Raw genomic sequence first — 144,179 nt, 5'->3', positions numbered from 1 at the left:
ATCGCTTGCAGTGTTGCCAGTCTCATTACTTTTCTGATTACTGCTTTGCACACTTTTGGCATTCTCTCGATGAGCTTCAACAGGTAGTCACCTGCTTCAAGATTGGAAAACCATAGGAGGTGACTACCTGTTGAAGCTCATCGAGAGAATGCCAAGAGTGTGCAAAGCAGTAATCAGAGCAAAGGGTGGCTATTTTGAAGAAACTAGAATATAAAACATGTTTTCAGTTATTTCACCTTTTTTTGTTAAGTACATAACTCCACATGTGTTCATTCATAGTTTTGATGCCTTCAGTGAGAATCATAGGAGGTGACTACCTGTTGAAGCTCATCGAGAGAATGCCAAGAGTGTGCAAAGCAGTAATCAGAGCAAAGGGTGGCTATTTTGAAGAAACTAGAATATAAAACATGTTTTCAGTTATTTCACCTTTTTTTGTTAAGTACATAACTCCACATGTGTTCATTCATAGTTTTGATGCCTTCAGTGAGAATCTACAAATGGTCATGAAAATAAAGAAAACACACTGAATGAGGAAGTGTGTCCAAACTTTTGGCCTGTACTGTATATACATATATATACATAAATATACATATATACATATACACACACATACACACATACATATATATATACACACATATATATACATACTCTATACTAATAAAAGGCAAAGCCCTCACTCACTCACTCACTCACTGACTGACTCACTCACTGACTCATCACTAATTCTCCAACTTCCCGTGTAGGTAGAAGGCTGAAATTTGGCAGGCTTATTCCTCACAGCTTACTTACAAAAGTTAAGCAGGTTTCATTTCGAAATTCTCCATGTAATGGTCATAATGGTTGATAACGGTCGACAACATCCACCATGTTGAACTTTCTTATTTATGGCCCCATCTTCACGAAATTTGGTAGGTGGCTTCCCTGCGCTAACCAAAACCGATGTACGTACTTATTTCGATGGTATGACGCCACTGTCGGCCGCCATATTGAACTTTCCAACATCACTAATTCTCCAACTTCCCGTGTAGGTAGAAGGCTGAAATTTGGCAGGCTCATTCCTTACAGGTTACTTACAAAATATGGGCAGGTTTCATTTCGAAATTCTACGCGTAACGGTCATAACGGTCGACAACGTCCGCCATGTTGAACTTTCTTATTTATGGCCCCATGTTCACGAAATTTGGCAGGCAGCTTCCCTGCACTAACCGAAACCAATGTACGTACTTATTTCGGTGGTATGATGCCACTGTCGGCCGCCATATTGAACTTTTCAACGGTCTTTGTTACTTATGGGCCCATCTTCAAGAAATTTGGTACGCGGGTTCCCAATGCTAACTGAATCCTCCCTGCTGATAACTACAGCCTTTTTATTTAATCCACGGCTTCTCCGCTGTTTTATTGTTCATTTATTACGATTATAGTTATTGTGTAGGTATTTTAGACTTAGTTTACATTGTTCAGGTACCCATTTCCTTTATCATTCCAACCGTACCCCCATTAACATGCCTATAGAGGTGATCACCATCGATCAAAGAACTGTCACTTACCGAGTGGTTTCCATGCCCGGAGATGGCACCTACCTTTTCCATTCTCTTTGTTACATATTGCACGGCCATATCAGGCTCACTCTTGATATCCGGAGGAACATTGTGTCTTATGTATTGAATGACTTCGACAGGTTCAAGGTGTGGACTAATGACGGTACAGGAGATAATTACACTACACAGGAGCACTAGAAAAGTGAAATGCTTAAGCCCTTCTCCTATGGATCTGCATGTGAGCTGATGGCTGCTGCTGAATTGTTCGGTTGTCGCTTTCAAGTGTACTGAAATGGCCAAATATTTTACACCTTTTGACAACCGCCTATGCCTCTTAAACATCTTAGATTCACAGGTGACGATTTCAGTAGTGGACACTTTAATGTTTATGAATGTTTAAACTCTCAAAAGCTGAATGTGAAGTTATCAATGAAACCGGTTGTATAATTACAATGCTTGACAGATGCCGAATGTCTCTTCATCACAAGTCCTACAAATACTGTTGTAATTGAAACAAACCATGAGACTCAAACCGATTATGACAGCAGCAATACAAGCTGTGAGATTTGAAACAAGATTACTGTTCACATGGCCAACTGTACGTTGCATGCTCAAGAGTAAGCTCAGTGCACAGCTTGGTCATATTACAAATGGAGGGCCGAACTCACAATGTGGTATACAAAGAGATCCTTAACAAATAATTATTGGTATATTTTCCCTCAGTTTAAAAAGGTTTAATTTTCTTCTTAATAAAAATTTTAAGGCAGTACCTCGCCACTGCGAAGCGCGGGTATTTTGCTAGTCTTCTTATATAATACGCTGCCATGGCTGTACATTTGTCTGTCCAGGATTTTAAATCACCTGTAGCTCACAAACTGATGACCTACTGACCTGAAATGTGGTACACATATACAACGTGACCTCTACTGTCCACTTTCAGGGTGATGATTTTTATTACTCTTTTTATTTCATTTTATATTATTGTAGAATCAACTCTCTGCAGCAAGGCTCAAAACTAAAACAGAAAGTGCTTAAAAAATTTTGACACTTATATTAACACATTATAAGCACTCTAACTTTCTAACAATAACAAAATAAAAAATATTAAAGTGCAACTGTAAGTAAAATAATTTTAGTACAGTATAATAGAGCCTACTCACTTTTTTATTTCTTTAAGTAGCATTTGGATAAGAAGAGCTTGCAAAGGTTCAATCATCAGCTTCCTCCACATGTCAAGTGCCAACTGAAATATAAGACTGTCACATGAAGTCTCCCATTCCCAAAAACAAATATGAAATACAAATAAAAATAATAATGAGTGCAAAATGATTTTTTCATTTCAGTAAAGTCATATTCACATAATGATACTTATTATAACAAAACATTAAACTTAATCAGAGTTCGATAAGAACCTGAAAAAGATATGACTGCAAAGCACATGATAATACTGGAACCAGTACAGAATCAAACAAATATTTAATAAAAAAGCAAAGTACACAGAAACTTTAAGAAACTGCACAGCATTACACCGAACACCTCAAATATACAATGTTTTGTGATGTATTTCATCCTTTTAAATGTCTGGAATCTTTTAAATTATATGTTAAATATTAGGTAGAATATATTCAAGCTGAAGGAACTTGGTGAGACAGTAGTTGGTATTTATGACTGACTGGTCCAAAGCTATGAATTTGAAGTTTTCAAGCTCATTTCTAGTCTGCATGGCTTTTCTTCAGATGCTCCATTATCTTCCTTTATTCTAAAATGTGCATGTTAGGTAAGTGACTTTAAATTTCAGTGAGGCATCCTTTCCAGGTTTGGTTCCAACTTAATACCATATGCTACTAGGATAGCCATTGATACTTGATAAATTAAAGCATGGAATGGGGAGGATTGACAGACTATTTTAAACAAGCACATTCAATTCCCTATTTTTAATTTTATTGATTTTATTTGAAGAAAACAACATTCCATACAATTTTGCCAAACTTAACAAACCATAATTTAAACCCTTCTCGAAAGCACATTTAATTACACAAATTAAATATAAATGAAAGATCAAACAGAAGCACGTTCAATTCTGTTTGATATTTCAATATTAAGTAAAATCAAAGACAGGCTGAAATGTAAGTAACCAACCTAGAATTCAGCATTAACGTATACAGTGCACCATGTAATGTACATGCTTCTGTTATATGCCATTTAGTGTGCGGTTCGTAAAAGCAGCAATAATGTTTATGATGCAGCATCTGTTGTAATGACAAATGCAATGCATTTTACTACTAAAAATGTTTTGTGATGCACAATCTTATGATAATGACAGAGACACAGCAACTGGACAGACACACAGGCACCGACTCTTTTATTAACGTCAATAATACTCAATACTGGGTGAGGTTACCTTTTCCAGCAAATCTTTATTGACAACCTCTAAAAACTAGTTAGAATAGGAGGGCACATTTCACCCATTCTTCGCTGAAAATTTAAACTTGGTGAAGTTGGGAATTTTCTAATGGACTTATTTTCATAGCTCTTGTTGATTTAATTTAGGACAGAATTCCTCAAAAAAATCTTTAAGGCAGTTCTTTGCAGCTTTAGCACTAGGCTGTTACTTTCCATGCTGAAATAGAAAATATTATTTTAGACATATACCTTTAACAGAGTGAAGAAAACTTCCCTTAACTTTACATGTACTTTTGTATGTCTGTTTTAACCGACAATATTTAAATTTTAGAACTTGCTTCCAAAGTAATTGTTGCCACCATCCTAAATGAGTGTAGAAACCGCATTGACTAAATGAAAAAGATGTAAACTTTAGCATTTAGATGAAGAAATTCCAACTTTGCATAGTTTAACAAGTAAACATATTTATAATAAAGTATGTAATTTAAATAAGTTAATGAAAAATTAGATTTTTCCTGAAATTCTGCCAAATACGTCAGCTTTCCATTATAAAAGGGCAATATTAACTCTTGAACAGTTCCTCAAATGATAGTCCTTTGACTTTTATCAACAGCCTCATGGTAGCACAGTGTGCCTTGGAAAAAAAAATTTCAACAACTTTTAGATTTGTAGATTTTGTTTTTTTTTCCTAAAATTCTCTCTTATTGCTCCGATGACAGGGATCTGTGAAAATATTTTTTTTAAACATGCATATATCAATTAGGTATGCTGACAGTTATTGGTTAGTGTAATTAATAATGTAAAGCAATGTATGCAAATTAGGCAGGGTGGATGAAGAAGCATTTACATAATAGACAGCTGCATAACTATGTATTAATAAAAATCTTATTTTTTTACCTCGCCTATTTCCATGAGGGGTTCATTCATGTCTACCCCACCATAGCCATACTGCAAGTCAGCTTCTGTCAGTTTGTTCTTTTTGATGAACTGTGTGTTAAGATACCTGCACAAAAGAAAAATAATTACCACATGATAATCTTAATTAAGCTGAACAAATCTTGAAAATTTTAAATACAAGTACACAAAATTATAGAAAGTCAAAGAACACATAATGAGATGGAACAAAGCAATAGTAAAATTCCTAATACTAGCCTTTATGTATTGATGGGTGAACACTTCCTGAAAGACACAGTTGTCCAAATGGGGTGGGTTTGAGGAAACGACTGTAAGTGAATGAAAAGATGGAACTTTGGAGAGAGCAACATACAATTGTCCGCGACTGAAAACTGGAGGACCGCCGTCGTGCCCCCACCTCACAGAGCGAGGGTCGGGGCTGGACGGCGGCCTTCTATTGTAAAGATAACAGGTTTCATTCATCCAAGTGTTCACTACCCAAATCGGTACTCATGAATCTAAGATGTTTAACTGGCATTCCCGGTATTAAGTTGTGGATTTGCCTGGGAATATTTAGCGGCAGCGTGTCTATGATCTTAATTTAAACTTAAGCTTTACACCTTGCTTTCCTATTGATGTGTCTACAAAGGCTTGTTCAGATTCAGAGGGTTGTTCCTTTCTTACTGCATCAAATAAACAGCTCGTCTTCCTCTTTATCTGAGACATCACACACTGCATGCACGGGTTTACCTTTCCCAGTCCTGCAAACTTTAGCGAAGTGGTTCAATTTACCACATTTTCTACACTGTCTTCCTTTAGCTGAACATTGACTTTTTCCACCGTGTGCTTTGTTTACACAGTACCTGCACTTATGAATATGCTTGTATGCGTCACATGCTTCATATTCTTTTGCTGCCTTCTCAAATGTGTAATGCGTTTTTTGTTCAGAGCTCTTTGGAGCTCTTGCTTTTTGTGTGCGTACCGCGTTCACAGTCAGTTCACGTGAGCCACTCGGAGTACATGCATCCAAGGTTCTCAGCTGTGGTTGTGCTATCTAGTGCGATCTTGCGATGTCCACGGATTTATTTGATGTTAGCTCAGACCCGGCACTTAGAAGCTTCTCTCACACTTTCGCTCAGTTTGTGCCAAACACTATTCTATCCCTGACCATCTCATCTTCGTTTGCACTGTCTTCCTTTAGCTGGACATTGACTTTTTGTTCAGCCCACTTTGGAGCTTTTGCTTGTTGTCTGCCTACTGCGTTCACAGTCAGTTCACGTGAGCCGCTCAGAGTACATGCATCGAAGGTTTGCTATCTCGTGCGATCTTTTGATGTCCACGGCTTTATTTAATGTTAGCTCAGACCCGGCACTTAGAAGCTTCTCTCGCACTTTTGCTGAGTTTGTGCCAAACACTATTCTATCCCTGACCATCTCATCTTCATTTGCATAAGCACAGTCCTTCACCAGCAATTTTAACTCTGTTACAAAGTGATCAAAAGTCTTGTTTATACCTTGCGTCTTCTCACTAAACTTGTATCTCGCTAAAATCGTATTTGTCTTAGGCATGACAAATGCCTCGTTGTGGCAGCGTGTCTATCGGATTGCTGCTGACAGACGGCCTTATATGGGCAGGCACTCAATTACGTGGGAGGCGTTGGAATGGAGGACGCAGTATAGGCAGGCAGCTAACTACGTGGGAGGCGTGGTGATGGGTGACGCAACTCCGCCTCACACGGCGACCAAGCTGAAGGCTATGGCCGTATATATGTACGTAAGTAGGATTCAGTTATAACCGTTACTAGTTAAATTTCGAAATGAAACCTGCTTAACTTCTGCCAAATTTCAGCCTTCTACCTACACGGGAAGTTAGAGAATTAGTGATGAGTCAGTGAGTCAGTCACGGCTTTGCCTTTTATTAGTATATATGTACATACAAAAAATTGAAAAATTAGTTGCTCTTTTTTTTTAATAGATGAAGAGAAGACATATTAAAATGAAAGAAAAGAAGACATACATGCCATGTGGTCAGCTACATAAATGGAGACAGTTTTCGTGGCAGTATTTTTTTAAAGGCCCCCACATTATGAAATGAGAGGCACAGAAAATATATTTATAACACACTAAAAATAACATGTTCTTTTTATATATCACATTCACATGCTTCAGCAATTAGGCTATTTATTTGAGTTTACATGACAAAAGATGTCACAATTGCATAAAACATGTAGTGAACCATGGAACTAATTAATTCTTTCTTGAAACTGGGTTGACCCCATATGAGAACATATTTCCGTCTTTGTAATTGCATCTATTATTACAAATATTTGAAACTGTACATTTTCAGACTTACAATCAAATCTAGTAAGGTAAATAGTAAATTAGTGACCAAGTAACACATTTTTTAAACTTATTTCACTTATCTAATAAACACATTTATCCAACAGTAACTGGCACTATGTGAAACAGTACACATTACTTAAAATCACACCAATCAAAAGAAAATTTAGAGGCAGTTAACCCTCATCCATCTCCGAAACCCCCAATCGCAGATTTTTCAATTTCTTTCCCTTTCAAGGTAATACAACGGCAATGAACTTTTCTGGCTTTTCATTTTGTGTTGTCTTGAAAAATGTGCCGAAATCCGTTTCTCAATAGCTTAGTTCAAATAAGTGCTACAGTAGCACAAAGTAGTTGGGGGTCTCCAAGACACCCCCCCGCCCATTCATGGAAATGTTTCCATTTTTGTACGAGAATTTTTGCTTCATTTTATATTTGAATTTTATATTTAAATGTATATTTTCTTTAGATTTAATCCTGCCTGAGACATTGGTAGTGCATAGTTTGTTGAGGAGCAAGTCCAGTTGATGTGTTTATGAACAATGAGTCAACGACCAACAAAGAAATTCAATGCAAGTGAAGCCCTGGCTGAAATATTGAAGGAGTTGTCTGATTTCGATAAATCAGACAACTCAAATGAAGAGGACAATGATGATGGAAGTGACACTGTGTCAAGTGATGAGGAAGCAAAAATGGAAGATGAAACAGCCCTGTGGAGATGCAGCACATGTACCTAAGAAGCGACGCCCTTCACATGTGCCCAGGGGCAAAGGAGAGAAAGATAAAGGCTGCTTGCTCCCAGTGCAAACTTCCAGTTTGCCAGAAACATTCAGAGCATTCCCTTGTGTGTCTGGCCTGCAAACAAGTTGAATATTGCTTTTTAGGCTGATTTAACCAGTTTAAAATGGTCTGCAAGATGGGGGTCTGCAAGACCCCCCCATTCATTGAAACATTATAAAAATGGCATTCATGGATGAGGATTAAATGAAAAAAGTGGGGAATGATTACAATTAGCCTTGCTCAATACAGAGTACAAAGTTCTTTCGACTTTCGCGGCTTCACTCCATTGCAGATTTTAAATGTACACATATCTAAATATATATCACGGATTTTTCGCTGGTTTGCAGATTTCTGCGGACAATGGGTCTTTTAATTTATGGTACATGCTTCCTCAGTTTGTTTGCCCAGTTGATTTCATACAAAGGACGCTATTGGCGGATGGCTGAGAAGCTAACCAATCAGAGCACGTATTACATATTAAATAAAACTCCTCAATGATATACGATATGCTTCCCGTGCAGTGCTTCGCACACTTAAAAGCTCTAGCAGCACGTACTGATTTTTGATTGTATGATTTTCTCAGTCTCTCGCACTCTCTCTGACATTCTCTGCTCCTGACGGAGGGGGTGTGAGCAGAGGGGCTGTTTGCACAGAGGCTGTTTGTCTAGAGGATACGGACACTCCTCTCAAAAATGCTGAAAGGCTATCTTCACATTGCTCCCTTTTTCTTGCAGCCGCTTTATCATGGTGCTTCACATACTTAAAAGCCCAACAGCTCGTATTGATTTTTGATTGTTTGCTTTTCTCTCTCTGTCTCTCTCTGACATTCTCTGCTCCTGACGCGCACTCCTTTGAAGAGGAAGATATGTTTGCATTCTTTTAATTGTGAGAAAGAACTGTCATCTCTGTCTTGTCATTGAGCACAGCTTAAACTTTTGACTAACGGGTGTTCTTTCATGTCTAGAGGGCTCTAATAACGTTAAAAAACATATTTAGAAGGTAAACAGGTTTTCTATGCTCAAACTGCAAAAATATTAGATTTATAAATAAAGAATCCTACTTCGTGGAAATTCATTTATCGCGGTAGAGTCTGGAACGGATTAACTGCGATAAACGAGGGAGAGAATATTTATAAACAGTGTGGGAGAGTTTATAAGGGCTTAAAATATATAAAAATAACCATACAAACATATGGTTTCTACTTCGCGGATTTTCACCTATCGCGGGGGATTCTGGAACGCAACCCCCGCGATCAAGGAGGGATTACTGTGTGGGTGTGTGTGTGTATATATATATATATATATATATATATATATATATAAAATTGTCAGAGATGGCTGGGGTGGGCGGGCAGGAGGACGGCTTGCGCCTTCCCCAGACCACGGGGCGACCACCCTGGTTCCTTTTGGGGCCACGGGTACAGAGCTTTGAAGCTCTACCCTGTAGGGGCCCGTGGTCACCGCCAGGGGGCGCCCCTGTGCCTAAAGAGCCCTGGACCAGGTGTGGCGGAAGTGCTGGGGGAAGAGGTGCAGGGACACCCAGAGTACTTCCGGGGATACAGCCGGCACTTCTCATACAGTGAAAACAAGACAGGCTTCAATTTAAAAATACAAATGAATACAAGCTCTAAGAAATGAATCTTTTTCTGTATCATGTGCCTTAATGCAAATAATTACTTATTATAATAATTTCTGGTATTGAATATGAATGCTGCACCAAATGACTTGCATGTAAAATTTTGTGTTACTTTAAGTAACACGGTGTAGTTAAAAATTCATCCCACTAGTTTCTGCCTTCCTTATTCTATTCAAAGTTGTAGGAAGGCAGTATTTATTCCAAGTGCACTCTGTACACAGTGAAAAATCAAAATGGAGGGGGCATTAGTATATCAAAGGACTCACTCACTCACACACACACACACACACACATGAATGCCCATACTCACAAATAAATATGGCAATTTAGAGACAACAATCAACCTAGTACACAAGTCTTGGGAAAGAGACACAAAAAGTGGAGTACCTATATAAATATTTTAAATGGTTTACTTATTTATGTAGTTCATAAGCACAACATTCTATAAACAATGTGTATACTGGTGCATTTTTGTTTTAAAATTACCTGTATAAACAGTCCATGTAATCAGCCCCTTTGCTGTATTCTTCCCAATATCTGTAATACATTACTAAAACTTTTTCTTCTGATTCAAGGACTTTCTGTAAAGATGTAAACCATAAGTTACTTTCAACAACAAACAGGAATTATTAATATTATTAAAAGCAATATAAATTAAATGAAAAAACTGTTATAAAAATGTATTATTCAACATTTAGGTAAGGTTTACCCTTATTCTACAGTAAATCTTACTAATTTGGTTTACACCTATTTTGATTTTTCCACCTACAATTATAAACAAAGTTATATTTCTTTTTGATGACATTAGACAGTAGAATGTTTAATAATGTCCTACAGTGACATATAGGACTTGCGATACCTAAACCAAAAAAGTAACTTGATATAATTAGAGATGGCTTGCCTATGGAAAGAAGTGAAGCAAACAACTTAAATGCGATTTTTTAGTTTTTGGATAATTAATCACAGCCAAATTTTAATATATACTTTTTCTATTTGCTGCTTTAATAGAAAAATTAATTTAACTATTTCAAGAATTCCCTGAACATATTTCCACACACATTACGTTCTATTTAACACATATAATTCTTATCACAACAAACGTTTAACGTAATTTCCTATGGGGCAATAAATATATATACCTATTTTTTTGCTTTACAGCCTTAAATGAAAACATACACAAAAATGCAATGCAACCTATAACACCCAAGTGAAAGATATCACAGCTACAGTTCAGAAAAATTATAAAAAAATCAAAAACAAGACATACTGAGATTAATAAAAGGATCACCCCCCCATGTCAATATTTTGTTGAACCATCTTTTGCCTTAATGACAGCCTTGAGTCTGTTGGGATACTTCTCCATCAGCTTTGCACATCTAGATTGAGCAATATTTGTCCACTCTTCTTCACAGAACTGTTCAAGTTCGGTCAAATTGGATGGTGAGTGTTGGTGGACTGCTATCTTCAAATCTTTCCACAGATTTTCAATGGGATTTCGGTCTGGGCTATGACTGGGCCACACAAGGACATTCACTTTTTTCTCCTTCAGCCACCATGTGGTCAATTTTGCTGCGTGCTTCGTGTTGTCATTATCATGTTGAAAGGTAAACATTCTGCCCATCTTCAACTTTCTGGCAGAGGGTAGAATGCTTTCCTCAAGAATTTGAGGGTATTTTGCCCATCCATTTTTCCATCTACCCTAACAAGAGCCCCAGGCCCTGCAGCAGAGAAACACCCCCACAACAGGATGCTGCCAACTCCATGCTTTACTGTAGGTATAGTGTGTTGTGGATGGTGAGCTGCATTAGATTTCCACAAGATGTTCCGTTTGGTATTGAGGCCAAATAGTTCGATTTTGATCTCATTTGACCTTTTTCCACTTGGCATCAGAATCTTCAAGGTGCATTCTGGCAAAGCTCAAACGGGCCTTAATGTGGCATTTCTTAAGAAGTGGCTTTAATCCTTGCGACCCTCCCAAACAATCCACAATTGTGAAGCGCTTGTGAAATTGTTGTCACATGCACACAATGACCACTCTTTGCCATAAAATCCTGTAACTGTGGCCATTGCCCTCTTGGTAGCCTCTCTTGCCAGTTTCCTCTTTGCTCTTCCATCCAGATTGGAGCGACAGCCGAATCCAGGGAGGGTCCTAGTAGTACCAAACACTTGCCCCTTTTTTATTATGGACTTTACTGTGCTCCTTCAGATTGATAAAGCCTTTGAGATTTTTTTGTGTCCATCTCTTGCCTTATGTCTGTCCACAACTCTATCCCTGAGATCTTTGGAAAGTAGCTTGCCACCCATAGCCAGTTGTTTACTGTCAGTTGCACTACCAATCAAGGGAATGTGTCATTAATAGCTGTTTTTATGCTTCACTAATCTCAATGATTACAACTGATCACAGGTGGAAGCCAGTAACCATGGTCTGCAATGGAAATGGTGGTTACTTACACCTGATTGAGTTTACAATTACTGTTTAGGAGTGGGTGATCCTTAATTAATCTCAGTATTTCTTGTATTTTATTAAATGTTTCTCAACTGTAGCTGTGATATCTTTCACTTTGATGTTACAGATTGCATTGAGTAAGTAAAGCTGTAAAAAATATTGGTTTGTGTGTTTTCATTTAAGGCTGTAAAGCAAAAAAAGGGAATATTTCAAGGGGTGATTCTTTTCTATATACAATACAATACAATACAATACAGTTTATTTTTGTATAGCCCAAAATCACACAGGAAGTGCCGCAATGGGCTTTAACAGGCCCTGCCTTTTGACAGCCCCCCAGCCTTGACTCTCTGAGAAGACAAGGAAAAACTCCCAATAAAAACCTTGTAGGGAAAAATGGAAGAAACCTCGGGAAAGGCAGTTCAAAGAGAGACCCCTTTGCAGGTAGGTTGGGCGTGCAGTGGGTGTCAAAAGTAGGGGTCAATACAATACAATATACACAACAGAACAATTCCTTAAGACAGCATAATAATAAAAATTTTAGAATTACGGTTTAACAGTAGATGATATGACATAATTAGGTTTGGATATTTTTAGAGTCCTGGAGACCTCATCCATCTAGCTGCATCTCCATTTGGCCATGCCACGGCTGAAACGTTGCTCCGATGAAATCTCCACTGTGTGTGTGTGTGTATATATATATATATATATATATATATATATATATATATATATATATATATATATATATAGTGGGTATGGAAAGTATTCAGACCCCTTCAATTTTCACTCTTTGTTATATTGCAGCCATTTGCTAAAATCATTTAAATTAATTTTTTCCTCATTAATGTACACACAGCACCCCATATTGACAGACAAAAAAAGAATTTTTGAAATTGTTGCAGATTTATTAAAAAGAAAAACTGAAATATCACATGGTCCTAAGTATTCAGACCCTTTGCTGTGACACTCATATATTTAACTCAGGTGCTTTCCATTTCTTCTGATCATCCTTGAGATCACCTTCATTTGAGTCCAGCTGTGTTTGATTATACTGATTGGACTTGATTAGGAAAGCCACACACCTGTCTATATAAGACCTTACAGCTCACAATGCATGTCAGAGCAAATGAGAATCATGAGGTCAAAGGAACTGCCTGAAGAGCTCAGAGACAGAATTGTGGCAAGGCACAGATCTGGCCAAGGTTACAAAAATTTCTGCTGCACTTAAGGTTCCCAAGAGCACAGTGGCCTCCATAATCCTTAAATGGAAGGCGTTTGGGACGACCAGAACCCTTCCTAGAGCTGGCCGTCCGCCAAGCTGAGCTACCGGGGAGAAGAGCCTTGGTGAGAGAGGTAAAGAAGAACCCAAAGATCACTTTGGCTGAGCTCCAGAGATGCAGTCAGGAGATGGGAGAAAGTTGTAGAAAGTCAACCATCACTGCAGCCCTCCACCAGTCAGGGCTTTATGGCAGAGTGGCCTGTCGGAAGCCTCTCCTCAGTGCAAGACACATGACAGCCCGCATGGAGTTTGCTAAAAGACACCTGAAGGACTCTGAGATGGTGAGAAATAAGATTCTCTGGTCTGATGAGACCAAGATAGAACTTTTTTGGCCTTAATTCTAAGCGGTATGTGTGGAGACAACCAGGCACTGCTCATCACTTGTCCAATACAGTCCCCACAGTGAAGCATGGCGGGGGCAGCATCATGCTGTGGGGTGTTTTTCAGCTGCAGGGACAGGACGACTGGTTGCAATCGAGGGAAAGATGAATGCGCCAAGTACAGGGATATCCTGGACAAAAACCTTCTCCAGAGTGCTAAGGACCTCAGACTGGGCGAAGGTTTACCTTCCAACAAGACAATGACCCTAAGCACACAGCTAAAATAACGAAGGAGTGGCTTCACAACAACTCTGTGACTGTTCTTGAATGGCCCAGCCAGAGCCCTGACTTAAACCCAATTGAGCATCTCTGGAGAGACCTAAAATGGCTGTCCACCAACGTTTACCATCCAACCTGACAGAACTGGAGAGGATCTGCAAGGAGGAATGGCAGAGGATCCCCAAATCCAGGTGTGAAAAACTTGTTGCATCTTTCCCAAGAAGACTCATGGCTGTATTAGCTCAAAAGGGTGCTTCTACTAAATACTGAGCAAAGGGTCTGAATACTTAGGACCATGTGATATTTCAGTTTTCTTTTTAATAAATCTGCAACAATTTCAAAAATTCTTTTTTGTCTGTCAATATGGGGTGCTGTGTGTACATTAATGAGGAAAAAATTAATTTAAATGATTTTAGCAAATGGCTGCAATATAACAAAGAGTGAAAAATTGAAGGGGGTCTGAATACTTTCTGTACCCACTGTGTGTATGTATATATATATATATATATATACACACATACATACGTACACACAGTCATGGCCGAAATTATCGGTACCCCTGGAATTTTCCCAGAAAATGCACCATTTCTCCCAGAAAATTGTTGCAATTACAAATGTTTTGGTATACACATGTTTATTTCCTTTATGTGCATTGCAACAACACAAAAAAACAGAGAAAAAAGCCAAATCTGACATCATGTCACACAGAACTCAAAAAAATGGGCCAGACAAAATTATTGGCACCTTTTCAAAATTGTGGGTAAATCGTTTAATTTCAAGCATATGATGCTCGTTTGAACTCACCTGTGTCAAGAAACAGGTGCTGGCAATATAGCAATCACAGCTGAAGCCAGTTAAAATGGAGAAAAGTTGACTCAACCTTTCTGTTGTGTGTCTGAGTGTGTCACACTAAGCATGGCGAACAGAAGGAAGAGCAAAGAATTGTCTGAGGACTTGAGAACAAAAATTGTGGAAAAATATCAACAATCTCAAGGCTACAAGTTCATCTCCAGAGATCTTCATGTTCCTTTGTCCACTGTGCGCAACATAATCAAGAGGTTCACAACACATGGTACTGTAGCTAATCTCCTTGGACGTGGACGGAAGAAAAAAATTGATAAAAGACTGCAACGAAGGATAGTCTGAATGGTGGATAAACAGCCCCAATCAACTTCAAAACATATTCAAGCTGTTCTGCAGACTCAGGGTGCAACAGTGTCAGTTCTCAAAGTGAAATGCTGTGGCAGGAGAGCCAGGAGGACCCCACTGCTGACACAGAAACATAAAAAAGCCAGACTGGAGTTTGCCAAAATGTACTTGAGGAAGCCAAAATCCTTCTGGGCGAACGTCTTGTGGACAGATGAGACCAAGGTTTTTGGTAAAGCTCATCATTCTACTGTTTACAGAAAATGGAATGAGGCCTACGAAGAAAAGAACACAGTACCTACAGTCAAACATGGTGGAGGTTCTAATATGTTTTGGGGATGCTTTGCTGCCTCTGGCACTGGATGCCTTAATTGTGTGCAAGGCATCATGAAATCTGAAGAGATATCAAAATTGCTGTTTGGAGAAGGCGCCTTTCAAATCTGAGAGACCTTGAGCAATTTGCAAAAGAAGAGTGGTCGGAAATTCCAGTTGAGAGGTGTAACAAACTTGTTGATGGTTATAGGAAGCGCTTGATTTCACTTATTTTTTCCAAAGGGCGTGCAACCAAATATTAAGTTGAGGGTGCCAATAATTTTGTCCAGACCGGTTTTTGAGTTTTGTGTGAAAATATGTCAGATCTGGCTTTTTTTCTCTGTTTTTGTGTTGTTCCAATGCACATAAAGGAAATAAACATGTGTATACCAAAACATTTGTAATTGCAACAATTTTCTGGGAGAAATGGTGCATTTTCTGGGAAAATTCCAGGGGTGCCGATAATTTCTGCCATGTCTGTATGTATGTGTGTGTATATATATATCATTATGCGATATTTTCCCAAGGTGACAACAAAATAAATTTCTATTAATTCAGCCACTATCACAAATTACAACAGTGAAGTGCTTTTATTTAAATCAGTACTTCTTTGTGGTAAATCAAGATTAGGGTATTGGTCCAACTGATGGGAAGATAGTTCAGCAAAACTCACTAAAATAAATCTGATATTTGCTGCCATCTGGAGTTGCTTTACTGAATTGGTTTTAAAACAAGGATAACAAACTCGAGCAATATTCAAACTGACATAAAAAAATGAATATGAATTACTTATTTATAACAAAACAGCATTATATTTTATTAAATGTTTGGGAATTGTATCCCATTAATAATCTGTCAACATTTTTTTAATCACCCTTTTCTATACCTCCCTTTTCATAGACCAAAGATTGGCTGGTGAGAATATTGCTTAATTTCCTCTGTAAAGTACTTAACTGAAACAAAGCTTCATTTAAAAAAAAAAAAATACATTTTAAAAGTTGTTTTCACTATTTGTCTGTATTTTCACACATTGATTCAATTGATTGAGATTGGCAATTAAACACTACCAATGGTATAGTTTTTAATAATGTTTAATCAATAATTGCACTATAGTTTTGTTTTTTATTGCATCATTTACTATTGTGGAGGGATCCCCAGGGATGCCTGGAAGGACTGGAAGAGGGACAGTACCTCCCCTGGGCCACGAGAGGGCAGCCACCCTGGTCTGCAAGGTGGCCACATGATCAGAGCTTAGAAGCTCAACCCTGTTGGGGCCCATAGCCACCACCAGAGGGCACCCGGAGGTTCATGGAGCACTGGACTGCAGCACTTCTGCCACAACCGGAAATGCTGCCGGAAGATCATCATGGAGCACCTGGAGCACATCATTATAAAAGGGGCCACCTCACTCCATGCGGCGAGCCGGAGTCATGAGGCAGAGGACAGAGCTTACGAGTGGAGGAGTGAGGGCAGCAGTAAAGAGAAGAGTAATGGAAGGAGGAAGAAAAGGACTGAGCTATCATTATGGTGATTAGTGTACTGTGTGTGCTGTGTTTAAGAAAAGAACTGTAAATAAACGTGTGTTTGTGGACATTTGGTGTCGTGTCTGTCTGTGTCTGGGCATCTTTCGCATTGTATTTATAATTTTTTTGTTTGTTTTTCCAGTGTACCAGCTTGACATTCCTAATTCTTGATGTGTAATTCTAAATATGGATTACCATTTTACTGTACTGTACTTGTCTCTTACTAAAACATATACTGTATGACAAACACACAAATAATAAACAATAATAGTAATAATAGTACAAATCTTTAAAAAAGGTGCACAAGTATCAAAAGTCTGTGAGAGGTTTATCAAGAAAATACAAGGCTAACATGCTTAAAAAGTTTAGAAGTAAAACAGACTAATTTTGTTGTTAAGCTAACAAAACTATTGATTACTAGGCAGCAATTTCAAATTCTTCTTTTTCTAATTGAAAATTTAAGCTGTACTTAACACAATCTCACTCCTCATCCAAACCCAGACAAGCAGTGCACATTTTAATGAAAGGGCAAAATAAAAAAAGCCTGAATTCATTAAAGTAGCTTTTCTTGTTGTTTGTCAAACTGCACAGGACAGCTTCACTGAATTCTTTTTCTCAGTTTATTACTACACTTTATTTAATGTTAAGGCTAATATAATCTCACTCTGGTAAAGCTAGCCTTACTGCTCTCTGTTTACAGGATGATCTCAGTAAAAAAAGATGTGCCTAGCCGAATTAATGTAATATCTAATGCTAAGCAGCACTACAACTAGGTTACTGTAAGGTTTTGAAAGTCAGATGCTGAACAAATTGTTTGTGATCAGCCATTTCACTCATCATCCAACTTAGTTTGGCAGCCAAACAAACAGGTGTCACTAATATATCTTGACAATGGACTTATGAATGACTACACCACCAAATGCCACAAATGTAGGCAACAAAACCTTGTTCTTGAAGCTGCTGCCTGAGCAACTGACTATATTCAGACCTTCTTAGTGATTTATTCCAAATGCCATGGTAATGCTGTTACTAAAGGAATCAAACTGTCATGAGCATAAACTGCTCTCTTTTTCATTCACTTGCAGACAGGAGTGCAACATCAAAGCTAAAAACACCTAGCTTTCCTGGCTGCTGTCAGCTATGACCAAGAACAATAGGTGCTAAACATTGCATTTAAAACTTCAAAACTGCACAATATTATTCTGTACTACATGTCACAAAATATGCACAAGAGTGCAATTTCTCTTTTTATTATTATGATACTGAGAAAACAAGTACAAAAAGGAATTCCAAGGAGTCTTACTACAAAAAAAACAAAAAACAAGTAAAGCTTGCCTCTTAAATTATGCCTCTCTCAGGTTGAAGTGGCCATTTCCAGATTTGCAAAACTATGCTATATAGATAAAAGCAACAGTGCACAACAAAGGAAAGCACTGAAAAGTTAATATCCACAATAAACTTTTTAAACTTAACAATAAGCACAAGTATATTTTTTTTCTAAAAATATTGTGAATACTAGATGTGTGCTCTTATTGTAAGGCATAAGGAAGAGCCTCCAAAGTCAATCTTATTTGTCACGTACAAATTATACATATAACACAATATTCATCTATGTATTGTATATTTAAGAGTGTTTATGTGAACTTGTATTCCATTTTTCATTATGTTTAGTTAATTTTAATAACATATAAATATTTCCTAAAAATGTATATAGGTAATAAAGAATATTTAATTTCTTTTCATACTTCTCTGTGGCAGCATTTACTGAATCATTTAAATCTGCCTCTTGTAATTGCCTAATATAGCCAATTCTGTACAGATTCAAACTAATACAATGGAATTCTTATTCTTGTTTGTTTTTTAAGTAACACATGAAAAAAGAAAGCAAACAAAAAATAATTAAAAGGGATTTGCTGTAACTTTACATAAACACTAATAAGCATTATTATCATACTGTACCTGTATATTGAAGAAAACAGTATGAGGTTATCTTTGCCTTCAACGACAGTCACTGAATTTAAATTGTAGCTAAACAATCTTAAATCAGCAGTGAACTGAGCTTTCAACATAAGATCAGATCTTTTCTTTTAGTTGTGACAGTGTCATAGGAGGTGCTGATTACAGGTAAAGCATGCACACTAGGCACTTTGAATTCATCAATTAAATAAATAAACATGCTTACCTTATGTAACACTCGTACATGATTTTCCAAAAATGTTTTTGTTTCTGTGTACAATTTTTCACCCAAAGGCTCTGGATATGCCACACACAAAGCGTAAATGTCACTATTATTTTAATTAAGGAATATTCAAGAGTAAGACAAAAGAGCACAAAAAAACACTATGGTGAAATACTGAACAGTACACTCCTTAGAATAAACTAGAACTAAAATTATTTTTAAATACTTTTAAAATAATTATTAGCAAAAATCAAATGCATTAAAAAAAAGAGTATTCAAGTATTTTATAAAGCTAATTTTCTCAAATGGATACATACTATACTATATTATTTCTATTTAACTGAACCATATACTTGACTAATTTTCAGGAGACAAACTCATAAAGCATACAGTAGGACAGATTTACCAAGCTTAGCATCAAACCACATAAACACACCTTAAATCAATAATTGATTTAATCAATGCTGTATTCATTCATTTAAACTGTTCATAAAATAAATTCTAACATACACCCATACAATATATATATATATATATATATATATATATATATATATATATATATATATATATATATATAATAATGTAATATATATAGATTAAACCAGTATATACTTAATTAAATCTGAAAATATTTTAAATATATATATAATACATAATACATAAAGTGAAACTTGGTATATACTTGGATAACAATTAATAAAGAGAAAAATACTCAAGCAAGTAGCTATAGCAGGGTCCTGAGGTTTTTTTTTCTGCTTAAAATACAAGCATTAATTAGCATACCACTTGTATTGTTACCACATATGGCAATGGGTGCCACTCCAAGCAAGTCAGGTATGCATCTTCACGGTCCAACATTCCATGCCTAAAACAGTATTGTTCAGTGAATAAAAGATCACCACAGCACAATTCAGCAATGTGGTGGACTGGCATCCTGTCCTAGGTTTGTTCCTGCCTTGTACCCTATGCTAGCTGGGACAGGCTCGAGGCCTCCCACGACCCTGGTATGGATTAAGTGAGTTAGAAAATGACAATTCACTGTGCTATTACTCCCACAACTCAAACTATACTTGCATTCATGTTACTGCTCAAAGTGATGGTGCACCTTCAAAATTCATCTTAACTACGTGTGAGGTTACAGTCTCTACTTATATGCACTGATCCATTTTATAAGCCTGATGTTGTTTTTATCTCAGAGAACTGCATACCATTAAAGGATCATTGTGCTCCTGTTCTGCCTCTGTTGGCTAAGGATTTTGTTTTTTTGTGGACATGTGGGATGGATTTGTGCTGGACAAACTGCATTTGTGGTGTTATATTCTTACTTAATTCGCAGAATCTAAGGAAAAAGCATCATTTTATTTGACAAGAGTTAATAGGTCTAGATTAGCTACTGTGTAAGATTTGAATTTAATGTCTGCAAACGTGAAGATAAGAAATGTACATGCCACTGCAGCTGTCTGGTCTCTCTATAACCTTGAGTACACCACTTGACCTCCAGTAAAAATAACACGCTATAATACGAGTGACAATTGCATCAGAAAGCAGCAAGTCATTTACAGTTCCAGACACTGTCTAGGAATGGCATGTAAGAGATAAAAACATTTTAACTGTTAGGAAACAAACTATGCATAGTAACTGCATTTCTTCAGCATAAGGAAAGAAAAAGCAGCAATTTTATTATTTTTAACACCACCATGTACATGGTCAAGTATGTTCATTGGGTGGTATGTGGTACAATGATTAGCACTGCTGCTTCTCAACTCACTGAGTTTAAATCCCAGACAAGTAACTGTGATGCATTTGTACATTCCTATAATAACCCAGATCACATCCAATAAACCAAAGATATGCATGTTAGAAAAACTGGTGTCTCTAAATCAACTCAGTATGACTGACTGAGGGTGGGTTAATGTGATGTAATGTAATGTAACTCTGTTTGGTTTTTGACCTACAAGATACTGTTGGAGTTGGCTTGAGATCCCCAATCACAAATCTGGATTAAGCAGTACATAAAATAGGACAGATGAGGGCATCTTAACAGAAATCCAAAAATGCATAAATTAAGCATGTCTCTCTTGCTCTACAACTACAACTACAGAAATGCTCAGTTTCTTTAGTTAAACATATTAATTAGTCCTAGTTGGTCTCACAGTTTTAACAGGCACTTTACTAACAATTACATAGACAGACCTTTATTTGAATCCAGGGGAAATTAGGCCTTTTCTGAAACTCTTTAAATAAATAAATCAATAAATAAAAAGACAGAGAGACAGACAGATAGATAGATACTATGAAGACTAAAGAGTAAGAGAATTAAAAAGAAAGAAAACATGTGACTAGGCAGTTAAGAGTCACAGTGATGCATTATGCTGGCATATTGCCGTTTTTATAAAGACGCCCCAGTAGTGTTTCCTGACATATTTCTGCTGGATGATTCGTTGGCTGAAAGTCCTCAGTGTTACTGTGTCAGAGAGGAGATGTGCAGCATTCTTCATAATCACACTCAGTAAAAGTGTCAAAAAAAAGTTTAATTGCACCACATGCATAACATGTTGTCATTGACTGCCTCTTTGAAAGGACATCCTTCAGTTCCAGAAAATAGTGAAATGATTTCCACATGATACAATACAGTTACCAGACTGTAAAGAGAACACTGAAAAATAATGACTTTGCATTAATGTGTTCAATTTAATGCTATTTTTTTGTAAACAAATGTATTAATATCCACTGTATTACATATTAAATGTTTACAGGATTCTAACTTTGGTTTTAAAAATACATGAAGGATAACAAAGAGATTTATATGTCTGTAGTACTAGGGTGTTGTACCATGTTAGCCATTATGAATGTAGTGAGAAGTCAAGCAAAATAGCACTTTATCAAGGAGACATAAGACTAACTAACATACTTAACAAGTTTACAAGTAAAACAGACAAATTTTGCTGTTAAGATAGCAACCCTATTGTTTACTAAGCAGCAATTTCAAATTCTTCTTTGTCTCTTCTTTTTCTAATTTAAAATGTAAGTTGCTGTACTTAAAACAACCTCATCCATCACCTAAACTTAGACAAGCAGTGTTCATTTAAATTAAAGATCAAAACAAAAGTTCTGAATTCACTAAAATAACATTTCCTGCTTTTTGTTTAAATGCACAGGACAATTAATCTGATCCCTTTTTCTCAGTTTATTACTCCACTTTCTTTAATGTAAAGGCTAATGTTTTAACCTTCTGTTTCTCTGATAAGGTTGGCCTTCCTACTCTCTGTGTCAACTACTGTAATACCTTGCATGAAGCAGCACAGTAAGTAAACTACCATAAGGCTTACAAAAGAAGATAAACAAAATTTTTTTTTTTGTGATCGACCAATTTACCATTGACTGACTGAGTCTTTTGTCATGGAAATCAGTCTGTTTAGAACTGCAGCTGACTGATCTGAGCATTACAAGCATAAACTATTAGCTAAGGCTTCATGCTCATTCAGATTAAGTTTATGTTTTTATTTCAATACATATCAACAGAATTAATCTGAAGCTGAATACACCTGTTAGATTATTATTAGTAGCCAAATGCTAGTAGCATCAGGTAACCTCAACACCTTAGGTGCTGTAAGTTTTAATTTATTGCAGATAAATTTTGAAAGCTAAATTCTCATAAAAAAGTTAAACTTAACCTTTAGAAATAAGTGTGATAGCCAACCATTCTCTTTCAAAGTCTTTTAGCACTCTGCTTTACAAAAATTCTTCCAGATTGTATCTGAATTTTTTGCCCAGCTTTTTGTTTTGGAGAAATTAATGAATTGTGAAACAAATCCTACAACACTGAATTTATGGCTTGGTTCTTCCAAAACATTTGTATTCCGCAAAGAATAAACACACTTGTTTTTTTGATGTAACATATTTAGACATATCTGTTACTACCACATACTTCACAAAGTTCTATTAAAAAATGTAATTATCGACGAAGAATTTTTTTTAAATGTATCTTTGATATACAGTATTATCTCAATTATACAACATTTGCAATAGGTTATACCAAAATCTCTCTGTTATAAAAAAAAAATCCTGGAGAGAAACAGTAGGGAGACGAGGTGTGATCTTCAAGTTAAGATCACGGAAGACACTTAAAAGACCCGCAAGACTAAACAGATTGGCCACGGAGCGTCTCGCGGGGACCTTAAAGATGAGACTTTGTGCCAAGAGATTGACCCAGGACCATCTCCCGATGACGTAGAACATGAGATTCTTGCAAGACACGCCCAACTTACAACCAAATAAGAGCCTAGACAGCAACACACTCAGTAGTATTTTGGCTTTGAGCACACACAGATCCAGGGCTCTCAGCACATATAAAGCGTATAAGGACAATACGTTATAAATGAATCGTAGACGACTAAGTGAAGAAGAAAGCAGTGCGGAGAAAAGAAACTCAAAAGCGTTGGAGAGACAAAAAAGAAAAAGAATAATCTAGGTGCAAATTCAGAAAATAAGGAAAGATAATTATCAGCCCGGAATAAGTGGAATTGAAAAAAAGCATGTCCAATCTGGACGTTGGCGCTATACACATGCAGAGCAGGTTAGAGATTATGAAAGCAGTGGAATTCAAAAGGCTCCAAAAAAAAAAAAAAATTGCTGCAATACACATGTGGAGAAAGTTAAAGAATATGAAAAGTAGGAAAATTAGAAAGTATAAAAAAAGAAAGTAAAGATTGCAGTAGCGCAAAATACGCAAACCAACGAAAATTATTACTCGAAAAAGGAAAAATAATCACCACGGACTAGGTGTCATTGAAAAAAAGCAGGATTAAGCGAGGTCAGAAATAAAAGACAGAATAGAAAACAAAGTAAAACGTCATAAAGAGGTTAAAAAACAAAGGGGCCAAACACATGCAGAGTAGGTTAGAGATAATGAAAGCTGGAATTCAAAAGACAAAAAAAAAACATAGGCGCGAAACACAAGCAGAGCAAAATACAGAATATGAAAGCAGAAAAAAATGACAGTGTCAAAACAACGAAAGTAAACATTGCTTTAGCACAAAGAAAGAGAAATTATTACTCAGAGAAATAACTAAAAGGCGAATAGAGATCGAATATATGGATACAGGTGATATGTCATAAGTATGTAAATATTATAAGCTTTGAAGTTTAAGTCAAGAGAATTTCAAAAACGGAGTTTACTTCACATGCATTTATTGGTTACTTTGCAAAAAAAAGTATTAACTGCTGATGATGTAGATCATTTTGTCTGTGCTGAAACTCCAAACAGAGAAACCTATCCTGAATTATGGTACAAAGTCATTAAACACGTCTCACTGACCTCATTAAAAAGATTCAGCACGTTGGGACTTGAAAGATTACAAATATTGTTTTTACAGAAGTGCTGAAATAAAAGTGAAACTAATGAAATAGCAACAATTCAAAGAAAAAAAAATCTTAAAAGTGTGTATCCAGAAAAAACAAAATGGGGGTTAGCAAGCGAAGCCCCCTAGTATGACAAGAAAAATACACTGATCATAGGAAGTGACTTCAAATACAAATAAAATACATGAGCACACTCATCACAGCAGAGGTTTAGAGTGATCTTCAGTGCAATTTTTTTTGGTACCCCTTGGCGATTCAAATGCAAGCGTCATGCTTTTAGCATTGAAAAGGAAAGTCCATAAGGTGTTTGCAGTTTTAGGGTGTAACAAAACAATTATGGCTGAAATACTGAAAATATGAATTTAATCATAGAGTAGTACATATAAAAAAAGTCCTCAAACATCTATTTACCATTTTAAAGTCTACAACCATGAAAAACTATTAGATAGATAGATAGATAGATAGATAGATAGATAGATAGATAGATAGATAGATAGATAGATAGATAGATAGATAGATAGATAGATACTTTATTCATCCCATGGGGAAATTCATATCTTAAAACAATGTTGTAGATAATAGACCACAAACGTAAGCATCACCACTAGGGGTTGGCGGTATGACCAAAATTCTATATCACGGTATTTTTCTAAATTATCCCGGTTTCACGGTATTCGACGGTATTTTTTTTCCCCATGCATGAGTGGATGTTAACCACATTTTCCACTGCAATTACTGGCTAAGAACAACCTATTCCACTGTCAAGATTATTGTACATTGTACAAAAAAAAAACATTTTAATGTGCACACAAGTATTAATACAGTTATGCATTGCCCCATAAAGTGATAGTTTTCAAGGGGGTGGCACTAATGGAGAAGGTATCACATTGCATGACAGATGCAGTCAAAATATAGAACCTTTTTATTGAACAAATTTTGCAAAAACAAACTATAATTTTGACAACATATTTTCAACCATACAAAGAGGCATTTAGACTTAGTAAAATATCCAGAAGTGCTTGTCAAAAATTGTATTGCACCGAATATGTCTTAGAAAAGGAATAAATAGTAAATATTTTTTTTAAACCAACTACACTTTCTGTTAATGTTAACAATCTCTGTCCACTGACACGTTAAAGTGACTTTTTAAACAACTTTATTATCATTAAACTGCATAATATTTAAACTAATAAATAATAACATTAAAATAAATAATAGTATTATTACTGATAGTTGCACTATTACTTCAAGCCCAGGTGCATTACACAGTATTCACCAAATTAAAATAAAATAAAACAAGTGCAACTTGGTGATGACATCTTGACTGAACCATCATTTAGGCAAACTGCATTAATATGGACCTTGCTTCAAGCTAAGCTATACTGGGAAGAAAAAAACAAACTATATGTCGAGAACAAAGTCAACATTTCCACTTTATTCTCGCTGTTTATGTTGAGATTAAAGTCGACATTTCCACTTTATTCTCATAGTTTACATCATAATTAAAGTAGAATGTCATAAACTAAACTTCTTCCTAAAATCAATGTTTAATCAATTACTTAATTTACCCCGTCATAAATTAATGCAGCACATTAAATGTTTTGTTGTTACATTCCCCGACCCAGTGGTTAATCACTGCGCTTCTTAAACTGACTTCCTCCGCACTAAGAGAAGATAGCAATCACCATACAGAATCCATTCACTTCATGATATTCCTGCTTTCTGAAAATTTATAATGCTAAGATAAACACTTGATATCATTTTCATGATGAAATGCATTAAAGCAGGTATTACATATGCACGGCAGTGAAGCGGTAGTGCTGCTCCCTCGCAGTAAGGGGTCCCCAGGTGTATGTTCAGTGTAGAGAACTTTATGGCAGGTGTGACGAGGCTCCAAAAAACTGGATGTATGAATAGCTATCGCACAGGTTTAACTTAAATATTGTGCAGATATTGGGTTTCTGATCTGCTGGTCGGAGACACAAACACAGAATTCAATGCATGTTCTTCTTTATTACATGCATGCTGTCTCTATCTGACGTACCAAAACCCCAGTTCCTTTTTCCTTCCTTCCTTTTTCTTTCACCACATAACCAATCACCCCACGGTAAACGTCTTTGTGAAATTAAAACTAGTTATAAACTTAGCCCACGGAGTGTTCAGAACTTTAAAAATATCTTTGTTATACATGCTTAATTATGCCATCCATTCAGAGTTGCCCATCTCTGAGCAGTGCCACACATGCAGGATGAATACAAGCAAAACATACACTAGCAGGGTCAATATAGCACAACAAAATCCCACATCCTTCATGACTTTGAAAGGAAACTGAAGCACGCCGAGTAAACCCACCAGAAAAACATGCAAATGCAAGGCAGGCACACCGCCGTGCCCCCATATGATTAATGCATGCTTTAATGCATTTCTCCATGAAAATTATATTAAGTATTTATCTTAGCATTCTAAATGTTCAGAGAGGAGGAAGATCATGAAGTGAATGTATTCTGTGCGGCGATCGCTACCGGCACCTCCTCTTAGTGCAAGAAGAAGTCAGTTTAAGAATCACTTAACACAAAGCATTTAATGTGCTATATAACGTATGACGGGGTTTGAGAAAATCTAGTAAATTAAATATTCATTTTACGATGAAGTTTAGTTTACGATGGTCTACTTTAATGACAAATTACGAGAATAAAGTCAACATGTTGTCACACTATTACACATTACCCAGGTACATTACACTGTATTGAAAACAAGTACAACTTGGTTTGCAGTATTATCCAGTAGTATAGAAACAGTATTTACACATCTGACCTTTTAAAACTAAAGTTATCTGCAGGTGACGGACATGACTCCTTTTTTTCGGCAAAAGTTCTTCTTTTCATCATGTTCAACTTTACTTTTAGTTCAGTTTCGGAATGCTCTCTGTCCATTTTTACCGCGCGGTGCTACCGCCCACTATTTGGTGGTGTAGCAGTGAAAAAGAGCCCTAGTGCAATAAATCTGTGTTTAGCGGTGTAGCAGTGAAAAAGGTCCCCACTTGAACAGTTTCCCGCTGCGCCACATTTTGAACGTCGTTTAGGCAATTTAAACCAGTGTTGCAGTATAAGAAAAATCCATATCATAAAAAAAATAAAAAACGGTTTTCGGCATGAACCGGTATACCGCCCAGCACTAATCACCACTCTGTAAAACAGAAAATAACAATCAATCCAAACCTTTTTACTGTTTTCTGAAACTCTGTACCATTAATCTGGACACAAAAATAGATGAAATGGTCCAGCATTTCCATATCAATAAGATCTAATGTAAGTCAGAAATAACAGAAGAAGTGTGTAGAAAAAAAATTATAAAGTTTGCCATTTAAATGCTTAAGTACATTAACAATAATTATATAAAAAGTATGGATAGGAATGAGGATTATTTCAAAACATGAGATGACACATGCCACAAGACCTTTTTCCTTCCAACGTAAATCATGCATTTTCTGAATTAAGCAAAAGCTATTCTACAGTCTACAGGGAAAGGCTACCCCACCTCTAGAACACTAAAATTAGTGATTACATACAGCTCCTGCCTGTACACCTTAATTATATCTCTCTGACTTGAGAAAAATACATTGGGAACAGTACTGATTTAGTACACAGCTTGTTATTTTTAAACTTAATCAAAAAGAAACTGTCACCAGTAATTGCCAAAGTGTTCTTTGCTTGAACTATTCTTCTTAAGAGAAAAGAACAAAAGCTTAGGTGAGGATTAAAAAACTGGTCCCCAATATATTCCAGAAAGTATGCCAAAAGAAAAAAATAATTCAAATTTCACACATTACTTCAGAATTTATCTCAACACTCCTTATACAACACCACTACCACACAGCAGTAACAAGGGATGGTCTTAACAAATATCAAGGATACGAGAAGCGGTCATTCCACGTTGCTCTTTCCACATAATCCAGCATCACCACAGCTTTGATTGTTGTCAGGAGTTTGTTCCATGTTTCTTCAAAGTCCACCACTCTTGGTTTCAGAGACATTTTACGGCTTGGGTGTCAAACCTGCAGGAAAACAGAGAAATACTGTGTGCCTCTTTTACGGGTACAAGGCAGTTATTCCTTTCTTTCAAAGATAATCACTGAACTGTAACTGAGAAACCAACTCTCTAAACTTTAAAATAGAAATTAGTTTATAATAATACACTTTTGAAATGTTGCCTGTCTTTTTTTAAATTGTTTCAAACACTATACAAAAGCATTACATAATAATACTGATTTCCTTTTATATCATAGTAGTTTCTTTTTCTTAACTGTAACCCTTTCCCAAAATAATCTGAGCTATTGGACAGCTGTAAAGAGAGACTATTTATATATCGTGTTGGTTGGCAAGCGCGGTGTCTGAGGAAACAGGTCAAATGTTATAAGAACACAACTGATTGTACCTCATGCCAACTTATAAGCTTGGTACTACCACCTTAAAAGTGAAGGCGCAAGATATCTTTGAAGATTAAGAACCCAATGTTCAGACTTTGTTACTGTTACAGTACATTTATTGTGAATATATGCAAAACCACACATTTCCATAAGTCCAGGTTTACTTCTTTAATTTTCCCTATTCTATAATAAACCACCCATGTGTACTTATTAATATGTTTATAAGATAACTTTACAAATAAGGATCTTGGAATCTAAGTAGTACAAGGCACAAAGCATAAACCAACCCAAGGATGGTTAGCCAGGTACTGACTGGGCCAATTTAGAAAGTCCAATTTAACAAACACTTGACTCTGGAATGTGGGAGGTAAACTGGATTACCCTTTGGGGTGGGGGTGGTTGGGGGGGGGTGGGTATAAACCACACACAAACAGAGATGTGGAAAGAAAAGCAAACACCATCAAACAAACCAAGGGGGTATAAGATTCAAACTTAGGATGATAGGATCCTTGCTACAACAGCACTAACCACTGCACTATAATGCTGCTCTAATATATCTGCTAATATGCAAGACAGGATACCTGAGCACCACCTTGAACCTCTACGGCAGGGGTACTTATCCTGAGGTCCGTGAAACACTAGAGGATCCATAAATGGGTTTCAGAGGGTCCGAAAGGGTCACATAAAAATGAACATTTATATTCACTATACAGCCCGGGATTGCTTGATTTAGAGTAAATGTAGTGGTAGTAGTAGTAATGGTAGTAGAAAACATAGTACTAGTAGATCTGTTTTAATTTGCACAAGAGGATTGTACTTCATAATTATAACGAGTGGCCATTACTTTTTTCATAAAAAAAGTAGTGTTTTATTAGATTGTTTACTTTAAAGTTTAATAATACTTTGTGTATGTCATATATGTATGAGGCAATCAAATTTCGATAAATAAAGTACATTACATTCACTGCATGTAACGTTGCGTTTATGTGAATATTTCTGGGGAAAGGGGTCCATAGCTTTCATCAGATTCTTAAAAGGGCCCGTGACTCAAAAAAGGTTAAGAATCAGTGAAAGACACTTTTTATTGAATTACGGGCGTAGTGTTTTTCCAGCTGTCAGGTGAATGTGGAAGCTAGTTACTACACATTTTTTCAAGCGGCTTCTCTGATTTCCCTTACATTATCAGTTAAACTCCAATATGTCTCAGTAAAGTTTTATGAAATTATTTTAACAAAGACCCTTCTGCAAGAAAAAAAATTTAATAAATAATATTTTATATAACCAAATCTATAATTTAAATGTATATGAGAGCCTTTTCTAGTTTAGGTAGTACTTCAGAACATACATTTTATTTTTGATTAAAATTGTGTTTTTTGTAAAGGCTGTTAATGCAAATAATTATAATTACCTACAATTAAAGCATTCTGGGTAACAGTTATCACAAAGAAATTGTTGGTACAAAAGAAAATGATAATTTAGTGCGGCACTGAAACATAGTAACCTTCCTACAATTTCTCTTTTTGAGTGTATAAGAATGCACTGTAGATTGTGGAATACTCAAAATAACCACAGACCATCTGAAAAAGACAAACTACAAAGAACTTAAAAACAAGCTGAAATGTGTAATCAGACTATTTGTTGATTTGAAGGAAATGTTCCATGTGTTAACACCGTAATTTAATTAAGCTAACAGTAGACTTAGTGGTAGGTCATGATCAAGATTGATATGATTGTGTGTTTTATAAAACACTGTATATAACTAAATTTGGTCTAACATTTACTAAGCATTTTACACAGGAAAAATTGATCTTCCACTTCACACTGATTTTTAATGCTAAATGAGACTAGATTTATTTCCACTGCTCACTACTGACTAGTTTCTTACTTTTGTTTGCTTCCTTCACATATTGGAAATATATCACAGGAATGAAACTAATGTACAACAAATATAAACAAAATTCTTGCAACTTAAACGAGTGCTATTCAAACAAAGATTAATAGTTGTATTACTTCTCCCCCAGGTTAAACGATTTGAAATTAAAATACATCTCCTTTGTGTTGTTTCGTAATGGAATGGAAGTCCATGCCACACCTCTCAACTTTACATTTACAGCAATGCTCATAACTCTTAATTTCTTTGGAACTCTAAAGCTGGGTAACAAACACAAGAGCAACTCAGATGATGACGATCTCAAGTCTGAAAACACTAGTGGCAGATATAAGTGCCTTCACTAAAGTTTAACCTCCATACATCTCATGACAGTCACCATATATGGATAAAGTTTTGAACGAAAGGGTACTACTTCTACAAGAAAATCGAACAAGTACTTGTAATACCTTGGCGGTATTTAGTACATGCCAGGAAATCTCTGCCAACTCAGGATATACACCGCTTTAACAGAAAATGTCTGTCTACCCTTTACAAACCCGGTGACCCCTATCACGTCTTCTAGCAGTAACCAATTACTAATGTGATCTGGAATCCTTTTCCAGCAGGTGCATTCTGGATCATCTGGATAAACTTAACACAGGTGGGCTCAGAAGATGCTCAGCACGGACGAGGGATCTCTAATAAACAGCAACCTCCTGCTCACATCTTGGGAGCAACAACCTCTGACGATGTCATAGTGCACATCTTCATTCGGCAACTGATGCGTATTTTGACATCCAGCAAAAGAGTGGATACAGCCGGCACGGTCAATAAGGCCTAGTATATAAAGGAGAGTTGAGACTTCCAAGAGAACAACATCACAAATAAAGAAGGAACACACGCCGTAGGATTCAACTTTTTGTTAATGTAACCATGTTTGGGAAATCCTCTAACTAACTTCAGAACGAACATCTCTCATAGTGAGAAAGATAACGAAAGCAGAGCATGTAGGTCTGGATCTGTCTGAGTCGAAATCCCTAAACCCCCTCTGCAGAAAAATAATCCACGTACGACCTCTCCTTCCAACAAAACAAGTACACCAGAAACAAACCGCGCGAGTGAGAGAAGCGATAGTTACCTCTAGCCAATGACACGAGGTGCAATTTAAAAAGTAAAGTTCATCTGCTGTCACTGACTTGATCCCTTTCACTTACACCTCTTCCATTACCCTGCTTAGAAGGCGAAACCATGGTGACAACTGTAAGGGGAAGTGCAGGAAGAGTGGCACGGAGTTGTCAATTTAGTTATCGGCTATTTTCACAATTTGACAGGGAATTGACTACTCTACAAAATCTCTGTTATCATCAATATTTTGTAAAATAATATCTAACACAATCGTGATCAATCAAAACGTTTTTCATAATAACCCCTATTTCCGGACATCTAATGGAATGGGCAAAACTACGGATGCTGGTAAGATTCAAAATATCCGAGTACGTACTTGTTTTTTTCTGACGCTTATAGATGAGTATCATTTAGCGGCTGGTTAGGCAGCACGGGATGTGCTATAATCACAATTATCTTGAAGTTTAAGTCAAACGACTTAATTATTTTTAGACATTTACAGTCGATCACCGGAACACATAAACTTATGTATGCATTAAACAATAGTTGTGCTGTACCTTGGTAGCACTTCTCTTCACACTGTCCACGTACTGTATGCGGAGGTGAACTGTGTCACCCGGTAAATTAAATGGTTTTCTCCGATCCCTTCCCACATGTCAAAAACGAGCATCTGGTCTATTGAAAGAGGGTGTGCTTCTCTGTGTTTTTTGGCCGAGGGGAACTGAGGTCGCATCTCATGAAGGACTGATTCCAGCTTACCACCTGATGCTTGCTGTATCTCAAAGAATAAGAAGTTAGCTTCCTTGACAGCACCGTTCAACTGAAAGACAAACCCTTGTAACTTCTGTTTTTCACAAACCAGCAGACAGACGGACCTACCTGAGAAGTGATAGCTTCCACCCCAAGCATATAAGGCGCTCCATTATTTTCAGCCAAGCAATACGATACAATCGTATTTGCACAGACCCGACAGACCAGGATAAACAACTGCAGGAGCTAATGTGGTCTACCTAATTCTCTGCATGAAACGTCCCGACACTGCACTGGACAAACACACTGCCAGAGAATGAATTTACACAAGTTCCACATTAAACGTGGCAACACAGATGTTCCTGTAGTGGGCCACTTCAACAGCCATGGACACTATGAGAGGGACTTTAAAGTCACAGTGCTTATGGGCAACTTCATAACACAGCAAGAGAGAAAAGAATGGGAAGTCAAACACATGCTAAAATGTAATACATTACAACATGGTGTGAATAAAGACAAGAGTTTTATGGCCAGGTAATGAGGAGTGTTTGCATCACTGACCCAGACATCCTGTCTACAGACTCACATTGTATGGAAAAACTTATCAGACACTTCAATAGACTTTGTTGGACAGTTATCCAAAGATCTTGACCATACATTGCTCTTCTCTCTTGTTAAATGAATCTTAGCCTAAAGAGGTCTATTAATTTTTTACATTTAAAGATGTCTCATTTAAAGATTTACCACTGTTATTACTTGTGCTAGTGTGTATATAAACACAGGGAACTCCAGTTTCTGTATTACATCTTGCCTGAAGAATGGGCCTGAGTTGCCTCGAAAGCTTGCAAATTGTAATCTCTTTAGTTAGCCAATAAAAGGTGTCATTTTGCTATAATTCTCTCTAAGAATAAGATGAATTTGCAGCATAGATCAATAATCAAATTACTTAAAATCATTAATTTAACCAATCAATGAATGTATTGATTCAAAAAAATGTGCATGCATCAATTAACAAAATAAAGCTATGATAAAATAATTGAGACACTGGCGCACCACAAGAAACAGTCCGGTTTCCTCTGCTCTGCATATCTCAAAACTATAAATATAACAGCAGGTCATGTCACTTGCAAAAATTCTCAAATTCTCTGCACTTTTGGGATGTATTGATAAAGGGGATGAGAAAGAGTATAGGAGTCAAATGAAGAATTTTGTGCAGAAAGACTTGTGTGCAACTTAAAATTGCCAAAAAAAAAGGAATGGTAATTGACTTTACATGCAATAAAGAGTCTGTACGCCCGGTCACTATTTAGGGAGTGGATGTAGAGGTGATGCACTGCAACATGTACTTGGGGTTCCATATCAATGCCAGACTGGACTAGTCTCACAACACATGAACTTTATAAGAAATGGCAGACCAGACTCTTTTTTCTTCTTTTTAATCCTTTATTGTGGGTAATTATATTTTTTAAATGTTTTACAACTCTGTGATGGCCAGTGCGATTTTCCATACTGTGGTGGGTTTGTCAGTTAACCTCACTTCAAGGGAAACCCACTGAATCACAACAATAATTAAAAGGGCAAGCTCAGTTATAGGACACACTCTCAACGTGCTGGAGGTAAAAGCAGAGTTAAAAATTAAGACAACACTGAGTGCCATTATGAATAATAACACTGCACACCATCTCTCTAACGAACTAACATTGAGGACTTTCAGCCTATGAATTATTCAACGGAAGTGTGTCCATCCATTATCCAACCCACTACTGTATATCCTAACTACAGGGTCACGGGGGTCTGCTGGAGCCAATCCCAGCCAACACAGGGCGCAAGGCTGGAAATAAACCCCGGCTAGGGCGCCAGCCCACCGCAGGGCGCACACAAACACACACACACACACAAGCACACACACACAACAAGTACACACTAGGGACAATTTAGAATCGCCAATGCACTTAACCTGCATGTCTTTGGACTGTGGGAGGAAACCAGAGTACCCAGAGGAAACCCACACAGACATGGGGAGAACATTCAAACTCCACGCAGGGAGGACCCGGGAAGCGAATCCAAGTCTTCTAACTGCGAGGCAGCAGTGCTACCCACTGCGCCACCGTGCCGCCCCAGAAATGTGTCAATAAATGCTATTGGGGCTCCTTTATACCAATGGCAATACACCTATTGTCTTACTGTGAAAGTAACTGAAAAATCAGATGTTTTCTTTACTTTCTTTTAAGTTTCCATCATTTTTAGTCATTCTAGTGTATATTTGTTTGTTGTTTGTTATAGTATAATATAATTTATTTATTGAATTATTGAACTTATGAAAAAAGACAAATTTTTTTTCCCAGTGGACAAATAAAAAGTTTAATCTAATAAAAATCTATCTATCTATCTATCTATCTATCTATCTATCTATCTATCTATCTATCTATCAGTTAATTTACACATGAAGACAAACTAATGAATACAATATAAAATAAGATATATATTTATACTGAATAATGTAAAGAGTTATTTACAAGTAAGTTTAAATATAGTGGTGACAAAAAGAATGTGAACCCTTTGGAAATAACCACATTTATGTATACATTTGTCTTAAAATATGGTCCAATAATGAACAACCACAATCGGTTTTAACTAATCAGACACAAATTATTACATTGTTCTTGTACATAATGAATATTTCATTCAAACATTCACAGTGTAGGTTGAATAAAGTGTGCAAACCCCTAAGCAGATAACTGTGACAAAAGCTACCTGGAGACTTATATTTCCAAAACTGAAGTCCAATCAATGAAATGACCTTGGAGGTGTGGTTTACAGTTACTTTAACCTATAAGACTCAAACATTATCAGTTTGCTATTCACAAGAAGATTCTGCTGATGTGAAGCAGGTCTTGCAAAAACGAGATCTCAAAAGATCTATGATCAAGTATAGCTGATATGCATAACACATTATCACAACTGCATGATTGTGTAACAATTGATTGCATAGTCTAGATTATCACATAAATCTGATATACAATGTAAACTTTTTGTTACATGTACTGTCACCACTTTTTAAACTGCATTAGTAATCTATCACAGCCATTATTGTGAATATGTCCAGTAAATTTAAAAAGCTGTTCTGTTTTCTGTAAAAACTGACAGTGTCCCTGCATGACTTTTTGTTATTAATTTGTTTAGTCACTGCACTGTCACTGATAATAAAAATGTTTTGTTTAGTATGTGAAATAATTTGGCAAGCACAGGAAAAGGTTTGGGGGCAGCTGCCCATATACTTGAAGTAGGCTGCCAATGATGAAGGTTTGGTTCAGGTTAAACAGGTCTTTACAGACTTCAGTCCAACAAACAAATGAACTAGACAGGCAAACATGGTGGCTTTAAAATCAGGCAGGGGAATTGACGTCATCGGGGCAGACAACCGGAAGTGAAGTCCTCAGGGTGGGAACCGGAAGTGACATCCTTGGGCATGGAACCGGAAGTGATATTGTCAAATCCAGGCAAAATTTCCCATGATTGGTTTGGATTACCTTCAACTGAGCCCTTTAGCTGCCTCCAATGCGCATGTGTGTGACAAGTATTATTTTATTTATCTGTCTTCTACACCTCCTTCTTTCAACTGATTGTCACTGGAAGCTAGAAACTTCCACAACAGCAAAGGGCACATACATGAAATCAGCCCTGGGTGAAATAACAGTTAAACACACCCACAATTTTAACTGCACGCCTTTGGACTGGGGAGGAAACGGGAAAAACTGGAGTGTTCAGAATAAATCAACATGAATGTAGGGAGATCATGCAAACTTCACACACAATGTACCTTTGGAGGGAATCAAACCTTTTTGTGTCCTTGGAATTAAACTAGACCTGTAATATATGACCAGCAAGAGGGTCTTTCAATTGAAAAAGTACAAATAGCTAATTAAATGTATCATAGCTGATTGAGGTTGAAAACATTAAACAGAAAGCTCAGCTTGAGACAAGCTATGATTGGGTCAGATGCTTGAGTGAAATTTAATTTCATTCTGATGCTCAGCCCAGGAATTATTCTTCCAAAAAATTTAAAGAGAAAAGGGTAGCACTATGGAGCAGCGGTTAGACCACTTGCCTCACAGCTTCAGAAATTTGTGTTCAAATCTTAGCCTGGGCACTGTATGTATGACGTTTGTTCTTTCTTCATGTATTGTATACTCCAATTTGTCTCCTACTTCCCAAATACACACCTGACAGGTTGAATAGCAACTACAATTTGTCCACTATAAATGTGAATTTCCGTGTAACGAGTTAGTCTTATGAAGAACTCTCTCTCTTGTCAATGGTTGGTTTCAGTCCTTCAGAATTCCTCATGTAAGGCTACTCTTCTTTACAATTCCCCATCATTTGAACACAAGATGATGTAAAGAGTACCCAATTTTTGTCCCTGTGTGTGCAATCATAGAAAACCACCAGTTTTCAATTTGAAAGATTGACTCAATGGAGGATACTCTACACAGGTCAACATGAATAACTCTCCAATACCTAAATAACCCATTGTGCTGCTTGCTGTATAAGTCGTAAAACTATGTGAAGGCTACCAATGTACAATGATGATATTTCAGTTAAATTCAACTCTTTTTCAGAGGTCACACATTTGTTTAGCCAAGGTCCTAATAAAAAATAAATCATAGCAACAAAATATCTTTCAAAGCCATTATGGGATATTGGTAATGAAAAGCACCAATCAGAGGTGAGAATGTTTCAAAGTATTTAATAATTATTAAAGCACAGTAAAGTCCATTATAAGCAGACGATCAAAATAAAGATTACAATGAGGTTAACCAGTTATGAAAATTCAAAAGGAATTAATTATATTAGTTTAGATTAGATTAGATGTACCTAATTTGTACTCGAGGGATAATTAAAACTTTACAGAATCTCAAGAGAAGAAAAATGTACACACATACTGTGTTTATATATCTATATATCTATATATATATATATATATATATATATATATATATATATATATATATATATATATATATATATATATATATATATATATATATATATATATATATATATATACTGCTCAAAATAATTAAAGGAACACTTCTTAATCAGAGTATAGCATAAAGTCAATGAAACTTATGGGGTATTAATCTGGTCAGTTAAGTAGCAGAGGGGGTTGTTAATCAGTTTAAGCTGCTGTGGTGTTAATGAAATTAACAACAGATGCACTAGAGGGCAACAATGAGATGACCCCAAAACAGGAATGGTTTAACAGGTGGAGGCCACTGACATTTTCCCTCCTCATCTTTTCTGACTGTTTCTTCACTAGTTTTGCATTTGGCTACAGTCAGTGTCACTACTGGTAGCATACGGCGATACCTGGACCCTACAGAGGTTGCACAGGTAGTCCAACTTCTCCAGGATGGCACATCAATTAGTGTCATTGCCAGAAGGTTTGTTGTATCTCCCTGCACAGTCTCAAGGGCATGGAGGAGATTCTAGGAGACAAGCAGTTACTCTAGGAGAGCTGGAGAGGGCCATAGAAGGTCCATAACCCATCAGCAGGACCAGTATCTGCTCCTTTGGGCAAGGAGGAACAGGATGAGCACTGCCAGAGCCCTACAAAATGACCTCCAGCAGGCCACTGGTGTGAATGTCTCTGACCAAACAACCAGAAAGACTTCATGAGGGTGACCCAAGGGCCCCATGTCCTCTAATGGGCCCTGAGCTCACTGCCCAGCAGCATGCAGCTCGATTGGCATTCGCCATAGAATACCAGAATTGGCAGATGCACCACTGGTGCCCTGTGCTTTTTACAGATGAGAGCAGGTTCACCCTGAGCACGTGACAGAAGTGAAAGGGTCTGGAGAAGCCATGGAGAACATTATGCTGCCTGTAACATCATTCAGCATGAGCAGTTTGGTGGTGGGTTAATGATTATCTGGGGAGGCATATCCATGGAGGGTCACACAGACCGCTACAGGCTTGACAAAGGCACCTTGGCTGCCATTAGGTATCAGGATGAAATCCTTGGACCCATTGTCAGACCCTATGCTGGTACAGTGGCTCCTGGTGCACGACAATTCCTGGCCTCATGTGGTGAGAGTATGCAGGCAGTTCCTGGAGGATGAAGGAATTGATACCATTGACTGGCCACCACACTTTCCTGACCTAAATCCAATAGAACACCTCTGGGACATTATGTTTTGGTCCATCCAATGCCACCAGGTTGCACCTCAGACTGTCCAGGAGCTCAGTGATGCCCTGGTCCAGATCTGGGAGGAGATCCCCACAACACCATCTGTCATCTCATTAGAAGCATGCACCGATGTTGTCAGGCATGTATACAAGAACACAGGGGCCATACAAAGTGCTGCGTACAATTTTGAGTTGCTGCAATTAAATTTTGGCAAAATGGACTAGCCTGCCACATGAATTTTTCACTCTGATTTTTGGGGCGTCTTTGAATTCAGGGCTCTGTAGGTTGATCATTTTCATTTCCATCAAACGATGTGGCATCCTTTCGTTCCTAACACATTACCCAGTCTATATCAGTATAGATATCCAGGAGGATTTCTTTTTCCATTGAGATCTGATGTGTTTTCAAAGTGTTCCTTTAATTTTTTGAGCAGTTTTATATATATATATATATATATATATATATATATATATATATATATATATATATATATATATATATATATATATACTGTATATATACGCTATCAGTTAATAGTCTGAAAACACTTTCATGCTTTGATAGAAATGTCTACCTTTTGTATCAAGACTTTACAATATAGCCAAGACATTACTAATGTTTCTAATGGCTATTATTGCTTGAAATGACTGATTTGCAATTTATTTTTTACATATGACTACAAAGCTCCATTTTAATTATGACCAGTGTCATCTGCAACAGTGAAAACACGACCATCGGATCATGACTTTTTCCAGTCATCTTTTGTCCAATGTCTGTGTCCTTTTGCTCATTTTAGCCTTTTCTTTTTATTTACAAGTTTGAGATATGGGTTTTTCGTTGAAACTCTGCCTTTAAGGCCAGCATCCTGGAATTATCTTTTCTCTGTTGCAGATGACACTAGTATTTGGTGTGTATTTAATGAAAAACCAACTGAGGACCTGTAAGGCATTTATTTCTCAAACTACAGACTCTGATGTACTTACATCATCTTATGCATTTGTGTACCTGGGCCTTCCTCTTCTTCTCCTTCTTTTTCTATTCTGGTTAAATTCAGTTTCCCTTTTGTCTCAAAACAGTAATTGAGACACACCTTTCTATGCAGCCCTCAGTTTCTTTGTAATCTGTCACATGAAATAGTCTTCAAGAAGCTATATCATTTTAGTTATTTTCGAATCCTGAAATAAACGTTAGGAATGGCAATATTGCAAAAGTGAATAGAAGAATTATAGGTTTCAGCAGTGCTAATGCATTACAAAGGTTTCTCTAATAAACAATTAGCCTTTAAAATGACTAATTAAGGATACACTAAGGGAGTTAACCACTGAAAATGGGGCTTTGCAGTCATATGCAAATCAAGTCAAGTCAAGTCAAGTTGGGGAGCATGTACTGGTACAGTGCGTTGCCGCACCCACTACACTATGAAACAACTCAGGATCCTGGTTGGCAACCTCCCAGGCAGATATGCGGTCCAGTCCCACCCTCCAGAAATGACCCTCTATCTGCCGCAGCCAGGTGTTACGTGGGCGACCCCTTGGCCTGGTCCAGCCACTCGGGTCCCCAACAATGAGGATCTTACGAGCTGGATCACCCTCAGGGAAACGTGCCACATGCCTCATTCGGGACTCCATGAGCAACGGCACATTCAACACAAAGTCAAATCAACGGTATCCAAGGATTTTCCGGAGAGACACAGTACCAAAGGAGTCCAGACTTTGTCTCGGGTCACTGGATAGCATCCATGTCTCGCAACCATATAGCAAGACAGGAAGCACCAGGACTGTAAAGAATTGGACTTTAGTCCTTTTGCATAGATATCGGCAGTAAACCTCTTACTTGCATATGCGAATAATTAAATTAAAAATCAGTCATTTTAGGTAGTAATAGCCATTACACTGGTAATGTCTTGGCTATATTTTTAAATTAAGCTAATGGTATATTGATAAAATATATCAATCTATCTATCAAAAACATGGAGATTTCTGGGTGTTGTGGTGGAAGGCCGGAGCCCTTGCCTGGTCGGGACACCTCTGCAGTGGAAGGACCAGAGCATATGTAAGGCATTACCTTCCCCAGAGTGATAGATGGTAGCCCCCTGGGTTGCAGCGATGCCTCAGACTCCCACAGAGATCCATGGGAGTTGGAGTTTGGAGTAGCCCTGTTGGGTTCCATGGGCTTTATAAAAGGAGCCAGCTGCCACTATTCTGGGAGCCAGAGTTGAGAGGAAGAGGGACGAAACTTGCCAGGAGGACTGGAGGCAGACTGGGAAAAAGAGAGAGAGAAAGAAGAGAGAAGAAGGAAGAAAAAAAAGTGTGCTTTTGTTTACTGTGCTTGAAAATTGTGCTGTACAGGTGGTAAACGGGGGAAGGTGTTTCCCATGAGGAAAAAAAAAAATAAAAAGTGTGTGCTGACTTGTGTCCTGCTTCTGTCTGTGTCAGGTTTGGGTAGCAGGAATGCCCTCTGCCTGCCACAGTGTGTACAAACCTTTAACTGGCAGCATATAAATATTATAATAAATAAACAACAACCCCCCATGCCAAGCACACAAAATAACTTCTGGCTTGGATAATGAATAGTTACTGTCAAGAACAGGCAGTGGCAGTAAAGTGTGAGACCTGTTTAGATATACCACAGGTTTACATTTAAAGGCGATAACATCTGAATACAGCTGGTCCAGCTTGCTGTGTCCATAAAATGAACATGCCTATTAGAAGTTTGTTCCATCCAAAGTTGCCTAGCTAAAGACACCAGTGCTCAGGATGGTGTTAAGTGTTCAGAATGAGTCATCTTTAGAATGTTCACAAAAGAGTGAATCAGTTCTCATTGCAGTGTTCAAAAATAAATATAAAGAGGATGGTGAAATGTGGTAACGTGGATGAATTCTGACTGCGTTTCAAAGTCTGGATCGCACATTTCAGCTTTAATTGTAATCTGCTTTTTTTTTCTCAGGTCAATGACAACAACAGCACATCCTCAATTTAAAAATCCACTTAAAAAATATAGTACCAAGACAGAAACCAAATCTTAACATTAATAATTAATGACAAAAAAGAATGTATCCCACAGTGGAGATGGGAGAAAATGTGCAGATTACAACTAGCCAAATATTTCCAAAATCTGTGCTACAAGGGACTTTGGAAGCAAAGACTTTACTGAATAATTTCACAGCTTTACCACATCTTTCCAAAAGACTAAACTTGTACATCACCTGAAGCCATCAGCTTTATGGTGAAGAAAGGTGTTGGCTGCATCCAACTATGGCAATGACCCTCTGCATCGTGGCCTGGAAGACACTGAAAAAGAGAGGCAAATTGAATGCAGCAAAGTATAGAGTAATCTAGGTGCTATGAACGTTGAACATCAAAAGAAGGCGGGTGTTGTGGCAGAATTTCATAGAGCAGAGGACAAACCTGGAGATGGAATGTGAGGATTGGCTAATTCAAAGTTTGAGACATGCTAAAGTTTGCAAACTTGAAGAGCAGCAAACCAGGTGACTACAACAGAAATAAGAGACAGAATCATAAACAAAAAATTAAGCAGAACTAAAGCCAGAAAATCATTTAACTATTTTGGGTTGTTATCTATAACACTAACATACACTTTATATTTTTGGAAAGAGACCAACACTCAGTTCTGCAATCATATATAGTTTCTAAGCAATGACATCACATACTATGATGATAACTTATCACATGGTTAGCAACAGACACCTTTACTATAAATAACATACAGTAGTTGTAGCCATCTTAAAATACCACAAAGTTGAAGCAATTATGGTAAAAAAAACCTTACAAAAGGCACCACACTGGTGTCACCACCACAACAATAGAATAAATAAAAAAATGATAAAATACACCCATGATTTACAGAAATGGTACTAATTATTTATCAATAATCCATAACTCCTTTCTAGACCTGGAGGAAAACCATCTGAGTCTGAAAAAGACTCAAGAATTATGAGAAGCTTCATTTTCAAGCAGGACATAGAATAAACACGTGCCCCATGCTAGGTACACAAAATAGTCAATGTTCTCGTGTGGCACAGTCAAACTCTGGACTTCAGTTGAATCAAGAATTCCATATGTAGCCAAATTTGAACACTGACATTGACTTGTGTTCTACATCCATCTTGAATTACCTTAAGCAACTGAACAAAGAAGAACTGGCAAAGACAACAATGCTCTGATGTGTACAGATGGTAGAAGCACACCCTAAAAGATTTATTATTATAATCTCACCAGTGCAGTGGTGCCTCCAACAACAAGTTATTGTTTACATGTAAAAAATAAGTCATTGCCTTTAATATGTAATAACTTTGGACTTATTTGTAGAATGCTGCTTTCACTTTTAAATTACATAAATTTTCTTTTTATCAATGGAAAAATCATTAAATATCTGAAGAATGCAAGTACTAAAACAATAATATATAAAAGCAAGATAAATGCTATAGCATCTAAAAGCATGCAACAGAAAATCATAGTTCTGCGAGGGCAAAATAACATATTTCTTGGAGGATAAAGTCAGAAAATATGGATGGATTGTTGGTCTTTTTGAAAACAACATTATTCTAATATTGAGCAAAAAGCTAAGGCTGCATCTCAACGATGGCATTATGAAAGGAACAGTGAAAGCCAAACTTTGGGTTCTGGCTGATCCATATGGAATGATGGTGGACAGGTGGTGAATGGGGCTTGATTTATTAGCAGCTTCAGAGAGAGTTTCAGATGTGTGTGGACCCCAATGGGAGTCATTGTGAAAAGGCTGGAGTGGAATGTCTTAGACTGTAATGTGATTTGTTTGGATTAACTGATAAATATGATAAATATGCTGTGAGCAAAAAATATGTTATTCATTCATACATTCAATATCAAACCATCTTAATTCAGTTCAAGTTTGGGGGTGTAGTGCCTACCCACACAGTGTCCAACTCAAGGCAGAAACTAACTCTGTATGTGTCACCAGTGTGGGGAACAGTCGTGCATACACACACTCATTCAGACTGTGTTAATTTAGAGTTGCAAGTCAGATCATGTCAGGTTGGGGAGCACTCACTGGTACAGTGCATTGCTGCACCCACCACACAATGAAACAACTCGGGATCCTGGTTGGCAACCTGCCAGGCAGACACACGGTTCAGTCCCACCCTCCAGAAATGACCATCTATCTACCACAGCTAGGTGTTATGTGGGTGTCCTCTTGGCCTGGTCCAGTCACTCAGGTCCTCAAAAATGAGGATCCTACTGCCCAGTTCACCCCTGGGGAATCGTGCCACATGGCCATAGTGCTGTAACTGATGCTCTCTCACAATACACAGGTAATGTTCCTCAGGACTCCGTGAGCAACTGCTAATTCAACACAAAGTCGAACCAGTGGTACCCAAAGATTCCCCGAAGAGACTCAGTATTGAAGGAGTCCAGTCTTTGTCCCAGGTCACTGGGTAGCATCCATGTCTTGCAACCATATGGCATGACAGGAAGCACCAGGACTCAAAAGATTTGAACCTTCGTCCTTTTTCATAGATATCGGGAGCACTACACACACCTTTCCAGTGACCTCATGCCCCCCCATGCTATCCCAATCCCCCCCGATAGAGTTGAAACTTTAGCTAATCAACGTCTGTTTGGAATGAGGGAAAAACTTAGCTTAAACATTTAGCTGATTTTGGGTCCCATTACTAACTTTGTTTATTTCTGGGCTCCCTTGGATGCTATATAGGAAATTTCAAAATTACAGCTATAGTCAGATGGTGTATAATTATGTATACAAGCAAACTTTAGTGGACAGGTAACATTCTGAAGGTGGGTTTCGCCTTGTGTCCATTATAACGAGGTTAAGCTGGATAAGTAGACCTAAAAAATGGATGGCAAACGCAGTGTTACCAATACATAACTTTTATTGCCTACCTTTCCCTATGTGGTGTGTGAATAAATTGTCGTCATGCAGAAAAGTTATCCCAGCTTTGAAGTTTCCTTTTTAGTATAACCTAAGAATGACAAGAGAAGACCTGAGAGAGGTGTTTCATTCTTTTGATGTTCTTTCCCATATCTCCATTTTATCATTTTCATAATCACTTCAGGACCAAGACAGAGGATGCATCCTTTACTGGGGGGCAAGGCTCTTGCAGCTTGCCATAGGTAATGCTATAAAGTTAATTAGAAATTATTCAAAGTAATTTAAAACTATCACCAATTTGTATTAGTTAAAATGGCATTTTTTAATATATTTTTAAGAATACTATGTATATATATATATATATATATATATATATATATATATATATTGTCACACACGCGCATGGGAGGCAGCTAAAGGGCTTGAGTGAAGGCAGTTCGAGGCATGCCGGGTGTGGCAGAGTGCACTGACTCTTTTCTCCTTGCCTGTAGACCATCCCCGGGGATTTCACCTGGATCTCCTGACATCACTTCGGGACTGAGCCAATGGAACTCGGCCACACCAGCTCCAGTCCCTCTGATGTCACCTCCGCTCTGAGCCAATGGTGGAAGACCACGTGCCAGATCCATACGACCTCACTTCCTGTCTCCCCTTTAAAACCTGCCCCTTTTCCTTTGTTTCCTCAGTCTTGTTTTGGACTCGGTTGTATGCACTTCAGTGCTCTGTATTTTACAAGAAAACGACTTTGCAGCCAGGATACCACAATATACGGGTGGCTGCCCCAACTCTTTATCTGTCCATGTCTCGTTCTTGTGACAGTGGCGTAGTCGGCAGGATGGAGAAGTCCCAGAGAGAAGGGGACAGGACCTGCAATATACCCAGGTGGGGCGTGCGGGGCGAGTCTTCAGGCGGGAGGGTGCCCGTGGTCGGCGTGACCGGTGCGGGCTCCGCTCCCAGCACTCATAACTAGGCCATCTGGAGAGGCCAGGGGTGTGCGGGTGGGGCTCACAGAATTGGGCTGCCCTGGAGGGAGGCAAAGGGACTCAGTATGCTCTCTTGGGGAGAGTGCCTGCCTCCCTGTGAAACCAAAGCCCCATTTACCACCTAGGGGTGCCCCAGACTGGCAGGTGAATAAAATAAAAATGGAGGTTGGACCCTGAGCGGCCGACCAACAACAAGCCTGGTCCTTATGGGCAATGGTAGGGCATTGGCTACGGCCATTTGAAAACACGCCCTACCAAATAATAGAGCAGGTAGCTTGCTATCTGCTCCTGGAAGCGCTTCCCGTGGCTTCACCCAGCCGGTTTGGGGCGGCGGTTTAAGAACATGTCTGAGCTCATAGAGCTTATGGAGACGCAGAGGCGGCCTCACACTCTGGGGAGCAGAACCGTCCTCATGTCAAACCAGCCGGGTGCGTTCCAAGACCTAGCCCCTCCCTGTACAATCCGGGCTCAGAGGCGTCCGCGGTGCAGCGGCGCGCAAACCGCTTGGGGCAAGGAGGAATGCAGGTGGAGGCGAGGAGGGTTGGTGTGCTCTGCTAATCCGTTGGCGGTCCCACATACTGGCGTGGGGACCGCCAGCGGACACAAGACCACAGGTTTGTTCGACTCCGGCAGCAACATTTCCATTGTTGCCCGCCGCTTTGTGCAACCGCAACAGTGGCTAAAATTTAAGACCGGTATAACCTGTGTCCACGGAGACATCCGCTGGTACAGGTCCGCCGCTGTGTCATCAGTTACGGAGGGTCAGTTCAGTAACTCACCGTAGCGGTCCTACCTGATCCTCCACACCCGGTGATACTAGGGCGGGACTGGTCTAAAATCAAAAGCGGTGAGACACATACCACTCCGGGGTTAATTTGGGCCTCGTTATGGGCGGAGATAACCCGTCTCAAGCTGCCTCCACGCCGTGTAATCAGCCGGCAGAGAGAGCGAAGCGTCGCCCTGACTGGCGTGGCAACTCCCGGCCGTCGCGGGCTAACCGTCATCCACCAGCGCGGCGGAGCGGGAGAAACCACGCCCATTGAGGTCGGCGCTGACCCTCTCTCCGTGTTGCGGTTCCAATTTAAAACGCCGGCTTCTTTTAGAAGGGAGCAATGGAATGATGACTCCCTGAAGTTTGTAAAAAATGCAGTGGTCCTTGTCAATGGCCAGCGCACTAATCAGTCGATGCCACAGGGCCCCTACTTTGTGCTAGATAATGACCTCCTTTACCGTGTAGCAATGCATGACGGGCAGGAGCCGAGGCTGCTGCTGGTGCAGCGTACCTTCCGGCGGCAGGTCTGCGAGCTAGCACACGCCCACCTCCTAGGTGGCCACCTGGGCACCGAAAAAACTCTGGAGCGGATCAAGCTCCGTTTCTACTGGCCAGGAATTAATGAGGAGGTTCGCCGCTTTGCGCTTCCTGCCGGAGTGTCAACTGCGACAAATTCCTAGGAGGGACCGTGCTCCTCTGTTCCTATTCCACTGATTGGCGTTCCCTTCCACAGAATCGGGTCGACCTGGTGGGACCCTGGAGCCCTCAGCCCGAGGACACAAGTACATTTTAGTCCTCGTGGATTACGCTACGATACCCGAAGCTGTTCCGTTGCGCTCAGCTACCTCTAAAGCCATCGCACGGGAATTACTAGGGGTATTGGCGCGTGGGGATCCCCAAAGAAGTCTTGACAGACCAGGGGACCCCTTCACCTCGGAAACGTTCAAGGAGACTGCCAGATTACTGAAAATAAAGCATTTAAAGACCTCGGTGTATCATCCTCAAACCGACGGATTAGTAGAGAGGTTTAATCAAACTCTCAAGCAAATGCTGCGTAAGGTGGTCAGCGAGGATGGAAGGAACTGGGATCAGCTCCTCCCCCTCGTCCTTTTTGCCTATCGGGAAGTCCCACAAGCCTCCACGGGTTCTCCCCTTTTGAACTACTGTGCGGGCGACAACCTCGGGGCATATTAGATATTTTGAAAGAAGGCTGGGAAGAAGAGGCTCTTCCCTCCACAAACATACTGGAGTATATCGCGCAGTTCTGCGATAGATTTGGAAAGATTCGCCTGTCCTTAAAAGTCACATGGAGGAGCTCAAGCAGCACAGGCCGGTACTACAACGCGCACGTCTCTTGGGAGTTCCGCCCGGAGATCGGGTCATGGTCCTAGTGCCTACCTCCCACTCTAAATTGCTTGCCCACTGGCAGGGCCCCTCTGAAGTTAAGGAGAGGAAGGGACTGGTCGACTATTTGGTGAGTCAACCCAATGCGTCGGCCAAAGGAGCGGTTTATCATGTGAACCTGCTGAAACCGTGGAAGGACAGGGACCCGATCCCTCCTCCGGCCAGCCCGCTCACTCTTCGCTCACACACACGACCTTAACCGCACGGACTTAAGTCCCAGACAGCGGCAGGAGCTGGAAACAGTTATCCGGACCGTTCGGGAGGTAGTCAGTGAGAACCCGGAAGGACCTCTCTGATTGAGCACAACATCGTGACAGAGCCGGGGTTGTTGTCCGAGAACGCCGTATCGTCTTCCCGAGGCAAAAAAGGCTGAAGTGGAGCTTGAGATCAAGCGCATGCTGGAGCTAGGTGTGATTGAGGAAAGTTATAGTCCCTGGTCCAGCCCCATTGTGCTCGTCGGTAAGCCTGACGGAAGTTGGAGGTTCTGCAATGACTTCCGTCGGCAATCAAGTCTCCCAATTTGATGCTTATCCAATGCCACGCGTGGGGACCTCCTCGAGAGGCTTGGACAGGCTCAATACCTGACCACACTTGACATGACGAAAGGGTACTGGCAGGTTCCTTTAACGGACTCCGAAGGTAAAACGCGTTTAGTACCCCTAGCGGACACTGGCAGTATCGTGTCCTTCCATTTGGGTTACGGGGCTCCAGCAACCTTTCAGCGTCTGGTGGACAAAGTGCTTGACCTCATAACTCATACAGTGCTGCCTACCTGGATGGCGTGGTCATCTATTCCAGCACATGGAAGGAACACCTACAGCATGTCCAAGCGGTATTACGGACACTTGGTGAGGCGGGCTCGGATTAATCCCAGGAAATGCTTCTTGGATTAAGCGAGGCCAAATATTTAGGCTACCTGGTGGGTGGGTACCGTAAGGCCACAGTGCTCCAAAATTGATGCCATTCTGAAATGGCCCGTCCATGAACCAAGCGGCAGGTCCAAGCCTTTCGGTTAGCGGGTACTACCGCCGGTTTGTACCCGGTTTTGGAGAGAGCGGCGCCTTGACTGATTTAACAAAGAAGAGGGCCCGAACATTGTGGCATGGACTGAAAAACAGCGCTGCATTTGGTGACTTAAAGCAGGCCCTTACGTCCACACCTGTTTTGATGGCACCTAACTTTTCTTTGCCTTTCATCCTCCAGGCGGACGCCGGACACAGGCCTGGGCGCCGTGCTGAGCCAAAGCGTCGATGGTGTGGAGCACCCCATCATGTTCCTGAGCGGAAACTGTTGGACCGGGAGACCAGGTATGCTGCGGTGGAGAGGGAGGCTCTGGCGATTAAATGGGCGATTACTCAGCTGAGGTACTACCTGTTGGGCGGAATTCACCCTTGTCACGGACCATGCACCCTACAGTGGATGGCCCTCCACAAGGAGTCGAATCCGCGGGTCACCCGGTGGTTTCTTGACCTGCAGCCGTACAAGTTTTGCTCGTTCATCGCCGGGCGCTCTCCACGCCAACGCTGATGCCTTTCTCGGGTTCACGACCTCTCGGTTAGGTCGCCCGACCCGTCGGGTCTGGGCTAAGGGGGCCTTGTCACACTGCGTGCGCATGGGAGGCAGCTAAAGGGCTTGAGTGAAGGCAGTTGGAGGCATGCGGGGTGTGGCAGAGTGCACTGACTCTTTTCTCCTTGCCTGTAGACCATCCCGGGGATTTCACCTGGATCTCCTGACATCACTTCGGGACTGAGCCAATGGAACTCGGCCACACCAGCTCCAGTCCCTCTGATGTCACCTCCGCTACGAGCCAATGGTGGAAGACCACGTGCCAGATCCATACGACCTCACTTCCTGTCTCCCCTTTAAAACCTGCCCCTTTCCTTTGTTTCCTCAGTCTTGTTTTGGACTCGGTTGTATGCACTTCAGTGCTCTGTATTTCTACAAGAAAAACGACTTTGCAGCCAGGATACCACAATATACGGGTGGCTGCCCCAACTCTTTATCTGTCCATGTCTCGTTCTTGTGACATATATATATATATATATATATATATATATATAGATATATATAGATATATATATATATACAGTGGGATGCAAAAGTTTGGGCAACCTTGTTAATAGTCATTATTTTCCTGTATAAATCGTTGGTTGTTACGATAAAAAATGTCAGTTAAATTTATCATATAGGAGACACACACAGTGATATTTGAGAAGTGAAATAAAGTTTATTGGATTTACAGAAAGTGTGCAATACTGTAATTGTTCAAACAAAATCAGGCAGGTGCATAAATTTGGGCACCACAAAAAAGAAATGAAATCAATATTTAGTAGATCCACCTTTTGCAGAAATTACAGCCTCTAAATGCTTCCTGTAGGTTCCAATGAGAGTCTGGATTGTGGTTGAAGGTATTTTGGACCATTCCTCTTTACAAAACATCTCTAGTTCATTCAGGTTTGATGGCTTCCGAGCATGGACAGCTCTCTTTAACTCACACCACAGATTTTCAATTATATTCAGGTCTGGGGACTGAGATGGCCATTCCAGAACGTTGTACTTGTTCCTCTGCATGAATGCCTTAGTGGATTTTGAGCAGTGTTTCGGGTCATTGTCTTGTTGAAAGATCCAGCCCCGGCGCAGCTTCAGCTTTGTCACTGATTCCTGGACATTGGTCTCCATAATCTGCTGATACTGAGTGGAATCCATACGTCCCTCAACTTTGAAAAGATTCCCAGTCCCTGCACTGGCCACACAGCCCCACAGCATGATGGAACCACCACCATATTTTACTGTAGGTAGCAGGTGTTTTTCTTGGAATGCTGTGTTCTTTTTCCTCCATGCATAACGCCCCTTGTTATGCCCAAATAACTCAATTTTAGTTTCATCAGTCCACAGCACTTTATTCCAAAATGAAGCTGGCTTGTCCAAATGTGCTTGAGCATACCTCAAGCGGCTCTGTTTGTGCTGTGGGCGGAGAAAAGGCTTCCTCTGCAACACTCTCGCATACAGCATCTCCTTGTGTAAAGTGCGCCGAATGGTTGAACGATGCACAGTGACTCCATCTGCTGCAAGATGATGTTGTAGGTTTTTGGTGCTGGTCTGTGGGTTGACTCTGACTGTTCTCACCATTCGTCGTTTCTGTCTATCCGAAATCTTTCTTGGTCTGCCACTTCGAGCCTTAACTTGAACTGAGCCTGTGGTCTTCCATTTCCTCAATATGTTCCTAACTGTGAAACAGACAGCTTAAATCTCTGGGACAGCTTTCTGTATCCTTCCCCTAAACCATGATGGTGAACAATCTTTGTCTTCAGGTCATTTGAGAGTTGTTTTGTGACCCCCATGTTGCTACTCTTCAGAGAAAATTAAAGGAGGAGGGAAACTTACAATTGACCCCTTAAATACTCTTTCTCATTATAGGATTCACCTGTGTCTGTAGGTCAGGGGTCACTGAGCTTACCAAGCCAATTTGAGTTCCAATTATTAGTTCTAAAAGTTTTGGAATTAATAAAATGACAACGGTGCCCAAATTTATGCACCTGCCTGATTTTGTTTGAACAATTATTGCACACTTTCTGTAAATCCAATAAACTTAATTTCACTTCTCAAATATCACTGTGTGTGTCTCCTATATGATATATTTAACTGACAATTTTTATCGTAACAACCAACGATTTATACAGGAAAATAATGACTATTAACAAGGTTGCCCAAACTTTTGCATCCCACTGTATACGTGAACTACTGCCATATTGGTGAAATACAAGAGTAGAATTGTTTCATAATTTCACTGTTCCTACAATAATGACTACTGCCCAAACAAAAAAAATATGTTTTCTTTTACAACTAATCATGCAATATAGCCGGATTAATCTACTCCACAATCTGGTGAAAAGCAGGAATCAATCCTTAACACAAATAATATTAGCATATTAGCTATTAAAAAGAAACAAAAATAACACAGAAAATGATAACTTCAGCACCACCAATCATAAGTTTTCTTAGCCACGTTCACAGTAGATAGTGACAGAGTTATCAAAGCATGGAATTTAGAAAAACGGCACAATGCTAGCACATCTGTGGTTATTATAACCACTGCCAGAATCAAGAAGCCCCTTCAAATTAAGACATCAATTTTGTTTTATTTTTTGCTGCAGTGCTGAATAGTTTTGCATGTTAGTGATTTTGGTTGTGCACCGCATTTGCATACATAATTTTTAAGAACTGTTCTTATTTTGTAATGTATGATGTATACAACAATTTCATCTATAAGGCAGCTATTACAGTACATGTTTGTTCAGTAGCTGACCTGTTGGGAATAGATAGTGGACTGTTGGAAAAAAAATCTGAAAGATTTTTTACGATTTTTTAAGATTGGGTATTCCTCTTTATGAGATCCTGTAGTAGACTTGCATTTTTAACTTAGAGTGGCATTTGATTTATTATACACAGGAGATGATACCTTAGTATATATGCACTGAATAAATTATTTGAAACACTCACAAAACACCCTCAATTCTTCCTGGCATTGATTCCACAAGACGTTGAAAACATTCCAATGATTATGGTCCATGCTGACTTGACTGCTTCATGCATTTTCTGCAGATTTTTCAGCTGCACATTCATGCTGTCAACATCCCATTTTCCAAATCCTAAAAGTGTTCAATTGGATTCAGATCTGGTGACTAGTCAAATTATGAAACCAATTTGATACAACTTCTGCTTTGTGAAATGGTGCATTATCATGTTGGAAGTAGCCATTAGATTTCCATTAGAAGATGAGAAAATTGTGACCATGAAAGTATGCACATGGTCAGCAATAATACTCAAAATAGGCTGTGGCCTTCAAGAGATGATTAATTGGTATTAATGAGATCAAAGTTTGACAAGAAAACATTCCCTACACAATTACATCACAACAACCACAAGATTGGACTGTTGACTTTTAACCAGGTTGGTTGCATGGATTCATGCTCTTGGCACCAGATTCTGATCCCATCATCTGTATGCCTCAGTAGAAACTATGATTCATCAGAACAGGCTATATTTTTCCATTCTTCTGATGTCCAGTTTTGCTGAACTAGTGCCCACTACAGTCTCAACTTTCAGTTCCTGGCTGACAGGAAAAAAATAAAAATAAAAATGGCAAAGGAAACTTAAGTTTTGACAAACATTAAAACTTCTCAAGATTTTTCTAGATTAAGAGAATGAAAAAAGGACAGCCCATTTAATAATGAGATCAGTTAACAGTAAGAATGATTCACTGCTTTTGACATTAATTATAATTAAATCAAGTAGTCATAGTGGTCCCCCAGGAGTGAATTCAGGAACAACTGTACTAAACCATTAACTAGTATCCATTATAAGGAGCATGTCTGACAGTTGATATGCTATTCTGTCAAATTTAGAGAAGCATTTCTAATTAAACATTTAAGTGAAATTCTTTTGAAAGACAATCTATCTTTATTTTAATCAATCATTTCAGTAGTTCATCTTTTTGGACAGGTGGCATGGTCCAGTAGTTAGCAAATGGTTTAATTGCCAAGTTGGGTGAACTCAGGCCAATCCCTCAGACTTATCCATAACCAGTCCATTGGGTCAAACTACTCACCTAAAGTTATTTTCTGCCTAGTATATTCAGATGCATGGTAAATAAAAAGCAATGTTTATATTTTCACATGCTCCTAGTCTTTGCTTAATTATTACTGTAACAGTTAACAATTCACAGGTAAAGGATGATAAAATTGTTTTGATCAATATTGTGATATTTAAATATTTTTGGTTGCTAAATTCAAAAATGAACACCATTTTTCTCCATCACGTAACTTTTTTTGTTTGTTTATATAATACAATTAATTATCAATATTTTATTTTAATAATTTGTTTGAACTTAATATTGTCTAATATTAAAATCTATGTTTAAAGCTTTGAAAACCTCCTTGAGAAAATTAATAACGATGATCACCGTTGATTCTTACGTGAGGACCTAAAAATTCTGTGTATCTTACTGGTTCAGCAGTCAGGGCATACAGAATTGCTATGTTTTCTCTGTGAGTGGGACATCGGTGCCAATAATTTACTTTGCGTTCCAAAGAAATGGACACCTAGAAAAAAGCTACAGCTTGGTGCTAAAAACATAATCAGACCTAGTTTGCTGGATCAGAAAGGGCACTGCTACCATCAATTCATATACAGTTGGGTTTTATGGAGCATTGTGTCAAAACCCTATCAAGAGATGGTGCCTGTTTTATGTATTTGTGCCAGACGTTTCTGGGTTTGTCTGATGCTAAATTAAATGAGGGACCTGTTGTTAGGAAACTGATTTCTGATGCAGAATTTGATGCTGCAATAAACAACCTGAAACAAGAGGCTTGGTTATCATTCAAAGAAGTAATTTCTAAGCTTTTAGATAATGATGAAGATCCAAATTATAAAAAAAAATTGAGAATTGTATTAGTTAAGTTTAAGGAATTGGATTGCAGCGTGAGTCTCAAATTTCACTTTTTGAATTTGCATGTGAAATTTATCCCTGAAAATGTTAAGAGTGGTGACTGAAGAGCAGGGTGAAAGGTTCCATTAGATATCAAGGACATCAAAAGAAGGTACCAGGGACATTGTGATATCAGAGTGATAGTGGACTACTGCTGGATTTTATATCCATAAGCCAACTACAGTCCAGGAGCACTACAGTGGCTGCAGGTTTTCATTCTAACCATTTTCTTAATCAGTGACCAGTTTTTGATGCTAATTAACTTTTTTGCCTTCATTTTATTTGACTTGGTATTTAAGATCAATACATCTTAATTATTTATTTTTTCTGTAATTATCAGCCAAACAATAATGAAATACAAAACGAGCCAACACATGACCAGCAACCTGTGTCCATCACACAATATCTGAAAATAAATAAAGGTGAAGGTCTCAGTAATGTTGATCTGTTCAGGTCCACAAAACATTTTGATAGTGTTCTTAGAAAAATTAAAATCAACAGTTTTGGAAATGTCTGCTGTGGCCAAATAAGAGCACAATGATGCCATGGAATTAAATAACGGGTTTAATTAACAACATGAATTGGCTTCTAATTAAGAAACAGGTTGGACTGAAATTGTTTGGAGTTTGAGGCCCTGGCTTAGCTGGTCATCTGTTGGCTCACTTCACATCTCATTTTCGTTTGTGTGTTGTTTAAGGAAAAAATGAAGCACAATTCAGAGGACTGAATTTTAAAAAACATGTCAATTAAAATGAAAGCAACAGAAGTTAATTAGCAGCAAAAACTGGTTACTAATTAAGAAGAGGATTGAAATGAAAACCTGCAGCCAGAGTAGCACTGCAGGAACGGAGTTCAAGAGTCCCACCTGAATCTATCTATATATATAAAAGTCAATGTATTTGTGTATGTATGTATGTATGTATGTTCCAGCATCACTTATGAATAGCTGGAGCAATTTTCATGAAACTTGGTACACGTTTCTCATTGGTTGACTAAATATACTGTAGGGTGAAATCAACCCTAACCCACCCCATTCTGGGTAGGGTTGGGGGTGATCTTGCGGTCTTGTGTGCATGTTATCATCCAGTTGACACTTGGAACGACCACCAGAGGGCAAACTGGAGGTGAGTGCTAGCATTCTTTATGTTTGAGCACCACCGCGCCACTGTTGGTTTTTTAATTAAATAGAGTTGGCATTCTCTGAGCATCACCTGGATGATAATATACATACAAGACTGCAAGACAAGCACATTAATGAGTCTTCATTGTTTGTTAAATTATTTTTATTTTTAAAGTTGTGTTTTTTTTAAATTATATTTTCCTCAAACAATGAAAAAAAAAAACTTTTCCTCCTGGGCAACACCAGGCATTTCAGCTATGTTAGCTAGTTTTTCATAAAAATGATATTGCTTCATGTAATTAAATGACCCTGACTATAAAACTATATTAAACACATTTATAAAAGTAAGAAATGGATGAAACATCACCTATGAATGCCTCAAATTTGGTCACTTTGAACATTACTTTATGTGTATGTTAAATTATTTTATTTATTCAAATGGTATATGTAAAAGTTTAATACTATTGGATTACAAATTTTAAGGCAGGATCTCACAAGTTCTATTGACATAGGAAATTTACACTGAGATACACAAATACATATATCAAAATCAGACAGATACTTTCATCAATTTTACATCATCTTGCATTTATATAGCCAAAAATATCGGGAAAAAAACCTGGATGCAAAGTGGCCTACCTTTAAACACTCATTTTAAGCTATAGCTTGTAATCCATGAGTTGATAAATCAAATTACAAAATAAACTGTCATTACTGTCTGTGATTTTTATTGTTTTATAAATAAACCATACTGCTTATGTAATCAAGTCAATATGGTAAAGTGCTAACAGGAACACATAAAGCAATGCGCAACATACAGTAGATATGTTACCATGAAACAGTATTTGGCCCTTCACTTATTCTGACTTCTGACATATTCTGTTCATTAGATGTGTTGTTTGTTCACTTAGGTTCTTTTTATCTAATATGAGATTCTGGTTGAAGAATTAGCAATAATAGAAGGAATCAATAAGAGAGCAAATAGCTTTTCAAAGCACTGTATATGTGCTGGCAGCAAATATCAAATGACATGTTATCTTCATGCAGTTATACGCACATCTGGTTCATTAGTTTGTCTATGTGAGAATACTAAAACAATAAGTCTTAATAAAATTATTTTATATATCAAAATTATTTAGCAATAACTATTTTTAAAAGATCTGTGGGATGTATGTTAAAGGATTTAGATCTTAGATCTATAAGATAAAAGCCTTTCACAAATGCAACACGTTGTCATAATAACCACTAGGTAGCAGCATTTCATAAAGGCTACCAAGATAGAGCTTCACAAGAACATTACTCCGACAAACAAGAGGTGACCATTCAGTCCAACCATCACTTTTGGACAACAACCTGCGAAATCAGACTGTAATAACTCCTTCTGAGAAAATTGCTAAATTTTAACCTTTCGTCTATTTTCAAATCTAACCAACTATCATCTATATGCTACACGGATCCCTCTCCCACTTGGACAGAGGCAGTGGTGCAGTAAGAATTATATTTTTGGACTTCTCTAGTGCCTTCATCACCATCCAACCTCTGCTTCTTAGGGACAAGCTGACAGAGATGGGAGTAGATTCACACCTGGTGGCATGGATCGTGGACTATCTTACAGACAGACCTCAGTGTGTGCGTCTCGGGAACTGCAGGTCTGACATTGTGGTCAGCAACACAGGAGCGCTGCAGGGGACTGTACTTTCTCCGGTCCTGTTCAGCCTATATACATCAGACTTTCAATACAACTCGGATTCCTGCCACATGCAAAAGTTCGCTGACAACACTGCTATCATGGGCTGCATTAGGAGTGGGCAGGAGGAGGAGTAAAGGAAGCTAATCAAGGACTTTGTTAAATGGTGTGACTCAAACCACTCACACCTGAACACCAGCAAGACCAAGGAACTGGTGGTGGATTTTAGGAGGCCCAGGCCCCTCATGGACACCGTGATCATCAGAGGAGACTGTGTGCAGAGGGTACAGACCTATAAATACCTGGGAGTGTAGCTGGATGATAAATTGGACTGGACTGCCAATACTGATGCTCTGTGTAAGAAAGGTCAGAGCCGACTATAATTCTTTAAAAGGCTGGCGTCCTTCAACATCTGCAATAAGATGCTGCAGATGTTCTACCAGACGGTTGTGGCGAGTGCCATCTTCTACGCGGTGGTGTGCTGGGCAGGCAGCATAAAGAAGAAGGATGCCTCACACCTGGACAAACTTGTGAGGAAGGCAGGCTGTATTGTAGGAATGAAGCTGGACAGCTCAATATCTGTGGCAGAGCGACGAGCGCTGAACAGGCTCCTGTCAATCATGGAGAATCCGCTGCATCCACTGAACAGTGTTATCTCCAGGCAAAAGAGCAGCTTCAGCGATAGACTGCTGTCACTGTCCTGCTCCACTGACAGACTGAGGAGATTGTTCCTCCCCCACGCTATGTGCCTCTTCAATTCCATCTGGGGGGGGTAAACATTAACATTATTCAAAGTTAGTGTCTGTTTTTACCTGAATTTTTATTACTTGCTGGATTATGTAAATTTCCCCTTGGAGATTAATAAAGTATCTATCTATCTATCTATCTATCTATCTATCTATCTATCTATCTATCTATCTATCTATCTATCTATCTCAATTCAACGTTGTAGGCCCCAAATGATGAAAGAATGAACAAACATCTGTAAAATGCCACAAAGCAGGTCTGTATCATAAATATATAGAACAATTAGAAATCAGTTCTAGGGAGAATGATGACCTTTTCAAATAAATTTGTAACCAACCTAATTTGACATAATAAATAACTTACAAACAGCTGGTTGTTATCCTGGCAGCAACTGGATTCCTGTTTAGCTAAGGGCACACCTGTGCATATCACTCTCATCTTTTAAATCCAATTTAGGGTTACAATGAGTTGAAGTCTGACCATTGAACCATTGAACACTTACGCGAACATCCATACACTCTGACCAATTTGGAATCATTACTTAGCCTACAGCCTATGGCAAGATTATGCAAACGTTACCCACATTCACACACATTCATTTTCCATGTAAGTTTTTGAAATAAGGGACAAAATGTGCATGATACATAAAAAAATCATCATCACACAGTGCACAGTGAATGGACGGGAAACTGAATGTAGGGCTTCTGAAGCTATATTCCCTTTATCCTTCTATCTATTTTCTGAAACCACAGTTTTTCATTGCAGGATATTAAGAAGCAGAAACCTATACTAGAGGCACTGAATGTGAGACTGGCACTGGAACAAACTGTAGATGGGGTGCTAACCCACTGCAGGGTCCATGCTCATTGACCTCTATACCCAAGTACAGCAGGCCAATTAAGTGTCACTAATTAGCTTAATTTTCACATCTCTTTGATATAGTAATAAATCAGAATACATTTTAAAAGTTGAAGGTGCATACCAGGATACTTGGCAGACTCCATATAAAGTTAATATAACCCAAATGTCATTAATTATGGGACAGCTGCACTGATCTCTAAACCACCATGCTGCTGCATTTTCAAATAAAATGCTGAGTGAAATAATACAATTCAATGAGATTAGCTTCAGCTAATGTTACTGCCTTTACACAGACAAAACAGGGAGCTATTAAAATAATAGTAATTGTCTAAGGTTTATCATCTACTATAGAGTCAACACAGACATACCTGAAACTTAGTTTCTGTCTAGTTATGGGTGAAAATAAATTATTAAAGCAAAACAACAATGCTGAAAATACACATACTTGTGGAAAGCACCTCAGTGGGTATCAAAAATTATTAGTATTAAAGGATGAAGCATATCTGTTTGCCTGATGAGACCCATTAAACATAACTTGTACATTTCTTTATAAATATTGGTTAAAGAAGCTCAGTCATCCGGGTGGAGCTCAGAGTAGAGCCACTGCTCCTCCACATTGAGAGGAGTCAGATGAGGTGGCTCGGGCATCTGATCAGGATGCCTCTTGGACACCTTCTTGGTGAGGTGTTCCGGGCACGTCTAACCGGGAGGAGGCCCCGGGGAAGACCCAGGACATGCTGGAGGGACTATGTCTCTCGGCTGGCCTGGAAACACCTCGGGATTCCTCCAGAAGAGCTAGTAGAGTTGGCTGAGGAGACGGAAGTCTTGGCATCTCTGCTCAAGCTGCTGCCCCCATGACCCAACCTATGATAAGCGGAAGAGGATGGATGGATGGATGAATATTGGTTTGAAAGATGCCCAAGAGTGAACCCTCTTCTTCAATTTCATTTCACAGTTCTTTCTTTCCTTATTATAACTATAACTATTTTACTTCAAATTATCTGAAAGAAACATACAAAAAAGTTCTTCTAACCTTCCCGGTCAATATTAAATACAGGAAAGTGTGTCAGTTGTAATATATTAGAAAATTACATTTTCAAATTTAAACTCTGAATAATTCAATTCAGAGTTAAAGAGTTAAGGCGGTGGTATGGTGCTCATCCAACCAGTGCTGAATGTGAAGCATTAAACAGCCCTGAATAGGGTGCTAGTCTATTACTGGGCACTCTTTCATAAATACTCACACTAACACAAGGCCAATTTGGAACTGACAGTTCCATTAACCTGAACATCTTTGGGGACGTGGGAGTAAAACTAAAGTATGTGGTGGAAATCCCACATAGACAACAGAAGAATGGAAGAAATCCTTAGAAACAGTGATAGTTGTAGAATTTGTACCCAGGAAGCTGGATCCATGAATTGACAGGGACACCACCCTTTTGAAAATATTAAAAGCCAAAACCTTATACATGGACATACGTTTGGCATCACAGACATTATTATTTTTACTCTTTTAGATGTAAATGGTTATATTTTTGTTTTTTAAAGTTATATTAAGCAATGTGATTTCTTGAGTTGATGCATTTTGTAGAGCTGGTGCATGGTTTAAAATACAACAGCAATGCACATTTTTTAATATTATGCAATCCTTATAATGCACTTTGTGAGAGAAAGAAAAATGTGGTGCTATTGTCTGTTTTTATAATGAATATGACTTTTATTACTTACTACAGTATTTCTTTTTTCTTTAGAGTAAAACATGTTGGCTTATATGTAGAAATATAGAGAAATAACCTGGAAAATACACATTTGTATAGATAGAAAAATATGTATATTTTGCATTGTATGCTTTTATATACAACATATTGAAATATCTAACACTGCAAGAAAATTAAATTAATTTATTTTAACTTTCATGTTAGGTCTATCTATATATGTAAAAGCAAATGGCAACTATTTTCATGTCAGGATAGGTGCTGTCTTCTCATGACGCGATCTGGAAAAGCAGATTAGAAAATACAGAAATGCTGGATGAATGAGTTTATACTGTACAGATATAAAAAAGGTATCTTTTAATCACTACATAAACTTATTAAACATATGTTTGTGTATCTTCTAATGGTAAGGTGTTGTATTTTCTTTATTTATAACTGGAACTGGAAGACAAATAAAGGTAAAATATTAAAATTATATATCAAAATTATAAAGTTATAATTATAAAATATGTATGTTTTCTAGATATTTACTTAAGAGGATAACCTTTAAGGTTTTCTATTAAGAGGAACAAGTATTTTTAGTTTGTTATAATTTAGCTTATGAGGTATCCCAAAAGGTATCTTTAGTGCAGGGAAACATTTATTTCTGTAAACAAACAGCTAAAACTCAATAAATATCATAGTTTTTCTCCATGTTCTTTGGGTTTCTTCCTGTATCCTGCAAAGATGTGTACATTTGTGTGACTAGAGATTTTTAATTTGGTCCTATGTGCATGCAAGTGTGGGTGTGTGTGTAAACAGGCTTTACGGTGGACTATCAAAGGCTCGATCATACCTTGCCCTTGATTCTGCTGGTAGAGCTCATGACAACATGATATTGTATTGGATGAAGTGGGGTAGAGAATGTTGTAGCTTCCTTTCTTTGAGGTTTCGAAAATTCTGCAGCTACTGGAAAGGTTCAAGCATGTATTATGAAACAGACACAAAAAATCCATATTCAAGGTATCTTCACTTTAAAATTTTCAGTGAAATTTAAAACAAAAACAGTTCACACAATAATTAAGAAAAAAATGAAAATACATACAAAAAACTACCTTCATATATGTAATATTTCTGTTTAAACCGTACATATCATCGTTAGGTTTCTTTGCATTTCTTTACATTACTGTATGTGATGCAGCCTACATTGGTATAACCGATATGACATAAAATCAGAAAACTATATGCTTCTATAACTTTCCATTTGCAGGCAAACAATCTCATCTTCCTATCATTCCATCTTTCTATCTGAGATCGTTCTGTTGTTATATTAGAAATACATCGGAATATTAAGAATGTTCTATTGATATGTTATCTTATAAGGGATAAACAGAATCTTTCATTAGCTATGTGAAACTAACATTCATTTCTAATTAAGCAAACATGTATGAGCATTTAACATTAACTTTTTATTAGTGGCTCTTACAGAAATTATAGTACAAAACTCAAATTAACAGTCAAACTATGAAACATCTAAAAAAAAACTGGTGTTTTATCATTTTTACTTTAATATACAGTACAGGCCAAAGGTTTGGACACACCTCCACATTCAATGTGTTTTCTTTATTTTCATGACCATTTACATTGGTAGATTCTCACTGAAGGCATCAAAACTATGAATGAACACATGTGGAATTATGTACTTAAAAAAAAAGGTGAAATAACTGAAAACATGTTTTATATTCTAGTTTCTTCAAAATAGCCACCCTTTGCTCTGATTACTGCTTTGCACACTCTTGGCATTCTCTCGATGTGCTTCAACAGATAGTCACCTGAAATGGTTTTCACTTCACAGGTGTGCCTTATCAGGGTTATTTAGTGGAATTTCTTGCTTTATCAATGGGGTTGGGACCAGCAATTGTGTTGTGCAGACGTCAGGTTAGTTGGACGATCATTTATTTTTCAACAGGACAATGACCCCAAACACACCTCCAGGCTGATTTGACCAAGTAGTTTTGATGCCTTCAGTGAGAATCTACCAATGTAAATGGTCATGAAAATAAAGAAAACACATTGAATGAGGAGGTGTGTCCAAACTTTTGGCCTGTACTGTATAAGAACAAATGTAGGACAGTGTCACATTGGTTAGTGCTTCTGAAACAAACAGCTGTAGAGTTCTGAGATAACATCGGTCCAGGCAGTTGCAGTGGCAAATTACTATGCTTCCTCACAAAGTCCATAACCGTTCATATTTGGTTAACAGGAAACTCTAACCTGATGCAATGTCAGTGAGTATGAGAGCCTTGACTATAACCTGCAAGGGATTAGCACCCTGTTCAGCTTTTTTTTCTGTAATACACCTAGTGTTACCTTTCTATAGTCCTAAATTAGACTGAGTGTGGCTGAAAATCTGTTTACCAATAAAGCTAACATGAAATAAACAACTCTTAAAATAAGCCTGCAAATGATGTAGATCTTTGTATTTTGCAAAAATATCGCAGATATGATATGCATGTCTTTACAACAAACTTTTGCTTTTAGTTGTATTGTAATAAACATACGGTCTCATATGAAACTTTGTTCTGACAATTTTTTTCAGTACATTTAGAATGAGCAATACAAAATCGACAGCACCTTGCTCCATCCCAAAAATAATGAATACTGTAAAGCAGTATGGATTAACGGACACAGAGTTTAATCCATTGTAATGTTTTAAGGGAATGACACACATGGAATCTTAGGGGCACTGAAATTGTGATGTGGTACACGTTTTAATTTTAATTTACTTTTTTATTTACATTTTTAACGTAACTTAATTTACTTTCAGTGGCTTGCCCGAATATAACCATTTTTTGGTTTTGGCTTGGTTTAAACCTGTATGCCTGTTATACCACCACACTGACAACAGCAGTATTGGCTGCCCAAGTTTCAGAATATATTCCATATATCTTAAACTTGACTTTTACATAGGGTAAAAGGTTTCCACTCTAAAAAGGAAAGAAGGTAAAAGACAATGTTTCGGCTGTATAGCCTTAATTTAGCAAGTAACATGCAGTATATAGGAATGGAAGGAAGGAACAAAGCCATTGTAGATTACAGGAGATGATGACGGAAGAGATTAAAAAGTAAAAGTGGAGAAATATAGACATAAAGATCAGTGTGGCTACGTACATGAAGTGTTCCACAATAGGCTTTGTAAGATCTTTAATTTCAATGGATCGAATGTGCTCACTGAAACAGCCAGCTAGCTGTCTTTGATTCATATGTACAAGCTCAACACTTTCTACAGGAAATGCAGTAATTAGGATTTTTAGACTGGCAAGAGGTCTGCTGTTTAATACTAAATTTACTAGAGGAACTAGATGCATGGGTATTTTTGGTGATACATTTGCAAATGACCCAACAGTTTCTGTTACAACGCAAAGTGCCTGGTGATTAATTGTGGGTCTCCTATGTGAAGTGAGCTGCAGTCAGTATCTTTGCATAGTGTAAGTGGTTGATGGAAGGAGATCAAGAAATGGTTATGAAAAAGGGCTACCGTGGAAGGACTGGGCAATTTTGTCTAATGACTTGTGGGAAAAATAGAGTTTAAGATGGAATAGGGGGAAAAACAGAATGTGGATTTCAGGATTGAGGTTCCTCTTATAGTGGATCCTATTAAGTCTACAGTACTTGTGACTTGAATAAAGGCCAGAAGGATCAGGACCACAATATGAGAAGGGTATCCTCTACCAATGAAGAAACTCCTTATTCTGAGTGCTTTATTACAGAAGACAACCTCCTTACAGCAGTGACGATGGAGTCTTAAGAAACTGTGGAAGAGGTAGTTCTTAGCATGCCATTAGTGGAAGGAGGTATAGAGTAGGTAACTGTATGAGTCAGTTAGCTTGATAGAGACTGTAAGCCCTGGAAAGCTGACAGAAAGAATGGTATCTGAAAATGAAAACGACCTGGTGGAAACGTCGACCGTAAATCTCAGGGATGGATGTAAATTATTAAAATAATTAATGGGTTTCTGTAAGATGGCTTCTGGAGAAAGAGGCAGCACCAACACCATCATCGGTATATCCTTTGTATAGGTCCGGTACAAAGGCTAGATATGAATAAAAAAACGCTCTTCCACCAAGCCGAAGATGTTGCCCTCCCATTCTAGTACTAATTGCAACTCCATTTAGACGCGTGGAAGTGAGCTTTAAATATAATTATTTTAAAAATAATGTCTGGAATGCTGGCATTTAAAAAACACGAGAATAGTTTATAGATTATTTAATTGCCCTGTCTCGGCTATTCTAAAGAAATCTCACCTCTTTTTCTTTTTACAGCTTGCATTCAACTATTTATTTACAGCTTCACGGATAGCTATCGCCAATCCCTGCTAAAAAAAAACAAGAGGCGCCACGGGCGATTGACAAAATGCGCTCTCGTACGACCAATCATTTGTCTCGAGAGGCGGAGCGATTGTCGATATTGCCACGCCTCCTCTTTACGTTCTATTTTTTTCACACGAGAAAATCTATTCCGATTCGCTCCTCCTTTGGGTTTCGTAAGCGTCTTACTTTCATTCGCTCCGCCTCCGTTTTTGGTCGCTCTTTGTTTTTGTCAGTGAATCTTAGAATCTCGCCGACATTTTACCCAGTTAAACAGCATCAGAGCTGACGTGGTGGCTACGTGAGCAGCTCTTCAGGTCCTCCACTCCTACCGTAATCAGTGACGAGGCCTACTACGTAAAAAACATCGGTAAGTTATTGCAGTCGTGACAAACAAGGGGGGAAAGAAAAGAAAGAGAAAAGACTGGGAAAGTTCAGTGCTGCTGACCTGGGGATGGACATTTTACGCGTGTCGTTGAATGCATCATCAGTCACGAGTAGAGGCGCACGGTACTTGCGTGCATTTGATAGTGTTTAGAGAGAAGCAAAAAGGCGGTATTTACTTCTGCTCCCAGGAACCGTTTGCTTTTTGTTTGGTTGTGCGTAAATATATAAGGCATATTATTACACTAGTCCGTGTTTGTTTAGCCTTTTTAAATGTTAATACGTTTTAGTGAACTTGCAAGAATTTGTTGAGAAATGAAAATGGTTGTATTTTCGTGCTGTGTTAAATGTTAAGAGGTTTTTATTTATTAATTTGTTAAATGTACACTTTCTGCTGCGTTTTATTTTTATTGCCAAGCATCGTGCGCCTTGATCGTTATTAAAATGGTTAATGATATTTTTATAACGTATAACAGTGGTAGATTGGTCGCATTTGGCATATTCGCTTAGAAACGGTCAATACCACGGTCTCTTCATGACTCTGTTAAAAAATTTTTAAAAATATTCAACATCATGTTTGAGGTTCACGAAAACTCCGCCGTCGGCGTATTTTTATTGCTGTCGTTCTGGATGGGCGGTGGTTCGGGGAAACTAGTACAAGGCGATTTGTACAGACAAGTTCATTTGCCGCGGTTTTTAGTAATTGTACTAACTCGGTAGCGTATCATTTTACCCTCTTCAGAGTTAAAAAAAAATACTCGTTGATCGTGCATAATTCGTTGACAGCTCTAGCATTAGTCACTAGACTTTAGCAGCTCTCCTAAAATGGCGATCGCGTGTCTTGTCTGACCGTCACCTCGATTAGGAAGAAGGTTGTTTTCAGAAATGGCGCTGCTGTGGTGAGATTTTCTTATCGCTTCATCGCCCATGCTTTCGAAGTAAAGACAGTTTCCATTACTGGAGCTCGGACGTGAGCGGGTGCCGGGGCTTGTGGATTTGTTGAGAGTAGCAACTTTCAAGACAGCTGACATGTTCTTGTAATGGGCTAGGGACCTTTCTAGCCACTGGCATGTTGATGTATTGTGATCTTTTACCGTGGCATTAAGTATGGGACTGGAGCAGGTGTGAGTTTTGACTATATTTACAAACAGCCAGTAACCTTGTGGAGGAGACTGTGAACAACCAAACGGCCCTTGCTATCAGTTGCTGAATCACCCGTCATTCCAGCTTTTTTTCTGCCAGTTTAAGCCATAGCCATAAGTTAATTTGCAATGTCTGAAACAGTCTGGTGCTAAAGAGACCACTAATTCTTCAAATTTATAATTAATCCCTTAACATACCCCATCACATACTGTACATTTCAGAAAATCTGCGAATATTGCATATCTATTCTTGTTCAGTAGTATTACTTATCTTTTAATATGTAAGTGCTCTGCCGTCCTCTTCAAACCAATTCATGAAATACCAAATTGACCCAGTCCCCCAGTGTGTTTGCATTGTGATAAATAGATCTTCCATACTGTCTTTATGTTAGTTGCTGCCACTATAGTTCCCATAGAAATCCATACGGGAAGAAAATAATGTGATAGCTGAATAAAACCCAAAGTAGTGTTTACTGTGTGTATTATTTTATTGTTCCCACTCTTTGTAACACTGATAATGTAATAGGAAAGGGTTTAACTCAGCACTGTAAAATGTTATATTGGCAGTTTTGGATGTCCATCCATACATTTGTAGGAGCTATTTTTCCCCATTTGAGATTCACAGAAAATAAAGATTTTGCCATTCATGCCTAATGAAACTTGTCAATCTGATGAGCATGTCTTTGGAATGTGTAAAGAAGCATGATTTCCACCTACATCAATACAAGTATACAATGCAAATTCTATGATAAAGATTAACCCTATATCTGTGGACATGTGATATGGTATTAAAATCAGTTTTCTTCCAAATTAACTGGCTTTAAAATTCATACCTCACAAGTACTGGTAATATAGTATCCTTTGTAATGTTTGGGACAAAGACACAGAATCTGTGCATACCCCAACTTCCATGTTGTTCCGCTACACAAATCCCAGTAAGCGTGAAAAGTAACGCATGTGCACGTGCCTGCTGTCCCGCCCCAATTCCTCCCAGAATTATGCCTTTTTGAATATACAAATCAATATAAATAGCCCTTAAGCTCAGCCTTCTGTGAAAAGACAATGGGAAAAGCACGGGGGAAAATATAAGAATTTCAGCGAATGCCAATTGGAGGCAAAGGAAAAACATACTATTTGTTGATTTAAACCGTGGTATTATCAACAAAAGGAAGTTGATTGAGTGACATAGCTTGTTGGAGAAACTTGAAAGCTCAAGTTTACAAAGTCGCACAGTGCCCGACATAAAAAAGAAGTCAGATATCAAAGTCGCCATGAAACGGCGAGTCGTAGCCCACCAGTGTCATATGAAAGCTTATTAGGGTACAGAGAAAAAAAAAAGGCACACAGTGGGGGGAAAAAACGCACGTAATGTCAACTTCAATCTCTTATCTTATTTTGTCATTAAAGTAGAACATCATAAACTTCATCTTAAAATTGTTTAATTAAGCAGTTTCTCAAATCACATCGTAATTAAAGTAGCACGTTAAATGCTTTGTTTTGTATACAATACAATACAGTTTATTTTTGTATAGCCCAAAATCACACAGGAAGTGCCGCAATGGGCTTTAACAGGCCCTGCCTTTTGACAGCCCCTCAGCCTTGACTCTCTGAGAAGACAAGGAAAAACTCCCAAAAAAACCTTGTAGGGAAAAATGGAAGAAACCTCGGGAAAGGCAGTTCAAAGAGAGACCCCTTTCCAGGTAGGTTGGGCGTGCAGTGGGCGTCAAAAGTAGGGGGTCAATACAATACACAGAACAGAACAATTCCTTAATACAGCATAATAATAAAAATTTTAGAAGTACGGTTTAACAGTAGATGATATGACATAATTAGGTTTGGATATTTTTAGAGTCCTGGAGACCTCATCCATCTAGCTGCCTCCCCATTTGGCCATGCCACGGCTGAAACGTTGCTCCGATGAAAGGACCCCTCACAGTTCCTCTGTGTGTGTGAATCACTACGTGCTTCTTAAACCGGCTCTCTTCCTCCGACAGGACACAAAATCCATTACATTTGTGATATTACAGCTCTCGAGATGTATACGTGATATAATTTTCATGATGATAGGAGTTAAAGCACGTTATTAAACATGGGTTTCACGGTGGCGCAGTGATTGTGCGTGACCTTCGATGAAATAATTTATTGCTGCAGTACTCAGGGGCAGCTCTAGGCTCGTGATGGTCCTGGGCAGAGAAAGAATCGGTGGTCCCTTTGCCCGCCAATGTCAATATGGTATCTTATTCACGGCGGTTGGCCACGTCTGTTGCGACACTGCATAGCCACCTCGTGCTCATGACACAAGCATTTAACTTTTGCCGAAATTTGCTGCTGCGTTTTTAGCTGTGTCGTTATTTTCTCTTTCTGTTTTATATTCAATATATATTGACTTGGTGGCCCTGTGTAGGTGCACAGTTTGCACATGCCTAAGGCTGCCCCTGCAGTACTGTCTGTTTCAAACGTACTAACCTCCAATTCCTGTCCTTCATTTTCTTTCTCCAAGTAACTGATCGCCACACAATCAGCTCTGTAATAGACGTTAAGCCATCTCTAAGCTTATAACGTCAATTCTTCAAAACTTTTAGGGAACATTGAAATATCTTCGTAGTACATGTTTAATTATTCTATCCTTCACGCCAGTCCAAGTGAAGCATACAGTGCAAGGCAGGAACAATTATGAGCAGAGCGCCAGATCCTTGCTAGCGTAGCAACACCGTGTCCTTTAATTATTAACAATATAGATTATTTAAATGAAGTTTTATATTCAATATATATTGGCATAGCCGCCACTGCAGTCCTTGCTTTTCTTTCCCCAAATACCCAATCACCACACAATCAGCTCTGTAATAGAAGTTAAGCCATCTGTAAGCTTAGAGCGCCGATTCTTCAAAACGTTTAAGGAACATTGAAATATCTTCGTAGTACATGTTTAATTATTCTATCCTTCACGACACTCCCAGTGAATAATATATATTATTTAAATGAAGTTAAAGTTTTATCTGTATAATATAATAAACATATTTTGCTGCATTTAAAAATATTGTCATCATATGTAAATACACGCTTTATAAAGTGGCTCAGGTTGTGCAATATTATAACTGTATTGCAAGTTTACAGTGAGGTGATTGTACTTATAAGTACAAACAGTTCTACAAGGAGCAGTTGATGCAGACTGGGTCGTTTAGAGCTCTTGGGATGAAACTCTTTCTGAACTGTGAGGTCCGTACAGGAAAGGTTTGAAGCGTTTGCCATGTGAGAAGCAGTTCAAATAGGAAGCCTGGCAGAGGCAGTGTGTGCTTAATGCTGTATACTGATAATTCTCTTTCCGATCAGCTGCTCCGAGTGGTGCAGTGAGAGTAATATGGAAAAAGATGATCTGCTGTGGCAACCCCTAACGGGAGCAGCTGAAAGAAGAAGAAGAAGAAGGTGCAGTGAGAGTAACAATGTTAAAGCAGTTATGGTGTTTGGAATAGTTTGACCATTCTGTGGACCATTATATTGTTACAGGTTAATTACAATCAGATGCATTAAACTAATAAACAATATGCGGTTAATTTCAGTGTATTTATAAAGCCACGTCAGGGATGTGGACCTGAAAAAGAAAGAAAAACTACACAGGAATAGTAGCACTGCTTTGACGCTGGGTGCCGCCAGTCTGCAAAACCAAGCGGAGAACTTGCGTACGACAGGGTATGCGTTACCGTGGAAAAGTGCGTGGCTTTTACGCCAAGTTTAGGTTTTATACTTCGCGATTTGAACATAGAAACGTTCTTGTGCAACATTTCTGTGCGTACGCACCATTTATACATGAGGCCCTAGGTGTCTCTAGGGCTGTGCTGTGCCCCTTATCATATCACCAGACAGATGTATAATTTATTTTCCACTTCTCAGACTTCATCCCCCAAATGTCATTTTACTCCTTTTCATTCATTTAGTGCAATTTTCCAGCATCTTTTGTACTTTAATCTTTAGAAACTATGTGGTAACATATCATTACGGTGGTAATGATTGGCTTTTGGTATTTCATCTGTAAGATGTGTCTTAAAATCATTTTTGATTTCAAGGTTACTTTTCAGCCAGTTTCTTAAAGGATAAGTTCAGTATTTTTCAAGTCAGTTATGTTTCCACAATCATGGTGTACATTCTTTTGCCATTAGAAATTATATTGTAAAGTGATGCAGTTCTTACAGATTTAAAAAATACAGTAGCTGTATTTACAGTTTAAGATGGAGTTGTACCAGCCCACCAAGTTCAAATGCAAAACCAAAATCTTAACATTTAGCGCATCAATTTTCAGGACAAGAATGTTGGTGAACATCCTGAATTGCACAAACGCTGTAAAACAGCATATTTTTGTTGTTTTGAGTATGTAAAATGTACAATATGTAAGGTGAATGTGCCTGTTTTGTTCCAGTATAGGTACTATCTTCTGTCAAGTCTAAAACTGGATTTGGTAAGTTGATAACTGGAAGGATACAAATTAAAAAATAATTACATATTAATTACAAGACTTTTCAGATAAACCAATAAGGAGTTCATTTTGCTAAAAAAAAACACAAGGCTCTTGTTGTTGTTGTTGTTGTTGTTGTTTTTTTTTTTAAATAAATGAATGACTCGCATTGTACTGCTGGCTATCATAAATGTAACACACAAGTAGATAATGTGCAATTCTAAATCCACTGGAATCATTTTCTAGTCTGGTGTTTTTGCTAAGTAATTAAGGGGCAGCTATCTATGATGTTAGGGTTTCAGAGAGAATGGTGTATTTCATGTGACATACATTTTTTTTATTCAAACTGTTATTTTACTAAATTTCTCTGGAAAGTTCCATTGAATAGATTATGTATTTAAAATGCTTTGTAGGAAAAAGCCTGTCTAGTTTATGGGCTAAATTTATATATTATAGTATTAAGGAGTTTTTACTTCTCCTGATTTTGAGATATATATATATATATATATATATATATATATATATATATATATATATATATATATATATATATATATATAAATAAAAGATCCATCAAGCAGACATCCCCAAGAGTGAGTTCATTGTTCCCTAATGTAGAAGAAAGTTTTGACACAATTTTGATGGAAATGGGTGGGTTTCCTCCCACAGTCCAAAGACATGCAGGTTAGGTGCATTGCCGATTCTAAATTGTCCCTCGTGTGTGCTTGGTGTGTGGGTGTGTGTGTATGCACCCTGCAGTGGGCTGGCACCCTGCCCGGGGTTTGCTTCCTGCCTTGTGCCCTGTTTTCACTGGGATTGGCTACAGCAGACCCCCGTGACCCTGTAGTTAGGATATAGCGGGCTGAATAATGGATGGTCCTTTTAGCACAACAAAGCTAGTAATCCCTATTTACCTAATTTAAACAAAATACAATCGGATCACACAACTTACATGTGTGTCACTGTGTTTTAGTAGAGGAGTTCATTTTTAACTGACAGCAAACACCCACAGTAATGATTCTCATTATAATTTTTCAGTCATATTAATTCTGTGTTTGCTTAAACCAAAAAAAAATCTCTTTTGGTCTTTCGTAATACCCGATACTCCTTACCTCATATTCCATAGTCCTTGAATATTTTGTAATTTTATATTTAGAACAGAAGGGAATTTTTTGACTAACCATGGATTCTGCTTACATTCTGTGATATTTGAAGGTTAACCAAATCCTTTAACAAATCAAAAACATGATATTTTTAGTGGCTCTTTAAAATGAAAAAATAAAGTCACTGGAAGCTTTTTTTCTTTACTAGTGGAAAGAGATTGATAATGTACTTTTCAAAACGAGGTTCTCCAGCAGAGTTCTGTGCGGCATTGATTTTGTCTCACATCTTGGTTAATTACACTGAAGTTTGGGATTTATTGAGAGGGGGGACCTATTTGTGTTTCCTATACAGAGACTCTGGAATGTTTTTATTTTTTATGCCAAGGTTAAAAAAAAAAATACCTCAAGACATTCCAGTAGAGCTTTAACTAAAGGGACAATCACTTAAAAATGCTGTATGTCTTTTGAGCAGGGAGATAATTGTAAATTTTGGTTCTGATTTGAATCCTTGACCAACAGTAAACAGTCAGTCTTGGGTCCTTATATAGCAGTGCTATTTATTATGTTTATTTATCACTATGGGATAATTCATCTTTAGGCTATTCTGTGTGTTAAACATGTATTTTTTTAAAGTTCAGTTATCACATTTTTTGTATTTTATTATTTAATTCTCTGGCCATCATACCTAGGGTACATCTTAACCATTCTGTCAAATGGGATGAGCTGCAGGAATCTTTGTTGTTTGTCTTTAAGTTTTCAGACAGTAAGGCATTACAATTGTACATTATATTATTATTGTTTTACCTTTCTGATATATTAATTAGTTGAATCAATGACAAAAACTTACAAATAAATAACAAAAAGCAACAAACATAATGAGAAATTATCAAATCAGATAGCTATGGAGTTTGGAAAGTAAGAGCAGTATCCAAGAAAGACTACTTTATCTCATATACTGTAATAGTTGGTCATATTTTTTCCTTTTTAAAAAAATTAAACACATTTTTCCCATATTGAAAAGTAGAGGGTAATGCCCAAGCCACTTAACCTAACCTGAGCACGTTTGAGAATATGGGAAGTAAATTAGAATATCCATAGAAAAATTCATGTAGTTAATTTCAGTGTACTTTAGTGTCATTTTTAAGTGGTTTTATTGTCATACTATCCATATAGAGTAATGCATCATACAGTGGCACAAAATAACATTTCCTAGGACTGTTGGACAACACAGACATAAACATAGGACAAGTGCAAGACAGGTGAATGCTGTACTATTTTATAAATGGATTATCAAATTTGATATGTGCCAACAGTACAAGTAATGATTTAAAAATATAAGTAGCTTGTTTGCAACATGGCCAATAAGACTAATGTAATGTAGTGCTATAAAGAAAAGATATGAAAGAGGAGTAGTAGTATGTTCAACTTGGCAATTTAAGTGCTTTTTAAGATACTTTTTTTGTCAAAGTAAGGTATAGGAGATGAGTGTAAACAGATTGTCTCATTTAAGTCCTGGGGATAAATTAGTTTGCAAGTGATGGTATTTGAATACAATTAAGGGTAAAAAGACAATAAGTAAATGTACACCAGTGTGATTAAAATCAAATGACTCTTATTACTGTCCCTTTAATGGCCTGGGGATAAATCTGTTTTGTAAGTGATGGTATTTGAATAAAACTAAGGGTAAACACACATTGAGGAAATGTACACCAGTGTGGCTAAAATAAAATGACTCTTATGTAGTAAAATATGGCAGAGCATGCATATATTTCAGAAATTCTTAGAAAAAATATTTTGTGCTGCAGGTCTTGTTGACTAAAAATAAGAGCAGAAAACGGCCAGCTGCTTTAAACAAGGAGTTTGGCTCTTCTTTATTCTGTGGTGTTTATCATCCAAAAATTACAAAAAGGCAAAGGATACATTTCCTTTGACATGTGAAACAGCTGAATTATGGACATCAGTCTTTTGGAAATTTTAGAGTAGCAGAACTAAAATTTGGCACAGAGTTTGAACAAATGTGATTGCATGTAGTCTTCTAAACTTGCCTAGGGTATATGTGTTTACATTATAGCATCTTTTAAGAAGATACTGATCTGTAATCCTTAGTGTTTATTGAATGCTTGCTTTTCTATTTCCTGAACTCAGCCATCCATGTAATCATTGTTTAACTCCCTTAACCATTTTGGATATGGGAGCTAGTGTCCACCCGAGCAGTGTTGCACAGCAAGGTAACATCAGTCATCAGAGTCGTGATTAAGGTATTCATTTAGTATTTGATTTTTTTTTTCTTTTGGCACTTTTCAGTGGCATGAATGTATTAATTTCCTGTATTGCTTATTATTTTACCCATTTCAAACTGAAATTAAATTTGCACAGGGGTGCAATAATTGATAACTGTGGTTTTCTGTGCATTTTAATTTCACTTGTGTCACAAAAGCTTTGTGCTGTTGCTTCTCTGCTGTACAACAACTGTAGTTTTATGTTTTTTTAACACTAGCACAAGTAAAATGACTTGCTAAGAGTACCATAGTGAGTGTGGTTTGAAGTGTCCATTTTCTCAGTGATTAGACCAGTCTGCCTTCATGTATAACAAACTATTCATTTCTTTAAGTGGTTGTTGGAAGAAGGAACCCAGCTCTGCAGAAATGTTCACAAGACATTTTTAATGGTGGTAAATTTAGCGGTGCAGAAACAACTTGAAGCGTTGTTTAAATAAATATTACTGGAGACTTTATACTCAGTAAAAGTGTATAAATGAGGCTGTATTTACACTTTTTTGTACACTTACATACTCAAGTAGAAAAATGTAAAGAGCAAGATGAGTTGCATCAGTAGATATCTTAAAGTCAAAAACTAAAACTCACTGTATTCAGACCGCTGCACTTTGGTACCTCTACATATTTAAATGTTGGAGATATTGCCTTCATAATGATATGATTGCAGCCAAATAGTCATAATGGGATGTGAGGATCATACATTTTGCATTAGAATTCAGCCAGTATCACTGAAATATATGTACAGATTGAGCCAAAAAGAAGTACCACATTTCAAATATTTATTCTACAAAAACGCTACAAGATTTTTCACTGTTTTAAAAATATCTTAAAGGTGGTGGCCTTCATTAGTGATACACTCTTTGAGATGATTTCTTAATGCTCGCATGACTCGTTCGGCCATTTCAAGGGGAATATCGGCGATTTCATGGCGAATAGCGTCCTTGAGGGTTTCAAGGTTTGAGGTCGGTGTGGGTATACCTTCAACTGGAGATAGCCCCACGTGAAGAAGACACATGGAGTGAGATCAGGCGACCGTGAAGGCCATCTGACATCACTGCGCAGGGAGATCAGCTTCTCCAGAAACATCTCCTGCAAAACTTGCATTGATCTCCATGCCTTATGAGCTGTTGCTCCATCCTATTGAAACCAGGCATCCACCACATCCATTTCTTCCAGTTGGGGCAGTAAACAGTTGTCTAGCATTTCAATGTAACATTCTGAAGTGATGGTGAACATTACATCCCCCTCCTCAAAAAGAAAGGGCCTACAATGCCAAATTCTACAACGGCGCACCAAACTGCAACACACTCACTGTACAAGGATCTCTGATGAAGTTCATGAGTGTTGGGTTTAGCCCAGTTGTGAAAGTTTTGCTTATTTACGCAGCCTTTCAAATGGAAATGTGCCTTGTCGCTGATCATGAAGATGTCATCTCATTGAATGGTTTGCAGAATGTTCGCGCAAAACTCTACGGCTCTCCCAGTCTCTCTCAGTGAGTTTCTGCACTACCATCATTTTGTATGGATGGAAATTAAGGTCCTCATGCAAAGTCCTCCTCAAATACGTATTGGAAATGCCTAAGGCAGAAGTATGTTTGTGCGCTGAACATGTAGAAACTGCAAAATTGATGCCTTTTACAGCTTTGATGTTTTCAGGCGTTTGTACAGTCCGAGGACAGCCTGGAGATTTTCTGCCTGTGGGTGGCTAAGTCTGTCAGAACTTAGCCACCCACTGAAAAATTGTTTTCTGATTTTGGGACATCACCATTTGGAGGAATGCTGAAGTGCTTTCGGAATGCGCATTGCATAGTGATGATGGATTCATTGTTTTTGAGTAACGCTTCGACAACAAAAGCAAGGTGCGCACTGGACCAAGGCATGTTGCCAACTGAAAACTACAAGGGATCACCTATCAAAGGAACACCAACCCACCTGACTGCCTCTGCCTCACGCAATAATCTTGAGTAATGTGGTACTTCATTTTGGATCACCCTGTATATATTATATTTATTATCTATTAGGGCTGTCATGATACCAAAATTTCAAACCTCGACATGATACTAAGAAAAATATAATGAAGTTCGATACCATTTTTGATACCCAATACAATATATTATGCAACCCAATAAAAAGTTATATAAAAGTTCAGTTCTGTATGTATTAAAATCTTTTCTTTGATGAAAACAAATAATAGACATTTTAGTCATTAAATACAGAAACTTAAGAAGTGCAGGCATTTGTAAAAGGTAAGATCTGTAAATAATAAAGAAATTTAAATCCTGTCAACAGTTTTTCTTTCACATTCATGAAATGAAGTACAAGTACTAGTACTGTTACTGAGTTAGTACAGTGAAATGTTACTAATGTCTTTAAATATTAATTGAATGAGTATTGCAATCCATAAACATTTTAAAATATTCAAGTAAAAAGAACATTAATCTAGACCAGGGGTGCCCACACTTTTTTGGCTTGCGAGCTACTTTTAAAATGACCAGGTCAAAATGATCTACCTACATTAAATCATTATAATATATAGTTTTTATGAACAGTTCGAAAGTGTCTTTCCACATTTTCCTTCTTTGGAATAGCAATGATAGATTGACAGATCAGACAAATCACTTCAATTGTGACATTGTGAGAAAAAAAAAATCCTCTTCCAATTCCACATCCAGCCCACGACCAACACATTTTTTTTTTAAATCCCTTCATTAGTCGATATAAATTAGAAGGCTAACTAGATCACTTAGATAGCCGGAGTTTTGCAGTAGCTTGCGCGTTTGATCGTGCATGTGGGATGACTAGTGTGTTAGAAGAAAAGAGATCTCAGACTGGCCGGCCTGTATGTCAATCAAGTGGCAAATGCCATAAAGAGGATATATGATAGACTAACATTTAAAAAAAAAAAAAAAAAAATTTTTTTTGAATGGAATGCGATCTACCTGCACTACCTTTCCGATCTACCGGTCGATCACGATCGATGTATTGGGCACTCCTGATCTAGACATTTAAAAAAAAAAAGACTTCTAGCACATTAAAAGCTTTTAATTATTCCAGTCATGCAGAGAGTTATTTTATTTATTTATTTTTTTTTTAAAAAAAAAACAAAAATGCAATGATCCCTTTGTAACCTCCAGATTTTCTGCAAGAAAGACTACAATGTTAATTGTCTGTTCTGTGGGGTGTGTTATCTTTCGGCTCCAAATGAACCCTGATGTACTAAATACACACATTGAGGCGCAGCTGGAAGTTTATGCGCACATGGAGGAGTCGCGCTGCTGTTTTTCCAGTTAAGCACTGAAAAGGTATAGCACCTTATATTATATAGTAAATGTGATAAAATATAATTTTAAAACCACTTGTAATAAAATAAAAGAAAGTAACCTGCTACAGCAGCACATTTAATGGCGACAATATCATATCCCTAATTTCAAACTCAAAAGTTTACAAGTTTATGCTTATTGATATTTCTATAACTTAATAATATACCTCTCGAAACTCTTTGTATTTGAATTGTGTGACTGTCATCTGCACAAAGCCGGTCAACCCATTTGCTGACATAGGCATTGTCATCTAAAGCACACTGTACTTAGTTGTTCATGTAAATGTTAAGTTCTGAGCACTCTGTGCAATTCAGAATAATTGTGTGAAACTTAGCACTCCGTGTTCAAATTTAGCAATGGATATTTTTTGTTTGTTTTTCAGTCCAATGACCATGGAAACTGTTGTTGACTCTCAGAGGGACGGAGGGGTGAATGATGCTGTGAGTGAAGGGGAACCAATTAAGCTAAAGAATCAATCTTCCCACTCGCCATCGTCAACTGCTGCACAGGTATACATGGCACAGACTGCCTGATTTACAGTTTTTATTGATTGCTTAGACACATTTCTTGAAAATAATCTCAGTTGCCCAAAACTCTAAACACAGTTTCATAACTGTGCACTCAACTCCCCAAAATTCCAGGTCAGAACTAAGCTTTGTACTCAAAACCATGTAGTCTTGTATCAGGACCAAACTTTGCCTTCAGACATCACACAAAAGCACTAAAAACATGTACACTACAACATAGCCTTCCACCATGCTGAGATCAATTGTAAAAACCTGTAACTGCAATGATTAATGTTACTTATGCCCCCTCGCACTTTATATAATGGAACACTGTATAAACCACAAATGTAGAAATTTTCTAAATAAAGGTAATCTTTTAGTGTACAACACAATATGTAAAGAATTGGAAAGAAAAAGAAAATTCTCTTCAGCCGCATCATCCCTTCTCTGATCAGAGAATCTCATCCACATTACATGCAGTATGAGCCTAGGCTAGTAGGCTTTTTGAGCAATGCTGGAGGAAACCCTCACATGCCTTATTCATCCACAGTCTTAACTGTGCCACACACTTGTACGTGTAGATTAACATATAAAATACATAACACTAGGAATCCTCTTATAATTTACACATTGAACGTTTTTAAAATGTACATATATTTGTTAGGACATAGCACTGATGTTAGTTAGGAAAAACAAATTAATTAGTGTTTGGTTTTCAAATATTAATAAAAGAGTTGTGTGAAGTATCTATTGGGGAATGGTATCTTGTCTTGCTTTGAAATCCACCTCCATGTGAAGGGTTTATCAGAATTAAAATACTCCATCTGAAAGGAAGAATATCACAAATGTCATATTGTTTGATAGAAAAGAAAGAGAGCCAAGCTGTAATGGAGTTCATAAATTCATTTGATAATTTAAATGTACCTTAGTGTAAATTGGTGATAATGGAAACTGCAGAACATAACATTCTCAAACCTACTTAAATCCTATTTAGGAATGTTGGGAAGCTGGATTCTTGCCCAGCAGCGTTGGGCACAGGGTAGGAAACAACACTATACACATCTGCAGTCACACTTTCACTGAATTGTACTAAATTGGAAAAAAGAATAGGCTGTGAAAGTGTGTAATATAGATTTGATGATCTGTTGTAGTCTTAGTTTGTAGTGTGCTACAGTACTTGGTTTTATGCAGCAGTGTATTATATCAGACAACTTCTCACCTGTAATTTCATAAAAGCCAGTTGAACCAAAATTCATGAGTAAAACATGAATAGAACATTTTTCATCAGTCTGTGCAGCCATGTTAATAATGATGATTTCCTTTACCCCTGTTACTTAAATAAAGCCTGTCTTTGCTTTCACAGTGGATAACCAATTAAACATAGTGTCATTTAAGGATCAATTGACATAAACTTAAAAGGAAAAAAGCAAATAAAATATAATGACAAAAAATACTACAGTACTATTGTAATACTGTGCAGCTATTGATTAAACTTCATCTCTGGTATATATACACATGTCTGTGTTTGTGGCCAATTTACAAGTAATATTCTATATTAAGGTAGAACTTGGTGTATAGCAGTAGCATATACCCATGATAATGGTGTAAACCATATGTAGAGAGCAGTTTCTATCTTGGCATTCGCCAGTGATTATCTGTGTTTTTTTGTTATTTTCAGTCATTGTAGATCATAGGGCTATTTTTAAACTCATCACTTCAGTGATTCCTGCCTAAAAACAGTTTATTGTGTGATTTGCCTGTAACGTTAAAAATGTTTACTGCAGAAATTGATTGATGCTGATCAGAAAATGATCTGCATTTGTCAAAGACGGATTTAGTACAGTTAAGAAATACCAACCCGTAGAGATCAGTGCACTCCTGCGGTAACATTTCTTAGAACATAGTATTGTTGAATCAGTACTAAAATTTTGACTTTGGTATCGACACCAGATTTAATACATCGGCAACACTAAATATCATATAACTCTATGCCCCTTAGATCCCCAAAGGGTCTCACAGCTGCATTGTTCCCCCATCCCGCTAACACGCACACGCTCCGCAATTCATCAAGAGGAGTGGGGAAGGGGATGGGGTTTGTTGGTGGGATCTCCTTGTGAGTCTCTAGCATGTTTATATACATTTATACTTTTGAAGATCTAGGGGATTAGGTTTCCATTATGCTAATAAATTACTGTGTGTGAGGTGTTTGAATTCTACCATTTACCTTAGTACCAAAATTAACAGAATGCTACTAGCACTGTACCAATTTTAAAATTGTTTTTTTCTGTACAATTTCAGTACCAGTATCCCACACAACCTTAGAACACAGGAAATGGCCTAACACTGATATAGTCATAGTTAGCAATGCAGGGCTCAAAATTTAATTTTACCAAGGCAGCACTCGCTTTGTTTAGCTGTAAATTGGAACAAACCCCCTAAGTAATGAAAAGTGTCTGAATATGTTGACAGCAGAACATTTTCTGAAGGTTTTACGTAGCTGGATTGATTTGCTTTTTATATCAAGTAAAAATTAATACATGCTTCAAGTGAAGCAGCTATTTGGCTTGACCACGTCAGCAATGAAATAAGCTGCTGTATTTGTTAATATGAAATTAAATTTATTTAGTGTTTATGTGCCTCGAAGCACAAAGCAAATCTCTCTAGTAATATCCTCTGTACCATGGTAAAAGAAACACATAGCAGAGGCACACAGTTGAAGTGTTACGGGCAGAGCAGCATACTGAATACAAGTCTACATAAGCTAAATTTGTGCGAGTCATTTAGTTTAGTTTTGAAGGCAAACTAATGTTTATTAGTATAATAATCCTTAATGTGATGTACGTAGTGATAGCATACTACAGTACAATATTTAATATTTGAGTGGTACATTTTAACTATGAGAATGCATTAAATTCGCCAATTATCTTGATGCAAGTATTGCCAGTCCAGTAGATTTTCTTATTTGTACACAAGCTAAGCAATAATGAGATCTGATTGCTATTATAAGATGCTTTGAAACAACGTAAAGGCTGTTTTAACATGAATTCTTGAATAATGGATTTATTTAAAACTGAGAACTATGATTTTACACAAAGTTTTACACAGGAAGCCACGAAGTGGAGACAAAGGTAAAAAAGGGACAGATTTGAGCAATTAAAGCACCAGGATCCTGTGACATTTTAAATTTGAATTATTTGACTCATCCAATAAATACTACTCTTTAATGATTTTTTTTATTAGCTAATGATGCACATATAAATCTTACAATAGCAAATGTTAGAAACCTAACAGAGGAAGCCTCTGACAAACCACATTGTAAAAGCATGTTGTTGCAAATACAGCTTTAAACAATTTGTTTAACTTGGCATATCCTAAATTATTTTGGAATTCACAAATTTAATGGTACAGATATAATAATGTTTGAATTTTAATTTTTACTGTTGATTTTAATCTGTAGTTTTCAGTTACAGATGAGAAAATGTCAGGAAATAATACATAGAATGGACACATTGTAAGATAAATTAGGTTGACATTTGATGATTTGATTTGGAATAAACCCTATGCTGAAATCCCCCTATGATAATGACATCTTGCCACTTGTTAATACTGAATGTCTATCCCACATTAAATTCAAGTCTTGGAATTTTATTTTGATAATAATAACTAGCTTACTTAAATGATAGCTTGACATCTACCTGATTGATAAACCACCATTTTTAAATTTTGTTGTTACTATTACTATTTATATATTTTATATTCTACTAGCAGAATACCCGCGCTTCGCAGCGGAGAAGTAGTGTGTTAAAGAAGGTACCAAAAAGAAAAGGAAAAATTTTAAAAATAACGTAACATGGTTGTTAATGTAATTGTTTTGTCATTGATATGAGTGTTGTTCTCATATCTATCTATCTATCTATCTATCTATCTATCTATCTATCTATCTATCTATCTATCTATCTATCTATCTATCTATCTATCTATATATATATATATATATATATATATACCAGCTTGGCAGCGAGAAGTAGTGTGTTAAAGAAGGAAAGAGAAAGAAAAGGAAACATTTTAAAAATAACGTAACATGATTGTCAATGTAATTGTTTTGTCACTGTTATGAGTGTCGCTGTGATATATATATAGAGCAAAATACCGGCTTTGCGATGTCATGTGTTAAAGAAGTTATGAAAAAGAAAAGGTAACATTTTAAAAATAATGTAACATTATTGTCAAAGTAATTGTTTTGTGTATTTGGCGGCAGCGTCACGAAGTTGTTTTCGGTAGCTGCATCAGAAAATGTACCATGACGTCTGACACGCCTCCTTTTTACTGTTTTCTCACAGCTTGGATTGCTGCTGTCATATATATACACATACATACATACATATATATATATATATATATATATATATATATATATATATATATATATATATATATATATATATATATATATATATATATATATATATCTACATATACACATATATACATATCTACATATACACATATATACATATCTACATATACACATACACATATATATATATATACACATACATACCTATCTACATCATATATACACACACATACATACATACATACACACACACAAATTATATATATATGTGTGTGTTTATATATATATATATATATATATATACACATACATATACTTGTTTGTATGTGTCTATATGTGTGTGTATAGGTTTGGTCACTGAGTGCAAGGGAAAAATAATAAATTATAGTCTATAAGTTATTAAACAGTAAAACATTAACGTTTTAAGAAGTACAGGTACATTGAAATTACATTTTCTATGTGAGCGTTCAAATTTGTGCCTCTGGTAATGTGCCTTACCGAATTTAAAGAAAATTAGTTTTGTGTCCTCTGCAGTGTTAAGAGAGAAAGGCGGGATAAAAGGAAAAAGGTGTAAAGAAAGGAAAGTTGCCTTTTTCTTTTATATAGTATAGAGAGATGTGTTCGCTGACGTTATGATCGCCTTTTGGGGACAGTCGCGGTGGGTCTTGTGTAGACTGGTGAGACGTCCCGCCATTAATCGGCTGTGATGGCACTGTCAGTCCTCCACTCCTGTGTGTGTCTTCAAAATCTGAGCTGAGGACCTCATAATCGTATACGTGCAAAAGAAAGTGTGAATCGCCTTAATATTTTGCCGTGGTGTAGAAAAGGGGTCCCGTGTTTGCACTTGTCTGGGCTATAGTGCAGGGGGAGGATGAAAAAAATTAAAAGTGCTCACTTTGACTTAAGGCAGAAGTGCAGTCAGCGTCTCAAAGGCCGCACAGCTATGCAGCGCGCTGGCTGCTCGACTTTTGCTGGGCAGGAGACCCCAGTTTTTGCAGACACGTTCATGATATCAAAAGTCTCAGCGCTCTTTGGAGGTCATTCATATATATATATAGCAAAATACCCGCGCCTCGCAGCGGAGAAGTAGTGTGTTAAAGAAGTAATGAAAAGAAAAGGAAACATTTTAATAATAACGTAACATGATTGACATTGTCATGAGTGTTGCTGTCATATATATGCCTGCCTAAATAAGTCACCCTCGCTTTGCTCTTACTTTTTACCGTTCATTTAATCATGGCTAGTGGCGGAAAAATTATAAAATGGAAGGAGGATGGCTTTACCAAAACAATTATTGATGGCGAATCGATTATTCATAAAGCTTGAATTGGTGATCTGTTTTTCTGTGTTAACCTCATATTTTTTCATACTTCTCAAACTAAGGTGGTGCGAGGGTAAAATTAATCAGGATGCGTTGATCAGTGTAATCGGTGTACCAGGAAATCATGCATTGACAAAAGCTCCCCTTTGCTTGTAATGCAAAGTGTGAATAAATGCATTATTTTTAACGTTATGGAGCACATGCATGAAGCTTCTCAGCTGTGCTTGTGCTAAGAAAAGGAAAGATTTTAAAAATAACGTAACACGATTGTCAATGTGACCTTTTGTAAGTAGTGCCTGGAGGATTCAGTGTGTAGAAACTCTAGAGACAGCGTGTATATTAACTTGTGGATTTTTCTGTGAGTATTTGGTGGCAGTCTGACGAAGTTGCTTCGGAAGACGGCGTTAGCTGAGCTCAGCTCAGAGCGAAATCAGATGAATGGGAGGGGAGATGATGACGTGACTCCCCACCCGCCTTAACTGTCAATCCCCCACAAACACAGTCTCTCGGAATTTGCATAAGCACACCCCTTCACCTACAATTTTAACTTAGTTACAAAGTGATCAAAACTCTGTTTATATCCCGCGTCCTCTCATTAAACTTGTATCCCGCATTACCTGTGGGCATGTGAAACGCCAGCGGTAGCCTGTCTATGAACTTAATTTAAAGTTTAGGTTTACACCTTGCTTTCTTTCCGAGGTAGCAGCACTCATGAATATGGTAGTATATGTCACTCGCTTGCTTCTTATTGTTTCGCTGCCTTCTCAATTATATAATGCATGTTTTCTTAAGCGCTTTTTGGAGGTCTTCCTGGTTTTCTACGCACTGCGTTGACAGTCAGTTCACGTGATTACGTGGGAGGCGTGATGATGTCGCACGAAACTCCGCCCCACGTCTTTCCAGCTCAACTCTATTACAGTTAATGGAGAAAAATACCTTCCAGTTATGACCATTAGGCGTAGAATTTCGAAATGAAACCTGCCCAACTTTTGTAAGTAAGCTGTAAGGAATGAGCCTGCCAAATTTCAGCCTTCTACCTACACGGGAAGTTGGAGAATTAGTGATGAGTGAGTGAGGGCTTTGCCTTTTATTAGTATAGATTACAGAAAAAGGCACAATGTTGTTCACTTTAACAATGAAGTTACTTTTAAATAAAAAGGCATTTCTGTTTTTGATGTGGTGTTGAATAGGCGTTGGGAAGTTTCACTGGTATTGGTATCAAATACAAAAATCCCGGTATTGTAAAATCCCTAAATACATATATTAAATTAATATTAGGTAAAGCAGGTTGGGGACTGGCCCTGCTTGATATACTGGTGGTAGCTTTAACACTTAAAAAGCAAAATGATTAAAATATTTCATGGACTTGTGTAAGCTTATACAGTAATTTTACTTTTGGCTAAATTATGAAATTTCCCATGTTAAAATAAATGTATTTTCTGGGTTTCAGTTCTTGATGTATGTCTAATTTTGTTATTGAGTAATCTTTTTCTTGTGCTTAATCTTTTACACTAGATTTGCTATACATTTTTTCATAGCTTCAGATGTGTTTTTTTTTTCCCCTTAGGTGTCAGTAGCGGGCTCTCCAACTGTAACTGTGGTTCAGTTGCCGAGTGGACAAACAGTTCATGTTCAGGGTGTCATCCAGGCCCCACAAGCATCAGTTATTCAATCTCCACAAATACAAACTGTTCAGGTAAAACATGAGTTGATTTGATTTTCACCCGTTTCTCTGACATATTTACACTTGCTTTAATGATGGACAAGCATAAGGAAAACAGGATGTTTACTCTGCTGAATGTGCATATTATTATTATTTTTATTATTAGACTTACTAAATATGACATTTCTGGCTGGTATACTGTATTTGTATAACCTGTGTGTATGGTACTACTTAACTTTATCAACTGCTGTCTTAGACCTTAATCCATCATAGTTTGGCATAATTTTATAGAGACTGATGCCATAGGTGTTCTTTCACACATTATGTTATATTGGTATCACAAAGTTTTTAGTTCAGTTTTTTTTTTACATTCTCATATTCGAAGTATAGGGGACTGGGCGGTCTCTTGGTCTGGAATCCCTACAGATTTTATTTTTTTTCTCCAGCCTCTGGAGTTTTTTTTTTTGTTTTTTCTGTCCACCCTGGCCATCGGACCTTACTTATTCTATGTTAATTAATGTTGACTTATTTTTATTTTTTATTGTGTCTTCTATTTTTCTATTCTTTATTCTGTAAAGCACTTTGAGCTACATTTTTTTTGTATGAAAATGTGCTATATAAATAAATGTTGTTGTTGAAAGTTTTGGAATCCTCGTAAAGTTCCATTTCGAGATTTTAATGAATCTCAACGTTTTAGACCTACCTGAGTCCGAAAATACCATTTTTGGAGTTATGTCTATGTGTGTGTAAACAGGATAACTTGAGTACGTTTTCACTTAGGTCAAACAAATTTGCACAAGCATTAGGTACAAAACATAGATCACTATCAATTTTTAGGCTATTTCTGTTAATCGGAAATGGTACTTTACCCTTTATTCATGTAGCTGCAGAGTCTGATTTATTCCACTTTTATAATAATTGTTCAATATATTATTCATTTGATTTGATATGCTGTTGATTGTTCTTTAATGTATATGATATGAAAATATAATCATTGTCTTACGGTTTACTGTTTAAATATCCACTTCCATATGTGAGTATATGAGAAAGTCTAGGGGAGACCACTCACGATTTTTCTTTTCCCTTATTGCTGTACCTGTATTTTCTCTGTCCCAGTATTCATGTGGCCTTTTTAATAAAATATTAGTGTTTTGACTGTCTTGTGACTTCGGTTAATTGAAGTTACATATGAACTGTATAAAGAAAAAGGCACCCAAGTAATATAAAGTGCTTGTTTTTTTGTAAATCCAGCAAAGAAAAGTGTTAACATTCTTGTTCATGACTTCATCTATACTAATAAAAGGCAAAGCCCTCACTGACTCATCACTAATTCTCCAACTTCCCATGTAGGTAGAAAGCTGAAATTTGGCAGGCTTATTCCTTACAGCTTACTTACAAAAGTTAAGCAGGTTTCATTTCGAAATTCTACACGTTACGGTCATAACATTCGATAACGGGTGACAATGTCCGCCATGTTGAACTTTCTTATTTACGGCTCCATCTTCACAAAACTTATTTCGATGGTATGACGCCACTGTCGGCCGCCATATTGAACTTTCCAACGTCACCAATTTTCCGACTTCCCGTGCAGGTAGAAGGCTGACCCCATCTTCACGAAATTTGATAGGTGGCTTCCCTGCGCTAACCAAAACCGATGTACATACTTATTTCAGTGGTATGACGCCACTGTTGGCCGCCATATTGAACTTTTAATGGAAACCGATCTAGGTAATTATTTCGTTGGTATGACACCACTGTCGGCCGCCATATTGAACTTTCCAACGTCACTAATTCTCCAACTTCCCGTGTAGGTAGAAGGCTGAAATTTGGCAGGCTCATTCCTTACAGCTTACTTACAAAAGTTTAGCAGGTTTCATTTCGAAATTCTACGCATAACGGTCAACAACGTCCGCCATGTTGAACTTTCTTATTTACGGCCCCATTTTCACGAAATTTGGTAGGTGGCTTCCCTGAGCTAACCGAAACCAATGTACGTACTTATTTCGGTGGTATGATGCCACTGTCAGCCGCCATATTGAACTTTTCAACAGTCTTTGTTACTTATGGGCCCATCTTCAAGAAATTTGCTACACGGGTTCCCAACGCTAACTGAATCCTACTTGCCTACATATATACGTCCATAGCCTGCAGCTCGGTCACCCTGTGAGGTGGCATTGGGTCCCCCATCCCAATGCCTCCCACGTTGTTGGCTGCCTGCCTATATAAGACCCTCCGTCGCTCTGGTCTCTACATTCCCTTCCTTGCTTCGCCACAAGATTCACGTCTCCCTACTGATAACTACAGCCTTTTTGTTTAATCCGCGGCTTCTCCACTGTTTTATTGTTTGTTTATTACAATTATACTGTAGTTATTGTATAGGTATTTTAGACTTACTTTACATTTCTCAGGTACCCATTTCCTTTATCATTCCAACCCCCATTACCATGTCTATCGAGGTGATCACTATTGATCAAAGAACTGTCACTTACCAAGTGGTTTCCATGCCCGGAGATGGCACCTACCTTTTCCATTCTCTTTGTTACATATTGCACAGCCATATCAGGCTCACTCTTGATATGCGGAGGAAGATTGTGTCTTATGTATTGAATGACTGGGACAGGTTCAAGGTGTGGACTGATGACGGTACAGGAGATAATTATACTACACAGGAGCACTATAAGAGTGAAATGCTTAAGCCCTTCACCTATGGTTCTGCATGTGAGTTGATGACTGCCACTGAATTGTTCGGTTGTCGCTTTCAGGTGTACCGAAATAGCCAAACATTTTACAACTTTCGACAACCGCCAATGCCTCTTAAACATTTTAGATTTACAGGTGACGATTTCAGTATTGGACACTTTGATGTTTATGAATGTTTAAACTCTCAAAAGCTGGATGTGATTTTATCGATGAAACCGGTTGTGTGCTTACAACGCATGACAGATGCCGAATGTCACTTCAACATAAGTCCTGCAAATACTGTCGTAATTGAAACAAACCATAAAACTCAAACCGATTATGACAGCAGCAATCCAAGCTGTCAGATTTGAGACAAGTTTACTGTTCACATGGCCAACTGTACGTTGCATGCTCAAGTGTAAGCTCAGCGCACAGCTTCGTCATATTACAACCAGAGAGCCGAACTGACAATGTGGTATACACAGAGATCCTTAACAAATAATTATTGGCATATTTTCCCTCAGTTTAAAAAGGTTTAATTTTCTTCTTAATAAAAATTTTAATGCAGTACTGCTATAGATATATATATATATATATATATATATATATATGACAGCAATACTCATAACAGTGACAAAACAATTACATTGACAATCATGTTACCTTATTTTTAAAATGTTTACTTTTCTTTTTCATAACTTCTTTAACATACTACTTCTCCGCTGCGAAGCGCGGGTATTTTGCTAGTTATTTATATTTGCAGAGTAACCTAGTGGTTATGTACTGTAGTTTTGCAGAGAGCTTCTGCATAGCAGATTGAAATTAAACATCTTATTCAAATATGAGTGTGAACGCATTGCCTAATTGGCCTATGTTTAAATTATTTCAGTATGAGTTACTAAAACAAGTGCTTAATGTGAACATCTTAAAACAAAATTATGTAATAATATGTTGCTCTGCATTGCATTCTTGTCTACTTTACTTATCCTGTAACAAAGTTAAACTGATTATTTTTCAAAACATGCTAGAAATGTAATGTGCAGAACACATACTGTTCTGGTCTAGGATGAGACCATCCTATCAACTATAAAATATAGTATAAAATTTATATTTTATAAAATGTGTCTGGCTCCCAGTAAAACTATCATGTATTTATAACTCTAAACATGCAAAAATAGTAAAGGTTGCACATGCTTCTAAATTGAGCCCTATCAAACGGAGAGAAACATGTCTGGAGCAAGTGTATAAAAATTATACTAAAATCCTAATTGATGCATCACTCTCTTTGAAACTCAAGTAAGACCAGTGACTGCTGAGAGGATTTTTCTTCAGAAAAATATTTTCTCCTCTTTTAATAAGAACTAGCAAAATACCCGCGCTTCACAGCGGCGAAGTACTGCCTTAAAATTTTTATTAAGAAGAAAATTAAACCTTTTTAAACTGAGGGAAAATATACTAATAATTATTTGTTAAGGATCTCTTTGTATACCACATTGTGAGTTCGGTCCTCCGGTTGTAATCTGACCAAGCTGTGCGCTGAGCTTACTCTTGAGCATGCAACGTACAGTTGGCCATGTGAACAGTAATCTTGTTTCAAATCTCACATCTTGGATTGCTGCTGTCATAATCGGTTTGTGTTTCATGGTTTATTTCAATTACGACAGTATTTGCAGGACTTGTGTTGAAGTGATATTCTGCATCTGTCAAGCGTTTTAAGCATACAACCAGTTTCATTGATAACTTCACATCCAGCTTTTGAGAGTTTAAACATTCATAAACATCAAAGTGTCCACTACTGAAATCGTCACCTCTGAGTCTAAGATGTTTAAGAGGCACTAGCAATTGTCGAAAGATGTAAAATATTTGGCCATTTCGGTACACTTGAAAGCGACAACCGAACCATTCAGTGGCAGCCATCAACTCACATGCAGAACCATAGGTGACGGGCTTAAGCATTTCACTCTTCCTGTGTAGTATAATTATCTCCTGTACCGTCATCAGTCCACACCTTGAACCTGTACCAGTCATTCAATACATAAGACACAATGTTTCTCCAGATATCAAGAGTGAGCCTGATATGGCTGTGCAATATGTAACAAAGAGAATGGAAAAGGTAGGTGCCAGTGACAGGGGTGTCATACCACCGAAAGAAGTACGTACATTGGATTTGGTTAGCGCAGGGAAGCCGCCTACCAAAATTTGTGAAGATGGGTCAGCCTTCTACCTACACGGGATGTTGGAAAATTAGTCACGTTGGAAAGTTCAATATGGCGGCCGACAGTGGCGTCATACCATCGAAATAAGTATGTACATTGGTTTCGGTTGGCGCAGGGAAGCCGCCTACCAAATTTCGCGAAGATGGGGCCATAAATAAGAAAGTTCAACATGGCGGACGTTGTCGACTGTTATCGACTGTTATGACCGTTACGTGTAGAATTTCGAAATGAAACCTGCTTAACTTTTGTAAATAAGCTGTAAGGAATAAGCCTGCCAAATTTCAGCCTTCTACCTACACGGGAAGTTGGAGAGTTAGTGATGAGTCAGTGAGTCAGTCAGTGAGTGAGTGAGTGAGTGAGTCAGTGAGGACTTTGCCTTTTATTAGTATAGATTACTTTTTGAGGACTTTAATTTGATTTAATTTCTATCAGGGCAGAATAGTATTCATATTATGTTTATTAAATCAAAATATATTTTGTTGCCAGTTCTTCCTTATTAATGAAAATAATAATACTGATATGTTTAGCATCTCTTAATTTCATCAGTTGCTGATTTTTGCGTTTATTAGGCAGGTTATTTTGCCTACTTGTACATGTTTGAATTTTAGAGTTTGTGTGTGGCTACATACAAGATCAAGACTTTGTACTATTTGATATTGGTGATCCATCCAGATGTGATTACCTCATTGTGCTTAATGCTTCTAAGTAGTATTGATTCTTGAATTTTTTCAAGGTGTTTTTCACAGCAAATATGCTGTTTTTGCTGATGACCTTGTTCACTGAATATTTTCTTACAAATTTGTGTTGCAGTAGGCTTAGATGAACAATTTTTCCATAATCCCCCATGATGATATCACAGGGCTGTTGCAACCAGTCACACAAGTTTCTTGCATGCATTCTGTAAAATTATGGGCTTTGGGCATGCATGATGTCACAACTGGATCGGAACTCCAAACTTCGATCCGGCATGTGTTTTAAAAAAAAAAATAATAATAATAATAATTTGAGGGGTATATTAATTGACCGTAATGGGAATGGTATGAGTACTGGCACCAAGTATATAAAACTGATTCCTATATGCTGTCAAGGTAGCACTGTATGGCTAATTTACATACATAATTAGCCATGTGCTGCAGCTACATCGAGAACAGTCCTTGAAAGAACACTCACCATCCCCAGAAAGAAAACGCATGCAACCCTGTCAAATAATAAAGAAAGGCTTATTACTGTTTAGGAGTACAGTAATCCCTCGCTATATCGCTTCGGCTTTCGCGGCTTCACTGTATCGCGGATTTTAAATGTAAGCACATCTAAATATATATCATGGATTTTTAAGCTGGTTCGCGCTTTCTGCGGACAATGGGTCTTTAATTTAGGTTACATGCTTCCTCAGTTTGATTGCCCAGTTGATTTCATACAAGGGACGCTATTGGCGGGTGGCTTAGAAGCTACCCAATCAGAGCATGTATTACATATTAACTAAAACTCCTCAATGATATAAGATATGCTTCCCGCGCCGTGCTTATTTGCTTCTCTCTATCTTTCTCACTCTCTCTGCCTGACGGAGGGGGTGTGAGCAGAGGGGCTGTTTGCACAAAGGACACGGAGGCTCCTCTACAAAATGCTGCTTTATCGTGGTGCTTCTGTATACTTAAAAGCACGTATTGATTTTTTGATTGTTTGCTTTTCTTAGCGAGCGCTCTCTCTGACATTCTCTGCTCCTGACGTCGCTCTTTTGAAGATAAGATATGTTTGCATTCTTTTAATTGTGAGAAAGAACTGTCATCTCTGTCTTGTCATGGAGCACAGTTTAAACGTTTGGCTAAAGGGTGTTATTTCATGTTTAGAGGGCTCTAATAATGTTAACAGGGTGGGAGAGTTTATAAGGGCTTAAAATATATAAAAATAACCATACAAACATATGGTTTTTACTTCGCGGATTTTCACCTATCGCGGGGGCTGTGGGGGATCTGGAACGCAACCCCCGCGATCGAGGAGGGATTACTGTAGTTTCAATCTTCTTAATGGAAGGAAAAAATAAAGTACAGAACATTTGCACAGATAGATCAGAAATAAAAAAAAGAAGTTCCAGCTATGCCCAGAGGTGCACTTAAGATAATGTAACAAGCCAGTCTTATGTTGCTGCTTCATTGCACAGCTAATGTGTGCTCAAAGATTACATTTCTGTGAGCACATATATGTATATTTTATTTATATATATATATATGTATATATATGCATATAAAATATATATTGTTTTACTTACTGCTATAATGTGTTGCCATTTCTTTTATTTTCTTTGTGATTATCATTCCGTCTGTGTTTTTTGTTGTTTGAAGCATGGTGGCGCAGTGGTTAGAAATGCTGCCTTACAGCTTAGATTACATTTTTGTCCACAGTGATCCATCCAGCATATTTGGCAGATGTTTCCTTTCCATTACACCATTACAGTACCCTTACCCTCAAAACTAGTTCATTTCTTCCTTCCCCATTGACTTTAAAGCATTTGTGGTGTTCGGTGGAGTTCTAGAACATTTTGATTTTGCTGAACTTCCAGGAAAACAAACACTGCCGGACTCCCTCATTATTTCTTCTGTGAAAGGCACCATCTTTTTGTCGCCATAAACAGGATACGAGAGTTTGAAGATGAATAACCTCTGTTTAATACATTTGTGCGAGAGTGAAAAACAAAAATGTATTTTATTCTTTCACCAATTAAATGTATTTTATTCTTTCACCAATTATGTGTTGTATTTTTCTTGCACATTTCCCATAATTAACCTGTTTTTTTTTTTTTTTGTAAAAGTTTCTTCTGAACATTTTGATAGAACTTTGTAATAAAAATGCTGAATGTTCAATTAAATGTGATTTAAAGCCATATGTTTTATCCACCAATTAGTTGTAGACTGCTGTCACGTTTGGAAAGTTATTTATACCCACTGTCTTTTAAATTTAGTAGCTCTCTATTACTTTCTAGATTTAAGAATTAAAATGTAAATTTTCAAATAAAATGAATGCAGAAAATCAATTGTGGTCTATTTACCACTTAAAGTGATTATAGTAAGCATCTTGACTGAACAGTCATTTTGAGACATTAATGTAATTAAGATGCATTACAGAATGTTTTGTAAATAATACTTATAGCAAACAATTTATATGTTTCCTTTAATGAGGTAAAGGAAAAACTATGCAGTGTAACTGAGCAGCTCCTGAAAATATCAGAGTTTTTAAAATGTCTAATTATTCATAGTCTATAAAGCTCTATTTTTTTTTATTTTTTATTAAAGTCCAAGTATGTATGACACTTGCTTGGGTTGCATGTAACTGTTACATTAACTCTGCTTAAGTGAAGCTTGCCTTGGAATAGCATTTTTGTAGATTAGATGTGTAAAATACTTCCTAAAGATTGCAATTACTTTGCAGGTGGCTACACTTGCACAGGCAGAAGATACAGAACCTGCAGATGGTGTCAGTGACTGTCAGAAAAGAAGAGAAATTCTTTCAAGACGTCCTTCTTACAGGTGAAAAAGATATATTGGCTATTTTTGTAAATGATGAAATGTACCTGCCACCAGTATTATATTGGTTGAAGCCCAAAGTAGATCAGTCAGTTTGTAAGGAGGATGGCTTAACAATGTGTGCTTGTTCATGTAGTCATGCCTAACTGTGGGGCACAGAGCTAGCTACCAGCCCAGTTGTAAACCTTTTCTAAAGACCAGTTAACTTGAATTTTAAATCACCTAGATTTGTCAGACGTATCCTAAAATTTGAGTTAGATTGAATGAAGAACAGCACTTCCTGTTAGCTATATTATTCAGCTGTTTTCAGGCATATGTAATACAGTATTATGTTTAGCTCTTCTACCTGCAGAGGAAAAGTACATAAATTCAGATTCCTGCCATTAACTTGCCTCACGTTTTTTTTTTTTTTTTTTAGTGTAGCCCAATGGCTAAGTTGCTGGAAATAATTTTGTGTAGCAACAATGCTATTTCGTGCTGTTTTATACCCTTTTTCTGTGTAGGCTAATGGTGCCAAAACTATTAATTTATTCATAGATGTACACATACACACAGTGTATATGTACAGTATGTTTGTGTGTGCATGTGTGTATCCTGTATGTAGTAGAAAACTAAATTCAAAAGGATCATAGTTTTAGACTAGAATGGTCTTTACATCTTGACTCTCCTTTGCTAATATTAATGTGATCCTGTGTCTTTAGTTTCTTTTTTTGATTGCTTTTACTTAAAAAAAAAAAAAAAGTTGGCGGTCTCAATCTGAACAAATTTTTTGAAGTATTGAAATATTTGGTTTATATTTGGTTTATCACTTTCAAAAACATCTTTAGCAAGGCTACAAAAACTCCTAATGTAAATACAAATATGGGTGAATGCAGGAATTTAAACAAATATACATGTTTTAAAAAATGTGAATAATGTCAAGATCCAGAACATCTTTTTTTTGGTAAACATTACAAACATAGCTGGTTCTAGAATAAGTAATGTTAAAGCAAGTTAATCATACAATATTTTTTAAATTTGTTTTTACTAGTGCTTCTTGTAATAGGTTGGGCTCACAATTTGAATTTTATGTGTCTATCTTATCAACTGCTTTCAATTCGAACATAAATGTAGCAGAAATACTGGTAGTCAGTCATGTAATCTTTATTTTATATGGTGCCTTACACAGACTGCAGCCTCACCAGCAGCTTTTCAAAGTACAGTATGCAATAATGTAATTTTATAGCTGCACAATAGCAAAGTGCAGTACATACAAAATACTTGATAATCGCAGCAAAATAATCAAACATAGCTTTGTGCTGATTGCTTCACATGATGGAAATCAAATTAAACTTCCAGACATATCAACATTTTTTTATATAGCACATTTTTATACAAATGATGTAGCTCAAGGTGCTCTACAAGATGAAGAAAGAAAAGTAAAAAAAAAAAAAAAAAAAAATGAAAATAAGATTAGGCGATACTAAATAACAAAGAATAAAGTAAGGTCCAATGGCCGAGAGGACAGGGAAAAAAAACAAAATCTGGGAGTTCCAAGGCCATGAGACTGCCCAAACCCCACAGGGCATCCTACCTAACATAAATGATCTAAATCAGTTCTCATGGTTTTCTGGCTTCATGTGAAAGAATTTTATGGTGATGGTCATGTGGACATCTAGCCTTCAATCCATCAATGCAGGGACTGCATAGTGCCTTGATCAGGTGGTGGTGGTGGTACAAATCGCCCCCACAGAAAAAACGAATAAAGAACACCAGAGAAAGTAGGAGTTAGTACGGCTTGTGGAGCTATGATAAAAATGATAATTAAATGTATACACCATACATATATCAGGCCTACACTAAATTGTAGCTATGAGAAAGCCATGTTAAGAAGGCTGCCTCGTCACTTCTTTTAAGTTTATCTCTTGGAATTATAAACAGACACTCATTTGAAGATATAAGGTTACTATTTGCATTGTAAGGTGACACGCATTCCGAAATATAAGATGGAGAGAAATTATTTAAGGCTTTGTAAGCCATAAGCAATATTTTAAAGTCAATTCTAAATGGCACAGGTAACCAATGTAATGACAGAACTGGAGAGATGTGCTTGGATTTTATTTTCTTAAGATTCTTGAAGCTGCATTCTGCACTAGTTGCAACCGATTGATGTCTTTTTTGAGTAGTCCTGAAAGGAGTATGTTAGAGTAGTCTAGTTGAGTAAAAACAGAAGCGTGAACTAATTTTTCAGCATATTGTAAACTTATAAGGGATTTAACTTTTGCTATATTTTTTAATGAAAAAATGCTGCCCTGGTATTCTAACTAAATATGTGATTTAAAATTTAAGTCAGAGTCAATAATTATCCCTAAATTCTTTATTTCTGTCTTAACTTTTAAGCCTAATGGATCAAATTTATTTCTAATAACCTCGCTATCCATTTTTGCCAATAACTAAGATTTCTAAGTAACTAACAAAGAATTTTCTACCTGTTAAGTAAGACTCAAACTAATTGGAAGACACTGCCAGAGAGGCTGACCCACTAAGGCGATTTATAAGAATATTGTGATAAGTGATATGAAATGCGGTTCTCAGATCTAAGAGGATGAGAACCGATAAACAGCCTCTTTCTGCATTAACACGCAAGTCATTTACTACTTTAACCAGTGCAGTTTCTGTACTGTGATTTGTTCTAAAACCCGACTGAAACTTATCAAGAATAGCATGTTTATTCAAGTGATCATTTGGCTGCGTAATGACTGACTTTTCTAGAATTTAATTTAAGAAAGGCAGGTTAGAAATAGGTCTAAAATGAACAAAAACAGAAGAGTCGAGATTATTTTTCTTGAGCAGGGGTTTAACAACAGCTGCCTTGAGACAGTCTGGGAAGAGCACTGTATCTAATGATGAATTTACTATGTCAAGCACACTATCATTTAGCACGTTGGATTACTCCTTTGAAAAAGCTTGTTAGTGTTGGGTCAAGGACGCAGATGGAGGGTTTCATTTGAGAAATTATTAAATATAGATCTGGTAAATCTATCCTGGTAAAAGAGTTTAATTAACTTAAAATGGATATACAATATTACTTCTAATGTCATTAATTTTGTGATTAAAAAATAAAGCAAAATGCCTCACATCTTTCATTGGAAGTTTTTTGGAGGCATTCCAAGAAAGTGACCTGGGTTTCGCAGACAATCAATAGTAGAAAATAAAACTCTTGGATTATCAGCATTATTATTTATAATTTTAGAGAAGTAGCACTGCCTCTCAAGACTAACTATATTGTTGTATTCTGTTATTTTAGCCTTCAGTATTTCATAGTGAACTATCGGTTTGGTTTTTCTCCATTTACACTCGGCTCTCTGGCATGTTTTGTTTAAATCAGGCACTCTTGCCAACATATGCCTACATTTTAAGAATTAAATCTCATTCAGTGTTCTGCTTCAGGTATTTATATGTTTAGAAGGTGTTGGTTTATATTAAGGCACATTTTACACTCTCAGCAAAATTGATTCTCTCTCTGACACACAAACACACAGGACATTCATTTTATGTTTATATATAGAATATCTTTGAGGTTTTTGCAGTAAGGGTCAGTCAGACACAAATAAGTAATAAGTAAATTGTTAAAGAAATATTTACCCCCAGGCCTGATTACTGCCACACCTGTTTCAATCAAGAAATCACTTAAATAGGAGCTGCCTGACACAGAGAAGTAGACCAAAAGCACCTCAAAAGCTAGACATCATGCCAAGATCCAAAGAAATTCAGGAACAAATGAGAACAGAAGTAATTGAGATCTATCAGTCTGGTAAAGGTTATAAAGCCATTTCTAAAGCTTTGGGACTCCAGCGAACCACAGTGAGAGCCATTATCCACAAATGGCAAAAACATGGAACAGTGGTGAACCGTCCCAGGAGTGGCTGGCCGACCAAAATTACCCCAAGAGCGCAGAGACGACTCATCCGAGAGGTCATAAAAGACCCCAGGACAACGTCTAAAGAACTACAGGCTTCACTTGCCTCAATTAAGGTCAGTGTTCACGACTCCACCATAAGAAAGAGACTGGGCAAAAACGGCCTGCATGGCAGATTTCCAAGACGCAAACCACTGTTAAGCAAAAGAACATTAGGGCTCGTCTCAATTTTGCTAAGAAACATCTCAATGATTGCCAAGACTTTTGGGAAAATACCTTGTGGACTGATGAGACAAAAGTTGAACTTTTTGGAAGGCAAATGTCCCGTTACATCTGGCGTAAAAGGAACACAGCATTTCAGAAAAAGAACATCATACCAACAGTAAAATATGGTGGTGGTAGTGTGATGGTCTGGGGTTGTTTTGCTGCTTCAGGACCTGGAAGGCTTGCTGTGATAGATGGAACCATGAATTCTACTGTCTACCAAAAAATCCTGAAGGAGAATGTCTGGCCATCTGTTCGTCAACTCAAGCTGAAGCGATCTTGGGTGCTGCAACAAAACAATGACCCAAAACACACCAGCAAATCCACCTCTGAATGGCTGAAGAAAAACAAAATGAAGACTTTGGAGTGGCCTAGTCAAAGTCCTGAACTGAATCCAATTGAGATGCTATGGCATGACCTTAAAAAGGCGGGTCATGCTAGAAAACCCTCAAATAAAGCTGAATTACAACAATTCTGCAAAGATGAGTGGGCCAAAATTCCTCCAGAGCGCTGTAAAAGACTCATTGCAAGTTATCGCAAACGCTTGATTGCAGTTATTGCTGCTAAGGGTGGCCCAACCAGTTATTAGGTTCAGGGGTCAATTACTTTTTCACAAAGGCAATGTAGGTTTGGATTTTTTTCTCCTAAATAATAAAACCATCATTTAAAAACTGCATTTTGTGTTTACTTGTGTTATATTTGACTAATGATTAAATGTGTTTGATGATCAGAAACATTTTGTGTGACAAACATGCAAAAGAATAAGAAATCAGGAAGGGGGCAAATAGTTTTTCACACCACTGTACACACACATATATATATATTAGGGGTGGGACTCGATTAAAAAAATTAATCTAATTAATTAGAGGCTGTGTAATTAATTAATTCTTGATTAATCGTATGTAATCGCACAAGAAAATTGGCCCCAAATCGCAAATGGTTTTTTTTTTAATTTAAAAGGGTTTTAGTGGGCAACAGAATCAAATAATAGACATGGACATGAGTATTGTAAACTCAAGCTCTTTTAATTTCTGAAAAAAAATACATTTAAACTGCATTTCAATTTAAAACAGAAACAAAAATATCATCCCTGGCTAAAATTGGGCAGACTTAAAAATAAAGTGGTATTTAAAGTACAGTACTTTAAGTACATTTTCAGAATGGTATTGTCTTTAAATAATAACAAAAATTTCAACATAAAGTGCAGTTTTTCTTCTTAAAAAAAATAAGGCAGAAACATAAAAGGTAATTTGACCAGCTTCACCTTTGAACTCTGAGTAACCTTAGCCAAAATTATTTTGTACATTAGGCTAAAACAGTGTGATCATTGAACATTTTGTAATTAGATGTACTTGGAATTACTAACGGTCACGAAAGTCCAATGATCCCCAGTAAGAGCCACAAAGTCTGCTTTCTGTAATGCATCTAATTTTGCTTGCTTTTCAGTGTCATAAAGGTGTTGAATTTTACTTGAAATAGTCTTTCGGCACGGCAGTTTTAAAGTTGGATCTCCTGACGCTAACTGTAACACATTTTCTAAGCCCCTCTCTTCTACCACTGTTATTGGTCTACAGTCCAAAGCAATCCATTTTGCGAGAGAATTTGTAAGTTTGACAGATGTTGACTTACTAATTTTGGTCCAGAAGCCAGTCATTTCATGTGGTTTGGGCTGCCGACACCTTTTGTTGGTACTCGAACTCGTACTGCTAGTGCTAACAGCATACACAGTTTCTGTGCTCGCTGTAACATGTTTTGCATTTAGATGGTACCATAAGGTTGAAGTGCCTCGGTGGTATGCAAACTCATTTTTGCACAGTTTGCACAATACCACGCTTTTATCAAGGCTTCCGTCGGGTAGTCTTTTGAAATGAAATTTGCCTCCGATCAGTCCTAGCAACACGCTTTCTTTCGACTCTTACATTTTTGTGGAGGCGTGATGATGTCACACGCAACTCCGCCCCCCACGGCTATTGAGCTGAAGTCCATTACAGTATATGGAGAAAAATAGGTTCCAGTTATGACCATTACGCGTAGAATTTCGAAATGAAACCTGACCAGCTTTTGTACGTAAGCTGTAAGGAATGAGCCTGCCAAATTTCAGCCTTCTACCTACACGGGAAGTTGGAGAATTAGTGATGAGTGAGTCAGTGAGTGAGTGAGTCAGTGAGGGCTTTGCCTTTTATTAGTATAGATATATATATATATTATACGGTGCAATACCTCCCCCAGGATGCTAGATGGCTGCCCCACCCCTGGGATGGAGAGGTGCCTCGGGTTCCCGCAGGGCTCCATGGGAATTGGAGTTGGGTGCAGCTGGGACTCCAGAGCCCCTATGGGCAACGTTTTCACCACACCCGGAAGTGCAGCCAGAACATGGCAATCAAGCACCTGGAGCACTTCTGGGTGAACTATAAAAGGGGCCAGCAGCCACCACTCTGGGAGCCAGAATCGGGAGGGAGGAGTGACGGAGGAAGAGAATGAGTGCCAGATTGTGTGTGTTGGTGCTTGGGACTGTGTATTGCCTGTGGGACATGGGGAAGACATGCGCCCACAGGTGAAGAGAAAAATAAATATTACTTTGATTTTACACGTGCCTCAGTGTGATTCTGTGTAGGGTCGGGCGCAGTATAGCGCCTCTTATTCACTATCTATATATATATATATATATATATATATATATATATATATATATATATATATATATATATATATATATATATATATATGTGTGTGTATATGTATACGCATATATATGTCTATTAAATAATGAGACCTTTAAATAAATAACTCACCTTTATTTATATGTATTACACATTTAATGCTTGTCCCCTTCAATATACTCCTCATTTGCATTAATACATTGCTGGAGTCTTGTTTTCCACTGGTCGAAGGCATGGAGCAAATCGGTTTCTGTCAGCTGTTTTAACACTTCCGCCGTTTTCTTCTTTACAGCATCAACTGACTCAAAACTGTCCCTTTAAGCAATGATTTAACTTTTAGGAAAAGATAAAAGTCGCACGGTGCTAAATCGGGAAATATGGAGGATATTCAAGTGTAGTAATGTGCTTGTTGGTTTAAAACTGCTTTACAGAAAGTGCTGTGTGAGCTGGAGCATTGTCCTGGTGAAGAATGAAACCATTATCCCACAGTTGGGGCCGTTTTTTTCTGACTTTTTCTCTCAGCTTTATCAAAACTTTCTTATAATAATGAAGGGTAACTGTTGTGCCTTCTGGAACCCATTCTTCAAAAATTTCACCCTTGATATCGAAAAACACAATGAGCATGGCTTTGAATTTTTACTTGCTTTGACAAGCTTTTTTCATTCTTGGTCCAGGGCATTCATCATCTTCGATATTCTCATGTCCCTCGCTGAATCTTTTGTGCCACTCAAACACATGCACACAACACAGACAGTCATTCCCATAAGCTGTATGTAGTAAGCATTTGGAAACATTCTGTTTGTGTTTTGTGGAATTTAACTAAAAATTTCAAATTAACACGTTGTTCAACTTTTAAATTAGCATTTTTTGGCATACTACAGAAAACACAACCAAAATAAATGGTGATTCACAATCAACGGAACGTCATAGAATGTTGCTGCTTGTCATGCAGGTTCAGGCTTGTTCAAGGTCACCACGCATGCAGTTATAACCGGTTGTGACTGCTTTGTTTACTAGGTGGAATCACAGTCTCGTTCTTTAATAGACATACCTCCTTATTTTATTTATTTATAAATTATATAAAATACTAGACAATAATTTCAACACACCTGTTAGAATTTGTTTTCCGTAATGTTAAATACCTTTTCATCTAAACATTTGTGCTTAAATATATGAAATGTGTTTCCAAGTCAGACAGATTTAACTTGATACCTGTGTATGGCAAGACCAGTTCAACTTACAAAGGAGAAAGGACAGTCCATTATGGTCCATGTGGATGTTATATTTTTAAACATGTTTAAATCTTTTCTGTAGAAAACAGTAATCTTTAAACATTCAGTGTTTCTATGGAACTGTTTCAAATGACTTTGCTTTTTTTTTTTTTAGTAAACTTCTTGACAGTACACGGGTATTGGGTGGACATATTTATTACTAGCATTTTGCTTAATTTAATTCAATGCTATCCTATTCAGTTGATTTTACAATTACAGCGTCATGCTTGCTTTAACTCTGGTACAAATGTGGTACATTATTTATGCATTCAATTTTACTTATTATTTCATTTAGTTGTAGAAAGACGTTTTTTTATGTAGAACAGCCGAGTACACATTATGTAAAATGTGTGCTTCATTATGCCTATACAGTGGAACCTCGGTTCACGAACGTCTCGGTACATGTACAACTCGGTTTACGACCAAAAAGTTCGCCAAACTTGCCTCTGTTCACAACCACACACTCGGTATACGAACAAGCCAGTTTCCCTTTCGGTTTGTACATGTTCAGTCTCTCCCTGTGCATTTCCTGTGCAGCGAGCAAGAGAGAGAGCGCGATACACAAACACACACACACACACACAGAGGCAGCCTGAGATGCAGACACACAGGCAGCGCGAGAGAGAGCTACACGCATTAAGGTAGGAAGGCAGTTAAAGAATGCACTGGGCTTGATTTTGTTTTCACTTCTGTTTCCAGCGATCTGCTCGTAGCGTGCATTGTTGCAATGTTATTTTTTTTGGTGGTTTATTAAATTACGGATTTTTTCAAATGTTCGTTTTTTTCCCTGTGCTTAAAACTCGTTTAAAAAGTGCTTTTATCTGGCGGTTGGTTGCGCTATAGCGCAAACTATTGCAGTGTTATTTTTCTCTGTTCAAGGTTTTCTCAGTAGTGTTCAATGTTTTTACATTTAGTTTACTATTATGCTGTGCATTTTATGGTTTAATTAACTATATTTGTGCTTAAAAACTTAAAAAATATGTATATTTACATACAGTTTTTATGGTTTGGAACGGATTAATTGTATTTACATACAATCCTATGGGGGAAGTTGCTTCGGTTCACGACCAAATCGGTTTACGACCAGAGTTTTGGAACTAATTATGGTCGTGAACCGAGGTCCTACTGTATATTTGTTCTCAAATTTCCTTACTAAACTACTGATAAAACAAATGGAGCCACTCACTTGTCTAGCTATCACTGTGAAAAGAAAAAAAAATTGATCTCTGAAATTAATAAAAATTAAACACCTTCCTAAGTGAGTCATTGCCCTCTCTTTTTAAATTCACAGAGTGACAATCAAAGAAACATGAAGCCTAGTTAAGTACAAATGAGAAATTTGCTCTCTAATTAAAAGGTCTTGGTTTAGCAGTCAATCACCAGTTTTCTTTTCCTAAAACACCATTAAAGAGGAAGAGTAAAATTAAAGAAGAAGCATGATACTTTAGAGGCATGGAAAACGTTCGGTAAATAATGGAATTTTATAGTTTTAAGTTACTTTGTGTCTCTTTTTTTAATGGCTTTTAGCCTATTAGCTATTTTCTTTAAAAACAGGTTTACTGTTTTGCTGAAACAACTTGCACTGAACTTCAATGGCAAATGTTGTTGTTTGCGCTTGTGTGTATAATATTGTCGGTTGGCGCCACCCTCACAGTCCTATTTTGGGATACTCTTGAACCCGACACCGTCGATAATGTAACCTGGATGAGCCGGCAGATGAGGACAAAATACTTACATAGCAAGGGGTAGGTGCATAATGGTGCCAAGTGCTTTTATTAAAAACAGTCCAACAAGAACAAAGTACTCAGTAAGAGCAGTGCCAAAAAGTTCAAAAAATAAATAATCCAATAAAATAGGGGTGTCAATGAAGGGTAAAATCCCAATTAATAAATCTACTGCTTCACCTCCGCTTTAAAAGGGAAGCACGAGTGTTAGAAGGAAAAAAGAAAAGACTGGAGAATACAGCAAGAGTAAACAACAGAGAAGGCAGGCAGCCAGGAAGGAGAGCCTTTGGGGGCGAGCATGTGGTCATTGTTCAGGGCTAAAGTGGATTACTCCAGCTGAGCATCACAGAGGTGCTCACTCCCACGTAAGTCCAGGAAGTTAGTAAGAGATGGACAGAGTGAGGCAAGGCTCAGTCAAGGAGCCCCAATTGTGAGTGCCAAGGCCAATATAGGACCTGAGCCTTTTGTTCAAATTGGGAGTCCTGCTGTAGCCGTGGAACGGCAGATACCTGAACCTGTGGATGTGTGTTGGCTGATGCTGATCTTGTCAGTTGGGCGTCTCCTGTGCTGCATGCCCCCTTGCGAGATAAGCAGAGGTGTTATCAATTTTAAGGGACTCACTGATACTGTGTTTTTGTGGAGATGATTCCTGCTAGTGTTTTTGACCTCGTTTTTAATGACTTTTCTATTTATTGGATTTTAACCTTTATTCATTTGTGGCACTGTTTCATTACAATAAAAGCACTGGAGCAGTTTTACACCTTCCCCTTATTTTGTGTGGTGTCCTTATTTGGTCATCCCTTGGTTATGTTATCAACTGTGTCAGGTTCAATAGGCTCCCAAAACAGAAGTAGGAGTCCCAAAGCTTTAGAAATGGCTTTATAGCCTTTACCAGACTGATAGATCTCAGTTACTTCTGTTCTCATTTGTTCCTGAATTTCTTTGGATCTTGGCATGATGTCTAGCTTTTGAGGTGCTTTTGGTCTACTTCTCTTTGTCAGGCAGCTTCTATTTAAGTGAATGCTTGATTGAAACAGGTGTGGCAGTAATCGGGCCTGGGGGTGGCTACGGAAATTGAACTCAGGTGTGATACACCACAGTTAGGTTATTTTTTAATAAGGGGGCAATTACTTTTTCACACAGGGCCATGTAGGTTTGGATTTTTTTTCTCCCTAAATAATAAAAACCATAATTTAAAAACTGCATTTTGTGTTTACTTGTGTTATATTTGACTAATGGTTAAATGTGTTTGATGATCAGAAACATTTTGTGTGACAAACATGCAAAAGAATAAGAAATCAGGAAGGGGGCAAATAGTTTTTCACATCACTGTATATCCTTGTATAAGTGAATTTCTAATCTTCATGTTTACCTAGATAGAATCCTTATTAATCCCGAAGGAAATTAAAATAAACTCAAGTCTAATTTAAAAGGTAATCAATCTGAAAAAAGGAACTGGATACCTAGACTTTTAACCATTGTTTATGGAGAGGGGAGATTGGCATTACCTATTGGCTATTTATTATTTGTCTTATAGCATACAATAGGATGGATCAATATAAGGATTCTGTATATCACAGTTGGTATTTGAAGAGATCTTCTTATGTTTATCTGCAACATTTGAGTATGCCAAAATTTTGAAATACTTGTTGATTATTCATGTTGTGACAGCTGAAGATTTTCTGGAAAATATCAATGAAACTAATAAAGGAATGCAGCAAGAAACAAAATATGAATAGTAAATAATTAATGGCTGTCTTATCATTCTTAATGTCACAGTATTACTACCTTTTGGGATGAATGACCTACATATTTCTATCCCCAGACATTATTATTCATTATCATCACCCCCTCTATGTCCACACTTTATTGGTTCTGTCTTGTCATGTGCTTACTTTGACATTGGTGTTCACATTGAGCTGATGTTAATGATGTTGATGCTCAAAAAGGACTCAAAATGATCTGAACTTTGCAAATTGTAATCAAAATGTAACAAACCACATACAAACAAAATGACCAAGCTGTCCACTACATTTTACATAAAGCAATTCTGTATACAGACTTCTATATTTATTCTTTTACAATATTTATCAAATAAGTAATTTTTGAATTATTCCTTTGCAGAAAAATCTTTAATGAACTGTCTTCTGACACACCTGCAGTTCCAAAGATTGAAGAGGAGAAGTCTGAAGAAGATGTTCAAACTCCAAATGTAGCAACCACAATGGCTATGCCAACATCCATTTATCAGACGAGCACTGGGCAGTACAGTATGTGAAATTTTGTATTTACTTGAAAAATATAAAACATGAATTTTCAGTGTTGCCTAATCTTGTACTTATTCAATTTACAGAAAACTTAAATTCACCAAAGTAACACCAAGAGAAGTATTAATTTCAATATTTAGAATTTCCTCAAAGATAAATTAAAATTAAAAGAGACACTTATTATGAGCCATGTGTGGTATTGTTTGTGTTTTGGTATGCAGCAGGTGAACTAATTTTATTATGGCTGAGGAACTTTATTTCTATACCATGATCTACTGTAATAGCTTCATTGTTGCAGAATTTTATTTGAAATTACTTGAATCTTATAGACTTCAGTTTATCTGATAATGGTTCATCTGTCTTTCATAACTAGCAAATCTCATTCATAATGTGAACTAACCTATTTTACCTGTTTTGATTTTAGCTCTCTGGCTCGCTTTAACATTTACATCTTAAAACAGATCATGACAGATTTGCACATGCCCTTTAAAATGTTTCTTACATATGCTAATAATGTAGTAGCTATTAAAATCAGAAAAAATTTACATAGAAAATTTTCAATGTAGGTATTTCACAATGTTTGATAATGTGGTTTGGCTTTCATCCAAGCGATTGGCACCTGCCTGTTGAAGGTGTAGAACATTTTTCTCATAAACACCAATCACTTCTTTCAAAAAAAATTCTCTTTGGAATTTCATTTAGCAGATATTCAAATGTCAGTTTTACCATCTATAAATAAATGCTATTGCTAATGTCTGACCACCTTGTAACATCATCCTGAGTACAGCCAAAATCCTTAAATTGTAGAGGCATTCAAATTATGTAGGCTACTTTTATTAATGTACTGATCAAAACTGATGATTATTTTCAAATCTTCATTTATTTTTCCATATTTAGCATACATTTCTGTAATATAAAATCTCTTTCATTAGCAATATCTGAGATATGAACAGTTGTTACTGGACAACAAAAACTATTAACAGCATTCCTGGAGGAAATATAAAAAGCTGAAATTTTACAGAATGTTATATCTTGTGCACTACATTTCCATTCCATGGCATAGGTATGTCAATATTTAGAAGTAACCCCCATTACAATAGAAAAACAAAATCTCAAAAATGTATTGACCGATTTGGCGAAACTTGGCGCCGTTATAGAAAAAAGAAAAGTATCCAAGACATGTTCTCCTTTTTTTTTTTTTTGGTTTCTCGTTTCTCAATAGTAATGCTGTAGCAAGTGAGGTATTTTTTTAAACTGGGGTGTTTTTTCAGCTGAGTGCAGAGAAGGTATCACACAGAAAAATTAGGCTACTGCGTTATGCAAATGAAGGCTGCTACCAAACATAAAGTGAAAGGACAAAAGTTTATGTGCTTAACAATTGGACTTCTTGAGTACATGAAGTAGTTTGTTGGCTTTTCTTACTCCTTGTAATGTGGCATAAAATCGATATAAATTAGATGGAGAGGTGCAATGTTGCCCTCCTTTGATTATCAAGCACACTTGTTTGCAAATACTTTGAAAAATGGGGTGGGTTCCTTGGGGGTGAAGTATGTGCCACTTTGCAGAGAACTGGGGTGTCTGTCCTGTAGATCAAACCATAATGTGTCATTACACTCCACTTCAAAAAGCAGAAACAGAAAAGTTATGGGTTGGCATACTGACCCATTTCAAGTTCTCTATGTACAACACTGGCTGGGAGAAACAGTATGCTTTGATCAGTTTAAACACTTGCTCAGCTTAGTAAAATTGTCCACCATGAACAGAACATAGAAGAGGTGAACACTGTAAATAGTTCACAATATTATTGTTTTTAGTTCTTGTTTGCTGCACAGTACTTAAAACCTTCAGGTCCTTGCATAGGCCATGTAAATGTGCCTGTTAATGTCAATGCTGTATATAATAAGTTAAAGTAAACCGTGATTCATTGTATATTGCTTTTGATTTAAACCCACCAAAACCTTGTACTGGCACACGATTATAGATCAAAGTGTTGCATTCAAATCTGAGTGAAGCGCCCATTTTTACAGGTTTGAAATTATACACACAATTCCCATTATTCCTACTGATCACCTGTTTTAATGCCAAACATTAGTTTATAGTAAAAGTCATGTGTTCCAGTGACCATCATCAAAAGGCAAGATCAGTTATTAAGAAAAGCAAGAATTTATCAACAACATGAATCTTTACTTATGGCCAAATGTATGTAGTATATTTTAAGGAAAGTAGTGGGAACACCTACATTTTTAATTACATGTCGCACTGTCGAGAAAACACTATGGGACAGCTGCTCTCCCTATACATGAAGGATTTACATTGTAATACAAGTCTGTGGCTCATCAACCTGAATGCACAGTGTTATGGAGGAGGCAAATTTCACCAAATATTTTTTCCAGCTAACTTACTTTTTTAACTCCTGTGTGATCTGTTTATCAAGGCTGTCAATCAACAAACAAAAATGCATATTTTGTGTCCCTCAGTGTATGGTGTCTTGGATTCCATTACTGATCACATAACTGTCTCATTTGCAAACATGAGTGTAATGTGATAAAGTGTGATGTTGGAATTAGCGAGATAATAGATTGATCAGTAGTCTTAAGTCTAGAATGATACAGCTTTGTTAACTAATAGATTAAAAAAAAAAGTTCATTCTGATATAACACTTGCTCAGATAGTAGTGAATTGGCACACACTGCTATTCTTTAAGTGGAATCGAATAAAGTTTTTTAATGACCACTAACATGGTTTTTGACACAGTTATAATGTATTAGTTAATTTCACTGTTGAATGTGTTTAATTTGCAAAGACAGCATATTTTACATTAACAGACATTAGGGTAGCATGCTGGCACATCATTTAGCACTACTGCCCCACAGCTTTGACTTTGTGGTTTCAGATTCAAGCTATGTCAAAGACTGTGTAGTGTTGCACATTATCCCTATGTTGCCATGCTTACATGTGTATAATAAGTTACATCATTTGCAATGATGTAAACTAGAACCCTGTCCATAGCTAGTTTCTGCCTTGCACCCCCTTTGTAATAAAAATGGGAATGATTATTAACTGATATTTGGACAAATTCACCATATAGCATATCTAGGAGAAGTATTGCACGTCATAGCATATTCTCAGCCTTTTCCATCTGAGGCTAAGCAAAGGTCCTTTTGTTAATGACGAATGTGTCAAGGTCACCATGCTAGGGTGTGCCCAACACTTAGATGGGGGGTGGGCAAAGTCAGTCCTGGAGGGCCACAGTGGTTGAAGGTTTTTGTTCTAACCCAGTTGCTTAATTAAAAAACAATCCTTGTCAATTATTTAACTTCATGGCTTTCTAGTGCTTCAACTCTGCCATGTCAAGTCATTCTTGTATCCTAGATTTTTTTTCCTTTCTAAGGATATCATCCAAATGATTTGAAGTCTAAAACAGATGAGATATTGTCAGTGCTTCACTTTTTTCTCTTCACTTTCCTTTCAAGTATTTAATTAAACCCAATAGTGCATGATAAATACACACAGGTGTAAATGGAAACAAGCTAAATGGAGAAATACTGATTTCTCTTGTCATTTGCATCTCATTGCTAATAAGAAGCATTTAAAAAACAAGACTACAGCTGTTTAAGACTAAAGCAATAAGGGTTAAAAATCTTAACAAGCGAGACAACTAAGTGAAGCAAAAGTGTTACATGAGCAATTATTAAGCAATTGGGTTGTAACAAAAACCTGCAGCCACTGCGGCCCTCCAGGACTGAATCTGCCCACCCCTGCCCTAGTAGTTTGTTAAACTGAGGATGAACATGGTGGCGTCTGAAAGACCTAAAACAGGTCTTTTTTTTACAAGGTGCAAAAAAGGTGCAAAGTTTACTGTGCAAATTATCAAAGGAATAAATTAAACAGATCCATAAATAATTAAAATGTTAAATCAATAAAAGTCAAATTGAGTAGTAAAATGTGTAAAATACCAGAAGAGTAGTAAAACAAATTATTAAAATGTATTCCTTAAAATGGTTTTAAGTAATTCTTACACACAACTGAGTTTTCACTGTCTGATCCCTCCAAAAACTGAACCCCCATTAACTGAACCCCCATTGTACCTGTCACTGCACTTTAAAGCTTTATTGTCCTCATTACACCTACCTGTCTCTGTGGCTGTTTAGTAATTAACTACCCACTCCCTTCTAATGGTGATTATTCAATTAAAATGAGACTGTCCAGGGAATTACGCTTCCAGCACAACATGCACCTCCTTAAATAACAAAAAAAAACAGCTTTCTACATAATGGTTGCAGCTTAATAAAGAAAAGCATAATAAGTAAAGCTTAAAAACAGGATAGAGTCCCTCTCCTTTAGGGGATGACATTTTAGTTATCGTCTGCCCTAGTGCAGTTAATTTGTTGTAATTATAGTGTAATTAACAAGGTATAAATGAAAGTTTAATCCCTATAGTTTTTCTTGGGTCTGTTGAACTTACTGCAGTTAGTTTTTTTTTTTTTTTTTAAATTTAAGAAGATTACAGTTATTCTTGTGTGATATGTGCCCTAGTATTTTGCCAAAAAATTAAACAAAATACAAGTGCAGATGGAAGAATAATTGGCAAGACTTCAGTTTAGGCATCCATTATCAGCAGCTATTAACAATTCCCAGAATGTAAACAATGTAAACTATTATTTTAAAACTTATTTTAAAAGTTGTACTATTTTATTATAGTTAATAGTATAGTTGACAAAATGTTATTAGAGTGTTAATTGCTAAAAAGAATGTTACTTATTTGTAATGAACATATTACACTTTCAAAATATACGTGTTTTTAAACTTTATTTTCTACTTAACATTGAAGTAAGGTAACATTGAAAGGTAAAATGGTTGCTTACATCTTTCTGACTTTGTTAGAATGGCATTTTTTTCACTCTACGTATTATTGTTATACAAATCTGCATTGTGTATTCTTTTTTGCAAGTTAGTTAGCTTGCCCAAATGTCTTTCTGATTTATGCCGGAATTGTAAATATTGTTAGATGTTTGAGGAACTTCCAGTGTACTTATGGGTTAATAAAATCACTTGGCATCGTAATGACGATGTAATAAAACATTTTAAAAGATAAATCTTAATGCATCAAAAGGGTAGAAAATGCCTGCCCAATAATACTGGTGTGCTACACATGATACAGGTGCTTTTCCCTGTTGCATCAAGTCTCCTTTAAAATATGCTTTTTTTTTTGTCTAATGCCTGCACTGAGTTGAAGAAAAATTGTTCAATCAAGTAGCATTATTTGATAGATTTCTTTCAGCACATCTCTTCTGATGGTGCAGGGTGAAGAAGAAAAAAAATGTTTTCCATCCACATGATCAGCAAAGAGAATAGTTCTCGTTTTATTAAAGCTATTTGGTGTAGTTTTGTATACCTGTTTAGATTTTATAAAACAAAAATATCTTATAATTGATTTTTTTAATGTACAGTACGCCCAGGGATTAATACAGTGTAACAAACACCAAAGTAATGTTACCTTGCATGATTGTTCCCTTACATGTATAATATTTTTGCATGCAAAAGTAATGATATAACACTTTACAGTTCAGACTTTGTATCATTGTTTCAGTTGCAATAACCCAGGGAGGAGCAATCCAGATTGCCAATCCAGGATCTGATGGTGTTCAGGGTCTCCAGACCCTAACCATGACAAACTCAGGAACTTCACAGCCTGGAGCTACAATTCTTCAGTATGCTGCTCAGGCAGGCGATGGGCCTCAGCAGTTCTTTGTACCGGGAAGTCAAGTGGTTGTACAAGGTATGTATAATACGAATATCTAATGTAAATAAGATAGATGAGGGTTTCCCTGAAAGATTTGGAACATATTTTTTTTATTGCTAGGAATTCATTATAGAATTGTTTTCACTTGCTAATTTGACACAGTCTCATTTTTCTAAATTGTCTCTGTCAACTTTAACAGTCTTGTGCCAGTGATAAACAATAGCATGTATCCCCTTTCATTTACCAATCTGAATTGTATTACCAGTCTAGCCTTTTCTTTAATAACTTCACTATACTCAAACCTCTTCCCATGTCTGGCATCTTTAAAAACTAAAAAGAGGAGAGAATGTAAGGGGATCAGGCTTGGCGCTATCGTGGGGACAGATTATTACTTCTTGTGATTTTAAACCTATATGTGGTTATTAATTGTTGTGTCGAAAGGTGATTACTTAAACTTAATCCTAAATACAGGTCAAATTGATGGATCTGTGTTTCATCACCCACAGCCTCATAATGGAACTTCAAATTTGGAAGCACAGCACAACATTTCAGCTTTATGGAATCCAATACACACTCATTTTGGTATATCCTTAGGCATCATTAAAGCAGTTAACACTTGACTTTGATATGAGAGCTTAGTTGCAAATTTTTTATGATAATCTGTTAGTGTCCTCAAGTGAGCTTGTCATCAGTTTGAAACAATGCTGAGGTGACTACTGTAGTTGGCTGGTTAGAGCAAGGTGTCTCAGTCAGCTCCATATCTCCTTTTTCAGAACCCACAATTCATGAAGCCTAAATTGTTACAGTGCCCTCATCAACAGGATTTTCTCCAATTTTTTTTCCAACCACCTGTTGAATATTCATTGCTTACTTATTCCTGCTTTATCACATGAAATTCCGAAGTTTACATTGCACATCATTTTAACTGCCAGCTGTGCATGTACTAGGAAATGGATTGTGCCGTGGTGCTGTAATAGCAAGGAAAATGTTTTAAATTAACCACAGAATAAGTTGCAGATACTTGTAAACTTTGAAATATAGAAAGTACTGCAAAATGCTTTAAGTAAACCTTGTATAAAGAGCCTGATGAACCTTGAATGTCATACTAGGAAACAGTAAATTACAATTAAACTTCGATAGTTTGAAAGCATATTGATTTCTTATGGCTATGGTTCTTTTCCTGCTACTGTATGGTAGCACTTGGCAAAGAAAGTACTGAATGCACAGTAGTATTATACACGCTTCAGTACAAGTCTTTACTTATAGGTGCCCAGTGACATTTTAATTATGTATGTTTATTTTGTGTATGCAACTACCTCATTAACTGAAACATTATTTCTCATAAAGCAAAGTAAAGTAAAAACACATTGTAAAATCTTACTCTATACCTAAATAATGAAATTTGAAGTACAGGTCTGTTAAAATACAAAATGGTTTGTTTTAGAGAAGTTTTTACATTTGATGGACAATTGAAATTAGTAAATGTGATAATCTAATCTGGGTTCTGAAGTGTTTTCTGATTATGTGTAAACTTTTTTTCTCCCCAAAGTGGATTTTACAGATTTGAAAACTCTAATTGTCATAGTTTTGTGAACCTGTCATGTCCAAGTGTGAACCTGTTGTGGGTTGAAAATTACTTTTATTTAGTGAAGGGTACATATTATTAGAATGAGGAGGAATTACTGATTTGCTGATTGCATATGCTTGTTGATATAGCCTGTTTATTATTATTATTATAACCTTTATTATGAATATTAGCTGTACTACTCATTAGATTAGTTCAAATCTTAGTAATCAAAGTATACTTCAGTGTTAATGTTTGCAGTGCAATATCTATTGGAATGTATTTTGTAATGTATATAGGAATAAAATGCATTGCTTTTGTCATTCCAATAGATAATGCATCACTAAGATTTGTAGAATAAAATGCATTATTACAAATATTTGTGATGCATCATCTGTTGGAATGACAGATGTAGTGCATTTTATTACTAAACATGTTTTTGATTCATTATTCAATGGAGTGACAGAGACATAGCAACTGGATGGACACTTAGACACTTATTCTTTTATTAAGACAGTTATTACTTATACCCAAAGAGACTAACACAACCCTTTTGACCTGACCCCCAACTTAGAATAATGGCCTATTCTCTTGGTTATCATACAAAAAAAAAAACAAGCTACTCAGTTATATAAAAATATGAAAGCTATTTTGGATTGTCTACATAAACTATCCATGGTTGACTAGAAACAGTTGTCTAAATGAAAGTTTCAGGCCTTATATGTAGTGGTTGCAGTTACTTTATAGATATTTTTACATTTGCTTTGCAAGTGAAATCCTATTTGAACATGATTATATAGTAAATGCAGTAGTCTGATCTAGGCTCTCAGTTTAGTCTGATTCTATGTAATTGGATTGGCAGACATAGGCTACTCAAGTAAATTCCCCCTTGAACCCCCAGTGGATTTTTCAGCTTTGTAAATTCTAATTGTCACATTGCATTTATCACAGTTTTGTGAACCTGTCATGTCCAACTGTAAACATGTTATTGGCTTCTATTTTTTTTAATGTATATATTTAGAGAAGCGTACATATTACTAGAATGAGGAGGAATTACAAATTTACTGATAGGATGTGTTTTTTGACATATCTTGTTTATTACTATTATTATTATTATTATTATTATTATAGCTTCTTTATATGAATACCAGCTATGCTTACCCATCTGAGATAAGATAAATTCTAAGTAATCAAAGTATACTTCATTGTTAACGTTTGCAGTGCAATAGCTATTGGAATGTATTTTGTAATGTATGTAGTAATAAAATGCATTGCATTTGTCATTCCAAATGATGGCACATCACTAAGATTTGTAGAATAAAATGAATTACTACAAATATTTGTGATGCGCCATATATTGGAATGACAAATGTAATGCATTTTATTACTGCATATGTTTGTGATTCATCATCTAATGGAATGCCAAAAACATATCAACCAGATGGACACACAGTGCTTTTACTAAGACAGATATTACTTATACCCAAGGAGAATGACACAACCATTATGACCTGACCCCCATCTTAGAATAAAGTTCCATTGTCTTGGCTATCACTAAAAAATCAGTTTTATAAATGTATGAAAGCTATTTTGGATAGTCTACATAAATCATCCATTTTCTTTCGGCTGCTCCCATTAGGGGTCATCATCTGTCGGCATATGGATTTGGCAAAATTTTACACCGGATGCCCTTCCTGACATAACCCTCCCCATTTATCCGGGCTTGGGACCGGTACAAAGAAACACACTGGTTTGTGCATCCTCTGTGGCTGAGTTAGTTACCAGGGATACACTACCCATTAATACTCCTATGCCTCCGTGCCATTTAAACACTAGTTTATTATGATTACATGTGATTAAAGGCTACCTGTGTCCCTAAAATTAAATTGAGCTGGTTTAAGGAGATGGATACATCTTTTGATTCACCAGGATGTGTGGGGAAACCCAAGTAATCCTAATCAAAGTTTATAGCATTTAGCAAAAAAGGGTTAGTCAAGCTTGTCAGCTGTATATTTAATGAATTATTTACATTGTGATCCCATTTCTGAGCAGCTATATATAGCTACACTAAAGTGTGTTTTCCATTAAGTTTATACTTAAACCTCATTTTACTTTATACCTACAGCAACGTACGATGCACATTTATATGAGTAATAGGGGCCTTTTTGACTGTAGACCATTCATCATAATCAGAAGCTTGACTTTGTCAAACCAGGAAGACAAAAACACAATTACTCTTTGCACCTTAAGTCACTGTCCCTGCTTTCAGCAACACCTTCATGAGACATTAGATTGGTTTGGTACTGTGACAGTTAGTGAGCCTAATTGTCTCCACCCAGTTTTAAACAAAATTCACTTGTGGTTGTCTGTAGACGTGTGTGTGTGTGTGTGTGTGTGTGTATATATATATATATATATATATATATATATATATAGACCCTGTCAATTACAAGAAACATTTCATAGATATGGATTTGGCAGTATCTGCCAAGTAATACAGAGTACACAACATGAGACATGAGTTTGGCCTTATTGGGGCTAATCAGGTGTACACACTTTTGCATCCCCTCATGGGGTTTTAACCTCAGATGTCAATTTGCACACACCTCAGATCTTTTTTAAAACTGTATTGCTTTGGATACATACTTTTTACCTTATATATTGTACCATCTTAGTTCTACTCTTATTAAGTTTCTTTTTATTAATTTTAAATTATTCTTTTTTAATTTACATTAAATTTAAATTATTTACAAGGCACATTTCAGTACATGTTGTACTTGTATAAATGTGTATGTGACAAATAAAGAATATTAAACTTGAATATATGTCTGATTATTTTCTTCTGTTGATGACACCAGGTAGGGGCTAAAAGCTCCAGAATAAAAGACTATTTTAAGATACATGATTTATTTTTTCTCCCTTTTCATCCCCTAGAGACAGTCCTTCCCTTACCTCTTTTTCTATCCCTGCCAGGGATGGTGCTACACATTTCCGGTTGGGAAGCCTGTCCATTTATCTTCGGCTTCCCACCTGGGTAAGGAACCCTTTTCTCTAGTCTGTCTCTTCATTTGGGGAGCTTTGTCTGGGAAGGATGTCTGGATACGACATCCTTTCCTCTCACTGCCTAAATGCATTTCTATCCACTTGGGGCTTACCATGCAGGTAAGTTATCTTTCCAACTCCTTGCTGGGATGCCCGTCCATATCGTGTGCCATCTACATATCTCCCCCCTCAGCTGAGCCCAACAGGGTGCAGCATCGAGTCCTGCGAGGGGTTAAGTGCAGTGCAGAGGCGGGCATCCAGAGTTCATAAGCACAGCCTGATCTGTGCAGAATGCACAAAAAGAAACATTGGGAGCACTTGCTGTCATCAAAGTGGTTCTGATACATGGGAGTAACAAGTGGGACATTATAAAATAGAAAACACCTTCCTCAGAGATCATCAAAACAGCTGGGGAACTGATTAATTCCTGCCTTTTCCTGTTCATCATACCCCCACGAGTACCCTTGATTGGACAGATCATCACATGATATGGGCTGGCACCTCTGATTGGCTGTCTCCCGTTAGGCAAGTAATTTCCAATCTCCCATTTTCTTATACGGCCTCTGGATTGTTTGGGACCTTCTGTTGACCGGAGACGGGCCCTTCACCATCTTTGTGGCCTTAACCATACTAAGCTTAATCTTGCCCTTTTCATTTTTATGTTTTGTGGGAGCATGTGCTACTTGACACCCAATCACATTACCCAGGATACCTTCACACTGCATCCCTATTGCCTCTCCAGATTGGAACTCAGGGTACACACATCTGAGATTTTTGGTACCGCCCTTGAAGATTTCAAAAGTTTTAAACTCCACCTTTGGGACAAATGGTTGTAGGGTCCCCTCAGTTTCAATAGGGGCCATTTAGCACTGTATTCCCTTTTCTTTTTCCAGCCTGAAATCCACTGTCTGAGTTGTAGCTTCAAGGACTGGAGGTTCAGGCAGGGACAACTTTGACATTATAATTGAGTGAGAGCTACTGGATTCCCATCACTTTTCTCTGGGTACATTTCACACCGCACTCCTTTATTCTTTACTATGCAGTGTTAATGGCAGTTTCTGTGGTGCCCAGGGCTGAAAGTAGCAACTTCAGTGGCTCCAACAGTTCCATAAGCTTTCCAGGGTAAATTGGCTCTTTGGATTTTTCCGTGGGTTGTTGGCAAGGGCTTCATGCATTTCAATCAACAACCGCCGAGTCAGATATGACAGCAACTTCTGTCTGAGGCTCCGTCAATGCTGATGATCATGGATGGGACTGATTCATCTCAGTGCTAGAATTTTGCAGCCGGAATCGGAACATTCATCCTGCTCCATCTGATCATCCCTAGGAGAAATTGGAGAGAGACCCGTCTTTTTGTTTGAAGCTTGGCTGGGTATTCGTCCAACACTGGCGGTTTGTCATTCCAGTCTCCATGATGGTTTTCGCAGGCATCCCTGGGAGTCCCCATGTAACTGTCCTCATTGAATAGCGTCCCAAGATTTATGTAGCTAGATCTACTGGAGTGCTCGTAGTCATGAGCTTGTCCAGGTGGGTTGTAAAATGATGAGTTAAGAGTAGCATTTTCAGTGCTGAAGAGGCAGGAGTCTGAAAAATAATTGGAATGATTCTCCAGCCAGGGCTGTTGCCCATTGGAAGTACTTTCAGGTCACATTGAAGTCCCACATAACAGGGAGTATATTTCTTGTGGCACCCCCAGACCCCAGCAGTGCTGCACTGCTGGACTACAATTCCCAGCTGGTTCCCATATGGCTACCGATATTGAGGGCTGTTGCCATCTACCGACTGGGGTGAATAAACAACCCCCGGAGGCGGACCTTGCCTGACTTCCTCTTCTATCCTGGCCAGTGCTGGTGCCACACCTGTCCATTTATCTGTGGCTTCCTGCCCGGGTAAGGACCCTCTTCTCTATTGGTTGGGCTGTCTGACCATCCACTTGGGGAGCTTTGTCCCAGTAAAACATCCCTCCCTCTCTCTGCCATGATGCCTTTCTGTCCACTTGGGGTTTTCCCATCCAGGTAAGGTATCCTCCCAACTTGTGTGTGTGTGTGTGTGTATGTGTGTATATATATATATATATATATATATATATATATATATATATATATATATATATATATATATATATATATATATATATATATATATATATATATATATATATAGTGGTAAGTGGCCCGGACACAGAAAGGCAGACACGTTCAAATCACCCAACACATGTTTAATATGCAGTTCCATATTTACAATAGTGCACAACAAACCCACTTCACCCCAAACGTCCAGGTCTCTCACACTATGCCTCTTTCTCTTCAGGCCACCTCCTTGCCTCCTCCAAGACCTTGTCCTTCTTCTCTCCTGACTCTAGCCCTTGTATGAAGGGAGGCGGCCCCTTTTATAATCTCCCGGATGTGCTCCAGGTGTTTCCCGGCAATCTTCCACCAACATACCCCAGTGTGGCGGAAGTGCTGGCTGCATCCCCGGAAGCACTCCATGTGTCCCTGCTCTTCTTCCCCCCGGCACTTATGGGTGTGGCATAAGTGCTGAGGTCCAGGGCTCCAAAGGCATAGGGGCACCCCATGGCGGTGACCGCGGGCCCCTACAGGGTTCAGCTTCAAAGCTCTGTACCTGTGGCTCCCAAAGGTACCAGGGCGATCGCCCCCACATGGTCTGGGGAAGGCGCAAGCCCTCCTCCTGGGCGTCCCAGCCGGGTCACCCATCCAGCCATCTCCGACAATATATATAAATAATCCATATATACACTGTATATTTAATTCACTAAGGCAAGACACCCATGGAAAACACGCCGGAAGGGGTGTGGATTCACTAAGCCACCGACAAGTAAGACACCTATGGCGCACGCAGGAAGGAGTCACGCCCACCAACTCCAAGAAGTAAGCAGTCTTTAAAAACCGAGTTTTCGGTTACGACGCATGACCGTGTGCACCATAGCAAACTGTTTTACACGCTACATACAGAATTTCGCATCCGCGACAAACATGCGTCTTCTTAGATGCTCCTGCAGGAACACGGAACGTCTACGTGAGTCACAGGTGCATCTGGACTGTGCAAAGACGACAACGACTCAAGTGACGAGATGGAGGTGGGCACATGAGCGATGGCGGTCCGCCAGTTTTCAGTCACAGACGATTGTGTGTTGGTTGGTTCCGTGTATTGTTACAATGTTGCTTTTCTTGCTGATTTATTACATTACCGATTTTTCAAATGTTAATTTTCTCCCTGTGCTTAAAAATCATTAAAAAAACAGCCTGATTATGTGCCGTATGGTACGCCGCAGGTTGGCTAGTATAATATATAATTGTAAAATTGACTCACTCACTTAAGAAAGAAAAACATTTCCTGTTTAGCTAACAAGCTGAAATTTGGCAGGGTGGTACATTCAGGGCACTTAGGTAAGCGCTAAGAAACATTTCAGTATATCAATATTTAGGAGTTACCCCCACACACAACAGAAAAACAAAACACCCCAAAATCTCAAAAATGCCTTGACAAATTTTATTGAAATTTTGTGACATTATAGAAATTAATTAACTACCACCTTTTTTTTTTTTTTGTTCAATATATATTAACATAAAGCTAACCTGCATGCTCGGCACTGAGAAGTGTGCTTTTTGCAAATGGAAGATGCAGCAGAAGTGATTGACAGGCCACACAAATAACACCAGTAACTAATATGTTTTGGTCAACTGAAGACCGAGCAAGATCCTGGACAGGAAAAAGAGATTTGATTACATTGTAAAAAGAAAGTTTAGCAAAGCTCAACAATTAGCAGGCACTGTTTTTTAATGTTGACTACTGGCACTCTTAGATGGATGCACTGACGTATCGTGTTGACTGCACAACACAGTGAATGCAGCGTCTCTCTATATATGTCTAAGCCCATGCCGCTTTTCTCGATTCCTATTCCTCCTTCGGACTACCGCGTTCCCTGCTCCTCGGTTCGTCCTGCTTCCTCTTCAAAACCAGTCCCACCCACACGCAGCCGATACGGCATTTCTCGATTCCTATTCCTCTTTCGGACTACCAAACGCCTATTCACAACTATGTCTTTCAAGAAGTGTTTCTTCTTGATTTCTGAATTCTTTTTTCTCTTTTCTCACCGTTTTCCGTTCCTATTCTTACACCGCCGTATGCTACGGCAGGTGTCAGCTAGTGTACTTTTAATTTTTACTTATAAATGCAACATTTGTTTTCTTAATACAGCAGAACCTCAATTTAACATTCCTATGTTTTAACATTTTCCAAATTTTACATTTGTGAATGGTGAGTACACAGAGTAGACGGTATCCATTTGGCAAGACAAGGTGCTTTTTTATTTTACTGTTAACTGAAATTAATTATCACAATTATAATAGCAAGGCAATAATCATCAATCATTAATTCTGCCCCAGTTGTGTACTCCTATTAAAGCATTCAATTCATTGCAAGAGCCACCTAATTGTGTAGTTTGTAAAAATCGATGCTGTATATAACAAGTTAAAGTGAACCATAGTATAGTCAATTATGATTAAGGAAGTCCGGATAGAGAAAATTTCCTCATGTACAGGTCCGCAGCATCATCATGTTTAAGTTGCATTATGATTTTTACATTACAGTTAATTTATATATTTTGAAGTAGCATTGCCATTGTATCAACATCTGCACTGTGTGAAGTCAATGACTCAAATCAAACGAAGAAAGTTCAATGCCATTTCAGCAATATTTATTTTCAGTGCAACTTTCGACTCTGGAGGGCTACATACAATAAAATTAGAAAAAATAAGTATAAGTAAAAACAAGTTGACTTTGACATTCAATTATAAATAATTACTTTCATAAAAATAATAAGTTTTAACATTTCAACAAAGAAAAAAAAAAGACTTGGCCTTATATAAAAATAAAATATATGAGTTTTTAATATGTGCACAACTGAACAGGCATAACCAGTTTCACAGTAAATTTGATCATCTTTAAATAACTGAACGTACCTTCTCCTCTTTCTTTCCCTCATATCCCACTACCTACTTTCTCTTGTTGTGAGAGAAATGAGCTCTTGCTTGGTCTGCCAGGATTTTAAATCTGGGCTGGAATGGTGTCAGTGCCATCCTCATGCATGTGTGAAGATTGTCATCACTGAATGTTTTTTTGTGACATCCCAAAATCCACGCATCTCTGAAGGAAGACTCATTAGTGAGTTGTTGGCCAGTAAATGAATGTGTTAAAATCCTCGTCGACCGATCATTAGTTGGCTTTAAGATCGCTTGTTTTCTGTAGCCTAACTGGCGAATTTAGTGGGTAACTTTTCTCAAATGTAATTTTGTGCTTAGTTTCATAGTGGTTTTTCACATTCCCACTTTTAACCAGATGAGCAGATGAGACACGGCTCTTTCAAGCTTCCTACAGATTAAAAGCCCGGTTTTCAGTGTCAAGCGTCTGCTGTTTATCAAAAGCCATGGCACATTGACTATTTCGTCGCTTTTCTCTCTCTTGTCTTCTCACTCCTGTATATTTTTCTCTCCATGTCAATGCCGCTGCCACAAGAGTGCCAGCTGTTATCACTCAGAATGCAGGTTTCCGCTCCTTTATTCAGTGAAGGCCTGCCTTACTCTGCCTGTGATAGGCTGACATTCTTGCCTTCACTTTGACCAATATCAGTCTTCATGCTTAAACCCAACCAACTTGAACCCACGAAGGCAATAAGTACTGGCCAATCAGAGACACGCAGGATGTCCCTTTTACTGAGTAGCGGTGTAGAAACTGTCAGAAAAGAGTTGCCGGTAAAAATGTAATCGCTGCCAAAACTAAATAAAACTCAATGATATGTCTGGGTCCGGACATAGCAGAGTCTGAGTCCAAACCCGGACCACGGTCTGCCTATTAGTGACCTGTGGTATAGTGTATACTGCTTTTGATCTACATTGCATCCGGAAAGGTCACCAGCTTGGTCGATAGGCACCTCATAGCACAACATCTTCAAACATAGGATAACAGTGATTGACAAAAGCAAGTCCCAGTTTCTATTATGAAAAGTAGACTTTTGTCCAGTCTGCATTAGTCCACAGCCGGTATTTCAAGGCCCTATTTTGTCCTTTAAGGAATGGCTTTTTTACTGCCACTCACTCTGTCAAACCTACAGCACAAAGATTCCACTACACTAGAAACTGAGGCTTGCTTTTTTGTCTACTGTTAAGCTGTGGTTGAAGCTGTTATCCTGTGTACGACACAGTACTCAGTGACTCTTGGATTTATTTTGCAATTTCTCTAAATGAAAGGCCTATAAGGATGCTCTGTCTCATTTCATTTGTTAATTGTTGTTTTCTTTCCATTATCACTAGAATATTTTCCCAGCAGTACTTCAGAGGTTGTAGTAACACAGTCTGTTCCAACTCTTCTTTAAGACAGAGTTTTTAAGTAATCCACAGAAGTTGGAACACCTGTGCAAATTGTTTGGTTCAGGTTATAAGGCTTCATTTACTTTAACTGCTGCAGAACATCTGTAGGTTGTAATCTATTAGTGGTTCCCTCATTTGTAATATTCTGATATTTCCATTTTTTCAGTTTTTGATAACCTAAACTTTAAATGTAAACCTCTGGCAGTTGACTGCTTACCTTTTCACCATTTTAGGTCATTCATTACATTTCAGCTGGTTAAACGTGAAGAAAAACTGGAAAGACTGAAATGTTCTAAAACTTTTGACTGGTAATATGTGTGTGTGTGTATTCTGTATGTATGTATGTATGTATGTATGTATGTATGTATGTATGTATGTATGTATGTATATGTATATATATATATATATATATATATATATATATATATATATATACACACACACAAACACACTGTGTGATACCCTTTCACTTTCTGCTGTTGTAGATTTAATTTAAAATGATGGATAAATTTGACATTTGTTCCCAATCTCCATTTGATAAGCCATAATGAGAAAGTGAAACTTTTTTCAAAAGGGTCTGCAAATTATTCATTGTATTCATTAAAATAGTGAAACTGTCTATTCTGGAAACATGCACAGAAGCAAAATAAATTGATGATAAAAATATTAATTCCCCAAGGCCTAATCATGCTCAAAGTAAACCAGTGTTGGTAATATACAGTCAAAGTAAAAAGTATGTGAACCCCTAGTAATTATCTGTATTTATGTCTATTTTCCATATAAAACATGGTTGTACTTCTGATATGTCAGTCACAATAATGAACAAACACAGTCTCCTATAACTACACACAGATTTTCAGAGAATATTTGACCATAATGAATAAATTATTCAAACTGTGAAACTGAAGGTTGGAAAAAGTAAGTGAACCCTAAGCTAATGACTTTTTAAAAAGCTCATTGCAGTCAGAATTTAGCACACCTGGAGTCCATTTAATTAAATGAGTTCAAAGGTGTGGCCTAGAATTACTTTGATTGATAAAAAACATAAAGTTTGAGTCTGAGCTTTTGACAAGAAGCATATCCAGATGGGAATCATGCCGCGCACAAAAGAGCTGTCTGAAGAGCCACGATCGAGAATTGTGGTTTTTTTTTATTAATTTTATTACAATCAAGTTTTTACAAAAAAAAAGAATTATGCTAAGAACAGATCGATCCCCACCCTTGAGAGAGAGAGCAAGCCAAACGGTGTAAAATTTAAGGCTTGTAAAAATACCTAAATCAACAAATTCTCTGTGCTTTATAAAATCATTTCAAAATATTACTGATTAGATCCTGCCATGTTTTAAAAAAAGTCTGCACAGATCCTCTAACTGAGTATTTGATTTTTTCCAATTTTAAATAATATAACACATCAGTTTCCCACTGACTTAAAAGAGGAGAGTTTGGGTTCTTCCAGTTTATCAGAATAAGTCTGCGTGCCAACAGTGTAGTGAATGCAATCACAATTTGTTTGTCTTTCTCCACTTTAAGACCCTCTGGAAGAACCCCAAACACAGCTGTTAATGGGTTAGGAGGGATTGTGAGTCCAAGACTGTCTGAGAGGTAATTAAAAATTTTTGTCCAGAATAATGTTAATTTGGAGCAGGCCCAGAACATGTGACCTAGTGAGGCTGGGGCTTGGTTGCAACGCTCGCAGGTTGGATCATGCCCTGGAAACATTTTGAGAGTTTTAGTCGAGACAGATGTGCTCGATATATAATTTTGAGTTGTATAATTGTATGCTTTGCGCATATGGAGCTTGAGTGAATTCTCTGCATTGCTACTTTCCACTCCTTTTCTGATATATTAATTGAGAGGTCATTTTCCCAGTGTCCTCTTGGATCTTTGAAAGGAAGGGATTGTAAAAGGATTTTATATATTGTAGAGATGGAGTCTAACTCCTTGAAATTGAGCAATAATTTTTCCAGCGTGGATGAGGGTGCAAGATGAGGAAAATCTGGAAGGTTCTGTTTAACAAAGTTCCTGATTTGAAGATAGTGAAAGAAATTTGTAGCTGGAATGTTAAATTTGGAATGTAATTGTTCATAGGATGCAAAGACGTTGTCTATATAAAGATCTCTAAGCAAGTTAATTCCAATTTTTTTCCAGATATTAAAAACTGCATGTTTGTGAGGGTTGAAAGAGGTGGTTCTTTTGCAGGGGTGCCACAGAAAGAAACTTCTCCGTCTTAAAATGCTTTCTAAATTGGTTCCAGATTCTAAGTGAGTGGAGCACAATTGGGTTATTAGTGTATTGCGATCGAGAATTGTTAATCTACATAAGGCTGGAAAGGGTTACAAAGTCATCATCAGAAAGATTTTAGATGTTCATCAGTCTACTGTTAGGCAGGTTGTCTATAAACTGAGACAATTTGGTATTGTGGCAATCCTGCCTAGAAGTGTGCACCCTGCCAAGATGACCCCAAGAGCACAGCGCAAAGTCAGCAGTGAGGTAAAGGAAAACCCTAGAGTGACAGCAAAGAACTTGAAGAAGTCATTAGAACTGGCTAACATCTCTGTTCATGAGTCAACTATATGCAAAACATTGAACAAGAAAGGAGTCCATGATAGGACCCCAAGAAGGAAGCCACTGCTATCAAAAAAGAACATTTCTGAACGCCTAAAGTTTGCGAAAGAGCACTTGGACACTCCACAATGGTACTGGGAAAATGTTTTATGGAGTGATGAAACCAAAATTGAACTATATGGGAGGAACAAGCAGAACCTCATTTGGTGTAAAAAGGGCACTGCATATCAACATCAAAACATCATCCCTACAGTAAAAGTGTAGTGGAGGGACTATCATGATTTGGCCTGGTTTGCTGCATCAGGGCCTGGACAGCTTGTCATCATTGAGGGGAAAATGAATTCACAAGTTTATCAACAAATTCTCCAGGATAATATGAGGGTGTCTGTCCATCAACGTAAGCTCAGAATTGAGGCTGGGTGATACAACAGGACAATCACCCCAAACATTGCAGCAAATCCACAGCACAATGGCTTCAGAAGAACAAACTCCACCTTTTGGAGTGGCCCAGTCAGAGCCCAGATCTCAATCTTATTGAGATGCTGTGGAATGACTTGAAGAGAGCCATACACAGAAGACAACAAATAAATATGGAAGAGTTAAGGCAGTTCTGCCGGGAAGAATGGGCTAAAATTCCCCCCCACATGATGTGTAGGTCTGATCTGCAGTTACAGGAAGCACCTGGTTGAGGTCATTGCTAAAGGAGGGTCAACCAGTTATTAAATCCCCAAGGTTCACTTACTTTTTCCGCTACCACTGTGAATGTTGAATGCATTTGTAAAATAAAGACATGAAAGTTGAATTTTTTGTGTGTCATTGACTTAAGCTCATTGTGTATACCAGTACCTGTGATTTAGGTGAAGGTCAGATCACTTTTTATGACCAATTCATGCAGTAAACCAGATAATTCCAAAAGGTTCACATACTTTTTACTTTGACTGTATGTGCCTGCAAAACATTTCAAATATATTACTGTTAAAATAAATACTAAGGTAAGGAATATACAGTTCAGTAAAATAGATTCTCTTTACAAGTTGGACCTTCTACTGTAAAACGCTGGTTCAGAAAATTAATATTCATGTTTTTCCATTCTTCAAAATCTAAAATTAGGTGGATGGTAGGTAGTTTTACTTTGGAAGCATTTTTCTTTATTAAGTGTGCTGCTTTTTACTCCAATTAAGCCACCAAATAAAGCATCAATACACAAAAGGGCACAAAGAAGAGTGCAGTTGTGATTTACAGCTCATGTTGCTGTACTGCTTTTTGTTTTTAAACATACTGATTAACCCTGTCAGTATAAGACATGATAAATATTTAAATCAAGTAGAAATATACAATCCTACAGGTGCCTAGATTAAATAATGACTGAGAGCTTTATTATTTTGTTTTGGACCACAACATAAAAATACTTCATTTGAAGTTAGTTATATAAAAAAGCATACAGGAGATAAAAATTGATTTTAAGTTGGTTGAAACACTTTTATTGGAATAAGATTTGTGATTGGAGATGGGGCTTTACTTGGTGTTAAGGGTGAACCTGTAAAAAGAAGACAGGATCATTTCCCTTTGTGTCAGCATGAGAACAGTGTAATCTTACTGTATGGCTGTAGCTCCTTCTCACTACTGATCTGAGTTCAGTGTCTAGGGGGAGGGGTGCCCGCTTCATTCACAAACAATGTTATTGACTTGGGAAGGCCAGTGATGTCATTATGATGTCAATGCCCTTAATTGTAATCCTACACATACTTGCTTATTAGAAGCAGTTCGTCTAGAAAAGAGCCAGAGAGAGAGCTGCTTTGTATTGAATTGGAAATATGGCAGTAACAGGAGATGAGACAGATGCAGGTACAGTATAACAATTTTGTGTGTTTTGCTATGTGCTTTTTTTTAATCCTTCTACACAAACCCCCGTCTTTTAGCTGTGTTTGTTCAGTTCCCCTGCCCTTCCTTGTTGACAGTGTGCATTTGTACAGTATTTTACTGAAGTAACTTTTCTGCATTGTTTTGTATTTTTTAAGTACTCAGGTTTGTTTCTGGCTAAAATGTGGGTGTGTGCACATGCTCTTTGCACTAATAGCTGTGTTAGAAAAGTAAAAAAAAAGGCTTAAAAAAGCAGAAGGCTTAAAGTTTGAGATATACTCATTAGAAAATAACCCATGCTGCCAGTTGAGCAAGAGGAGAATTTTCGTTTTGTTTTATTAAATGTAATTTGCAGTTTTTCTTTTTCTTTTAAGCTGGTTTGCTTAATCTTGGCAGACAGTGCTCCTGTTGAAGTGCTCATTCAGTGTTGGCGGTGACAGCACCTCCTCGAGCGTCACTGTGTTTCCTGGAATCAGACCTAAGCAGGGAAAATGTAAATGTTAAGCGGCAAGCTGCATGTGCATTGACGTCAGTCTCCAGTCTAGCTGTGATTACAGGCAGTTCCTTTTTAAAGGGGCCACTGACTACTGAATTAATCATTAGCTTTTGAGCTTTTCTTGAAGGGATTTTGGAGTTTACAGCTTTAGATTTCAAAACCAATCATTAACTAATCTTTTCTCTTGCATATTAATGCATAGATTACAGTATATGTTTAAGTAAAGTTATACTCAAATGTGCAATTTATAAGTAATCCAGACTTTACAGCATGTTATTTGTGCACTTTTAACTGCTTTTTAATTATTTTATTTATTTTTTTATTATAAGAGCTTCCAGAACACTGTGCCTTTAGCTTCTTTCAACATGCATGGAGGCTTTGAGATTTCTTTGGTTGTGTCTGGTTTCTTTAAAGTAGCAAAGCATGTTTTTATTCAGTTCACAGATTTGGGGGACACATATTATCTACTCCTGGTCTTTAATGTACAAAATGGTTGGCAGGCAGTGTTACTTGAGGCTTCAAACCCTGATTGTGTGTTTCAATCCTGAAACTGTACACAGTATAAGTATGAGGGAGTCACTTCACCTGCATAACTCTTAAAATCATTCAATAGAACATGATGGAAAAAGATTAAAATGTTATGAGCCCTAAATCTGCTAAGAATTTTTGACCCATTATTAATTTATACAATAGTTAATGTTTTGCTTCAGGTTGTCAATGCGTAATTGAGACACATGAATTAGTGCTGTCGCCATAAGGTTTCAAAGAAAGACTTTTCTTCTGAGTTAGTTACAGTCTACATAGAATTTGTTCTGATCTTGTTAGTGTGTGTGTGTTTATCTTTCTTTTCCTCCAGTCATTCCAGTTTTTCTTCTACAATTATATGACCTGCAGATTAAAATAATTGATGCCATTGACTTGTTTCTCTGTGTGTGTGCGTGTGTGTGTGTGAGTGCGAGTGAGTGAGTGCGTGCGTGCGTGCGTGCAATACACTGACATCATTTTAGGGTTGGTCCCTGTCTTATCTTTGATGCTGCCATGATAAGGCTCTGACCACTGCATATCTGTAATAAAATTTAGGTTAAAAATAAGATGTGAGAATAACAGAGTTGTTTATGTAGAATTTAATGCACTGCATTTACTGTTAAACATATACATATATTTTTATATATATTATAGTAAATAATGTTAAATCAACTAGAAATTATACATAAAAGTGACAAATAAAGTACAACCAAAAAGTACAGCCTTTGGTTGTTGCCCAGAGTAATTCAACTCAGTTTTCTTGGTAAGGACAGATGTTAGAGATACAAGTTGAATTAATAGAGAAGAGCAGAGTGCAAACAGTTACTTTTGTGGAGGTTTTCCTTTTTGGTAGCTTATTATGTGACATAAGGCTGGGATTGGGTTTTGATCTGAGTTCTGACTGATAGAGCAATCCAAGTTGATATTCATAAGTTTCAGCCAGAATGATAGAGGGATATAGTAAATAAGAAACAGGTATTGTCTGTAATAGAATGTTTTGACACTTCTGTAAAATTGTCTTCTCTATTACAAGATCAACGGAAACTGCTATGGACAGTTTTATTTGCTTAATTTTAATAACATCAAACTATTTCTAACTCAGTGGGTTGCCATGTACATGTGCCTAGGTAAATGTAGGTATATACTGTGTGTGTGTGTGTGTAATTTTTATACAAACTAATTAGATCAGGTCGTTCTATTGTCAATCTTAATGTATAAATACTTTAATTAGAAAACCTTTTTCTGATAACAGTGAAAGTTTCTTTTGCCCTTTACTGGTTAGATTTTGCTTAACAATACCTGATTTTTTTGTATTTAGTATACTTAAATTAATTAATAATAATAATCCAAGTAAATGTGGTATATCTTTCTTTTTGTTGATTAATCTGTGGAAAGCACTTTGAGCTGCATGTAAATGTATGATAAGGTGCTATGTATAAGGTGATATATAAATAAAGTTATTACTATTATGTTTTTGCCATAAGAAGACCATTTGCATAACCTAAATCTTAGAATCCGAGTCACTAAGGTGTAATCATCAATTAATTTTAATTTATTGTCATTATACCTAAGAATATAAAAAAAAAATGCTCAAAATTGAAATTGTTAATGTAAGTGGTTACCTGATAGCAACTTGGTAACAGGTAAAAGTGACGATTGTATTGGAGTTAATACAGGGTGGTCCAGATCTAATTATGCAGATCCAGATCGTCTGGATGACTTTGATTTATGCAGGGACGATTCCAGTTTGGTGCGGAGACGATTCTTCTTGTCGTCAGTTCCCACACTTCTCAATGGTCCGGGATTTTTCGGGTGATTTTCTATGTAATAAACTTAATAAGTTATAGCATAATAAAAATTGCATAATTAGATCTGGACCACCCTATAGTTTAATGCACAGATACCTGAAGTGATACTGTTATTGTAACAAGAAATACTGGCATGTCATACATGATGATGTTTTACACATATTCTGACATTTTATGGCTTATGTTTGAAAAACTTAGATGTATGTTTTTAAGGCACCAGGAGCAGAGCTCTCAGAAGAAATGAATTTATTAAGCAAATTAATGTCTGACCATTTTTATTTTAGTTACTAGACTGATTTTTTTTTCACCATTTGTGGACAGATGAGACAGATTTAATGGATCCCTCTGTTAAGTTTGATTTAAATTAACATGTTATTATATGTATTACATAGTAACCTGTATAAGAACTTATTTGATTTGATTCTTTTAACCGTATAAACTTAAAAACTAAGACTGTAGTTCATGAATTTGAGATTTAATAGATATTACAATTTAAACTGCAAAGGGACAAACATTTTAAACTTAGTGTATGTTTTTTTCTTTAGCCTCAGGTGATATGCCAGCTTACCAGATTCGTACCCCAACTTCAAATCTGCCCCAGGGAGTTGTAATGGCAGCCTCGCCTGGATCAATACACAGTCCACAGCAAGTTGCAGAGGAAGCAACACGGAAAAGGGAACTGAGGCTCTTGAAAAACAGGTACAGCAAATGAAAAATGTTACTTCGTCAAATTTTATTCTTAATTGTTTTGGCATTACAGTTAAGTTAAACATGAAAAACTCAAACTCTAGAATTCTAAAGCATCTTGAATATCCTGTGTTGTTATATGATTTATAAGGAATTTTCACTTAACTGTTTATATATACTGTGAGCTGCTGTTTACAGATTTATATGTATATTTATTATATATATGTATGTATATGTTTATTTCTTATTTTGTATTTCTTCGTTTTTAGAGAAGCTGCAAGGGAATGTCGCAGAAAGAAGAAAGAATACGTCAAATGCCTTGAAAACCGAGTGGCTGTACTTGAAAACCAAAACAAGACCCTTATCGAGGAACTCAAAGCTTTAAAAGACCTTTACTGCCATAAAACTGACTAGCCAATAGTCAAACCCTGACAACAAAAGACTAATACAAGTGTGACAGGAAAGCGAATACACAGACTGCAATAAAGATTGTTTGGGGCAGCATTTTTTTCTTTTTACCACATCGCTTTCTTTTTATGCTTATATTTGAAAATGAACTCTTGACTTATAATCATCACTTTTACAGAAACAGTTTGCCATTTTGGTCTTTGGCTGGTTTGCTTTGAAGCATATAATATTTTTGCATAGATACTGCATCATTTGCTGACCCCTGCTAATGCTCATTGTTGAGTACCTGCCAAAAGAACATCTTGTTGGAAAAAGAGGGATGGCTGATGTCTGTGGAAAGTGGAAAGTAAGGAGTCTTAAGTGAAGTTTGAAAGACATTTACGATGAGATTGTGAATTGTCTGCCTTTTTATTAATGAAACACTCTTTTTGTGAGTGGTAGAAATATGCTGTTTTCTTCTCACCTTTAATTATATTACATTCCTCAGATCTTGCAGCGTACTTGTTTACCTTTTAATTCCTGTAAGAAAAAAGCAGAAAAGATCAATAAACGTGTACAATATGTGTGAAAAAGAACATGCACATTTCCTAAAAATACTTAATGAATAAATGAATATTTTATATGTGTTACCATGAATATTTACTATTTTGTCAAAGTATGATGTACTGTTATTCTTACTGTTAACACTGTTGTTAAGTAAATATGAGTAATACATATTCTTTATAAAAATTCATTCATATAGTTTAAAAAAAAAAATACTAACTTAATTCATACACGGTAGGTTACAATTTACTTCTAATGTAGTACAATCAACTTGAGTCCTTGCACAAATCAGAATAATTTTCAGATTCCTTACAGTTACTACACCCTGGTGCGATGCAGCATGTTTGTACTTTTAATTCAGCCTGTGAAAGCCTAAACAGTGATTTGATTTGAAACAATACAAGGCTTGATTTTTGACTTGTATATTGTTTTTATTATATGCCTGTTTAAAGCAATAACATTGTTTACTCTGTGTTTGCCTGTTCTGCATTTGATTTCCCAAACAAAGTTATATTGGGGCCAAGTCCCTGTGTGTTATTAAGTTCTGCTGCTATGCTGTGATCTCCAGACTCTTCTCTTCTTTCTCAAGTGTTGATTCAGCAGTAATCAATAATGAAGTTATTTAATGTGCCGTTTAATAAATGATTACTTTCTTATTTAATATATTTTTCATTTAAATATTCGCTTAGGAAATGTGAAACAGTTGATATTGGAGAGGAAGAAGATGGAACATTACCAGCAGGAGTCAAATATGTAGATTTACACTATATATTTACAGTCCTTCTAAGGTAATCATCTTAACAGTAATAAATGATTTCAGAGTGTCAGATAACATGTTAAACGTCCATCCAGTATTGAACTCCATTTGTCCAAGTCAGAAATAAAGGTGCAATAACTTTTTTGCATTGCCTGCAAGGTAGGTACCAACCCGGACCGTGCACCTGTGTATCAGAGGGCACATACACTCAAACAGGGCCAGTTTGTTTGGGCTAACAGTTTGTTAGAATGTGAGAGGAAAAGTTGTATAAACATGGGCAGAAAGGTACAATGGTGTATGTTTATATAAATACCTATTTATTGTAGCCCTTTGCAATTTTTTTTGTAAAACTATTTTGACACATTTTTCATTAACATTAAGCTTATTGTTGATAGAGATCATTTTTTGGAGACCAGTTTTTCCATTGTAGAGAGCTAGAATTTGAAAACTTATTTTAACAGCACTGGGCCCAAGGCAGGAAAGAACATCATGCTATCACTTGCCTACTCAACCCCACAATTACTTGGGATCTTGGAGCTGCCAATAAACACAAAATGCACATCTTGGAAACCAGACAGAAAAGACACCAAGATGAAGAAAACATACAGCCTCCACACAGTGGCAGATTGGGGAATTTACGCCAGATCCCAACAGCCACAGGCAGAAGTGGTAACTTGCATTACAGGAATTCATAAACGAGTGTTTAAGGGTTTATTATGTGGGGCAGTACATTTCTGGTTCTGACTTAAAGCACAACAAATAAAATGAAAGAAATCAACAATTAAATTTGATGCAGACAAGCTGCTTGTTCAACCTTAGGGAAATGGTAGTGCTGAAAATATAGTATATGTAACTTTTAAATTTTTTATGTTTAATTAATCCACAAGATGATGGTTTAGGTTTTGTTATTATAGTGTGAATGTTATTAGCTTGTTCATTGTTAAATCCACAAGATGAGGGGTTCAGGATGTTGTTATGGTTTGAACATTATTAGCCTGTTTAGCATTATCAGGTGCTCTAAAGTCATGTTTACCACTAACACTACAGTAATTTTAAGTAATAAGTAATAAGATTTCCCTACAATCACTTACTGTTCAGAGGGTGATAAAGAAAATGCACCTTACTGAATTACTTGGGCCTATAGTATTTCTCAGTAACACTAGCTAACTTCTAAAGCAGTGGTTCCCAACCTTTTTTGGCCATTCTACACCTAGGCCTCTCTAAAATCATGATGTCCCCCCACTGTAACATATTCTTATTATTACCTGTTCAAAAAGTGAACTCCTACTCACGTGGAGGAAGCCCATATGTCATTAATTTGGTCTAAATAAGCTTCCAAAGAATATGAAAACAAAAGAGGGAAAGGATAGTACTGACAAAGAAATCACGAAGAAATTGTTAAAAATATATAATATGAAGTAATATGAAAATACAGCAAATACAGTTTTGAAAACATAAGAGACGTGATATTCATAAATATAAAATAACTTTGATGACAGCTTTTATGTAATATTTTGATCATTTTATTTTTTTGTTATATTGCAAAATTTTATAATCATTGTTACAATTCATATTATTTTAATGGTAAAAACTATTTCTAAGTACAAAAACCCAAGCCGGTTATAAAATCATAAATTAAAGGGTTCTTCAACATCCCTTCTATGTTTATATAAATATATAAATATCTCTGTAAAAAATAAAAATTATTTATTTAATATTCTATAATTTTTAACAGTGAATTTCTTTTTTTTTTTTCTTCATTTTATAAATTGTTTAACATACCTAAATTCTAGAATTGCCCCCCTAAAAAATCTAATTGCTGCCCACGTTGGGAGTCACTGGTCTAAAGTGATGATAGATGTCTTTTTTGTTGTCCAGCAATAATGCACCACTAGCAAGAAAAATTGAAATATTCATATAGTATTCAATAGTAATACTTAAGTAATAGAACTACCTTTAAGGAAAGTGAATCAAGTAAAATGAAAAGTGTCAAATTAGAAAATCACACAATGCAATGTGTTAACAAATCTTAATATTGATTATATTATTAAATATGCAGTAAAATCTCTTTTGTGTGTACTTAAAAAAAGTTCTTCCACACCTAAAATAATTCACGCTAATTATTTTGCATGTGACTCAAATTACAGTCACAAAAGTATGAGCCAGGTAACTGCAACTTGAAGTTGTGACATGCATTTGAAAACTTTAATAGATTTTTCATATATGCAAATATCCGTAAAGTGGGGGACCTTGTATTGTAGATAACAATGAGCAAACCATTGTGCATTGTATGGCCTTCTCTGGAATTTTTCTAGTGCTGCTATATTTTTTTTTGTAGCCTTAAGACCAATACTGCAGGTGCAACCTCACCAGTGTGTTATAAAGATTCAGCATCACCTCTTTTGACTTGTACTTTACACATTGTGTTATATATATTCAAACTTAACATTTTTACTTCCTAAATGTAAAACTTTACATTTACTTACATTAAAACTCATCTGCCACAAATTTGCCCAAGCCTGTGTGCTGTTAAGCCCCTCTGTAATGATTCAAAGGATTCTTCATTATCTTCTAATCCATCTTGCTTGGTATCATCTGCAAACTTAACCAGCTTGTTGTTCATATTTTTATCCAGATCATGTATATATATTAAAAATAGCAGAAGCCCAAGCACTGACCCCTAAGAGACATCACTCAATTCTGACTCACGCTGTAACCCTTAGCTTCTGGTGTTTTAGTCAATTCTGTGCCCATCTACAAACAACACCCTGAACTCTCAACTTATTTTAGTTTGATGCCTAATCTCTCATTTGGGGCCCCTTATCAAACGCTATCTGTCTAAAGCAGATGGCTTGCTAGTAGTTCGGGACAAATCAGGACTCAATTTGTAATAAGAAAGGCACAAGAGAGGCAGATGTACAAAAAAGGCATTTTTTTATCCTACAATATTAAAAAAAAAAAAAGAAGTTGCTGATGTAAATGTTTGCACAAAAAATATATAATCCAGAGACAAAACAATTCACATTATGAAAACACAAAGAAGAAAAATAGACTATGTATAACACAGAGGCTCTTACTTTGATGTATACGCAGTCACTTTTAGTTCAGGTAAGGGTATTAGCAGCCTTAAAATAAAACAAAAGTGGACTGTTGTTTCAACCCATGTCAAAAGTTCAACTCCTCAAAACAAAACAAAAAAAAAAATGCGGGAGCCATTTGTGGTTCTGAGGAGCCACAAGCCACTCCTTAACATCCACCAACTGGTCAGCCACTTGGCACCTCTGAGCCTGGTACACCTCGCACACTCTAACCCCTAACTCTATCCGATCGATCGCCCCAACCTTCCCCCTCTTGTGGCCACAACTGTACTCATAAAGATGTCTTGATTCCCCTGGTCAGGTTGCCTACACACGGGGAGGTACCATTTTGGGCCTGCTGGGGGAATTACACACCTCTAACAAAAATCAAAATATCCAACAGCAAAATACACATTTAAATAATTAAAAAAAAACATTTTTACCTGACCTTGAGGTTACTAAGACCCAAAAGAAAACATTACAGTACACATGCACTATTAATCCAAAATGAACCCACCTATAGCTGTCTTTCAGCTTTCCCAGACACCAGCACCACCTTTAAAACACTGGCCGGTAGAAGATGGAAAACGATGCGCGATGATCGTAGCTAGGATGAATACTGGAATATCCGAAAAAAACAACCTGCCGGTAAGTCCAAAACCTTGTTAAAAAAATTTTAATGTGAATCTTGCTGTTCTGTATCTGACTGTACTATACTGAGCATCCTGGTGAGGCTATAGCATCACACACCCATTACTCAGACTCTTTTGATATTTTGCATTTGAGAGAGAAGGTCTGCACATTTATTTTGTTTCCCTTGGACATACTTCAGCTTGTACGGTTGCAAGGACAAATACCACCGTGTGATTCGAGCGTTGAAGTCACGCATCCACGCTAGCCATGGTCTGACTCCACAACAAATTGATGACCCAACAAGTAATAATTCAATGAGTCCACGGCCCCCATAACTGCCAGTGCCTACTTCTCAACAGTGAAATATCTCATTTCCCTAGGGAAATGCGACTTATATAGACCACAGGGTGTCTATCTTCTCCCTCACGCTACAGCAATAAAGCATCCAACCCCTCTCCACAAGCATCTGTCTGCAAACAAAAAAGGTAAATTATAATCTGGATATTTCAATACAGGGTTACAACATATTACATTCTTGAATTTAACAAAATATTTTTCACATTCTTCAGTCCATTTTACATGATTGGGCTCTTACTTCTCTAATAAGAGGGATGGTAATCTCTGAAAACCGTGGAATGGACCTCCTCTTCCATCCTACCAGCCCAAGAAATGACCGCACCTGTCTTTTGGTGTTAGGCCACGAACAAACCCAAATAGCCTCCACATTGTCCGCCTGAGGTTTTTCAATTGTATATTACAATGCCATCAATATAAGTTCAAGTGCAAGATTTGGCTTCTCTCAAATCAATACAAAAAGGCATGACGGTGAACTGATAAAGTCCACTAGGCACTTTAAATGCCTTAAAATGTAGTTGGTCCCAGTTATTCTACCAGTTAGTCCACCCTAGGCATATGCAGAAATATAGTATAGTTTGGAATGATCCACACAAAAGTAAATTTGTCCATTCTTTATTGAGACCAGTAGTACTGAACTACATCACTCACTGGTTGATGATTCCACTGTACCTAATTGGAGCATGGACTGTAACTCCTCCTTTAGCATCTGCAGATGAGCTGGAACTCTGCTGCACGTCTGTCGTACGGGACCTGGAGAGGTGAGGCAAATAGCATGTTCTATTAGTCCTATTTTGCTGAACAGCTGCTCCGGAACAACTGCTTTTAACTGTTTCCTGTTGATCCTCAGAAAGATGGTCCCACGCAGGTGGATTGACAGAAAATGATGTTGCAGGCATCATCTGGATTTGTTTAATCAAAACCTGTACTTCGGGGTTAGCTTTTTCCTTCCACTCTTTCAACAGGTTAATATGGAGGAATTTGTACTTATTTCTAGGCTGGTCTGGCATAAATATTTCCTAATTTGTGAATTTCCCCTTGGGATTAATAAAGTATCTATCTGTCTATCTAATTTACAGGACCTTTTTGTGAAACAATCTCATATGGGCCTTGCCATTTTACCAGCAAACTCTTAGCTGATAGGGGCAAAAGTAATAAGACTTTCCAACAGGATTGAAAACTACAATTACGAAAGGCTTAATCGTACCAGGATTTCTGCTTCTTTTGTGCCTACAACATGTTCTTTTTAACCAACTCGGACATTGTTGACAATTGATCACAATAAGAACCTAACTTAAAATATGCATTTGTTCTAGTGTGCTGCTATTTTCTAATGCTTCTTTCAGCACAGCCAAGGGACCTTGAACATTTCGCTGATAGACCAATTAGAATGGCGAGAATCCTGTGGAAGCAAAGAGTAAGTATGGCAGCCATTGATCCCAGTTTGCCACAGTGTCAGACACAAAATTTTAGCATTTACTTTACAGTGGTATTGAAGTGTTCAACTAGGCCATCAGTTGGTGGGTGGTAAGTGTGGTTCTCAAACCCTGAATCCCTAATAAGCCCCCATGCCGGTTAACATTTCCCTAGGGATGCTGACTATGGAAAACAACTGAACTAGGGCATTGGCAATCTGAGTAGCCTTAACCTTTTTCAGTAGGAACACCTCTGGATATCTTGTTGCATAATCACATAGGACCCTAAACTCTAGGTAATATCAATTGTTTGCCATGCTCATCCTGGTGGTAATGAACACCCTGGTCTAACACAAAGGTTTCCCCTGTAACTGACTGGTGTTTCTTTTCTGCCAGGACTGCACACTGGGATCACCACATTGCAAAGCCCCAACCTCCCCTTTAACAAAAGGTGAGCGGTCTAGATCTTCGAGGGCAAGAGTTATGCCAGTAACTAGGGCAGGTGTGGCCAAAACGTTTGCCTGTTTCCGTTGTCTTTGCATCTTTAGGACTGTACTCTCATTCCCCTGGGCAGTAGGCAAAGTGCTCCAGTCTACCTGGTCACTTTCAGCTGCTTGAGCCCTGGTCATGACCGGTGCTTTCTGAACCAGGCTCTGCTGCAATATGCCATCAATAGTTGGCACATCCAGCCCAAGCATGTCATCCACTACTCCCACTGACATTGTATACATCTGGCCTTATATCTCAATGCACACTTTCACTAGAGGATAAGAAACCTCAACTTTGTGGACGCATTTTAGGACCACATTCCTGGACGTCGAAAACAATTTGTCATCAAGAATATCCCATCTCACTAGGGTTTGGGTACTGCTTGTATCAATCAAAGCTGTTCTGGTTTGACCAGCTATTTTTACTTTAACTTTTTCTTGGGTTTTCTGCGTTGCCTTTGAAAGAATTGGACATGGTACATAACAGAATTTGTTTTCTTCACACCCTGCACTACTCTTGGCCCTTGGACACTGTATTTTCTTGTGACATGTCTGTCCACACACATAACATATTACACTGGCTAAACCACCATCCCTCCAGTTTTTAGAGGTAAGAGAAACACAACCTACTACGACCTTGAATGCACCAGGAAGGACTGGCTAAGTTGTTGGAGCCCTACCAGTTCTTATCCCTTTTTGTGGGCTCCTGGGATGGCCTTGAGTGTTTTTTGGAGACCTCTGCCAATTCTGTGGCTTGTCATGAAGACTATGCTCAATGTTCTAAAATCCAGGTCCTCATCTCCTTCCATCACCTGCAAAAACTGCTCTAAATTAATTCAGTCAGTTATCTTCTCTTTGTTGTGTTGTTGGGGCTTAAGCTACCAAATACACAGATCTTTTAATCTGGCTTGTAGCGCTAATGGGATTTCACCCTCCTTCCAATCAGCACTTCTAAACCAAAGACTATAACTCTATACTGATCTCGAATATATTCAATTTAGCTCATAGTCTAATTAATCAGAAGGAGCCATGGCCACAAAAGCCTCATGTACCTTGCCAGTTAATAGGGGCACTAAATCTTCTACCCATTTTAGTCCATGAGAAAGCAACAGCCATTCTTTCCAAGGTGGCAAGGAATATCTCTACATCCTCATTTTCCTTATAGGAGAGGACCTTTGGACCTTCCACCCACCTGGCAAATCCTGCAGCAGTGCCACTGGTTTCTGCCTCTGCGCCCTCTGTGTACAACAGACTGGGACTTACAGCTGGTGAACATACCGCTCCAGGGGTCTTTGATGGACTTTCCTCACGTCCACACTGAACCTTTGCCTGAAGTAACATGTACTGATGCTGCAACAACTTCCACCTCTGCTCTTGTTGTTTCTCCATGTGCTCCTGTGCTTGTAGAAACTGCTGGAACATTCTTTCCAATGTCTGTGCCTCTTTGGGCATTGCTTCTGATGTCTCTGGGGATTGTATCTGTAATTGTTCACCTGACAATGAAGCTGGAACGGATGCGGAAACCTTCTTGGGTGCCCTCTTTAAGTTCCCCCAGTCGATCCCTCTGCTACCACCATAAATGTCACAAGCTTTCTACTAAAGCAGATAGCCTGATAGTAATTCGGGACCAACCAGGGCGACTGAGGGGGTAATAAGAGAGTCAGAACCAAAAAAATTTTTTTTTTAAATTCCACAATAGAAAAAAAAAAAAACAGTTGCTGATGTAAATGTTTGCACAAAAAAAATGTCCAGAGACAAAACAATTCTAATTATGAAAATGCAAAGAAGAAAAACAGAATGTGTAAAACAACAGAGAGGCTCTTACCCTGATGTATACGCAGTCACTTTTAATTCTGGTAAGGGTATCAGCAGCCTTAACATAAAACAAAACTAGAATCTGTTTTCAGCCCAAGACATAAGTTCAACTCCTCAAAAAAATCTCAGGAGCAACAAGACACTCCTTAACATCAACTAACTGCTCAGCCACCTCACACAATCTAACCCTTCTTCTCAAATCTCTCCGATCGATCGTCCCAACCATCCCCTCTTGCGGCCACAACTGTACAGTACTTATAAAGGCATCTCGATTTCCCAGGTCAGCTTGCCTACATACAGGGAGATACCATTTCGTTCCTGCCGGGGAATCACCCGCCTCGATCAAAAATTAAAGTATCCAACAGCAAAATGCTCATATATTAACACTAAATGACAAAAAATATTTTTGTATTCCTAACCTAGGGGTTACTAAGACGCAAAAGAAAACGTCACCGTACACATGCACTATTAACCCAAAATGGACTCCCTATAGCTGTCTTTCGGCTTTCCCAGACACCCGCGACTGCGCTTAGCTTCGGCGCCACCTTTAAAACACCGGCCGGTGAACATGGAAAACTACGCGCGAGGATCATAGCTGGAATGAATACAGGAATATCCGAAAAAAAAAAAAAAGAAACAACCTGCTGGTAAGTCAAACACCTTGACAAATATTTTTTCTCATTATAAACTCGCTGACATATTGCTTATTGCAGCTCGTGTATAATGCTTACTGTGAATCTTGCTGTTCAGTTTCTGTCTACACTATACTAAGTTTGCGTCCCGGTGAGGCAGTAGCGTCACGCTATCTCAAAATCAAGATAAGTAATATCATATCCACAACTCGCATCCTTTTGTTGCTTTCTCATAGAATTCCAGTGTGTTAGTAAAACACAGTCTCTCCTGCCTGAACCCATGCTGACTCTTCAGGAAAAGTCTTCCCCTTCCCATGTGTTGCTCAGTCTTATCCTTATTAATACCTTCCATTAATTTACCTGTAATGTACGTTAAACTCACCGGCGTATAGTGACTTGGATCTACCCGGTCATCCTTTTTATATAACGGGATAAAATCTGCCATTTTCCAGCCCTTATGAATTTCTTCAGTGTGGAATGACTTTATAAAATGATAAGTCAAGGGGTTCTGTATGTACTCAATAACCTCTTAAAGCACTCCGGGATTAATGTTATCTGGTCATGGTGATGTGTTAGATTTCAACAATTACTTCTGAGCAATACTTCTCACACTAAAATTTCAAAATCACTTGGTACCTCCTTAGCAGAGCCTGTTACAGCTGAGAAGTTATCCACTTCCTCATATATGAAAACTTGACTGTACTTTTACTATTAAAATACTGAAAGAATCTCTTCGGGTCATGTTTCACCTCGCCTAATCTGTTCTACTCAATCTAAACAGACTTTCCCCAGCGTTGGTTCTTTAACATACTTTTAAAAACAGCCACAGATTATGTCTAAAAAGTCAGCTCCTGCCCTCTACGATTTGTAAGACCAGTACAGTAAATATGTACAGTAGGTAATTAAAGTCTCCCATGACTGTATCACCCTCAAAACTTGAATTTTTAATATTATTAAAAAGATGCACTTTGAAATTAAACTTCTATTCAATAATAGATAAATAGACATGTAAAACAGTCTATAATAAATATGTAAAGCATTCTGTTTTAGATATGTAAATCAGCCTATAATAGACAGATAGATATGTGAAGCAGTCTGAAATATATACATATGTAAAGCAGTCTATAACAGATAGATAGATAAAAGACATTTAAAGCTGTCTGAAATAGATATGTAAAACAGCCTGCAATAGAGAACTACATAAAGCAGTGTATAATAGGTAAACAGATACAGTGGTGTGAAAAACTATTTGCCCCTTCCTGATTTCTTATTCTTTTGCATGTTTGTCACACAAAATGTTTCTGATCATCAAACACATTTAACCATTAGTCAAATATAACACAAGTAAACACAAAATGCAGTTTTTAAATGATGGTTTTTATTATTTAGGCAGATTTTCAGGACTGACAGATGAAAGAGGATACAGGTTAAAAACTGGGAGATTAACAGAATTATCAAATGTTAAGGTCCAAATCACATTTTAAAAATAGAACTAGAAAAATAACACAACGTTCATAGTAATATCTCAGAAACAAAAGCCCTCTACACTTAAATATTGGCTTCCTTTTTACCCAACCAATTTGATCCACATCTTAAACAGCAGCACTACAGTGATGTCATGAATTACTGTTGGTGGCAATCATGTGGGACAAGATTACTAAGAACAATATGGTCCTGGCCTTAAAAAGAAACTAAAAACTGGTGACACCTGCAGGAAAACTGAAAACAAAATGGTGACACAGTGAAATTGTTACGAACACTGGATAGGCTGGGTATTCAAATGTCTTATGATGTTACTAAAATCCACATGATGGATAACTTGCCATCTTTTGATGATATAGCACACTATATAATTTCCAGGTCTTGTGACCAGCAATGGGCATACCAGTAATGAACAACACGGCTGTGACAGCGAACAATCTTTTAAAATGACACTGACGTGGTACCAACCTCTAAAATGACAAATTAATGATTTAATCCCATACATATTCCAAGCATTAAAAACTGTAAGTTTGAGAGGGTGGAAAAAGGTGGTTATCATGCAGGGGTTCCACAGAAAAAAGCTCCTCTAACTTGAAGTGCTTCCTACATTGGTTCCATATTCAGAGTGAATGAAGGACAATTTAGTTATTAGTATATTGGTGTACTGTTAGAGCAAGGAACATAAAGAAGTACTGCAGGATTTAATTTCTATTGCAGACCATGCTAGTGTGTGTTCATCTATTTGTGTCAATGTCTAGGTTTTTATGGCTTGTATATTTGCCGCCCAGTAATAAAATTGAACATTAGGTAGAGCTATGCCACCTTCCGATTTTAGGTTGTTGTAGTGTTGCCCTTTGGATGCATGGGTATTTCGAATTCCAACTAAATGAGCTTATGATTGATAGTGTTAATTCTCCCTGCTAAAGTAAGATGGAGGGTAGACCATCTATGCACACATCTTGTTTAAGGTTTTCCATGCAAGCAACAAAAGTTTGTTGGAAAAGAGCTTTATATTTATTTGTGATGCAATGATAAAAGGGAAGGTGTCCAATCTAATTTTGTTTGCTAGAGAATTCACTGGAAAAAGCACTCTTGTTCAAATTAGTTTTGAGTCCAGATGTCTTTTGAAATTCTGCTATTGCAGTTAGGGCTGCAGGCACAGAATTTTGTGGGTCTGATATATCATCTGCATGTAATGATATTTTCTGTTCAAGACCTTCTCTGAAAATCCCCTTTATCTGTGATGCATTTTGAAAGTGAATAGCCAATGGCTCAGGGGCAGTTGCAAATAGCAGTAGTGACAGGGGGCATCCTTGTCTAGTACCACATTCTAGTTTGAAGTAGTCTGAAATAATGTTAGTACAAAATGAACCTTCTGGACTGGTATACAGCAATTTGATCCATGCACATATGTTCGGGCAAAACCCAAATTTATGCAAATGAGTTTATGCATGACTTGACATTTGCAGTTATCTGATTTAGTTTTACTTTTGTGCCAAGCCACTACGTATAGTGACACTCTCTCTAACAGGGCCTGGCATATTTAAACGCATATATTGGATGCTATTGAAGCATTTGATCTTAAAGTGAAAAACCTGGTCACATTTCCTCAGTGCCTAGGGCTATGCACTGCCACCTTAAGCACAAGAGAGAAAATGTAAGCGTCCTGCTATTCCTCCCCAGTCTTACCCTTGACTGGGTAGTCTGTCCCCTAGGTTTCATTTCTAGTGACAATGTGTGAAACTCTTCTTGCCCTTACTCTGTCCCTAGTGTAGCCACAACATTTACCAGGATCAATGTCTCTTAAAGTGTCTGCCTTCCAGTATTGGCATTACACAATATTTGTGCAATCCTACTACCAGTATGAGTTTTACTTATGAGTTTCCCACTTTCTATAAGTGCTGAACTTTTTTTTTTTTTCTTCAGTTGTTGCCTCTGTCCTGTCTAGATATTTAAATTACCTGCTGTCACGCACAAGCGAGTAGGAGAACGTTGTATGAACCAAGTGACGGTAATTCCACACCAGGTCAGGGAGTGGCGGGGTGCACTAAACCTTTTCCTGTTATCTCAGC

The 144,179-nt window shown here is 37.4% G+C and overlaps 2 protein-coding genes across 4 annotated transcripts in view; one reads left to right on the top strand and one right to left on the bottom strand.

Annotated features, from left to right (window-relative positions):
- cul2 (cullin 2) overlaps positions 1-31,980 on the bottom strand; it is a 93,024-nt gene extending 61,044 nt beyond the window's left edge. The window contains exons 1-6 of the mRNA XM_039753562.1: positions 31,875-31,980; positions 28,355-28,494; positions 19,080-19,182; positions 10,079-10,173; positions 4,842-4,947; positions 2,702-2,784 (exon numbers count right to left, since the gene is read on the bottom strand). Coding sequence (XP_039609496.1) covers positions 2,702-2,784; positions 4,842-4,947; positions 10,079-10,173; positions 19,080-19,182; positions 28,355-28,473 — 506 coding nt within the window. The 5' untranslated portion in view covers positions 28,474-28,494; positions 31,875-31,980. The remainder of the gene's footprint in view (positions 1-2,701; positions 2,785-4,841; positions 4,948-10,078; positions 10,174-19,079; positions 19,183-28,354; positions 28,495-31,874) is intronic.
- A 33,033-nt stretch (positions 31,981-65,013) lies between these two features.
- LOC120529615 (cAMP-responsive element modulator-like) lies at positions 65,014-132,115 on the top strand. 3 transcript variants are annotated; one of them, XM_039753558.1, is made up of 9 exons: positions 65,014-65,182; positions 77,298-77,465; positions 77,866-77,992; positions 85,235-85,363; positions 93,649-93,746; positions 105,685-105,830; positions 111,418-111,606; positions 130,362-130,515; positions 130,773-132,115. In XM_039753558.1, exons 3-9 carry the CDS (start codon positions 77,870-77,872, stop codon positions 130,915-130,917), a joined length of 984 nt encoding a protein of 327 aa, XP_039609492.1. In that variant the 5' UTR covers positions 65,014-65,182; positions 77,298-77,465; positions 77,866-77,869; the 3' UTR covers positions 130,918-132,115. The 3 variants fall into 3 exon arrangements, with proteins under 3 accessions (XP_039609492.1, XP_039609493.1, XP_039609495.1); XM_039753559.1 differs by lacking the exon at positions 77,298-77,465; XM_039753561.1 differs by lacking the exons at positions 65,014-65,182; positions 77,298-77,465; positions 77,866-77,992; ... (2 more) ...; positions 105,685-105,830; positions 111,418-111,606 and adding an exon at positions 126,867-126,972.
- Positions 132,116-144,179: the final 12,064 nt, after the last annotated feature.

Source organism: Polypterus senegalus, chromosome 5, assembly GCF_016835505.1.
Source record: "Polypterus senegalus isolate Bchr_013 chromosome 5, ASM1683550v1, whole genome shotgun sequence".
NCBI lineage: Eukaryota > Metazoa > Chordata > Cladistia > Polypteriformes > Polypteridae > Polypterus > Polypterus senegalus.
This window is presented reverse-complemented; position numbering and strand designations above follow the sequence as displayed.

Coding starts and splice junctions, on each gene's coding strand:
- LOC120529615 (XM_039753559.1), top strand. CDS start 77,870: ATGACCATGGAAACTGTTGTTGACTCTCAGAGGGACGGAGGGGTGAAT. Junction 85,364..93,648: donor CACAAATACAAACTGTTCAG/GTAAAACATGAG, acceptor ATTACTTTGCAG/GTGGCTACACTTGCACAGGC. Junction 130,516..130,772: donor CTGAGGCTCTTGAAAAACAG/GTACAGCAAATG, acceptor CTTCGTTTTTAG/AGAAGCTGCAAGGGAATGTC.